General features: G+C 35.5%; 6 protein-coding genes across 10 annotated transcripts; 4 read left to right on the forward strand and 2 right to left on the reverse strand.

The window, feature by feature from the left end:
• Positions 1-410: 410 nt before the first annotated feature.
• On the forward strand, positions 411-5,240 carry ARMC1 (Armadillo repeat-containing protein 1). The gene is made up of 5 exons (XM_051217459.1): positions 411-582; positions 630-704; positions 737-1,012; positions 2,468-2,703; positions 4,933-5,240. The coding sequence occupies exons 1-5, from the start codon at positions 508-510 to the stop codon at positions 5,150-5,152; spliced, it is 882 nt and encodes a 293-aa protein (XP_051064867.1). The 5' UTR covers positions 411-507; the 3' UTR covers positions 5,153-5,240.
• Positions 5,241-5,358: 118 nt separating this feature from the next.
• On the reverse strand, positions 5,359-10,667 carry NDUFV2_1 (NADH dehydrogenase flavoprotein subunit 2). 3 transcript variants are annotated; one of them, XM_051217460.1, is made up of 9 exons: positions 10,558-10,667; positions 10,460-10,525; positions 10,272-10,422; positions 10,132-10,231; positions 8,998-9,101; positions 8,310-8,419; positions 6,928-7,004; positions 5,488-5,744; positions 5,359-5,443 (listed from the first exon to the last, which is right to left on the reverse strand). In XM_051217460.1, exons 1-8 carry the CDS (start codon positions 10,591-10,593, stop codon positions 5,642-5,644), a joined length of 747 nt encoding a protein of 248 aa, XP_051064868.1. In that variant the 5' UTR covers positions 10,594-10,667; the 3' UTR covers positions 5,359-5,443; positions 5,488-5,641. The 3 variants fall into 3 exon arrangements, with proteins under 3 accessions (XP_051064868.1, XP_051064869.1, XP_051064870.1); XM_051217461.1 differs by lacking the exon at positions 5,359-5,443 and adding an exon at positions 8,810-8,846 and having other exon boundaries at positions 5,554-5,744; positions 8,884-9,101; XM_051217462.1 differs by lacking the exon at positions 5,359-5,443 and having other exon boundaries at positions 5,554-5,744; positions 10,132-10,422.
• A 5,327-nt stretch (positions 10,668-15,994) lies between these two features.
• On the forward strand, positions 15,995-39,602 carry MS3_00009128 (uncharacterized protein). Its single transcript, XM_051217463.1, has 13 exons — positions 15,995-18,212; positions 18,248-18,301; positions 18,337-18,816; positions 21,494-21,595; positions 24,742-24,858; positions 27,481-27,771; positions 28,192-28,437; positions 29,703-29,989; positions 32,230-32,371; positions 33,322-33,595; positions 34,755-34,783; positions 36,415-36,567; positions 38,432-39,602. Exons 3-13 carry the CDS (start codon positions 18,478-18,480, stop codon positions 38,828-38,830), a joined length of 2,379 nt encoding a protein of 792 aa, XP_051064871.1. The 5' UTR covers positions 15,995-18,212; positions 18,248-18,301; positions 18,337-18,477; the 3' UTR covers positions 38,831-39,602.
• A 1,778-nt stretch (positions 39,603-41,380) lies between these two features.
• BATH-41 (BTB and MATH domain-containing protein 41) lies at positions 41,381-45,398 on the forward strand. Its single transcript, XM_051217464.1, has 3 exons — positions 41,381-41,995; positions 43,345-43,704; positions 45,037-45,398. The coding sequence occupies exons 1-3, from the start codon at positions 41,414-41,416 to the stop codon at positions 45,169-45,171; spliced, it is 1,077 nt and encodes a 358-aa protein (XP_051064872.1). The 5' UTR covers positions 41,381-41,413; the 3' UTR covers positions 45,172-45,398.
• Positions 45,399-48,186: 2,788 nt separating this feature from the next.
• SDN5_1 (Small RNA degrading nuclease 5) lies at positions 48,187-67,100 on the reverse strand (the record flags this gene model as incomplete). 3 transcript variants are annotated; one of them, XM_051219540.1, is made up of 14 exons in its annotated part: positions 67,004-67,100; positions 64,742-64,788; positions 64,477-64,692; positions 64,334-64,440; positions 64,254-64,299; positions 64,045-64,147; positions 62,626-62,993; positions 60,441-60,613; positions 58,639-58,777; positions 57,318-57,418; positions 55,553-55,641; positions 53,567-53,637; positions 51,327-51,938; positions 48,364-48,585 (listed from the first exon to the last, which is right to left on the reverse strand). In XM_051219540.1, the coding sequence occupies exons 3-14, from the start codon at positions 64,519-64,521 to the stop codon at positions 48,364-48,366; spliced, it is 2,076 nt and encodes a 691-aa protein (XP_051064874.1). In that variant the 5' UTR covers positions 64,522-64,692; positions 64,742-64,788; positions 67,004-67,100. The 3 variants fall into 3 exon arrangements, with proteins under 3 accessions (XP_051064873.1, XP_051064874.1, XP_051064875.1); XM_051219542.1 differs by having other exon boundaries at positions 64,477-64,530; positions 64,577-64,788; XM_051219541.1 differs by having other exon boundaries at positions 48,187-48,585; positions 64,179-64,788.
• Positions 67,101-81,152: 14,052 nt separating this feature from the next.
• On the forward strand, positions 81,153-107,580 carry MS3_00009132 (uncharacterized protein). Its single transcript, XM_051217465.1, has 7 exons — positions 81,153-84,374; positions 87,590-87,872; positions 89,997-90,323; positions 91,513-91,672; positions 95,781-101,503; positions 102,335-105,897; positions 106,832-107,580. Exons 1-5 carry the CDS (start codon positions 84,143-84,145, stop codon positions 96,102-96,104), a joined length of 1,326 nt encoding a protein of 441 aa, XP_051064876.1. The 5' UTR covers positions 81,153-84,142; the 3' UTR covers positions 96,105-101,503; positions 102,335-105,897; positions 106,832-107,580.
• The last annotated feature ends 1,216 nt before the right edge of the window (positions 107,581-108,796 follow it).

Below are 108,796 nucleotides of genomic sequence, written 5' to 3' on the forward strand. Positions count from 1 at the left end.
TGACTACGGTATTAGTATGTCTTATCCTGCCCTTCTCTCTATGACTGAACATTTGAGAGGACATTCGAAGAAAGTTCAATAACCGAGATCAAATCGTCTACGTCTGGAGTTTCGTTTCTCTCACCGACTACTGAATTACTGAAATGCTCTGCCGAAACATGTAATATCAGCAACTTATGTTAACATATTCAAAAAGGAACTGGACCTCCAGATTTACAAACTGCAAGGAATAATATAGGTCGATAGATCTTCTATCTTTATTGCTGAACACTGACAAGAACTAGTGTATTCAAGTCGTTAGAATACTAGTTGTTGGAGATAAAAAAATACCTGGAACCGTGAGGAAATAACACAAGCCGTCGTAAAGAAACCAATCAGTCTATACAATCTTACGAAAATGATATTGGACAGCGAACCCTTTGAGTCCTTGAGTCCTACTTTAAGGTCATACACATGGTTTTGTGTTTCTGCAATCTAAATTATAGACGGTAGCCCAAACCGCTGTTAATGTATGGTATAGAAGCACTAGAAGAAGTAAAAAAGTTGGCCGAAGATGATTCTAAGTATGTTGCCTTGATAAGTGTAGGTTACTGAGTTTTCCATTGATAAATCAATCTCCTTTATTTTAGGACAAAACCACACTACAGGGACTTGTTTTACTACTTTCGAACAAAAATAACTCGGTTATTTCAATAGTGCTGCAAGTATATTTAAAACTTCAGACTTCTGATTTTAGACCTTAAAAATCATATCTGGTCAACCAGGTGGCATTGATGCTTTGCAATCATTATTGGGATTACGTGAACAGCTAAATGAACTGATTAAACCCACTAAATCTAGTGGAAACGAAGCCTCTCAGCCCTTCTCTAGGAACGCTGAGGAACTTTTGTCTTTGCTTAACTGCTCCAATAGACAAGGTCCTCCCAGACCCATAAAAACTGATCCAGAAAAATCACACCCCACATTCAGACCGAAGAATGTAGTTTTACAGCTCAGAGGAATAACAGACGAGGTAACTTTTCATGAATACGTGACCTCAGGTTATTCACTCACCTTATACAAGTTTCGTAACCATATTTGTGTGCTAGGGCCACCTAATTTATTGTCATTGTCTAGATAAGACAAAGCATAACAGTTGGACGCTTATAAGTACGCAGCATTGGCGTACAGGACTCTTGTGTCATATACTCTTTGTCAGACAATTTTATTTTTAAAATGACTAAATAATATTTATATATTTAAACCTAAGCAGGGTCGTAAAGTCGTCTTCTAAGTAGCTTTTCTTTACAAACTGTCTTATTAAGGCCAGTTGAAAGACTTCTGTTAATAAGTATACTGTTTAATGTCTCTGGACTTCAAAAGAGAATAAATTCTAAATTATAGACTTCTGTTTACTCTGGCGTGAGTCTTGATAACTTCAAAGTACATTCGAAAAGCGTTAGTATAACTCAGTGACTGGCCATACCCTTATATCTGACACTGGGACAGAATTATCTGTAAGTAGTTGCCTACTGTACAACTAATTCAAACCCATTATCTATGAGACGGATATTTGTGTTATTTGGTCACGACCTTAAGGATTGAAAAGAGGCAACATAACTAAGTTCAAAAAATAATTTCATTCAGTAGATTTACTGGTCTTAGGTTCATAGAAGTTCATTGTTGTTGGTTAGTGTCAGCAAAATAACTATAATCAGTAGTACAAGTCCAGGATTTTCCCAAAATCAATCAAAATTGCATAAAGGGTTCGTTTTTCATATGCTTAGTTTTAGTAACAAGTGACTCTCACTTTCCCCATCTTCACTCTTTCAGCGTTTCTCTAAATTTTGTCCTCTACAATTTTTCACATAACCCTATATTTTAGCTGTTTCACCTCGTTAGCAACTTTGTCCAGTATGATTTTTTTAAACTGCCTTGTTTGTATTTGTTCGTCATCACAATCAGGAAAAAATTGGAACAGATGAGTGGGATTTTATGAGGTAGTTAGCATGAGCTAGTTTTAACAAGCGGACTTTATTTAAAACCTTTAACGGGTGAATATTGTTATTATGTCTTGGAAGAACAGACTTATGTGTCCACATATGTTCTTGAAGGTTGGGGTGTATACATACGTACAGTTCAAAGCGGATTAAACTAACAAACTGGTGTTTTATTCTAGACATCTCAATAAAGGAGCATCTAAACAAGATATTGACCTGAAATTCAAGGCATAAGAAACTATATAGCTTCTCTGAATATTTCAGCCATATGTCAAGTTTGTTTTGCTAACCACATTTTGTAGTTATGTCTGGTTAGCCTTATTTCAAAAATACTACAAGAAATTAAAGTGAAATATTGTTTTTCATACATTTTATTAGTCCCAGGTGGTTATACTTGAAGAGTAAGTGTTGTGTCAATAAATTGAAGTGCACGGTTTATGCTTGTTCTGTTTAGATTTCTTATGTGATCCTCATATCTTATTTATTAGGATGATATTGAAATAGTATGTTCAAAGCTCTTGAAAATTCGCGGTGTAGTTAGTATTACATTTCAGCTGCAGAAACATCGCGTTCTTGTTTGCACGGTACCTTCGTTAGATCCGGAATGCCTTTTACATGCAGTATCTTCAGTTAAAAACAACCCAGGTCAGTCAGATGGTACTTGTCAAACAGATTCGACCCGTCCCACAATCACAGCCCAGATTGTCAGGAAAAAACATAGAGCGTAAGTGAAATCTTTATCGGAACTTTTATAACCACTAATTCATTTTAATATCCATTACGTCTACGAAATGAAATGTTTTCTTATCGTATGTGAATTAATGATATAGCTTAGCTAAACAGACCACAATAAGTAAATTTCCGCCTAATCCGGTTAGATTTCATACTACTAGTTGTAAACTGTTGCCATAAAAATAAAGTCATAATAAGTCATCCATTTGTAACTGATTTACCTATGTTGAAAGTTATATTTAAGTCTTATTGACAATAGCACGGGTTTTCCTTTGCATTTATATGCAACTACAAACATTTGATCATTAAGTCTCATAATAGCATCAGCACCATATTCATAAGTGACCATACGTCAACGTACCTTTGTTGGTATCATCTTGTACATTTGTCTATACTAAATTATGTGCTACGTTGATAAGCAGTATGAACAATAGTAAAGCGAAATATCTATGTACCATTTCATCCTTCATCACGTGTTAAGGTGTGTGAAAAAGTTCAGCTATTTGTGCAATATAATAAACCAGTTTCAGCGTAAACTTTTCGAGTTCAGCTTATTAATTTACTTGAAATCATGAACCTATCTAAGTTAGATCACCATTGAAAATCTGGAAGCACTGAACGGCCAATTCGTCTTAATATAGTATTTCTAAGCACTGCTCATTCACTATCCCGCACGCGAGACTCGAACTAAGAACCTTCGGTCCCTCGTGAACGCGTACCGCTGAGTCGACATCCAACGGTGTTAATTTTGAACTCCAACCAATCATTTCCATTCCGGTAGCCTTCAGTTTATACTGGCTACAGAAAGAGTAACCCTTTAATGGCTGTATATTGGTTTAATGTAAATGAAATATTTATTGCTTAGTTCAGTAATATCACTGATCAATAAAAAATTTTCTAAAAACTTATTTTTACACGTTAATCAACCATTCTTAAATAATATGTTGAAGCCCATAGAAACGCATTAGTTATCTTCATTATTACAGTTACTAAAGCATAAAAACCTCAGTGGTCTAGCTCCGTCCAGAAGTAATCTACAAGCAACTTCATCGATTTTAAAGGTCTGTCCGATAATGAACGCCTACATTGTTCTAAAGATTTTTGTTAACATTTTCACTGACAAATGTTTTGTAAAGTGATAACAAAAGTACAGGATGAAATGAATTCATTTCGTGTATTCTAAATTTTTCACATACAAAACAACTTGTAAATGTTATGTTATATATACCATGAATAAAGTAACCCAGTTTACCAGCAAGGAGTAATTATGAATACTTTGCACTATGATACAAATTCAATTTATAGAGAAACAAAATAGTGAGTGAAATATACCATTCTATGTATTTAATTTACATGAGGTTTGGTTCAACTGGGCACAAAAATTTGTAAGCGCTGCACAAGATTTCTGTGTGTGCGCTAGAATACTTCTCGAATACCTAGACGAAAGCTTACATTTCCCTAAGAGGATCACTTTCCAATTTTTTTACCAAGAAGTATAATCTACAACAAGGCAGTGGAGCAAGGTTAGCAAAATGTACATGCTCCAACTGTCATATATAATTATCGACTTATTTCGCGTTAGTGAATAGCAATAAAATAAGCCATACAAGAGTGAATTCTGGTTACGTATATTTCATACACCCGTCGATCCAGACAGACAACAAGGGACACGAAGCGAACAAGAGAAGGCAAATATGTCAACTCCATTTGAAGGAACATGACTCAGTATTGATAGCTAAACATTTGACGACTAGGATAAGCATATGCTCGTATAAAAACAACCAGGGTTAGTAAGCGAGTAGTTGACAGGGTTAAAATGTTGATAAATAAGCTGATGTATCTGGAGGCTAAAAACACTCGTGGGATTGACATAGTGCTAGACACTACGATGCATCTTATCCCATCTTAACTTTAATGTACTTCTATTTAATACGCGTATGCAGAGGGTTTTTCCTTAGTACCTACCTAGAATACATTAAAGAGTAAGAATGTATTTGTAAAATCTCAGCGAATGAATTTTGAAGTAAATAAATTCTTCCTCTTTAATGTCTCACATTAACTCAGCGCCCAAACACTGTGAAATTATTCGATCAAATTTAGACGAAAGTTTTTATTTATCTACCTAGAATACGCTTTAAAAAGCTGTTTTTTAACGATGTTTTTACCTTCCATTTTTCATAGAAGTCAGTGTTTCATTTCATATTATACGTATTGATTCTAGGCAATCCTTATGCAGACACAGTTCATTCAACGGTTTAAAATATAGGCAAAACTCGCGAAATACTGAAGTCCCACCTTATTTAGAAGATGATGCTGATCTCTTTGAGGTTGATGAAACGAGAGCTGCTCCAAAATTAATGGATGCTCCAAGCAAATCAAATCCTTCTAAAGGTCCTATTAGTTGGCTATCAGATTTTCTGGAAAAATCACTATTTTGGTGAATTTAGTACAATATTTCCTGTTTCATAGGTTTCATATTTATGTCAGCTACTGTATTTAGAAATAGAAATACAAACTTCCTATAACTTACATTTCCTGTAATAAATCTACAATATGTCAATTGTCGTTTGGTCTCACGAATTAATGCGACTTTCTATGCCAAGATCCCAACCCGACTCTTGATTACCATAATCTGCAACAATAATAAATGATTGGATATTGACACTTGGTGTCGATTAATAGGAATTTTTCTTACTACTCATCAGCTACAGATTTGCGTACTTGGCTTTGAGCTAAACTTTTAGGATTGAGGGTTAGGACTAGTAGTATCACTTACCACATGAAATGTATGAACAGAATGGTTTCCCTGGATTTAGTACCCAGAGGATAAAAATGAAATAAATTTCAAAGTTAGCAATTTATTAGGCAAAGGAAGAAATACTTCACTATGTATACTGATAACAAGCTCAATTAATAATGAACTAAAGAGGTCACAGATCCGAACGAACTTTAAATCCAGGACCTTTAGGTTCTGTAGTCAGTGATGTCAAACCACCTTTCGGTTCGGATGCAAAACGTCCACCTTGTCCGCTTCTAAAATGAAGATAAGTTAGAAAAAATTCAAGTATCCATTTGACTATCAATTTAAACATGATAGTCAAATCGTTTATGTCAAGCTAATCTGCGAATATTAAAATTATCATACATTAAGACCCAGGCTTCAATATAAACCTGTCATGTATAGAAATGGACGTATATAGACGTATTCAAAAAGGGAATAGTTAGATAACATTTTAATGTCGACTACTTTACATTTAGTTCAACTGGACGATCAATAAAGAAAGAACAGAACAAAAACTTGAGGTATACAGAAACCAATTTTACTAGCATTTTGAAGCGAATATAGAGTTGAATAATAAGTACTTTTTTACACGGATTTTAAGCCCTGAAACTAAAATAGCAAGACAGATATAATTTGGAGCCTTTGGAGTGTTGAATAATTTTCAAAGATGCTTCAGCACCTTCATATTTATACGCAAGCGATAAATGAATATCTCAACGTTACGATAGAGTTCAGGTACCAAACTCACTAATCTATTCATATCAATAAAACTACCTGAGTCATCTGTTAAATTGTTTCTAATCGACAATTATTTCTTGTTGATTGGCCTCAATCAGCTGAGAAATGTGAGTAAAGACTTAATTTAGCTGTGTTGTACGTTACGAACAACGTATTTGAAGTTAATGCTGATCAGGATACCTTATCATAATCAGATGCAATTATTTGTATATCTTTGTCTAAGATAAAAAGATCATTTTGCGGATAGTATTTCATGAATTACACGCTGGAGAAATAAAATACGATCGAAAACTCACTAACAGTCAGAAATGATATCTATGTCGTGTGAGTCGTCAGTAAGACTTACAAACTCCAGGAAGGTCCGTGATTTCTTCAACGTTTACCGGCACAAACGTTACCTCACATACTTATAGCCTTGAATGAAGTTGAGAAAACCGTCTTACTTATTCGGCTCAGCTAACATGTCAATTGCCTCTATTTCACGTTATGAGCTAAGCAGACGAGTAGGTGAAAAGTGCGATTTTCTTATTACTTCAGTGGCTCTACGTTTTAGAAACTGAGGAAGTCAATAAAGGATTAAAAATTTAAAACGACTTTGATAGTGTGACTTATGTGGAAGAAACCAGTAATTTTCAAAAAGAAAATCGAAGTAGTGATTAAATAATAAACGTCCATAAGATATAATTTAAAACCTACTGTGGGCCAGGTTTTGGTTTTTTCCCAGCTTTTATTTCATCAAGAATACGAACTGTATCTTCTGCTGTTAAATCCTCCTACAAGATAATGTATAAGAGAGTGGGTTACAATTAGAAGTCCATTTTAAATAATTTTGAAATCATACAAAAAAAAGGTTATCTCATAAATTAGTAGACTGACTTTGCCAATGAATAGCAAGTGTTCAAATATTTATGAGACCACTAGTGTTCTCAAAGTCTTGCTAATGGCTTGACAAGCACCAAAACAAGATATAACATTTCCTCAACAGTACCTTGAACAACTGGAAATGAAATTTTATCTATGAATAGAACTCCAAATTGTTGTCAACTATGTGAACTTAAGGTTTTGTGTTAATAAGAGAATTTTTAAAGATAAAGCCTAAGGGTGAAATCTGCCTAATATTTTGGCTAGTAAACGAGTAACTCCGTTTTTATAGTTTGCTAATTACTTGAAGTTATTTCTACTAGTTTCATTTTTGGTCGACTTTTCTCTGGAGTTGTGAAATACGATATCTTGAGGAAATGCAATATTATGCTAGGCTAAGCCGATGATATTTTTCATACATTTAGTACATCGAATTGACTACATTTTACCAGCACTGTGAACTCCCTAAATTAATATACTAACATAATTGTCAGTAAATATTATTAATGGAAACTAGGAATGGAATGGCGTAACGCTTATTTGCAAAATCACACTTTAGTAACTTTAGCGACGCTAAAAAATTTCAAGTCCAAGTTTTTTGAAGTGAGAGGGACAAGTAATAATTGACATTTCTTGAATTATGACAATCTCCCGATATTTTAATAACGATATGGGATTAGCTAGCGAACATATCTTTACAATATAGACTAGTGGTTCGTGATTAGTTGGGGCTTACGTACTGATTGGCAGTTTTTACTTTCCTCTAGTTCTGTTAACAGCTCAGTAATTCAACCCAAGCAACTGAATCATTAAACTATCCACACAAATTAACAATATACAAAGTTTTAAAAAATTTACATGATCCACCATTCAAAGTGAAAACAACACAACTCTAAACAAAAAAGTGGTACTTTTCCATCACAGTTTCATTTGGAAACCGAAAAGCGCAGACCATAAAGTAATCTGCTTGACACAACTATTGCTAACCCTAATTTATTGACTTTAGTTACTCAAATCTATATATTCTAGAGGTCAACGACTCAGTATTTTTGACTCAACTGATGCTACGAAAATTTAACTCCGTTATCTAAAATACTTGATTTTTGAAAGAAAACTATGGTGAAATCTCGCAGATGGATTATACATAAGTATTTTTTCTTAGCAATAGCCTTCAATGTTACAAAAATCTGCCTTGAAAAAAGATTTTAAAAACCTACATAATAATCGTCATTAATTTGCATCATGGGCGCATTTACGCAAGCCCCAAGGCATTCCACTTCTGTCAGTGTAAACATTTTATCAGGTGTGGTCTGACCCGGTTCAATACCTATGAAACCGAGAAAACAAATATTAGTTTAAATGTAGAAGTACAGGTCACAATTAGGTATTGTGCAGTATAGTTTAAGAGCGATCCGGTTTTCCTCTAGAAAACTAACTTGCTTATTGCAGGCTTGACTGTAATGTGCATATACTATTGGTTTACTAAACAAACGCATTTCAGAAAAATACCTAGGTTAGGTAAATCAAACGATTCCTGTTGTCGATATTATGGTTCACGGTAGGAGTCCAGTATAAATGTTAGGCTAGACTTAAAAGAGAACAAAATGGCAACCACATAACTGCTTGTATAGGTCAACGGTTCAATAATCCATATCATAAACAATCCTAATAGATTGACACTATTTACCAAAGAACAAATTGTTTATAAACAACCTACCTTTAAATTCTGACGGCATAGTATATTATTAGGATCCCTATGGTTGTTTAACTATTAACATAAAAAATACAGACTTTGAAATGGGCTGATTTCCCAAGGGGTAGGCACCAATGTTAAGCACAATGTTGGTAGAAACGATATTTTAAAGAATTTATAGGAAAATGTTACGAAATATAATGACGACATACCAAGTTTTTTCTTGAGTGCGTTTAAAATAACTTCTGACCCTACACCTCCTAGCATACACGGGGTTGTGGTACATATTTGAATGTGATACTTTCCGACTGGTTCCCTGAAAATGAGGAAAAAAGTTCGTCAACAAATTTCTAAGCTACATTACTTAGCGCGCAACATGTCAATTTTAAGTTTAGATCAGTCAGCCACAAAAACCTTGGAATCCGGCACATATCGGCATTGATTCAGGTTTCCATGCCACACTAGTACAGCGAGATGAAATAATGACACGTCAGAGTTGTAAAATTAGCAACAGTATAAGCAGTAGTAAGTAGGTATTTTCATATTGCCACAGATAAGCACGCTAAACTACCGAGTAATACACATAAACTGGTGTTCCTAGATGAAGTATTAAGCGAAAATGTTAACACTGAGAGAATCGGGAACACAAAATAATGAGAATTGATTATAAAGCGTCAAGTGATAGTTGTGGAAAGGGTGTAGTTGTAGCTTCACTATGTTGACTATCGGGTTACACATTCTTATAGACTTCCTTCTAGTCTTTGGAGATTTAAACACGGGTTTAATTGCACTAACTTATTACATATAGCGTGGTCAGGAAGTAAAGCGGAAGATATACAGAAAAGTATGTCTTGAAAATGTTGCAGGTTAGGGTGTGGGTAGTATTTCAGTTTTACACAGTCATAGTAGAATTACTGGAGCAAATCTGAAAGACTTTGATTGGAGTCTACAATAAGATTATCATGCAAAGAGCGGGTTGAAAAGCTAGAACTATTTACTTTGTCCTATCGCAGATTAAGAAGTCATCTGATTTTGATGTATAGAGTACCAAGAGATGATTTTGGAACTAACGCATCCTCTCTTTTTTCCACTTGATTGGTACATTTTAGAGGACATAGTAGGTGAATAAAAAGCCAAGGACGAACAAAATACCCGTGGTATACAGGTTTTACACCGAGTCATCAATTCTTGGAACTTGTTACCCGAAGCAGTGGTACCCGCACCTTCAGTTGCCTCATTCAAGGGAAGAGTGAATACTCACAGAAGCATACTAGAGAAAGAATAACATAGGTCGTAGGTCTTCTGTCCTTATTACACAAATCTGAATATTTGATACTACTGCTAACCTGTTAAACATGGTATAGAATGTGGCAACTTCATAAACCCTCATCTGGGGGACATTAAGAATCTCTGCCACTTTGTTCATAGCGGATATTGACAACCATCCTAAATAAAGTTGATATTAATTCAATCTAGCCATTATTACCGTGTTGTCGCTGAGCTAAATCCAAAGCAGGAATTATAGCAGCAGCCTTGTGAGCAGGGGGATAGTTTGATATTATCACATCCAGTCTCTTTTTGTTTTCTGCAGAAAATTCGAAGGTTGTATTAGAATTGTTTTCAGGGGTTTCTCTGTGCTAACATCGGAATACACAAAAATAAAGTACAACTCACTACAAAGAGGTGGGATGATTGACGTCCAAAGTTTCTAAAAAGAAACTCATCTGACCTACACAATAACTGTGACAATAAAACAGATTAAAACTAGCTACCTTGAGTGGTACGGCGCCAAAAGCACGTAAGGCCATAATCCGACCTTGCTAATGATAAGAGATAGCGTACACTTTGAACGGTTTCTCGACCTTCAAATCTGTTAGAATCAAGTGTCTTTTCGTAAACTTCTGATGGCATGTCTAAGACCACTAATTAAAAATGAAAATAAAAATCACTTGCCTTCTGATTAAAAATAGATTATACTAAACTCAGTGTATTCAATCAGCATTTTGTAGTGGTAAATAAATCCCCAAAATAAATAACTCTGTAAGTTTTTGACATTGGATGCTGACCACATGTTTTAATGGACTCACCTAGCTGAAGGCGGTCGGTCATGCACCTCACCAGATCACGAGTGGGAACGCTGTGCCCAACATCTACTGCAATCGCTAGCCAGATTAGATCAGACGATTCTCGATATATTGACAGTCAACAAATATATCTTCCGGTCTCCTCGATTCTGTCTTTTGATTTCTCTCGGTGGGTACTAGCTACATTAGAAAGTGTTACTGGTAAAAGCGTTGTCAAACACTGAGTGCCTGTGCCATCTTCAATTTAAATACTGGAATTCCAACTGATTTTTACATCCCTGGGGATTTCAGTTTAACTTTGGAGAAGACAGGAGGCTAGGTGACTTGTGTTAGTCCCGGCAATGATGGTCTCTCAGTTGATCCAATTTTTTTAAGGCGTCGATAAGTAGAGCTTCAATCACGTATTGAGGTAATGAATTCCATTCGTTGATGATTCGATGGGAAATTCGATAGTCGACTGACAAGTAATCTGTTCCGAGCTTGTGAACATTTTTGATGTTCTCATACGTTTTCTGTTTTGGATGAAAAAAAAGAATCAGGGCATATCAGATGCGAATTCATCATTAAGCAATTAAAATCTGTGATCAGGTCGCCTCTGGTTCTTCTATAAAACAATGGAATTGGGTTGAGCTCAGCCAGCCAAACATCATACGGAAGCTTAGCTAATCCTGGGATCAATTTAGCTGCAGTTCCCTGAATCTTTTCCAACACTGTATACAAAGTCAAAAAGGTTCTGGTATCGACAAGGCTAAAGGTCCTATGTATTAAACATAAGGTTCTACAACCTTTGGTGGCTATCGCATAGTAATGTGTAATAATTTCTAAGTTGTAGTGACCTACTTTTATCAAGAGAATGCTATTGGTTTAATGGAAACAATTATCATTATGGCCGATTGTACCAGTGATTGTTTTACTGTACTTGCTTGTTTAACTGTACTAAAGGCATCCATTATTCTTCCATTCTTCTTTCCGTTGCTTGTGACCTTGCACGAACTTACGTTTGTTCGGTAAATCCGCTTGTACTCCTTTGGTACGATCTCGGTATTCTTTCGATATCACGAGATCACCAACAAATATACTTAGCTACAACCTTCAATTGCCTTCTGATATTTGGTACGCAACCTTTCTGTAGTGGTGATCATAGTCAACCGTGACTCGACGCCACATTACAAAGTCTTGGCTAACGATGGCTTCTAGGTAATTTTGTATATGGACAACAGGTAACTCAATGTTATTCACTGTGTATGTATTTGTACCTCGATGACCAATATGCATCACAATTCACATGGAATCACGTATCGCCGAATTTGAGACATGTCAAACAATTTCTACAGGTCATTTTAAAGCTCTAATTGATCACCTTCGTTTTTAATCGCTCTCCATATCTCGATAACACACTAAATGAGATATGGCTTTCAATTAGGACATAATTTCGAAGTTCGTGTTATCGCTTATTATCTTTATTACAGACTTTGTCACAAGGACGACGGCATGCATAATTTGACACAAGGTGTTTAAAGGGCTGATACTATATTCTAGCCTCTAAACTCCGCCTGGTGTCCCTCCGTGGGCTAGTGCCGGTCCCAAGCCCGGATAAAGGAGGAGGGTTGGGCATGGGGCTAGCGTCCACATCCCGTAGAAATCTAACTCGCTAAAAAAACGCTAATCAGAAAAAATTATTCAAACCTTTTAAACTCTGCCCTGGGAATCAGAAGGTCTTCATTTAGAAGAATTATGACGCCTCATGATGAAAGCGGAATTCCTTCGGAAGTTACGAAGCCGATGCCCCTTCTAACAATCAGAGCGACCGTTTATTTAGGTACTTGGAATGTTCGTACAATGTGGGACACCGGGAGAGCCTTCCAAATTGCTGCAGAAATGAGAAGATACAACCTAGAGGTACTTGGGATCAGTGAAACACATTGGACACAAGTTGGACAACAACGACTAACTACAGGAGAGCTCCTGTTATACTCCGGCCATGAAGAAGAAAATGCACCACATACAAAAGGATTTGCATTAATGCTTTCCAAACAAGCACAAAATGCACTCATCGGATGGGGATCTCATGGACCAAGGATCATCAAAGCCTCCTCCAAAACAAAAAATGAGGGCATTTCATTGAACGTTACCCAATGCTATGCGCCTACCAACGACTACAATGAAGACGTTAAAGATCAATTCTACGATAGGCTGCAGTCAATCGTCGAAAAGTGCCCAACAAAAGATCTGACCATTCTAATGGGAGACTTAAATGCCAAGGTTGGAATGGACAACACCGGACATGAATACACCGTGGGACGACACAGACTGGGAGAAAGGAACGAAAATGGTGAGAGATTTGCAAGCCTATGTGCCTTCAATAAACTGGTCATAGGCGGCACTATATTCCCACATGAACGCATGCACAAAACCACAAAGACTTCACCGGATCACTCTACACAAAACCAAATCGACCATATTTGCATCAACAAAACGTTCAGGAGGACTATAGAGGACGTGAGAACCAAGAGAGGAGCTGATATAGCATCAGATCATCACTTACTGGTCGCCAAGATGAAATTGATACTCAAGAAGCACTGGACAACGGGGTGGACAATATCACAAAAGTTCAATACGGCCTTTCTTCAGGATACTAACAAACTCAACAAATTCAAGATAGTCCTCAGTAATAGATTCCAGGCCTTTCATGATCTACTCAATGGAGAAGGAACTACTATGGAGAGCAACTGGAAGGGGATCAAAGAGGCAATCACTACAACATGTAATGAGGTCCTGGGTCACAAGAAGCACCATCACAAGGAATGGATCACTGTTGATACACTGGATAAGATTCAAGAAAGAAGGAACAAGAAGGCAGCAATCAATACCAGTCTAACAAGAGCAGAAAAAGCCAACGCACAAGCTGAATACACAGAAGTTAACAAACAAGTGAAGAGGAGCATCTGAACCGACAAACGTAAATATGTGGAAGATTTAGCGACGACGGCGGAAAAGGCTGCAAGAGAAGGAAACATGTGACAATTGTATGACACGACAAAGAAGCTCTCTGGAAATCGCCGCAAACCAGAACGACCAGTGAAAAGCAAGGAAGGCGAGGTAATCACCAACATTGAAGAGCAACAAAACAGGTGGGTAGAACACTTCAAAGAACTGTTGAATCGACCAGCCCCACTGAACCCACCCAACATCGAAGCAGCACTCACGGACCTCCTAATCAATGTTGGCCCACCAACAATTGAAGAAATCAGCATGGCCATCAGACAAATCAAGAGTGCCAAAGCTGCAGGACCGGACAATATCCCAGCAGAGGCACTAAAAGCAGACGTAGCGGCAACTGCAAGGATATTCCACATTCTCTTCAATAAGATTTGGGTTGAGGAACACGTAACAAAAGAATGGAAAGACGGACTTCTGGCTAAAATACCAAAGAAAGGCGATCTCAGCAAGTGTGATAACTACAGGGGCATCACTCTTCTCTCAATGCCAGGAAAAATCTTCAACAGGGTATTGTTAAACAGGATGAAGGACTCCGTAGACGTCCAACTTCGAGACCAACAGGCAGGATTCCGTAAGGATAGATCGTGTACAGACCAAATCGCAACTCTACGGATCATTGTGGAACAATCAACTGAGTGGAATTCATCACTCTACATCAACTTCATTGACTACGAAAAGGCATTTGATAGCGTGGACAGAACAACACTATGGAAACTTCTTCGACACTGCGGCGTGTCTCAGAAGATAGTCAATATCATACAGAGTTCATATGATGGATTACACTGCAAAATCGTGCATGGGGGACAGTTGACAAAGTCGTTCGAAGTGAAGACCGGTGTCAGGCAAGGTTTCTTACTCTCACCCTTTCTCTTTCTCCTGGTGATCGACTGGATCATGAAGACGTCAACATCTGAAGGGAAGCACGGGATACAATGGACATCTAAGATGCAGTTGGATGATCTAGACTTCGCAGACGATCTGGCCCTTCTATCCCAAACGCAACAACAGATGCAGGAGAAGACGAACAGTGTGGCAGCAGCCTCAGAAGCAGTAGGTCTCAATACACACAAAAGGAAAAGCAGGATTCTCCGATACAACACAGAATGTACCAATCCAATAACAATTGAAGGAGAAGATTTGGAAGATGTAAAATCCTTTACATATTTGGGCAGCATCATTGATGAACATGGTGGATCAGATGCAGATGTGAAGGCGCGGATCGGCAAAGGATGAGCAGCATATTTACAACCGAGGAACATCTGGAACTCAAAGCAACTGTCAACCAACCCCAAGGTCAGGATTTTCAATAAAAATGTCAAGACAGTTCTACTGTATGGGGCAGAAACCTGGAGAACTACGAATGCCATCATCCAGAAAATACAGGTTTTTATTAACAATTGTCTACGCAAAATACTTCAGATCCATTGACCGGACACTATTAGCAACAACGTACTCTGGGAGAGAACAAACCAGATCACAGCGAAAGGATAAATCAGGAAGAGGCGCTGGAAGTGGATAGGACACACATTGAGGAAAGCACCGAACTGCATCACAAGACAAGCCCTCACATGGAATCCTCAAGGTCAAAGGAAAAGAGGAAGACCAAAGAACACATTACGCCGAGAAATGGAGATAGACATGAGAAAAATGAACAAGAATTGGATGGAACTAGAAAAGAAGGCACAGGACAGAGTGGGTTGGAGAATGCTGGTCAGCGGCCTATGCTCCATTGGGAGTAACAGGCGTAAGTAAGTAAGCAAGTAAGTAAACAGACCAGTCTATTCATTCTTCTCGGGCCACATTTTTATCCTGTCACTTATTCGCTCATTATCCCCGACTGCTTTTTTATATGATCTTACGTCTGCAACCCCTCGTGGATGAACACACTAATCTACGCAGTCGACAAAACAATCTGAAAGTCAGTGGACGGAGGAAATAACTTGCCATAGCTTCAAAACCAATTTGTAGTCGTATCACTTCTTACCACAAGATCCTCGAGGCTGAACATAAGATAACTGAGAATATTCACATTCAACATTTAGCGGTGTGAAGGTCAAAAATGGCGAACGCATGAACAATGGTTCGGTATGGCATGACTTAGTCCTACAGACGCGGTCATTTTGTACAACTTATCCCCATCCACATCAAATATATTATTCTATCCACAGCGTAAATTAGTTCTTCAAAAGTGTTAAATATCATATTGCCGACTGTCATGACAGAGAGTCAGGATAGACGATGGCATGAATTTTGCATAAGATCTTATACATTAGGTAGTCACATCGTGACAAATTTAAAATTCCGGGATCGGTCCTATCATTATGGTAGTGGAGACAAGGGTAATAGTACCGAACTAGATCATAATAGTAGACAACGGGTTAAATTCTAGTCTCTCAACAAATCGTACTAGGGATATTTATCCATACAGGAAGCAAACAGTTCACATTCTCCACAATGATCCTCTCCGTATTGTCCCCACAAATCGCGATCTAGAATTATAAACCAATCGGAACAGGACTCCGACTTAAACTAGATTGGGAATGCAGAAAAAATAGATGTGGACTTTAAACTTATGTGAAGACAGTTTCGTGTCATCGTCCCATAGTTCTTACTGACATGTTCGCAGAATGAACACTCAAATCCACCTTGAAGTTCAGAACATTGTCAGATTTTCTCTCTCCAGAAGACACATAAATCAAGTGGACCGAGTACAGAATTGTTCCTAGCACTGTTTGAAACGTATACATCTCCTTACCATGAAGTCCTCAATGTCAGTACGCCCCTTTCTTTATAAATCTCTTAAACGAAGCACAGGAACGTGCAAACAGGTGAGTAGTAGGCCTAGGACATAAACCTCACGAGAACAGAATCCAACACCCGGGGTTATTCTTGGTGAGCTACAGAGGATTAAGAGGTGAGTTGATCATGGTATACAATGTATTGAATACGCCGAATCACTCCAACACGAGCATATCACCAGGATATCATCATTACGCCCCTCGCAAAAACGTCCAAAAAATCGCACATCAGAGAGTAAAAGTACAGATATGCTCCCACTTTTTCTTACTAGGAGTTTCTTCCATTTGGAATGCTGTTACAACCAGATTGTGAACACTATCTCATCAGAGTATAGCTTTAAGGGAGACTTGTTAGAAACGTGCTCACTCATGGATTATCATCTCCCACTTGGGATAAATGTGCTTGATGAATAATCGGCAACTTACCTTGTGAGGGTATTGGTTATCAACTACACAATCCTTGGAGTGAAACATACAATAACTGAGAAGATTCATATTCAACACCAAACACTATAGAGGGGGTTAAATAAATGGCGAACACATAGAAATTTGATCAGTATGACATGGCTCGGTCATGTCAGTGTGGAGGAAGGGTAATTACCGGCACGAAAGCCTATTGACATCATTAACTCAAATTTCCTCCTATCTCTCGTATTTTCATCTCCGTTTTCCTCTCTATTCTTAAAATTCGGTCTCCTCACACTGTCTGCATCACTAATTAACTAAATTACTGAATTACTTACTCAATTTTTGAGACAATTGCCATCTCATAGTATTTGAATTTTCTCTCTATTATTTTTCACGTTGCGACCAACCAACCTCTTGCCTAGTAGTGTGGTAACTGTCAGTATCTAGGATCATCATTGCCTGAGAACGATGCGCTCACTCAGATTACGAGATACACAAACTCAAAAACAACTACTAAACTGACTTGAAATAGTGCAGTCGACTGGGTAGATACCAGCCACTCAATATTACCAAAGACCTTGAGTTGTATAGAAATATCAAGAAGCGATCAGAAAAGTAACATTTTGGAGATGTTACAGGTATTTGGAGTTTGACAACGCTCTAACCAGCAACACCTAATACGAATCGTACCCAACAAGTGAAATCAAAAGACAGAAGTGAGGAGGTTCGAAGATATGTTTGATAGGTTATCAATATGCCGACGATCGACTAATCTAGGCTGGCTAGTGATTGTAGGGGATCTTGAGCACGACGTTCCCACTAATGATCTGGTGCGGATGCATGATCGAGCCCCTTCAGCTAGGTGAATCCATTAAAACTAATGTGGCCAGCATCCAATGTCAAAGACTTACAGAGCTATTTATTTTGGGGATTTTTTTATCGCTACAATTCAGTTTATTGAGTTCATTACAAGGCTGTTGGATATTTGGCTCATACAAGAAAATAACAGATAAGCACGGAAGCCAGCTGGAAAAGAAGCAAAATAGTCTGTTGGCTCTCTGCCTTCAAAACACAAATCTAAATATATAATCTAATCCAGATACTATAAAAAGAGCGCGCACGATGATCAGGTACTGTGTAAGTGATTTACGTTCCAATTATTTATATCGTAGTTTGTTTTTGCGGCAGGATTCTACTGTGGAGTTTTGTTTCAAAACCAATATGAAGTAGGTCTTTTGAAAGCCTTATCATATTGGTCTAGATTAAAAATGTAGCCACGCCAATGGAACTTGGCGAAGGTCTCCTAACAACAGTTAAAGGATTATTAGAACAGAAGAATAAACCTAAATAACTGTACATCTATTGCATCGCAAAATTTCTGTATCAAGAACAGCACAAAGTTATGAATTTTAGCATTAAGTTTTTTAGTGTTTTACACTTTTTGCTTTCTCCATGTTACACATTCATTTTACCCAAGAGTATTAGAAATATTTCTTCACAAAATGCATTTTTTATTTCTGAATGGCTTGTTAAAACCAAAAATTTGCATGTCATATCCAATCCTTTAGTAGAGGATATCGATTTAGATGGAAATCATGATGTTTACTTTTCTACAGTAGATGGTGTACTTTACGGCATTTCGAACGTGCTTAAATGTGTTACAGGAAAGTCGTGCGGTATTCCCTACGAGAATTGGCCCGTATCTCACTACGGTGAAATCTTCTTTTCGACCCCCATAGCGGTAAGAAAACAGTATTGCTTATTCATTGTAGCAAGTTTAAAATCTGTTACTTCTTTAGTCTGTAGCTACACAATAGTGGTGGGTATTTTGATTTCTATTTTTGTCTAGTAAAAATAGCTAACACGCTTCATACCAGCTACGTAGCTAACATATGTTAAGATTCGCTGCAGTGTATATGTTCACTTGTATGTTGTATCACCAAGTCGAGTGGTTTGTAGGGTCCATGTTAGTCGGTTGATATAACAGTTTCCTGCTCAACCAGGTGAATAGATTTCGAGCTGATAAGAGCCATTAAAGCTGACATGGCTTTCAAAGTTGCTAACTAATAAGTAAATGTCACCAGCTTCCAACTGGAAATTTAGGACATCTAACCACTAGAAACACTGACTGTCGTCCTTTACTGGTAGACCAACCACAATAGAGACTGCGAACATTATCATGCCAAGGTTGGACCGCTGTGCAGTAGGTATAGGAGTCTCAACCAATTGCTTTCTTTCCTGTTGTGGCTGCAACACCTCACTCAATAACTTGCAGTCATAGGACTTATGGGACGGTTTTTGGAATCACGAGAATAAGTCTGCTAGAATGTCCAAACAAAATCAGTCAGTAATAGCGTAGAACCTGGTACATATGTACATCAGTTTAAAGAGAAAGTCCAAATTTTAAATATTCCTGGGGTTGATTAATCTTTTCAGATCATTGTCGTGTATTCGTATTCCATCCACTTTATTATGTCCTTTGGTGACCCGTTTCTGTACCGTTATCACGCCGAATTCCAGTAAGTGACCCAACGTATGACTTTCAGTAAATACACCACTGAGTACGAATTTTCCTCTGGGTTGTATGAACTCGTAAACCTTGTGCTTATTAGTACACTAGTCTCTTCATGCTTTGTGGAATTTAGTCTCCATCATAGTATTTACTAACGATAAAGGATTTGGCAGCTACTCATAAGCTTAATCTAGACCTAGCTGCACGTATCCTGTGATAATATATGGTCATTGAGATCTCGATAATCTATCTACTGGTTGAATGTTGGGTTCATAAATTGGTAATTTCTTAAACCAATATATGTCCCTTCAGTGAAATTAAGACTTCAAAGTATTACACTTTGATCACTGACTACACAAACGGGTTGTGTAAAACCACTTTGGAGTACATCTGAAGAAACGTTTGGTTTAACAGTAAAAATTGAGGTATCTGAGCGCGTAAATTGCATGACATATTATTGATTATCCGATAATAAACACTTAACAAACCAAAGAACTGTTGCTTTTGTGGAACTACACCACAGACGATATCCGTTTTGCTGTGAATCAGTCCATCTTTTCTTACCGAACTGCCTTTGCTGCAGTGTATGTGGATGTCATGGATTTCTAACAGTCAGTTTTGTCAAAACATTGGTTGTGTTTATGATATTAGAGAAAATATGTTGATCAGAAAGAACGATATGAAGCCTTACCGACTTTATTGGCTAAAACATGCATTACAAGCACTTATCCGCTGTCAACTAACCAATTCATCTAGGTAGCCAGGTATGGACACAGTTTCTTTTACAGAAATTATAGCCACATATAAGTTGAAGAGTAGTGTTAGCATTTAGCTGCGATATCAAAATACGTGGAGCTGGGTTCGAACTTATCGGGAATGTGCGATCCTCAAATAAAACTAAAGGGAAAGGAAATTAATATCGATTAAGATGGATTCCCGTTACAACAAATTGCTCAGTGTAGATTCTGATAATGAACTTCTAGTATGTTCTTACTATGGTTTATGTTAGTGAGAAATGCTTAGTTCGTAAATGTTATTTACTGAAATTGATCTATTTTGAATTAGACTGGGGTCATCATCAACAAAGCTTCAATTACTAAATCAGTCTTTACTCTTATTAGTGGGTCAGAGAAGAGGATAGAAGTTTCGTTCACTATATTCAAGTCTGAGTTACCAAATATTTGTGTAGCACACGACTGCGTAAGGATGTATAGCCCAGTGGTTGGAACTTAAGTGCTTTACTAATCAAGCTACCGCTTTACCGTTATGCTCTGTATAGAGCATAATTTGAGATGAACTCAGAGTAATCAAATATCATAACACCAACGTCTCTAACTGTTATTTTGAATTATGTCAGAGGTCTCTAAGTTAAAATTCTGTAGCAGTGGCTGCGATTTACTTTTTATATCGCCGAACCTGTCATGATCGTGAGCTTCCCATTCCCCTATTGTCTTCATCCCCCACTCTTATCTTATGCAACATTACTATTCTTAGTCCCTTATATCTTCTCTCTCTCTTATATATATATATATATATATATATATATATATATATATATATATATAATTAAATATTTATTCCCAGATCTGTCAAAAATGCACTCTAGCAGTCCCAAAGAAACAACCGCTTGAAGACATGGTTGGACCGTGAACTTAATTGTATTATTGTATTGAAATACTTATAAATAAAACTCGTAATTATGTATAGAGCATTTTTCATTTGATACAAATATCCCATATATACTTATTTATTCAACCAAAGTAGTATAGTTAACTGCAAACAGCAAAACTGAATATACATGGTTAATTGAAGGCTTACTGTATCCTCTCAATTTTCTGCATCAATTATGTTCACAAAGTGATGCAACAAATTTCTTTTCGTTTTTAAAACTGTTTTTTAAATAAAGGTTGATGTTTACGCTGAGGGTTTCAAGTCAGTACTTTTTATTAGTCATCATGGAGCAGTGTTTACTTATGATTATCTTGGGAATTTATTATCACATCTTCAAGTAAGTCCTACTTTTTCTCCTGATCGGATTAGATAAAATAGTTTATCTATGTTTAGTTATTATACTTGATTGTAGCTGCTACCTTGACGTAAGGGTCGGGGTTGTCTGTCGTAGTGATCTTGTTGAGCTATATCTTCTGGAACAGTTGTTCTTTGAGGTCCTATCTTGTTAGACAGGTAAATCAGTTGGGGAACGGTAAGATTAAAAGCAGCAAACCCGTGATTCGAGGGATAAGTCGTACTGCTGAGTGTACCGAAGTGTGACGGCATTGAGGTTTTTCTATTAGACAACCAGGATCTGGAGCAATGCTGTCTTCTCACGACGAAAAGAGCTAGAACAGTTTGGTCCTCAAAATTTCACACCTCAGCCTACCTCATAAACTTCCTTCTTCGATTTGAGGCATTTCAAAACATGGAGCTAATACAGTACAAACTACTGGCAGAAAGCCGGTATGTGACCAGTATGAATACTACTAATTTAGTTTCCCTTTCAAGCCCGTCAAGTAGAAATATCCTTCCACAGTTTCAGGCAACCATAAAGTAATATCTGTCCTCATATCTCTAATAGCACTAGAGATCCCCCTTCCCATGATCAAATCCCTTCATCACTTAATATGCCTTATATCCCCATCACCAACCCCTATCCTGTTACTTTATCCCAAAACTCCATCGATGCTAACTACTTGAGTCTATGGCATGGAGAGTTCGATTCCGTAAGTTGACAGGTTTTATGTCAGTGTTTGTCATTAAAAGGCGTACCAAAGTGGTGCATTAACCTTATACAGGGTTTCTACTCGAACACTATTGTTCGAGTCTGAAGTTAGGGCAGACTCATTCGAATCGATAACTCTAAGTGATGACCATCAGGATTGTCTTCGCAAATTTTATTTAACTTCGTCATGGACGTGCTTTTAGAGATAATACTCATCATCTGAGATTTCAAGAATTGATCTACCAGGAGATTCACTTGCTAATTTGTAATACTCAGATGATATAGTTCTGTTTGATGGAGACGCCGACAGAACGAAGAATATTCTGACCTATTCAAGCTATAATCCAGTCAGTCAGCTACAACGTAGCTATAATCCAAGCATTTTTCGGATGTGTTTTTCCTCAAGATGTGAAATACTGTTTCAGGACTAATTTATATCAATACCTGAACTAATGATAGGGCCTGAAGTAGTTGACTATGTCAATCGATTCAATAATCTCGTAAAACTGTGTGGCAGTTCGCTTTATGGCTGCAAAATTTGGCCATTAAGAATGGAGGATATTTGTAGGTTACCGGTGTTCGACCATACGTGTCTTCGAAGCATCTTCGTGTACTTTGTGACCAATCGTGTTAGCAGTGCTGAGGTTATACGCCGAGTAGTAGGCAAAGATGACAGATTGGTTGGTGGGTTAGTGAAATCTTATCGAATACGGTGATTAGGATAAGTATGACTTATATCCACCTACCGACTACCTCGACGCGCGATGTTGGCTGGTATATAAGTGGGTTGGAAGAAAGCCAGGGGCAGTTAAACCAAGACATGGGATCAGTCCATGAGGACATAGACTGTTGTATTGAACCTTGTAGGTAGGCACAGACTATGTAATCGAGATCCGAGTGATTATCGTGACCAATAGTTATAGGATTTGAATGACTTGACTCAGAATCCTTTTTAATAGGTCAGGTACATTTACTTCTTGCCTTTCATTAGGTCATTGGTTTCTAAATTACCTCCTTTTTAATTGCGCTAATCCATTTTTTCTTGAACCGTTTCTTCTCCGACCAATTTATTTTATTATTGGTACTGACTACTAATCTGGTATTCCCCTTGATCATCTCATCTCTCTGTGATAGTGGAGTGTGACAACTTTAACCAACGCACATATCTGCCATGTTATACACTGCATGTCACTGACTGACTTATCTACATAAATACTGTATATTTGTAAGTGAATTTTTTAGGATACTGGCAGATACGATTATGACTGTGAATGTGTTGTGAGGAAAAGTGTTCTGAAACATGCCTACATTGTCATTACTGTTTTAGCTTTTTCACCTCATGGTATCAAGTATGGCGCTAGTGGTCATGATAATAATACTAACAATAATAATAAACAGCTTATTCACTCAGTACAAGTGTATACAGTCTGATTCAATTCTCATATTCATAATTTAGAACTAATGACTACTATTCACTTCTTAAGATTTAAGTAGATATAATAGAGTTCAAAGCTGCAACTCAATAGTTAATTACTTTGATCACTAATTCATGCGTGATACACTAATTTGTTATTCGTTTACTTATTCCCATATAAATGTTGTACCACTTGTCATTCAACTGATGTTTATAGACACTAAAACTGATGAAAAGTTTTGCATGGATTCGGTCATATAAATTTCAATTTATATATAATCCTTATAATGTTGCTATCTCAAATCACTTGTCAAAATCTTTAGCATTAAGTAATATCTTAAGTTTTGCTGAAAAACATTGTAAACTCATGCAAATAATAATACCACTAAAAAGGATAGTACTAATCAGTACGAGGTTAAGCGTTCGCGTGCGAGACAGAAGGTCCTGGGTTTGACCCCCGCGTGTGGGATCGTGGGTGTGCACTGTTGAGGAGTCTTATAACAGGAAGAAACAGCCGTCCAATTCTTCCAGGTTTTCATTGGTGGTTTGGCTTAGATCGACTTGTGAATTCAACTGTGAAGATAATACTAATGTTATAGATTGTGAATTATCTGAAAGTGTTAATCATTCTTAAGATTTATAGAACTGTGAAGGTATCTGAGATATTTTAGAAAGTAATTCAGTTAAACTCTATGTGTCTTTTAGTTACGTTCATCTTGTAAACGTGATTGAACCTGGTAAGATCGAATTTCCCAAGCAACTCATGTCATTTAGTAATATGTGCTATACATCTTTGATTCTGACACTAAAGCATTATGATCAACATCAAATAGATCACACATAACGATTTAGAAGTTCTAGTTTTCAAATAAGAGTTCTCAAATGAGTTGAGGTGTCATAGTCCAGTTTCACCAAGTTGTTTTTCGCATTTTTTGATTTGAAGTGTTCACATACTTGTTTTAATTTTGGTCGACAGATAAATCATTTCTAAATATTAGTAAACCTACTTTCTTTCGTCTAGATTCCAGATATCATTCTAGATCGAAGTACTTTATCCCAAAGAGATCTTGATAAGAATTCATTTGAATCTATAAGTTGGGCATCTACTGACAATCAATTACCAATACATAGTGAAAAGGTTTGTTTTTATTAATAAATCTATCAAATAGACCATTAAACTTATTTACTTAATTCCATTTGAATAAAATGTATTATGGTGGCCATGCTTCTAACTTTTACTGGTCCTGTATCGTGATTACGTAGAGTGATTAGACAAATAAAGTTAACTACCAGTGATCACCTACACAATGTCTTCTACCTTTACAGAGCATATTTCACAGATTTAAACTGGTAAAGATCAAACTGATGTACAAAATATATTTGTTTTTTGATGTACCAATAGACATCTCGTCTGTACTACAGCTTTTGTAAGTTTGCAAAACCCACCATAACGTTTTGTATCAATGTTGAAATCTCATCAGCCACTAACTACTCTCCCATATGTACATTAGCCAACTTGTCAACTATTTTATTTCATATGATCAGACTAGGCATTTTAAACACTGAAGTAGCAGTGTCTGTATGCATATTGTATTAAAGCGACTTAGTTTATTTCTTTTCAACAGTTCTACTTGGTTTCCCTTCAACCAGATTTGTTATTTCGTTGCGTCATTTTGCTAATAATAACGTCTACTTACATACATGAAATTCTTGTCGAAATTCAGAATCAGGATTAATATTTCTCACTTGTGTGGGTTTTTCCACAATTCTCAGAAATCAATTTATTTCACTGACCTTAGCTAAATCACCTAACTTGTGAGTTGATGTGTCCAACTGATTGAGATGGCAAATATATTGTCCAAATGCTGACTTCTGCGAGTGGTACACTTTATGTTAACATCTGACAACCCATAGTATGTGTATATTAGCAGTTCTACACAGACTTATCTATATGTCATAGAGCTATATCTGTTTTGTCCATGATTCGTATGAATTTGTAATTTAGTGGTTCATCATTAATTCTTTTGATCAATAAATCATTATCAATGTAGTTCTTGGGACAGATATATGTCGAATCAAACTTTTTTTACAACGGGTGGACGACTAAACGACGCTAACATAATGTATAGCAGAGGAATCGAGATAATCCAGTGGCGATCATAATGAGAAAGACTGAACGTTGAGAATGTGGTTCGAAAATACCAGATGAAAAGGCATTTATGAACAAGTTCTATTAGAAAATAAATAAACAATACACTTAGACCACTATGAAATATTTTAAACCATTTTACCTGTTATCTCCAATAATCGATCACAGTTATTGCTCTAACGGTAACCAGGTAATCTGCACCAACCAACCAAAGCTCCACGACCCATTACGATCGACTATATCGCCTTGATGATTCCCAGGAAAAAACAAATGTTGGGATTAAGTTTTGCTAGTTTCGTGACCAGCCACCTTAGGTAATTCACCATATTTACTAAGCCAGATTTATATCTTCTCAAACTCACGGAAATTTCAAACTAGCTAACAAGTCGTTCTAGATAACCGTACTAACTCAGGCATATCCGGATACCCTGAGGATGAGTCAAGGCTAAAGAGTTTAATTCATTACTGAGGTGTATCGCTGATTTTGAAATGATGGAAACAGTTCTTTGTTCAAATAAAAGGTTTTGGTTGGGTTATGTTCTTTGAGCTAAATAGTTTTATAGTTTTTCTGAACGACAACAACTCTTACTGTTAGTAGAAGATTTAATTTCACAATTGGTGAATCAGTTCGTTCCGATAACCTCGTTTGTGACTGGTTGTCTATCCTGGTTTTGTTATCTTCATGTGTTCTTGGGTCCCTGACCCTAAATAAAGCGAACGCCGTGTTTAACTACGTATATACGAAATCATATTAACAGTGACGCGACACGGTATGCCAGAACTTGTATCAATGCATTTAAACAACTATGAACGCAAATTTGTTTAGGAAAATGTTAAAAAGTGTTAAGGAAATCCTAAATGTACGGAAGAGTTTTTAGAAACATGATGTCCAGTCCAATTTGTATTCAACGAGTGTATCGATATAAATCAAGACCATACGAAAAAAGTTCATCAGTCACATGGTTGGGGGTTAACTGAGCGAAATACTGTCATATAAATATAACAAATCTGTGTAAAAACAGGTAGTCACATGTGGGCTAATTAGAACGAATTGATTATTCAATGTTTGAGAAATAATTTTAAGAACTTCATTTCTGCTTGAAGTAGGCACTCATGTTGTACAGAACAACCATTCAAATGTCGCTATCGGAACATCTGATACAAAGGTGGAAAATAGGATTTAGTGACACTTGATAATACTGTAGAAAACCAGACCGTTAAATTGGATCATTTGGTTGATACACAAACACACTATCCCAATCAATGATTAGAAGTCAGATTGTGAGCCAAAAAATGGGATGTTAACACGAATACAAGCAGTTAACACAGAGTGAGGTCCAAACAAAATGAATTAACACTACAATATAATCTAATATATTTAGCATCTTCGGATATGTCTATTTCTTGTCCCACCAACTAAACACGTTTTCCAACACATCACTGTTCCGTCCAGGGGATCCCATACTGCGGATTACATTTATTCGATGATTTATAAGAAATCCTTTAGGTTTTTGAAAATTCTAGCTATTTTTTGTTTGACATAAAGGCTTTAAAATTTCATTTTTATTTATAAGATTTAGTTTTTATATGTATTTTCTTATGTATTTTTAGAATATCCGTCTACATCCCATAGTTTATACAGATCCAATTATCTTAACTTCAGTGATTAGTCGATCGAATGTGAATGATATAAATTTCTTGTATACTGATCTTTTACATATTGCATTAAATTTCGTTAATTATCATTCTCATATCACAACAGCGTCGTTGAATGGGTCATCTCCAGATGATGGTGTACTGGTAGCAGCAATTGTGAATATACCACGTTGTGCTTTATTTTCTGTAAAGAACGAGGATTTCAAGTTATGTTCACCACGTCTTAAAGTATTAGAAGTTGACTGGGTAAGTTATTATCGTTCAGAATGGATTTTAATCCTTTTGATCATTATTATATTTCGTTAACTAAGCATCTGTAGTATGTGATTAATATATATATATATATATCAGCGCAACTAGGCATAACAGTCAATCTCTTTGCAGACTGGTCCCCTGTCTTAATCTTGTTATTCCTATCATAATTCCAACTTATAAACCAACAAACGCCACCCATTAATTTGGGTGGTGGTTAGGTATACATAATACATGTCCTGATCACTTCAGTCGATGAACATTTACAACGTAATCAATCGATTTTTCACTTCTACATAGTACCCTATTATGTTGGATATTTCGTTTGTTTCTTAAAGATTTTATATCTAATTAGCAATTGTGTAATTCTGTTCATCTTTTTTTCTGTTTGCTTTCCTTCTAACTATGTTCTAGTTATCTGTTAGATTACCACCGTATATTTTCTCGTCGCCTATTATAAATGCCAATGTTTTGGGAGAGACTCGAGTCAAAGATCGTTCATACGTTGATAGTTATTATAGTTTTATTACTACATTTAGTGGAAATATACATGTGGTTCAATTAACAATGTTAAATAGTCATATTAGTCAACTTTCGTTAGAGGTCAATAACATTTTTATTGATTCTCATTCTTTCCGTATCACTCCAATGACCTTATCAGTAAGTCTTGTACATGTGTTTTTCATTTAATTGCTATGAATGCGTTTAAAATAAATTTGGTGAGTGATGGAGGATGTCGTACTTAATATTTTTCATACTAAAAACTAAATGATACACTGAAATAATTGTAAGAACCGGAACTCTGATGATTCCAACAGTTCTGTATGATTACTGGTTCCCTCAACTACGCACACTTTTGCCCAAATTTTCTTCGTTCTCACACTTAGGACTGGGGTTGCTAACTCAGGTCTCGGTATAGTAGTTTCCTTGATGTATGCTACTTTGTGCTTACCATAGATCAACGTGCAATGTGGAGGTTGCTGTTGCAAGCTTATCCATGCGCAAACACAGCCACATCATAGCCACCACTTCTGACAAATCACTCAACAGATGTAAGGCTACATTTTTTTCATCTCCAGTACTTTCTTCCGACACCTCTTACTACTGCAAGTTGACTTAAGAGTTGCATAAATCCAACGCACTCTTGCCTTATGTATGGGTCTGAACTGGTAAGCGCTTGACCCTACTCCATCTGTGCCTGTCATATTTTTTTGTAAGAGGTGTTTAAAGGAGAGTGAGCTGAGGAAATGGAACCCAGTGAACCAAACAGATCAAATATCGGACAAGATTCTCCGTTTGGTTTAGTGACTTATCAATCCTACCAAAAAAGCTTAAAAAAGTCCTGTTCCAGTGGGTGCGCAGTCCCTGACTGGGGTGAAACATCTATTCAGTGCTTCCCGGTTTTCAATGGTAGTCCAACTAAGATCAGTTTGCGATATTAATTCTAAAAATATGTTTGGCAGTTGTACTATAATTTTCACATTCTGGAGATAGTGTTATTTTTTAAAGTATCATCATGCTTTCTCTATTACATCCATCTGTGTGAATATGGCTAAAATGTTGTTACATAACGGTGAAAGATATTAGTTGCTTATATTCAGAATATCAATGTTCTAGTCCCAGCCTACTAGATGGGAAACATATCAGATTATTTAATTTAGAAACCTTAACAATGTTCACAATTAAATTGTACCTATTATCAAGGTAGAGATAGTTGAACGCAAAAGATTGGTAATAATAATTAGTTCCTATGCAGAATAAACTTCCTAGAGCATCAGTTCACTTTGCATGTAATCTCTAAATAGTTATGTCCACTTTGAAAAATCAATGCGTAACTAGGAATTATTGTCTTATGTAATGGTATATATATAGTATTATATACCTTTACTAAATTAAAGTTGTATAATGTTCCTTAATTTTCACAGTGTGTACCATCTCCATGTCCATTAAATAAAATGAAATCGAACATATTACAGTCTAGTGTACTTACTTGTTGTCTACAAGTGGATATTTATTCTTGTTTACGTCTTGTTCTTCTTGTATCAACTAAAAAATATCATTTTCAAATTTATTGGACATATTGCCCTGCTACTTATAATACTACTACGACTACATTGGAGTATGGAGAACAAACTGGTCAAGTGATAATTGTTCCTGGATGTCAAAAGTTACAAACTTGTTCACCATGGTCTGTTTACACAACACCTGATGGGTAAGTGCTTTTTGTCTTTGACAATATTTACGATATTATTCATCACTTATACTTGAATTTAAAGTCTCCATTTCATTTTGTCGTTTAAAGTAGAAAAATCAAACAGAAACAGGGATTCATTTTAACCATATCGCATAGTGCAATTTTATATTTTAAAGTTAACCATAATTACAGAAGTCTATTTACCTTTGATGACATGACATCAAAGTAGTCGCAGTATGTATGGTGCTTTAATCCATTCATACTTATCATTTTCCATCTTTGTTTATCCTTTTTGAATGTTATGTATTTTTGTTTAGTGTAGTTTCTACTGCAGTTTATATTGTTAATTACTTTACTTTTTATCTTGTGGATTTCTTCATACTGTAGTGATTGATATGTTTCTATACAATCGGATTTACTTATGCACTTTCTACGATATATATCAAATCTACTATGACCAATAGTTAGAGACTTTGAATGGTCTGGCTCAAAGTCGTTCGTAATAGCATATTAGATGTATTCACTCTTTGTTTTCCCTTAAGTTACTAGTTTCAAGATTATTTTATAAACTTTTCTCAAGTTTTATTTTTTTGATTCATATTTTATTCTCTGATCGTATCTTAAATAAATTAATCTTTCCTATGACTACTAATACTCTTATTGCCCCTATTATCCTGGTGTTTGTTCCGACAATTTCATCTCACTGTACTAATGGATTGTGGTAACCTAAACAGATGCACACATGTTCCAGGTTCTACATTGTGTTTGACTGACTGAAATCCATTATGCAGAGGAGGCGATTAAAAGGAATGGTAATGTTTTAATTGTCGAACTGAACTATAATGTACACTAGTCACAGGTATACATACATTTGCCCTTTTAATCCAAACAAGGACATGTAAAAGAAAACTTTGAGTCAGTGTATAATCGGCCTCCTCTGATCCCAGTGCCTCGTCTATGATGCCTCACCTATCATTTAACTTTGAGACGGCATGTAAACAGGTATGTGATATATGTGTTCTTATCCTGTATATCAGTGACTTAGACTATCGTTTGAACCTGATACATATCTGTGCCGTATTCTGTGTTATGCCTGACTGATTTTGATGTTCAATTCATATAGCTTTTGGAAGGTTTTAGGATTTCTACCAGAATCACTAATCATTTAGGCTAAACTAGTCAGTTAGTTGAATCAGGCTATAACTGTGAATATTTTTAAAAATCTCTAAACTCAATCAGTGCTTGTGTGAAATGTATCGTTTTGGTTAGTTTTAGAGCGAAAAATTAGTTTGCTTGGTAGATCATCAAGAAATGTTAAGATCAGTAATATCAATATGTTAATGACACTTCCACAGAAAAATCCTACACTGTTTTATGAGTAGAAATTTAAATCATATGCACAGAATGTCATGGTAGGAAAAATGGATGATAAGTCATTTCTGGTTGAACAATCATCTGTGGAGGTTGAGTGTGACATGTGTGTTATTTCACTGTCAACTCCACAATTGTAGAAAAACAAACCTGAGGCAAAAGTTGATAAGAAATCAATCTGTACGCGAAAAAAGACATCGTCACCTCAAGTGTACCGGAAATAGAAACTTCAGAGGGTAGAGGGAAGGTGAAATTTCTTGCCATAGTGAATGTGATCTGTCATCAATAACCGCATAAACATGTCCCCAGCTACACTAATTGTACAAAAATTTATTGTATTGTAAAATTCATTCTACTCATCGAACGCTCTGTAATTATTTCAATAAACCCTTGTTGTGGTTTAAACTGATTTTCGAATGAATCATCGTATAATTAAGTGATGATTTATTATCCTGTGATCAACTGTTGTGATCCATTATCTGATGTTAGTACTGTGAACTGATCATTTCTCTCCACTACAACAGGTACCATTACCACTGAAGTATTCAAGTGATGATTGATGTCCACTTTACAGTAGTACTGATCATTTCATTCGGTCACCGTGTCAATGTCAAATTATCTGGTTTCCAGTGATATTTAAATCGTATCGATTGCGTTTACGATGCAGTCACTAAGCCGAGTCACTCCAATTCACGTAGCATTTTCTATGGTTCTGGCTAGTTGTTGAGTTTCTTATCTGAAGCTTTCGGGAGCGTAATACCAAAAAGACAAGATCTGTTTTGTGTGACCTAAATCAGTGATCACAATATGTAAATAGAGTCGATAAAGTTCGTTATTGATTATTCCTAGGTGTGTTTTTCATAAGTTTTTTGTGTTTTCCCCCACAGTTATGCACATGCTGTCGACATTCAGACCGGATTATCGGCTCCAGGATATCCTGTTAATTTGTTTACTATGTATCATAATGTTACAAATCTTTCTATAGGGTCTGGATTATTATATCAAAGAGAGGATTACACATACTGGTTGGTGAGTTTGACCTTTACGTTATTGTGGGTTTAGTTCCGAAATATTTTGGTCGGAAATCGCTTAAGATAATTTCGAAGTACGAATGGTTTAGAGATTCCTTTAAAATCGACGCAAACTACATTGATCATACGACTAATACTCCACAACACTTGAACGTTAATGATCCATTCGCTCATCAGAGGGAAAAGAGAGCGAGAAAAGACGAGACTTTCTGGGAAACTTTAATATCCCTAATGGATGTCGAAATTGTAATAGAACAACTTTGTTTATCTAACAACAAATATAACCTTGAGACAGGAAATTTAGCAAACTAAAAGTGTAAACAACCAATCAGACGACAGTAAAAACCAATAGGGAAATATGAATTACGAAAAAGTTGTCTCGGACTTCCTTACATATCAAAACTACCATTTAACAAGGATGTTGTTTGTTAAGACCATAATTTGACGACTTCCTTGCACAGAATACAGATGAATAAAAGAAGTGAAGAAAATGAGAATTTCAACATAGTTTTTTTCGGTCATAAGAAAGATAAGTGTGCATCATAGTATATATATCGGTCCACGTTCAGCATTCAATCAGTCAGCTACAACGTAGGACCAGGCACATATATGCATCGGTCCAAGTTGCCACACCTCATTAGCACAAGAAGATGAACACCGGATTAAGCATTGAATGCAGAGTGCAAAGCCTATCACTATCTACCGATTCGCTTATGTTATTTAGGACAATACAGAGAAATATTAGGAGATAAGGATATTTTTATATCAACTCTAAGACTAAAATAAAGTGATTTTTGAACCCTCTTTAACAATAACAAGTTTTTAGTATTTTGATAGACTTAATACATTTTGTACTAATTTTCAAAATGTATTGTCATCACTGTTATTATTATTAGTAGTACAAATTTTTAAAAAAATTATCGTTCTATCACTTTTTGCATCATCTAGGTTTTTACTGATGTGTACACAAATTTGATTCATTTGCGACTACATAATCCTTTGGTGATAATATCACATAACCATGATACCATGTTCAATCATCAAACTAATTCATTGCAGACAATTTCATTATCGCCAATACCTTTACCGTTACCAACTGGAGTATCGACGCCACCTTCATATCTCTTATTGTCAAATCATGGCTTAATGTTATTGAGGAGTAGATCATCTCCGATTGTTCAGTCTAGTTCAACATCATTACTGACTTATTCTAAGTATATTGGTAAGTTGACTTTAAATGGTAAAATACACGATTTACACGTTTACAGGTTTTTTCTGGTATATTTCCGTAGTTAACACTAAGCTGTGTTACTTACATACGCCTGTTATCCCTCATAGAGCATAGGGCACTGCCAGGGATCTTCAACCAGACAGTTGTCTACGCAAAATACTTCGGATCCGTTGGCCAGACACTATTGGCAGCAACCAACTGTGGGAGAGAACAGACCAGATCCCAGTGGAGGAAGAAATCGGGATGAAGCGCTGGAAGTGGATAGGACACATTGAGGAAAGCACCCAACTGCGTCACAAGGCAAGCCCTCACATGGAATACCGAAGACCAAGGGAGGAGAGGAAGGTCAAAGAACACGTTACGCCGAGAAATGGAGACAGACATGAGAAAAATGAACAAAAATTGAATAGAACTAGAAAGGAAGGCCCAGGACAGAGTGGGTTGGAGAATGCTGGTCGGCGGCCTATGTTCCATTAGGAGTATCAGGCGTAAGTATATATATATATATATATATATATATATATATATATATAACTGAGCGGATAGTAATATTCGACTTATGAACTTTGGATAGACTGTAGAGTTGTGGTGTATCTGATGTAGTCGGTTTAATTAAATCGTGAAGTTCATATGAAATTATCCCCTTTTCATATTAGTTCTGTAAAAGAACTAGTCAGCTCCCCAACAGTATCAAATCGATTTTTTCAATTTATTCTGTTTTACTCATTCAAACTACACCCTTTTCGTTATCTGACTTGATTATAATCAAAGTATCACCTCTTCTTAGCTTTGTTAAAGTGTTCTAATGTTGTTTAGATTAATAGATATTTAGTGACATATTTACCATTTTTGTGCTGTTTAACAGCTATCGACCAATGTGGTTTCAAACCTGTTTAGCACTTCCTCTAGTAGTAAGGTCAATTTGTGAAAATTATTTTGATTATGAGTATAAAATCAATTGACTAGGTACCTGACGTACAGTTTAATAATCAGTAATACATACACTGTAGAACAGTTCTATTGGTTTTTTTTCTTAATAAAGTTTTACATAAAACCTAGTACATCGACGACATATGATCTGTATTTATGTATATTGACTTTCTGTGATGAAACTTGAAAAAATAAATAATAATGTCACATTTTATTTTAGACAATGTGGACAAGTCCATTACTCAATTTGTAAGTTTACCATCTTTTACTTTTCAATATTTTCTCTATGTAAAGACTTATTTTAATATTCTTAGTAAATAAATTTGTTTCGGTTAAGTGTTATGGCGTGTTATCACGTGACAAAACTGCCGATCAAAACACCGACTTATATGACCTTGTCCCTGTGCTAGACCTATGATGTGTTAACCAGGACGAGCAGCCTAGAATCAACTCTGAGTCCTTATTAGTTCTTCTCACCTAGCCTCGACCGTTTAGTCCAAAACACAAATATTAACCTCTACTGTATGAAACGTATATTTCAGACATAAGTGGTTTATATACAAACAGACCAGACCTCATTATACCATAAAATGAAAAATAATGTTTATACAAGATCAAGCCAGTGTTTGAGTGTGGGAGACTATAACTAATAGATTGGAAATAAATTAAGATTAATAAATCGTATAACAGTAGCCAATAAGTTGAATGAAAGCTTATGATAAGAGGAATACGAATATACATATTATCTAGTTACATAATAGTCATTCAATCAGTATATATGTAATAATAGTCTATAAATAGTCCCCAGCATTTACTATTTGGATGGGACATTAAGTAGTTACAATCTTGAAAGAACGTGTGTTACCTGATAGACTCGGTAAACCAATTAAATTTGATGAACACTAGTGAACTAAACAAATATGGTATTTATCACTATTCAGTGTTTAGTTAATTGTAAGTATCTCAGTCCTAAAGAATGCCATCTACTGTCTGAATAACTCAGCGTCAGCATTCCAGAATATAAAACGAAGTGACTCGAACTTGAGTCAATCAGGAAACCAACAGCTTCCTTAAAAGCTACTGGTATACCTGTCGTGAATGAAGACTTGGTGGGGAGAACAAATTAATTGTTTAGGAACAACATTACAGAGTGCATTCATAAACTATGAAAACCAGATACCAAATTCATCATTTGCACATCTTTCATCGGTTAACTTTTACATACTCCATGACTTCCAATTCTGTTATTACTTCGAATGCTCTTTGTTCCTCTTCTTGTTCTCTTCAATTCAATCTTCTTTTGACAAGCATTCCAATTCCTGTTATATAATACCTATGTCTGCCAGAATAAGTACCATGCACTACGAATACCAACTAATACAATATCTATATCCATAGTTTCTTGAGGGCTATGCTTAATCATCAAATATATGTACATTACAATTAAGTAATATATTTTTTTGATGGAGATCATGAGCCGACTGATGTTAAACCACCATTGAAAACCTGGAAGCACTGGATGGCCGTTTCGGTCTATTGTGGGACTCCTCAGCAGCGCGCACCCACGATCCTGCTCGCGGGATTCGAACCTAGGGCTTTCAGTCTCGCACGCGAACTGTTGACCTACAGGATGCCGGCTAAGTGGTCCAGTAAGTTGAGCGTTCGCGTGCGAGACTGAGGGCCCTGGACTCGAGCGGGGTCGTGGATGCGCACTACTGAGTAATCCCACAATAGACCGAAACGGCCGTTCGGTGCTTCCAGGTTTTCAATGGTGGTCTAACATCAATCAGTTCATGATCTCAATCAAAAACGTAATAATCTCCACAACCCCTATACTGAAAAGTAATATTTGTTTGCTTTATTTTTTCCAAAATTTTTAGATCAGTGTTCAATTCGTTAACGATCATTTCGAACCAGTTGATTCTATTATTCTTGATGATAATAAAAGAATTTTAAATTATTTAATCAGAGATTGTTCATATCATTTAAAGTTATTTAATGAATCCCGATTAGCAAAACGATTTTTAGTCAGAGTAAGTTATTTAGGGAAATTCTTATTGTCTTTTACTTTCAAAAGAATGAATATGTATACATGTTTTTGTTGTTGTTGTTGTTTATTTATTAATTTAGTCAGTTATGATCAACATAAAACCTGGGAAATTGTGTTTACTAGTAGTAATATGATATCAATTACAGTAGAAAAGACCAGAGATAGACGATCAAATAGTGTGTGAAATTTGAACAGAATTATTATAATGAAATCAGTCCTCTACACATAATAATAATAATCTATATAACTAGTATTTGTTGGTCTTCACTTAACAACCAATTACAGTTCACTGTCACGCAACATATAACTATATCTAACCCTTAGTATTTCTTGCTCGATGGTTTTTGCATATATGAACGACGCTATCAATGTATCTATAATAAAATATTAGTAACCTATTAATATCTATCTTTAATCGAAATGTATTACAGATATAACAGCTAGCTACTGTTCAGTATACTCGTCGTTTATTTGATAAGTGAACAATGTACCTGTTACGTCCTTGATCCATCTACCGAATAATATACAGGAGAGAGCTTGTCTCGATCTAAATTAAGGCCTTGACGCAATAGGCTATTTGGTTCAGCCTTGAGGCTAGAAATGTGTGATTCTGAATTGAGACTAACTGTCTGGTGTTGACATACGAAAACTATTCTATCAGCTGATTGGTTGACAAGCGCAAGTGAGAAAAGACAAGTCATCTGGAACATTATTTTATCTATTCCCGACTCCAACTCCGATTCACATTCTGATTCAGATTAGTTCAAAAAGATACATGAAGAAATAGACGAGCAACACAACCACAATGCACAAACAATTAGGAAAATAAAATTATGTCCAAAACTAAGCATTAGGGCAGAAAAATGGAGTGCCAAAGGTTGTGTTTAAATTACAACAGCTTTGGAACAGAAAAGAGTATAGCAGTGAATCATATATCAAACGAAAGCTTATGGTTTGTAGAGTCAACTAGGGACAAAACTAAATGTTAGTGTTTTGAACTAAGTAAAATAACGTTACCAAAATAGCTTCTGTTGTTTGTCACAGCTTCTATGTTTCTCTGTTCACATAAGTACTAGCGACTATGGTTTATATATTAATCTGTCATTATTTGCCCCCAAATGCCCTGGTACGGCCAAAACAAGGAGAGTTCGCTCTTCCTCTCGAAATACTCTCACATGGCCACATGTATATAGCCTCTGCCAGGGAAGTCCTAATCACTGCCTTCCCGTAGCAGGGGTATTGTTTATGAAATTGAGAGGACGAAAAGCGAATGTCCGCCACTTTAACCGGGTTGGTGCACATGGAAAGTCCACCTAGGGAAGTTGGAAAACCCTGATTTCGAACCAATGGTGCACATGGGCCCCAGTATCCTAAAGGAACAAATGACGTATGAATCAATCGTTGGTCACCGACTACCATGGGACTGCATCTCCTTACGATGCTCCACTGCCTTGTGGATCAGACCCTCACACCCTCCGGGTGTGGCCTCCTAAGAAAACCACCTGCTTCGGTTTGGGCACCCGTGCAGTATCACAGCCCTCACTCATATCAAATAAGGTTTGTGTGGAGAATATGTATTTGGTGCCTCCTTGTACCAATATCTATGTGTTAAAATAAATAAATAATGTCATTATGTAACAAATGAATTTTACCAGGTAGCAGACCTAGTGTAATATATATTATCATTCTAAGCTTTGGTATTCATATCCATGCTTTTTTTCATTAGGGTTTTTGCTTACACTTACTATCATTACTATTATTATTACTACCATTACCATCATTATTATTACTATTATCACCATTATTATCACTACTATTATTACTGTAAATACTACTTCTTCATTTAGTTATTAACATCATTTGGTGTACCAATATCGGAATGGTCCAATGCATATCTAACTACAAATATGACATGTCATCATCATTGTTATTGTTTCAGTGGTTCATTGTCTATTCAACATAGTTTACCATTAAATTCATATCATAATGAATTATATCTGTCAGTGATTGATTCAACTAATGGTTATTTCATTGTTAATTATCCAATTATAACAAGCTCTCAAATGATTTCTTCACGTATTATTTTACATATTGGATCATATCAAACACAATTAATTGTCAGTTTGATTTATTTACCAGGAGTTTATTTATTTATTGGATTAACTATTATTCATTGGTTTTCTATGTTAATAACAAAACAGAATATGACTGTACATAATAATAAAATGATGAAACAATCTATTTGAGTTTAATTTTTCGTTCTTTATTTTATGGAATATATTTAAATAACAACAAAAAATCTATTGTTCATACATATAGTGTAAACATCACAATGGTCAACTACAAATCTCATTACTTCCATAGTGTATTAAATCCTTTTCACCTTTTTCTTCTCTGTGTTAATGTACAATTATTCCACTTTTTTTTCTTATTGTTTGTTTCATTTTCATGTTAGTTTTCATAATTTCTATGTTCGTAGCATATCAATGTTATATTAATACATTTGCATAACAATATTCTATATGTGTATATAATGAAATAAATAAAATACAATACATTATAGGCATGAACATGATTTCTATCTGTTTCTGTTTAAGATATATGTGTATATATTACATTCTGTATGTTTGTAAAGCATGATTTTGTAGTTTCACAACCGAAATCACGAGCTGATCTAAGCTAGATCATTATTGGAAACCTAGAAGCTCTAGATGACTGTTTCGTCTTGGCGTAGGACTTCTTATCATTGCGCATTGACGATTCTTCACTTAGGCGTTGAACCTAGGACTGTCGGTCTCGTGCGTAAACGCCTAATCTCTGTTGTATCCGCGTCACTTATTTCTTATATTTGAAAACAAAGAACTACAATTCCCACGACACTAAGTAAAAACACAGAAGACTGATACAAATGAAAGCACGACAACAGAGGTTGAAAATGCACTTTTTTATATATTGATTTGTGAGTTAGTCAATCATCTACAACGTAGGACCAGGCACGCATATGCACCGGTCCAAGTTGCCTTACCTCATTAGCACAACAAAGTGGATACCAAATTCATAGAAGTAGTTACTTCAATCGTAGTACTATATGAAAGGAAGATTACATATAAAGATATAATACTGGAAGAGAGAATTAGGTCGTAGAAGGAAAGGTATAAATCCATTTTAATTTCATAGTTTAAAGGAATAAAAAGAGTGTATACACTTACACCATTGTCGTCGGTTCTGAAGCATATCTTTCATTCTCCAACCACTGCTTGAGATAATCGTGTGAACTCCAACCATGTAGTCTGAATCTACCAACATGGCTTAAACAAGAAGTTGGTGACTTTATGAATTGATGTCTTGTTTTGGTTTGGCCTCTCTTAGCTTTCTTCCATCCGCCTCCAACTGTGGTCAGCATTGCGCGCCGTGGTAATCGGTTGTTAAGCATACGTAATACGTGGACCAACCAATATCACTCGATGTATATTCACAATTTCATCAACTGATTTACCACCGTTTTCTAATATCCTGCGTTTAACCTCACTATTACTACTATAAACCAAAGTATTGATTTTTACACCGATTTGATTAATAATTACTTAAAAGTAATGTGAATGAAAAATGCCCAGAATCGTAACTAAATCACATGCTCCATGTCATAATGAACTAAAGTTCTCTTTAATTTAATACAAACAATGTTATATATTGAATGACATATCACACTGCAAAATAATACACTGAGTATTCACTGTATTGAATTTCTCTTAAAAAAGACAAAATAATGTTGAACAATTATCACAATGTGCTAAAAGCTTAATTTTGCCTTTTCATCCTACCACGTCAACTTCTAGACTACTGAGCTGGCATCCAACTGTGTTAATGTTTCAATTCAGTCGATCTATGATCTTGCGCGAAACTTCATCCATTGCCACATATGAACATTATCGAAAGGTTTCACAGGAAATACTTTCAACGAGTTATTTTTGAGAACTGTATGTGTATGGAAAGATTCCAAAACAATGCATTTTGTGTACATTACGTGTACACGTAAATATTCCAAAGCTATGTATCCAGGACACATTGAAACATCACATGAAACAACTACACAACAGACTTAGTCATTACTTAGTTAAGAAACAGTTATATCACTGTTAACTAGGGTTGAATTAGTATGGAATCACACTGTATCTGTGAACGGACGATATTCAATCAACAAAGTGCATTAGCACTTGTAAATCAATGTTATAATTCAAGTTGTTTAGAACTCAATAATGATAAATGGACTAACTGAATAAAAGTTCAATAGTAGAAATCTTCACGAAAATTATTTATTAATATATACGTTTCATCATTAAGTTAGTTTCACATTGAATCGGTTGACAGTTATTTTTATTCTGAGATTAATCCTAAAGAATTTTAGTGTTATACAAACATCTCATTTGAGAGACATGATGTTTTCTCGTTTTAACTAAATTAGAAATTAATGAATCGCTTTTTGTTTTGTGTTGTATTAACTGCATATAAACAGTTTGGCTAGAAGTTCATTTCAATCTGTACTTAGCAATGATAAATTGCACATTAACACTGACTGTGGGGGGTGTTTTTTAAATTGATAGTCATCTGTTGCCTAATTAATATCCTAGTAATATAAAATCAATATTCATAGAGAAAGAATTTATTGCTTTGATATTGGATACACATTTGAGTAATGAGTTTCAACAAGCTTAAAACCCCACTAGGTCAATTACCATTTCATTTATTTCTAACTTTGTATTTCTCATACTAAACAGGATTTCCCTCTCTCTCTTTCAGTTATTATACAATTAATTTGTTTATCGTAATTCATGAATTTCTCAGAAATTTTACGAAATTTATTATTCTCACCTCATCCTCCTACTAATTCTTCAATTCATAATACTGAATTACATAAAGCATCAGTCTATAATAACGATAATACTAATCATATTAATAACAAATTATGCTTATTATTAAGTCATGGAAATGCTGTACATGAATTATTCTTCATTGAATGTATTAATCAATTTTTACAAAACTATGCTACAACAATAATTCATCCGTCTCCTATTCCTACTACCATCAATATCGTTGATAATAATAATAATAATAATAATAATAATAATAATAATAATAATAATAATAATAATAATACAGTTCCTGATGATCAGCAAAACACAACTAAATGTTTAATTTTTTGTCTTCATAAATCATGGAATATTTATCATAAATTAATCAATCCATTATATGCAAATAATATAACATTGAAAAATAATTTAACCATCATTGATATGACAGTAATGCTAGAGAATTTACTACTCAAATCAAATTCTGAATTAGATAATAATGATAAAGATTTAATTACTGATGAAAATATTGGAACAGTTATTAAGAATTATATCAAAGACAAGGTAATTAGATGTATATATATATATATATATATATATATATATATATATATATATATATATATATATATATATATGTGTTTTCTTAAAAAGATTTATTTATTTTAACACATAGATATTGGTACAAGGAGGCACCAAATGCATATACGCCTCACAAATCTCATTTGATATGTGTGATGGCTGTGATACTGACCGGGTGCCCAAACCGAGACAGGTGGTTCTCTTGCAGGGTCACGCCCGGAGCCTTCGACATGAAGGTCTGATCAACAAGTCAGTGGAACATCGTAAAGAGATACAATTCCATGGTAGCCGGTGACCAACGATTGGTTCATACGCCATTTGTTCCTTCAGGATACTGGGGCCCTGTGCACCATTGGTTTGAAATCAGGGTTTTCCAAATACCTCTAGGTGGATTCTCCATGTCCACCAACCCGGTTAAAGCGTCAGGCATTCGATTTTCGTCCTCTCAATTTGGTAAAAAAGCATCCCCGCCACGAGAAGGCAGTGATTAGGACTTCCCTGACAGAGGCTATAAACGTGTGGCCATGTGAGAGTATTTCGAGAGGAAGAGCGGACTTTCCTCACACTCGGCCATACTAGGTCATTTGGGGGCTTCTTAAAAAAAGTATTATTTGAAGAATTACGTAATTATGGATCTTTGTGTTAAATAATTTATTAGGTAAGATATGAACTGTTAATAGATTTGCGTTCTCTGAGTTGTTATAGTTTAGTTGTAAAGTGTTCATTATTTTTCTAAACAACATTATCAATATTAAACTTCAGATAGAACTGAGCTATTTGAATTTATTGTTAATAAAACATGATGTTAGTTATGTATTGTAAAGTTCAAATAGTTCATTTCTATCTGAACTTGTCTAAAAAGACAATAACAAATTTCACAATCAAATTGTTCAACTCAAAAACTCATTTCTACTAATATAATCTCTATTATGTAACTCCATATTGTTTGCCTGTGTGCTAATGATACTACCCAGTTGCCTTGATACAATTAGGTGAGGAGGTATATCTCACCATCTTTGAAACAATACCGTATAGATGAATTCTCTCAATATTCTGCCCAGATTAAATTTCTATCCAATGTAAACACACCATGAACTAGAAAATAGCTGTTTCTTACTGGATTGAAACTCAGTAGGGTGCGCTTAGAAATATATATAGAATTAAATTCGTTATCTTCATGTCACTGAATTTAGACAAGGAGGTTACACCACTACTATTATAAATAACGATGGTAAAAACTTTTTCGCTGTAGTGCATATCTGCTCACTTTAGATTACGTACTGATTGTATACTTTTCGTTTCTTTTCTTCATAAAAACCACCTATTTTTAGACTGATGAATTTCTGAAGAATAATTACACAACTAATCCTTCGAATGGTGTGCAACAAAAAAATATTGGCATTTTCATTGATAATATAACAGCTTTATATGATCTAGGAGTTACTGTACGTGAATTAGAACAATTTTTATGTAGTTGGCTTTATCATTCACGTGATCAGCAAACTGCCATCAATATAGCGAATATATTAGTCTGTATCGGAATACATATTGGAGATTTTTTCCAAGATTCAATTGTATCAGAATACGAACCTGCTTTAGTACATCTCGTTGCTCTATGGAAATCACGGGCTTCAATTACACTAGAATGTAAACCATTACTAACAGGTTATACATCATTGGTTGATGGTCAGGTAAATTTCTTGTAAACTCTTTAGTATTTGCTATGATTTAGTATGTTTATATAATCCCTTGTTCCCAAAATAATTCACATAAAATTTATCATCAGAAATCTGTAACTATTCGTTATTTCTATTTAAAGACTGATGAGATATCATTATGCATGCTGATTCCTAATTGATTAGACAGTTTTCTTCAGCTTTGTTTATCCTATTCTCATTACTGGTTGAGTCAGAGCTTATGGCGAACTGTTATTGAAATCGACAACTTCAATTGGTGCTCGTCAGGATTGTCTTTCCTCATTTTTAGTTAACCTTGTTATTGACACTTTTAGAGATACCACTCTCATCATCTGAACTTTCAGGGGTTTGTCCTTTACTAAGAGATTAACTTTCTTACCTAGAATACGCAGATGATGTGGTTATTTGATAAAGACGCCGATAAAATGCAGAGTATTCTGACCACCATATGTTACTAAGTGTCTTCAAATCAAGCAATCCTTGGGTTAGGGATAAGGCACTAGGTAAGAATAGCAAATCTATCGATGAGGTAGTAAATCATCACGTGTCACGTATTCTCAGCCATCACCTACTTCGACAGCAGATATTGTCTGTTATAAGAGTACGCTGGGAAAAAGCTAGGATCTACCAGAGGAAGACATAGCACCAGTTCACGATGTTATTGACAATGGAACTGATCCTTTTCAACAGGTGTAGATTACCTGGTTGGGGTCCGCGTGATTATCGTAACCAGTAGTTAGAGAGCTTCAATTTATATTTCCTTGAATCGTATGTGCCTAATTTTTCTCAACCACCACTTATACTGTTACCATCTCTGTTGTGAACGAGAACGCAGGTGGGGACAACCAATGTATTTTAATGCTGAATTCCAGAGTTCTTTAATGAAATATGAAATAAATGCATCAAATATTTCATTTGCAAATCCTCCATCAATGATATCAAACTTCATCTACCTTTATTGTCATAAAGATTACTCTCTGTTCCTGTTCTTTTCGAGTCGATCTGCTGCCAGACATCCCACCTTTGATTGGTGTCACACACTACTTATGTCGACATAAGTAGCATACACCACACTTCTATTAAAATGGGATTTGCCTTGGTAATTCTATTTCTGTGCTAATGGGTGTGGGAATGTGAACCGATATATATGACTGTTGATTAACCAATCACAGTTTACGATAACTTTTGAAGTCTAAACCAGAACAGTCTGATGTAGAGACAAAATAACGTTACTTTATATACATTTCCGCTGTGTAGTTAATTACTATTACTTCAGTTTATTGAAATTTATGTTGTTCCGTTTTCTCTTTTCTTTTCAAAATTAAGTTAATTTGTTGGAAACGTTCAATAGAGGATGAAATTAATCTTCAGAATGTTACCACTTCGAGCACATATCATTTTCATGTTGAAGGTAAACATATAAACTGTTATACTCCAGGAACTTCAAAATTGCTAACATGAGTATTTTAATCTATCTTGTAAATAAGTTTTTTTATGGCAAAAAAATAAAACATTCAATGTTTATTTCTTGTGATCTTTAAAATTCTGAATTTTTGCCCACTAGATCAGAGACTAATAATGATCCGTTCGTGTGCACCAATCAGATAAATGACTAATGACTTTGAACAACGACTGGAAATCCTAATTCCCATTTGTTCACACAATGACTAATTAGAACACGAAGATAGCAAGCAGGTTTATTGTATTCTTTACTCTCCCGATTCAGAAACTGACAAATTTTCTCATCTGGAACTTGTCAGCTGCACACACTAACATCCTACTGTTGGTGTTTAGCTCCGGACTCGAGCCCACTATTGTTCGCTCAAAACGCCATTACGTTATCAACTTAGTTACTGATTCCAAATAACGATTCACTTGTATGAATTTTAATTTATTTGTATTGGATATTTGAATCGCTTTATTGATGTTTTGGCTGCAGTTGATCAGAGCCCGGCACAATGTTAGTCTCTGGGATGCAAGTGTATTCAACTGACGAGTATCAAGTAGGACAAGACGCACGTTGAGGATTCCACTGCTAGCCACTATCCGTTTCTGCGTATACAGCCTAATAGGAACATCGAGGAAACCTGCACAGAACGTACATATGCCAATGTACTGATCAATTGTAGTCCTAAACGTCAATGGGAAGATCCATACAGCCAATACAAAAATGAATTGATGTCTTTGCATGAGATCATGTTTATCCCTCATCAAACAGAATGTTACCCACTAATCCTTAATAACAGCTTATTAGAAATAAAACTGAAAGGCTAAATATTTATACAGGTGTTTTCCATAAAAGACGATACTACAAGTCTCATCATGGCGACATCATAGTAGGCAGTGTTAACCACTTAAAGTCTGCACTAATGGTTTTAACTGATCGATAAACTAGTTTAAAAGAGCTTATTTTCCCACAACCTTAAGGTGATGATAGCGTACTTTTGAGTGAAAAAGCACAGAACACTCTGTCTCTTATTTAAGCAGTACGTTTTGTTAGATTCTCCAGTACAAATTTCAAGTATTCCAACGTATCCATCGGTTTACTTATATTGGAATTTTTGGATACTGAAACTTTCTGAATAAAACTACCATAATCAGTTCGATGGTTGGAATTACCCCCATTCAAATCGACTATCATATAATTTTTTATATGTTTCAGTTAATTATGTATGAGAAAAAGACAACGTAAAACCCCTATAACTTGTATATAATGACTAAAGCCATTTACTCATAGTCGCTTTTATCTGCATTAAATAAACAAATGTATTTCACCAGTCAGAATCACTCAGAAATATTGTAGATAAACATGAAGTTACAACTCTAAAACCAAATGATTTAAAAGACTGAGATCATGATTCAGTTGAAGGTAGACCACCATGGAAAACCTGAAAGCACTGGACGGCCGTTTCGTCACAGTATGGGGCTTCTCAGCAGTGCGCATCCACGATCCCTCACTCCGCGAGATCCGAACCCAGGACCTACCAGACTCGCGCCAGGCGCTTAACTAACTAGACCACTGAACCGGCATCCAATGGTGTTAATGTCTAACTTCAACCAATCCACGAAGTTGCGTCACCGTACACCATTGTCTTCAGTGAGTTGATATCTCACAACAGATATGGTTGAACTCCACTGGTAACGGCTTCTCACTAGAACTCCAGGAGTATCTCTTGAAGTCGGTCGCCAGTGTGCAGATGATTATTATCAGAAGGGGTTTGTGGATGCCGGCTCAGTGATCTAGTTGGTTAAGCGCCTGGCGCGAGACTGATAAGTCCTGGGTCCGAATCTCGCGGGGTGAGGGATCGTGGATGCGCACTGCTGGGGAGTCCCATACTATGACGAAACGGCCGTCCAGTGCTGCCAGGTTTTCCATGGTGGTCTAGCTTCAACTGAATCATGATTTCAATCTGTGAAATTCCTAAAATCTCCACAAACCCCTACTGATAGCAAATGATTTAAATCAAATTATTTCTTCTAAATTGTAAAAAAATAAAATGTTTTAAACCGTGTTATTTTCTTGAGATTGAAAAAAAGCCTCATATTATTTGTCTAATTGAGTTTTATGATTAAAAACAACAAATTCATTTTTTCTAAACACAACATTCTTCTTATAGTAACATTCTTAAATGGTTTTACTTTTCGTTACCAATACACTCAAATAATTGAAATTTACAGATTATGCACCTTGAATTGTCATACTGTAGTGAACGAGAACATAAATGTGGGTAATCGAATGTATTTGAACACAAAATTACAGGATCTCTTATTGAAATCTGAGAATCATACAGTAAATACCTAACTTGCAAAATGTTAACCGGTTTTCTCAAACTTGACTGTTCCTTTTGCAAATAGCAGTCAATAATCTCAGATTTCATTGTGTCTGAATTTTAATACAGATGGCATTCCGTTCTTTCCTTCTCGATCTTCTACTGAAATACATTCTATCTCTATCGTTATATACTACTTATGTGTATATAAGTAGTTCACACCATAATCTACAGTTGTAAAGGTTAAATCATTACACAATACAACTATATGTTGTTAGGTATTCAATGAAAGAACATGGATCAATATATATTTATTTCGAGTGAACTATTGAAAGAGTTCGATTATGTCACTGATTCATATTTTCTTCGGTCGTATTTTCAATCAATCATTTCTATAACCACTAATACTCTAACTGCCCCTATTAATCTAGTATTTATTCTGACAATTTCATCTCGGTGTACTAATGGGATGTGACAACTTGAACCGATGTACATATGTAACAAGTTCTATATAACGTTTAACTGACTGATATAACTATTTGTGGAAACAAAGACAGTCCTCTAATCACAGGTGCGATATAAGATTAGTTGCTGGTTTATTTGTTCAACAAAGATACAGCGATAATCACCAATTTTCATTTCCTTGATTGATGTAGACGTTTCTTTACCATTAAATCAATGACTTGTTAATGAAAAACGTAGGAATCGATCATATATCTCTTTGTTAGTAAATAAGTACATCATCATAAGAAATATGCGTAATTTATACAAAAGAATAATGTTTATTTCTATATTTCGGAAATTATTATGGTATAAACAAAAGATTGAGTCGGTTGGAAATTCAAAATTTACACATAACAAAAGTCAATACTAATAAGCATCTTCATTTGGAATCATTATCAACAGTTGTAGTTTGAACAACAACATTTGAATTGAGTGTTATATAAAAATTGCCTAAAGCTGATTTTAAAATGTTTGCATGTGTACGTTTTTTAGATAATGGCTTTTGAAATTCGGAACCTGTACAAATAACACCGATTAAACTATTTTCTGCTAAATTTGAATATAATTTTGTACAGAATTTACACACTTTATGGTAGCATTTCTGTAAAAAGTAAAAAGAAAACAAACGAATAACAACAATATTCAACAAGGGTACATTAGTAATGCAAAATATATATTTACACAATTGACAAAGAACACAATTACTTCTTGGTATTAATGCGTTTATTTTGATAGTAATTAAGACTGTTCAACTTGATAGAGATTAACAACAACATTTTTACCAAAGGACGTGTTTACTGGGCAGCAGTTCGTTCCGTCCTACTTTATGGCAGTGAAACATGGCCGGTAAGAGTAGAGGATATTCGTAGGTTACTAGTATTCGATCATAGATATCTTCGAAATATTGCTCGTATATCCTGGGACCACATGCGATGTTCAGTGGTATAGGAGTAGTTTGGAAGAAATCTAGGGGCGGCCAGACCAAAACATGGCACAAGTCCATGAAGTCATTGACAAGTAGACTGAGTCATGTTGGTAGGTGTAGACTACCTGATTGGGGACCGCGAGATGATAGCAACCGATGGTTAAAGACCCTGAATGATATGGCTCAAAATCGTTTGCAATGGCGCAGGTGTATCCACTCTCTGTGTTCTCTCAAATTCTAATCTTCTGAATCTTCATGTCCCTTTCTGTTTTCTCTTTCCAAATTTATTTCACTGGATTATACTCTTTAAATAACATCTCCAAACACTAATCTTTCCGATTACTGCTTATACTCTTACTACCTGTACAACTACGGGATTTGAATCGACAACTGAATCTCTGTGCTAATGTGGTATGGCAACTCAAACTGATGTACGTACGTGCGAAGTTCTACGTTGTTACTGACTGACTGATCAACAACATTTATTCTATGTATTGCTGTTAATATAATTAATGAATTAAAGAAAATATCATTTTTGGAGTGGATAATAATCGTTATTATGGTTGGTGAATCAATACTAATAAAATAATATATGTATAATTAACTATCATCCACCAGGCACTTGGATATGTGCTTTAAGTATGAGCCACACTTCAAGTGAGAGTCAATGATACTACTATCCCGTTTTTTAAACCTTACTATTTTAAGCGGAGTTCGAACTTGAGAACTTAGTGAGTGAAAGCCGAACGCCTTAATCTCTAAACTACCGCCCTACTTTAGTCGAATAGTGATATGGTAAACCAATCAGGGGCAGCCAAATTAGAGGGTTGATCGATAGCAATTAGAAGTGACCTGTAGGACAAGTGTATTTCATTGGCTAAGAAATGGACTGATTTCCTAAGCGGTAGAGTTGTATAATATTTATATGGGTATTTGTGCATTGTATTCGGTAGCCCAATGTACTTTCTCGCCCAAGCAGTCAGTTTGGGGGTAGCACATTGCATGTCGTGTATCAGTACTAGATTTCGGACACCGCTCAGATAACCGCCTCTTTCTTGCAAATACTAACTTTAAGCATAAGCAAAAACATCTTTTAACATGGTGACCCCCTAATTCGTCCCAACGTTGGACCCAAATAGACCATATCGCTATCAGCCACCGATGGAAGGACTCGGTAGAAAACTGTCGCTCATTCTGGAGCACATGTCTAGATTCAGATCATGCTCTAGTGCGAGCGCGTATTTGCCTGCGTCTTACTGGACGTGGGAAAGACGCTGCAAGGAAACCTCTTAGGGGCCTACTTAATGATAGTCAAGCTAAGAGTATATTTCAGGAACAACTAGGAAAACAGTTAGGCAGCCATGTGTGTGATGCCCACCCCGATGCAGCATGGAATGATATCCGAAAAGCTGTGGAATCAGCATTGATATCTGCTAGTACGGTAAACCGTAAGGTTAGGGAGCAACACTGGATCTCAGCAGCATCTACCGCACTGATAGATGCTCGAAAACTCATTCCATCTGGCTCTGAACATAACGAAGAGCGAAGTCAGCCTAAACGCAAGCCGATAAGAATCCTACGCAGTGATCGTGAACAGTGGTGGGTAGCGTCCTTGACGTTGATTCCTAACAAAAAATAGAATAAAAGTAGGTTGACATTTAATGCTGAAAAGGCAGACCAACTATCAAATCTATCGTTTACCATTACCATCGGAATATATGTCATAAATCCCAGGGACGTAGGAAGAAGCTGTGACCAATAAACTCTAACCATGTGAGACAGTTGACCTCTAGTATCGTTGTAAGATGGCTAAGTAGTCTAGTGATTCGAAACCGAGTACACAGATGTATATATGGTAAACGAATTACCTTATTTTGTGTTTGTTTGGCCGATACGAAGGTTTTACCTGGGAAATCCTGATTCTAAACTAATGGTGTACGTTGGCTCCAGAATCCTGAGGGAAACATTTGTAGTCGCTGACTACCATCGGACAGCACCATCTGGCTTTGTTCAACTGCCTTGTGGGCTGGGTCTTTAGGTCAGAAGCTTGAGGAGACGCTTCCTACGAAAACTACTTGATTCGGTATAAGGACTCACAAATGTTATTTTCTGTAGCGCATAATATTCGAGTACTCAGTCGTATCACATTTTAACTGCGTCAAATAAAAACCGTGAAATGCGTGAAGTTAGACATGTAAACAGCTAACCGGCAACTGAACGGTCTAAATGTTAAGTGTTCAGATTCTTACGGCGTCATGGATGTGCTTTGCTGCTGAGAAGTCCCATACTAAGACGAAACAGTTACTCAGTACTTTTTGGTTTTCAATGATTATCTAACTAAGATTGGTCAATGATGTAAACCATGAATTACAAACGCTCCATAGTAATAGAACTGTACAATTTATTAAACAACTTACTTCTTTATCCCATTCAGGCGAACAATTCGCCTGTATCATTACCAATCTATGTGAATTACACAAACCAACGATGTAATTTGATAATTTTTTCGAAATCTTATTGACTACTGTCAATGTTGTTGTAGGTTCATCACTGTTGGTAGTAGTAGTAGCAGTTGTTATTGTTGTATTTACATTATCAGTAGTGGTCGTTTGATGATCAGTTGAATTAAAATTTATAGGTATGAAAATTTCGCTATGTTTTGAATCAGTAGTAATATGCTGAACTGATTCCTTTTCTCTCTCTTGTTCTTCTCTTTGTTGTTGTTGTTGTTCTTTGTCATTTTCTCCTTGATAAATTGGCCAATAAGCATAAGTTATACCGGAATCATGTAGTAAACGATTAAACAAGTGAATTGGTTTACCCAAAGATTTATAAAATGAACATAATTTTAATAGATGATCTTGAAAAACTGGATGAGTTTCAAAATATTGACTTTCTGTTAATAAATCATTACATGTTGATGAAATAAATGGAAGGTTATTGTCGTTAGTAGTATTGTCGTATTGCTGTAAACAACCAGAGATGTTTGAGTTTTGTTTATTACTTGTTAATGCAGTAAATCTAGCAGACTTAAAAAGGTGTAAACAAATCATTTTTTTCTTAGTTTCAAGAAATGAATTACCAAAAGAAGTATTCAATATATATATTCCTTTTAAACTCTTTTTATGAGTGCAATCAATTGAGAGAAGGTAAAACAAAAACTACACAGACTGTTCTGTCAGAAGTTTTCTTTGTAAACAAAATGATTGATACTTAACTATCAAATATTTAAGTCCGATGATTTTCAACCAATTAGCAGTAGTGAGTGAGTTCAGATGATATTAGAGAAGTCCTATGTAAATTATAAATAAACTTCAACATGTTATGTCTTATGGCCTGTTAAATATTACGTGACAAAATCGTTAGTCACACTATCAACTTTCATGACTTTGTCCCTGTGCTAAACCAATGATGCGTCAACCAACACTAACAACCTTGAGTCAACTCTGAATTTAGAATCCTAAGGAGAAGCGGAAAAGAGAAAGGCCAAAGAACACACTGTGTTGGGAATTGAAAGCAGATATACAAAGGATGAATAGTAACTAGAACGGATTGCCCAGGACAGATTTGGATGGAGGATGCTAGTGGGCGGCTGATGCTCCTCCACGAGGGGCAATAGGTGTAAGTAAGTAACATATATAAAAGCTAGTTACTCAATAACTATCCAATAAGAATATATGTAATAATAGTCCATAAATAATCTCTGGCAGTTACCACTCATCTATTATTCTTCGTTTGGACGTAACAGTATTTTTACATCGTTATTCATAAGGATTTAGAATATATATATATATATATATATATATATATATATATATATATATATATATATGGTGTATGGTAATTACGTCTGTCGGTATAAATAGTACGTAACACCAATCAGAAGTGAAGTGTCAGGCAGCAGAAGGTTGTGAAGATGGTATTGAAGAAAACTGGGATGTAAACAGAGTGTAATTACAAAAGGTATTGAAGGAACAATAAAGTTTGAGACAATTGAAGAATGTAATATATGGTTCTCACATTTTACCAAAGAATTCTGTAATTTTGCATGAATTACTATATACATTGGTCAGTTCTACCTGAGTTCTCGTTCACTACATATATTTGTTCGCTATCATTTCCTGTTTTAACTTGTGAAGAATCGAGAGAAGTATATTTTCCAAGGAATAACTAAGCAAAAGAATTAAATAACTATTCATTTAATCAGTTGGATATGTTAGTTCCTCCTTCAAAGAAATATAATTTAATATCAGATGGGTTTTGTGGATATTATAGTAATTTCAATGGTTAAGATCATGAGTCAGTTGAAGCTAGACCACCATGCACTAAATACAGGAGGTTGATTATCTTATCAAATTCATTCCACTTACTGATTGTTCTGTATTTGTGTCGATAAACGCTCATTCTGGTCTAATCTGGTTCTTAATTAAACGGTCAAATTATTGGATGTTTGTTGCGTAATCAAATATATTTTTAATCTAACGCTGATAATGTAGACAGTTTTAACTCTTTTTCGCATTATAATAAAGACTTAATAAGTAGTACTGTTTGATTTTCAAAAGTAAATTAGATGAAACTGGGTTCGAAACCGCATCGATAAAATAATCTTCTTACTTATACATAGTAACATCAACACATAAATAACAATTCGGAATACCTTGGTTTCTATTGGTGATTGGTAATCTTCTGGGAAACGCCAAGATGTAGTCACATCACCAAAGCCAATATCTAGACAAATAAACAATTACAAATATGAACTGAACACATAAACAAATAAGTCGAATTTAAGATAATAATGTTATTTAAATAATTCTGGGCTTTATTAGAAACAAACTTTATTATCAACTATTATCAAATGGGTATGTACAGTTGCTTTTCGTCATGGCTTTAGACTTCCTCAGCAATGAAGTTCAGCGATTCCATATGAGACTGAACTCACAACTTTTGTATCCTATGGTATAGATGATATCATTGTGATAACATATAACAGTTTCCACCCTTCACTTAAAATCAATTTTCAATGGAACACGGTCCTTAATCAACAATGTCGGAGAGTAATAGTCTAAGTGCACATTTATGTACTGGGCCTTAAGTCTGTTTGAATAAATCTTAGTGATACATACAGTTACTCAAACCGAAATAGATTAATTGCAGTTTGAACCCGCCACTCAATGGTTAAATTTCGAGTGCTTTGAACATAAAACCATCAACCTTCATCTTGATTACTTTTATAGGTCATGGCTTACGTTAAACACCATAGAAAGTTGTATATCGGTTCTGAATTACACACTATTCGTTTATTTAATCAGGAGAAATCACACACTGACGTTTATTAACTGAAAATGATACCGGTTAGCTCAGCCGATAGAGCATCAGACTTTTCATCTGAGGGTCGGGGGATCACCCCCGCAGTTGGGCGCCAAATGCCTTGGTACGGCTGAGGGTGGGGAGAGTCTGCTCTTCCTCTTGAAATGCTTTCATATGCCCACGTGCATACAGCCACTACCAGGAAAGTCCTACTCACTGAATTCTCGCGTCAGGGGTGTTGTTTACGAAACCGAGAGGATGAAAAGCGAATGTCCGGCGTTCTGAAAAGGTGGTGGATATGGAGGATTCACCTAGGGTAGTTGGAAAACCCTGATTCCAAACCAATAGTACACATCGGCTCCAGGATTCTGAAGGAACAAATGGTGTATGAACCAATTATTGGTCACCGGCTACCATGAGACTGCATCTCCTAACGTTGCTCCACTGTTTTGTGGATCAGACCTTTAGGTTGAAGGTCCAGGGTGTGGTCCCCTAAAAAAACCATCTGCTTCGGCCTGGGCACCCGGTAAGTATCACAGCCCTCACACAAATCAAGTGACTTGCGTGGCGCATATGTATTCGGTGCCAATTCGTACCAATATGTGCGTGTTCAAATAAATAAATAGGAGATGAATTAGAGAAAGTAGAGAATTACTGGTTCATCAAAATGTAGGTGATACATATGAATAATTTGTTACATGAAAAGCCAATAAAAGAATATAGTTAAGATTATGGTTAAAAGATCCGACTGATCAGAGTTGGTGTTTCAGGATTCAAATTTAGAAAGAATCAGGACATAGAATAAGAATTAGAAGCAATGGTTATGACGAATAACGTTGTAAAAAGACTTTTTTCTTGGGAAACATGAATGAGTTGTTAGGCGACTAGTCCTCTGATTTTAAATATCAAAAACCTTGAAGTTACCATTAAAAGAGAAAGACTAATCCATCAGTCATGGTTTCTATATTTCTATATATATTGATGCATACATTATACTGTTATTTAAAACATTTAATTTTGTTTTTAAAACGAAAGCACAAAATAGGCAACAGCAACATTATAATTTATGGACGACCTTTGCGCGACGCTGAAGTGACCATGAAAATATCCACCTAAATGAGGATTATAAACCAGTGTGAAGAATTAAGATTATGATTTACAGTTGATGGTTAGGGTTAGGAACTAGATTTAAGGTTTTCATCGCGAACTGACATCAGCTAAGATTCCAAAACTCTATTTAGCCAAACGTGCCAAAATCCAAGATCTGTTATCTTAAATCTGATTGGTTTGTCCATAAATTATAATCTGGCCACAACAACAAACGATAATTAATTACCTTGGCTTAATTTTAATCGCACCAGATCCATTGTAGCAATGGCATCTTCAGCGGAAGAATGACCTCCTTTACCAGTTTGAATCATACGTCTAAAACGAAAAAGTGTATGCAATTGGAAATGTTGAAGTAACACCAGTTTTTTTTACCAAATGATTTCGGTCTTGAAGTTTATTTCTGTCTCGATGGCTAATTTCTCTAGAACACAACAAAACTTTCTAGAAATATGAATTCAATATATTTGTGATATACATCAATCTATGAAGCTAATTTCTTTATTGTACAGCGGGGAATATATATTAATAAAATGAACTGGGTCGAAATAATATTAATATTGATGCTGTGACGCGTGCTACTGACAACGATAGATAAAAGTAGTATGTAACAGGAATTGAAAGTGGAATGCCTGCCAGCAGAAGATTGGAATAAAGAGAAGGGAAGAGAAAACGAGAAATAATAGGAATAACAAAAGGATCGGAAGAACGAAAAAGTATGTAAAAGAAAACACAATGAATATATGCCAATGATGTACTTAGTGTATGATTTTGATATTTTACGAAGGCATAAAAATAATAAATTGGTTTTCCCCACCAAGTCTTCGATCACTATAATACCAGTATCTAACTATATGAACAAAGATTACCAGTAAAAAAACAATTAATAATTAAATTCCGTCTCAGGAAATCTGTAACTCCAGACATAACTCAGTCTTAATAAGCAACTACTTACTCCACAGATCGATTCTAGTTCTTGGTTTGACGACCTTAAACATTCTTTGTTTTCCTCACTCCTACTAAGTAATACGCTCAGTTGTATTAGAAGGTACTTACAATATTTATGTCAAATAGTATTTTGGTTATTAGTTGGATTTCGCCCTTTCAACCAGTTGTATGTGAGCATGTAATACTCATTGAATGGATTTATTCAATAAAATCAATGAATTGAGAGTTTAAATCTCTGTAGTTGGAAACAAGTAACTAACTTATGGCCTCAACTATCCTTGTCTAGAAAACTAATGTTTTCCTGAGACTCCGTTTCCTTCTAGATTATCTATAAAGCTAACCTATAAAATAATCAACTGCATGGAAAATTGTTGAAATATTTTCCACAGCTATTACAATTTCACTATTCTACATAAATATTTCATCTCTGCTCTCGATTACGATTTTTCTGTAATTTACACCACTGACTGGCATTAACTAGACAAACACCAAAAGCCAGAGTGCTTTTTTGTCCAAATATGAAACTCTTCAACAATACACATATTCACGACTCTAACGGGAATCGAACCAAGGATCTTCAAATCTCGCAGAGAGCACTTGACCTTTTGACCACTGAATCAGTATCCAATGGTTTACATGACTAGCTCCGGCTAGTTCGCGATATAGTCCGATCTCTCTTCCAGAACTACTTTGCACACGACATGGTTGGACTTCACTGGTCATGAATTCTTATTGGAACTTCGGAAACCACCTTTATGATTATCAAAAGTCAGTTCGCGGTGTCAACTATGGAAACTCAACAGCCCTCATACATGCTTTATGCCCATAATTTTCCATAAACCTGATAGTAAATTATGTGCACTCGTCTGTTGTGGATCAAAGAGAATTGGTACACAAAATAACTGACTCTGTACTTATTCTGCTACAATTACTGTTGTTTTTTCAAACAGAAATCCCGATAATCAACGAAAGAATTCTATCAAAAATGAACACATACATGAGTTATTATTTAGTGTGACAGAACAATAAAAAAACTAACAACTAACCCAAGAAAATGTTCTGATAGAAATCGAAGACGTGTTTTAGCCGCTCTATTGCCTTTCAGATTATAGATGACACTTGTATCAATTAAATACGGATGAAAAACCTGAAATTATTCAAACAATTAAGTAAAAACAGAAATTTTTAGCGAAAAGAAATTTACAGGTTCTTTTCTATCCACCTGTAGTAGTGGAAAACAGTCACAGACAAGATGATTCGGGAAGAAAAAGAGTAACTTCTCGTGATGAAAAGTATCAGATAATTTTGTAACACAAGATCTAAGGAATGATAAAAATGAATAGATCTACATCTACTTTGTAACTGATTCTAAGACATATGGCCCAACCTACATGATAAGTTGAGATTTTGTGTGAAAAAGAAAACAAACATTACCAAACTGCCTAGAACCTTGATCGATAAGATTTTGTTAACTGAAAGTTGATTATAACGAACAGGAATGTAAAATGTTAGCGCATTTATTTCACTAATGAACTAGATGGAACATTTGAAGTACTAAAACAATAAACCCAATGAATATTTACAAATTAATTCTGAACATTAGCAAAAATTGTTAAGCTTGATTTTATGTTAATAGTTTGTACCAGAGGCTGGTCGTAGTTAGACTTCTTTAGCCCGCTGATCTGACTTCGATTTGGACGAACGCATGAATATGCTATGAACATAAATCTTCCATTTAACTCCGTATATTACCTAGGTTAACCCAGTTTGTGTGACAGCGGTAATAAGAAGTCAAATACGAGTTGTGTTGGAGGAATTTATTTCAAGCATTCGTTTATCCGAACACTCAGAATAAGGAACGGAGCGGAGAAGGCGAATGAGATAACTCTATTTGATCAAGCGTGACTCGATATTTATAGTCAGACAAAAATAAGCTGCAGACACGCAATGATTATGGTAAGTAATTAACACACACTCACATAAAATCAATCAAGGTTAATAAGCGAATAAGTAACATGGTCTAAATGTAACTCAAAAAGAATAAATAAATTGGTCTATTCAGAAGCTAGAATAACCCGTGTTAGCTTAACATAGTACCAGCCACTACAAGACAACTACTAAAAATGAGGAATCGGTGAACTCGTCAACACGATGCATTGATAATCTCACCGGGAATTGGACCCAGAACCTCCCTATCCTGCACAGAGCAATTAACGTTTAAACTAGTGAAACTAGATTTAATGGTTTACATGTTTGATCTCACTCAGATGTACAATGGATGACAGTAATTAGTTCAAAAATCCAGAATTTATTTCTTTATATAAACCAGTAATTCACTAAATTTTTTAAAAAGAGGATTTCACCTGCCTTCATGGCTTCTAAATCATTTCCAATCGAATGACCAACTAAGATAGCATCTCCTGGTAACGTTTCAGCTAATTCGCGCTGTATATCTGCCAGTGTAGTGTCTATTAATGCAAGCATCTCTCTAGTAATTCCACTGAATCTGAAATAAAAAAAATGGTGTAAAATGCAAAAAGATCAAAGATTAGGTAACAATCTGGGTAACAGAAGAGCTGTTTCGTTGAAATCATGAATTGATCAATGTTATACCGTCATTGAAAAACTGGAAGCAGTGGACAGTTGTCTAGCCTTAGTGTGAGACTCCTCAGCAGTAGGCATTCACGACCTCACATGCGGAAATCAAACACAGGACCGATGGTCTCGCGTACCAAAGCCTAACCTCTAGTATACCATTATGGAGCGACAGGAGTCGGAAATCAAATCACGTAAAACAGAAGTGCAAACTAAACTCCCCCGACCCTCGAAAAACGTTCTAATTCAGCTTCGAGAAGACAATAAAATCTCAGGAAGTTGATCGCAGCTCCAAACGATGGTGACACTACGAAATCTTGAGATATCTGAAGAGAACTGTGAAGTAGCTTTGAGAATCAGCCATTAATACCAGGGTATCGGACTCAACTTTACATAGTTTAAGACTTTTAAAACATCGCTTGAAGAGCTTTTTTTTAATTCCAGTCGGATTTACCGGAAAATACTACTTCTTCCAATAATAATCAATATATAAATTATTTATTCTATGAGAATTCCATAGTGATGTAAATACTGGTTGTTCGCATCATCTCATTGATGTTCGTGACCGTAATTTATCAGATATGGGATGCAGGTACATTCAACTGACAAGTACCAAGTAGGATGAGACGTGCATCGAAGACTCCACTGCTACCCACCCTCCATTTCTGCTCATAATGCCTGCGGCCTGATGGGAATATCGAAGGAGTCCGCACAGGACGTACATGTGCCAAAAGAGACTAGTCAATTGTAATTCAAAACATCGATAAGACGATTCAAATAACCAATACAAATGAATTAAAATTCCCCCGATTATACAAGTGAGTCGTTATCTCGAATCAGTGACTAAGTTGATAACGTAATGGTGTTTTGAGCGAACAATAGTGGGTTCGAGTCCCGAACCAAACATCAACAGCAGGATGTAGGTGTGTACAGCTGACGAATTCCAGATGGGATAAAACGCATGCCCTGAATTTCACTACTAGTTATACTTCATCTGTTCTATATTTTAAAATGTTAGTGAATCCGGGGATACTAAGAACATGATAGAATAAACAACTGTGTTAGGAATTTGGATTAAGAGTAATTTTCAGGAACAGGGTTAAAGAACTTTTTGTAAGTATATTGATGAACACATATCTAGCTGCTTCCTAGATATGAATTAACAACCGTTTGGTTAGTCTAACGGCTTCATAAATTATAGTTCATATTCTTTAACCTTTCCATATTTATTAATCTTAAACGTTTTCACAACTGAATATTCACAAGTTTTTTACTCATTCATTAATTATCTGTCAATAAAATATAAGCTGACTTTCGTTAAGAAATCCATCAGCCTCTATCTTAAATTTAATTAGTTCATTAGCAAAGTATAATTTTACTAAGAATTTGAATGTTAAACTATAATAGGTTGTGAATACTTCTATAATATCCTTATATTCTTAAAAAGTACAACTTTCAAAATGATCAGTTTAATGGCTAATTAATGTTATTGTATAGCGTACAAGAAAAAGATGATATGATTGGTAAACACAAACTAGATATCGACTTCTTGTACAAAAGATGAATAACTTTACTTAGTTAAATAGTCTTTAACAGGATTTGGCGGTTTCACTAAACGATCGAACATAACTGTTGCCTTCTCATCAACCATAGTCACTCGAGCCAACTCACTTCCTACGGATGTAAGTACCATTTCGCAGTCTACTGCATACATTGGGCTGTTGGCTGATACAGGAAGGTATACAGGCTATAATGATAATATAAGGAAATTAAAGGAAAATAATGTTAATTTACTGATTTCATGGGTCATCGTTTATTTTGTATATGGAAATATGATTAAATTTTTCTTTTAAGAAATACTTGTTAGATTGAACGACGTCCGATACAAAAAACAAAAGATTCTTATATGCTTGCTCAACCACTTAGGCAAGCGGGAAGACTCATAAATGACAAGGAAACTGAACTTGGGTAACCGAATTAATAGGTAAAAAAAAAACTATATATATATATATATAAACCTAAAAATCTAGGACGTGAAAATATAGAAGTTGAAAGTTGCTATATCTGAACGGCAGATTAGAGGACAGCGAATTATCGATCGGACCAAAGACGCGCAAACACGTAAGAACGACCTAAGGTTCTGATTGGTCCCGCTTACCTGTCTAGCCCAACAAGTTGAGTCCGGAACACAAGTCTCAGCCTCTGAGATATGAATCGTTATATTTCAAACACACTTTGTTTATATACCAGTTAAGCAGACCACATCATACAATAAAATAGAAAATAACATTGCACAATATTGACCAGTAGGAAAACGAAACGTGAAATAAATATTGACCAATACGAAAATGACACCATCTCAAGTCCAAGGATAGTGTTAGACTTAACAGAATAATTTTTAGGATATTTTTCTGAATATCCCAACAAAAGTATGCATATCAAGCGTATTTAATGAAGTTTCTAAATACTCTGGATGACGTAACATTGGTAGCTGCTCCTTGAATCAACCGATGTAAGAGTTTCAATCCTACAAGTCAGTTGCAGTTCAAATAGCTTAGCATTAATTTTTCCTGACTGAAGCTGGGTAACACAGGTCCGGACCCCATAGGAAACATCAAACCCCTCAATAGTATGGATACATCTTATTGACGAGTGGTAATTAATATGGTTTCCTCCCGACTGTTTCCAATCTCTTAACATACCTTACAATAAGAATGACTCAAACCTTAGTTAATCCTAAATCAGGCAAAAGAGGCTGTGAATTATTTATTTTCGATACAACTTTGTTCAACTCGAATACTTATTGTCTCTATAAGTTGGATTAGTTGAGTTGTTTGAAGTATTCAATTTCAAAGTACTGAGTTACAAGTACAAACCCAACTCCTCTTGATACAGCTCGCGCGATCGCATAGTATTACTGGTGATTACACCTAAAATTCATGTACGCAAACATATACTTGGTTAGTGAGTGACACTCAACTAAGATAAATCCTACAGCTGAGAAAATGGAAAAGCAGATGATTGGTTTTTAGCAGGTTGTTTTGAACACAGAGAATTAGTGCAAACCAATGATTAGTTAGGGATGATACATAATATCAAACACATTATAGTTTTATCCACATCTTTAGAATACACAATTTTATGTGATAGATTATGGAAAGTTATGTCTATTATGAAGTTTGTTTGCTCATATTTCATGAAACGAAGTTAAGTTTGGTCAGTGCAACCCATAAGTTAAGGTTTGTAGACAACCAAGACAAGTTGGACAAACAGCATGGTGTTGATTACTTACCAACGGGTATCTAATGCATATGTACCGAAAAAACCCAAACAGTTCAGTAATCATTGGTAAATCGTTGCGTGCAAACTCTTTGCACAATAAATTTAGATATTTTGACAGAAAGAAATGCAAAATATTCACTGAAGTGCTTATATTACGGACTGCTATTGAACTGTCCCTTTTGAAGAATGTGTATTCTGAACATCTGGACTCCATGGCTCATTGGATAACGTGTTCGGGGTTTGAAGAAAAAGTTAGTGGGTTCAAATCTCAGTGTGTAGATATCAATACTAGAATCTAAGTAAATCCAGATGCGAAGTCCCAAAAAAGATGAAACGTGAGTTCTGATTTCTGCTGCTAGCCACTAACACCCAAAATTGATAAAAATTCAGTAACGTAGTGTATAAGTTATATATTAAGTGATGAGTGATTGAAGGGAAACTGCATTTTAACATGTAAGCAATCAAAAAGAAACTTACTTTACTTGGTACAAAATCTGAACGGTTTTTGAAGTATTTACGTTGGTCGATTAAGAATTCATTAGGTAATGGAACGTTTTCTTTTTTCATTTGCTCAACATTTAAAATCAGTAAAGTTCTATCAAATGCATCTGGTGTACCTGGTATAGGTAATGGAAAAAGTTTATCAGCTTTTCTTTTAAGAGTGCGTTTTTCTACTGGTTCATTAGTAGTTGTCGTAGTAGTAGAAGTAGAATTAGTAGTCTGTGAAGGTAACTGTTCTTTAGTTATTTCGTGAACTGATTTGATTATACGCATTTTATCAATAGTTTTTTCATCATCTATCCACGTGCGGCGGGGAACAGGAGTTAGTATTGACTTATTTAAATCTACACACAAACACACAAAATAAAATATGGAAGACTACAAGTTTATTTTGAACAGGGAAATCATAAATATCAAGGTTGTCAAATTATAGTTAGTATATGGAAATTAGACAAATAGTCATATGGATAGTTTTATGAAAAAAACTAGAATCATTAGTCATAACATATATAGGAAGGGATAAACATATAAGTGGTTTGTCGAATAAATGGACAAACCGTGTCTATAAAAATATAATTTTACAAAATTTAGGTTACACCACTTATTGATCGTTCAAAATACTTCTCGTTTAAGGTGATATATCTGTACCGCTTCCATCGTTTAAAGTCTCCACTTAGCTGTTTCATTGTTTCACATAATTTCCCCAACCCTATTTGTTATTTTCAGATCGTATGCATAGACGACTTTCTCGAATTGAGTCCACAAGTAGTTATCTGAATAGTGACTCAGCAAACAAAAAAACGCATATGTTCGATGTTTTTATCAAAGCACGAGGTTGACGGATGCTTCGACTTTGTATCACCGTTGAAATCACAACTTCCATCGAAAAATAAAGTATAAATATGATAAATTTTTCCAAGTTAAACAGCCTAGTGGGAGATCCAACTTAGTTTTCAACTGGTTTTGGAGTCTACTTGATTACCTTTAGATTATAGAATGACAGACAACTAATTCTCAGTCTGTTTCTACCATACAAGGTTTTCTGTCTAACCGGTAAACCATGAAAATTAACAACTGAAATGTCAACAAGTTCATTGACCTCGTAAAGCATCTACTACAAAACTTCAACTAAGGGGTATGATAATGACATTAAAATGTATAGAGCTACACGTTTCGGACCAAACTGATCACTTGTTGAGCACAATGCAAATAAAGCATAGTGAAATTAGTTTTTCATTTTAAAATGGTAGAACGGTAATAATTAGTAGGATGAGTCAGATGTCTCGGGACAGCAATTAATTTAGATAGGCAAGTATGACATGGTACCTAAACTTAAAAAATATTTCGTCACTGGTCATAATTGATTAAAAATATACAACGACGTAGAAAACATACCCGCCATAGCTGCTGCGTGAGTTGTGAGGAAACTTCTGGAGACAGTAGAAATTTCTCTGTCCCATGTATACTTATAAGCTTCTGGATTTAATACTTTCAGTGGCTAAAGAAAATGGATATGTTAACAGATTTACCTCCCCAAACATCAGAGCAAACTGTTGTCCATATTTCTCGTTCGATTTTAGAGTATTTACTCTGTTAATAAATACCAGAACAATATTCTTGATGAACGAGGGCTTGGTGACTGAACACCAACTACACAGGTAACATAAACAAATAACAAGCTTACTCAGGCCATTTAACGAAATGTTGGGGGAAAATCGTCAAGCCTAACAACTTTTGAATATCCAAAGCCGACAGAGCAGTTTTTCGATCTTTAATTACAAGTATGGGCTTCTGAAGAGTAAAATATGACGTCAATCAGACGGAAACCTTTTTATTTTCTTTCTTGATTTTGTTCGACTCGCGAAAATCCATTGTTAACTACTGTAATATGGTATAAAGTGAAGTCGTAGTTTTTAAGCATCCATACTTTCAGTTAATCAATAAAATCCGTTAGAGCTCTTTTTCACCTTTAGTTTGCAATGAGTCTTTTGTAGAATTGATGCTTTCGGAGCAGAAAAACGTTTTTACACAACGGTTAGTTCACTATCAGTATATTTTAATGCATCTGTTTAATTAATTTCAGCTAACCAACCGAAGAAAGTGTACTAATTTGCATTTATTGCACAGCGTTGTTTTGTCCTGTAAAATATACGTTAATGTAAGAGACGGAAAGACTGAAATAGGACAGTATATAATAAACAATGGTTGACAGAAATGGTGTAAGAGATAAAAGTTCGCCATTCAGTAATGTTGATCAAATATATTACAGAAGTTTAAATGCACTTGTTTGACCTACAAGTCAGTAATATACAATCAGTCTGTCAGTAACAACGTGGGACCTTGTACGTACGTACATCATATCGAGTTGCCACACCACATTACCACAGAGATGCAGCTATCGATTCAAATCCCGTAGTGGTAGAGGTAGTAAGAATATAAGCAGTAATCGGAAAGATTAGGGTTTGAAGATGTTATTCAAGGAGTATAATCCAGTGAGATAAATTTGGAAGGAAAAAAAGGATATGGAGAATTCAGAAGATTAGAATTTGGGAGAACACAGAGAGTGGATACACCTGCGCACACCACTGCAAACGATTTTGAGCCATATCACTCAAGGTCTTTAACCATCGGTTGCTATCACCTCGCGGACCCCAACCAGGTAGTTTACACCTACCAGCATGACTCAGTCTACTTGTCAATGACTTCATGGACTTGTGCCATGTTTTGGTCTGACCGCCCCTACCTTTCTTCCAACCTACTCCATCATAAAACACCACACGTTGTGGTAGTCGGTAGTTGGGCACACGTAACACGTGTCCCAGCCATCTCAACTGATCAAGTTTCACTACTTCGTCAATCGATTTGCCATTCTTACCTAGTACCCGTTTCCTAACAACTGACTTACTTACTCGGTGGTCCCAGGATATAAGAGCAATGTTTCGAAGATACCTATGATCGAATACTAGTAACCTACGAATATCCTCTTCTCTTTCCGGCCATGTTTCACTGCCATGAAGTACAACAGAACGAACTGCTGTGCAGTAAACCCATCCTTTGGCTGGTAGACGGGTATCTCGCCTACGCCATAAATGACGCAGGTTGGCAAAAGCTAGTCGAGCCTTCTGTATCCGTGCTGAGATTTCGTCACACATCAGACCACAAGGGCTGATGAGACTTTTAAGATAAGTGAAGCGGTCGACAATGCTATATTTTGTGTTCAAACTTCATTTTATCCTTTGTCTTTTTTCAAAAACATTTCAACTCTTAAGATCCCTTTTTGGTAATTTACTATTGATATCCCGAATTTAAGTAAGGCAACAAGTCTGTTGTGGTGGGAAAAATTAGATCTTATAATCGAATCATAATTTAACTGACCAGTGAACGATCTGCAAAGCCTATATTCTATGACTGCTTATGCTCTATGTGAGATTATATATGCCAAAAGAGTTGATATGATAAGCGGTTTTATTTAGCTTGTAAAGACTGAAAATGAATAGTTTTCAAAGTGATTCAATTGCAGTCGATAGACATACCAAGACCGTCTAAGCACGATCGTTTGACTTTGCCAACTTGCACTAATTATGATGTGCGCAAAATATGGATATATTAAGTGACGATCTTATTGTGTGCAATCCATTATTTAACTTAATTCTTATGGAGAATAGCCTCTAAAGTGACAGAAAACATATGAGCTACTAGTATTTTGAAGCATAGTCCATGTATTCTGATTTAACATAGTGAACGAGGATGGCGTTAGATGTACAGTACTAGGTAAATTATACAAATTGGTTATTAAGGCTGTAAAATTGTGTTCAATTCATGTGGCTAGAAAGTATGTGACTGAACCCATATTACAGTTTACCTAGGGTCTCAATAGCGACTAGTTTAGAGGTAGGTTGAAAGACTACAGATAACCAAACTAATATGACATCATTCACTTTCGAAGACACTGGCAGCCAGACAGAATTATATGGGGATTTACAAACTATCTGGTTGGGATTCACGATAGTTATGGTGAATAGTCAAATGCTTTGGGTGAGATGGTTCACAGCCAGACACAACAATAGAGACGAATCCAATTTTGATTTTTATCTGAATCTTCATTTTCAACATTACTTCACAAACTTAAAACTGTGTACGCACTTTATTTTTCGGAATCCTAGCATCCACTTTTAGTCCTCCCTACTATTATTGATTTTGCCACTGCTTCGATCCATTTGCTCCCCATCTTGTTATAAGAGAACAAGCTTGTGCACACTGGAACCAAGCTCGATATTACGAATAAATGAGAGAAGCTAGAATTTCATGAAACTAACAGCAAAAAATATATTGTGAAAACATTCGAAAAACAAACCTATTAGTTCATTTACAAAATCTTGAATACTACCACACAATCTGCATTGTCACTGCACTGTTTTCAATTTATTCGGATTACAATTAGAGGTACAACACTAAAAAAGGAATAAAACAGAAACAGATCTTTTAATAGTATAAGATGTTAAGTGACAAACTTTCTGAACTGTCATGGAACCTGACTGTAGAAAAACAAGTTGTAATAAGACTATAAGTTGTAACAACTCTTACGCAACTAATGTCATCACAAAGTATTTAAAAGTACTCACTGGAAACTACTCAATAATAACTCAATAAGGTATGGTCTTTTGTTGTTTCAGCCATTCCAAAAATAACCTCAATTCGCATGCGTCAAAAGTTCTGATTAAGGAATCACGAAAATAAACCGCGATATAAATATTATCAAAACCGACATGTCCGTTTTCTCAAAGGTAGAGCAGTAAAAATTCTGATTGTAAGGGCGTTAAGTTCGTCTGCATCATCAACAGTCCTAAATTAAACTTCTCAGACTTCGCCGAGTAACCAGACCATATTACTTTTATAAACCACTCACTCCTTGTTTTGCTACCGAAGTGATTTAATATCATCACAAGTTCGTAATATTCAGAAAGTATGAGCCCACAATTACCATTTGACCAGTGGATTATAATACAAACTCTTATTACGATGTCAGTGTGATTGAAATGCAAGGGAATTTAAACCGTTTTGCAAGACAAGAATTATGTGTAAAGGTCAATCTTTATACCGTATGACATACTTTAGAAAACCTACAATAGCAAAAATATTTTTTTTATATGGTGAAAAAAAACTTTTCCGGGACTTTTTTTGGGTTGTTTTTTTTTTGGGGGGGTGTTTTTTTTTCCCAGAAAAAAAGGAACTTTGACATAAAAAGCAACATCTGTTAAAGATAACGGCACGGTTTAAACGTTAGGTCCTTTTGAAATGTGCCCGCCCTTTCGTTTCAACGACCTTGAACGGCTTGACTAGAGGCGGTCATTCCGTATTTCAATTGCCGTGGGTTGGTTGGGTTGCATGAGTATCAAGTTTTTTCATATATAAGTCATCTTATGCTACATAAAAAAGCACGAAATAAATACCAAAACCATTAATTTAGCGTTCTCTGTTTTGTAGTGTACACTTTGGCTCAGTTGTTGCTCTGTAATTTGATCTTTGATCCCAACAACTGTAGTAAAGCTCAACGAAATGTCAAGTCACAGGTAAATCCTAAGTATTTGTAGTATTTCCTTGGGTTATTATTGTTGCAAGGAATAACTTTTTAATAATTAGTCATGTCTGTTTTTAGTGCTTCATGCTCAAGTGACATTTCAGTCGACCTAACCGATGCCTTTCGAAGTATGATACTGAACAAGCGTTTCGTGTTGTGGGATAATTTTGAAAGCGCCTTAAAAGAGTTCCAAAAAGTATGGAATTATAATTTCATCGCTTCTCAGACTACTTATACTCGTTACATCCACACAGAAAGCAGATTGCTGAAGGATGTCAGGTTCAAATACCTGTTTGTAACGTTTAATTGTACGTTTGGTCATAAACGGAAATCGGAAGGTTTGAAAGTGAAGCAAAAATCGTAAGATCTTTAACTAATATCTTATGTTTAAGGTCTAAATTCCGTAATTGTCAATCTAAATCCCGTGTAAGACTAGAGGAGCAAGGATATGTCATCAAATCCTACAACATGCTCAACAATCATCCATGTAGTAGTTCATGGATGGTATGTGATCCATGGACAAGGAGATTATCGTCAGAAGAAAAATAGAACTTGAAGCCCGTAATACTTCACTGTGAGTCAGCACATGAAGTTATCAAAAGTATTAAGGAGAGAACTGGTAAGCAAGTAACTGCTGCCGATGTCAAAGGTATGAAAGCGGACAACATTATGAAGTGGATGTAAGCAGTTGTCAATGCAATTGTAGTACGTTTATGATGTGTCGATATCCCTGCCGTCACATGCTACTTGCCTACGTTAAAAGACGAAATCTTACAAGTAAGCTATATCAATTATGAAATACTAACTGGATAGCTCATCAACTTCTTAGGTATTGTAGCAGATGGAAGTTACATAATACCCAGAACTTCCAAAATTATACATTAACTGCATTACCACGACCGAGTGAAGTGTATATAAGTATTCAACGAAGCCAAAGAATCCACAAGCATCGCATCATTGAGAAGTATGGTGAACGTTTCGCAACGGAAGTTGAGAAGAAAGTGGACAATTATTACTTAAGAATTCTTAATACCAACTTGTAAACTTGATTTTCTGCTTTAGCAGCAATGATTATTCAATAAACTTTCATAATTTTAATTTTCATCTTATTCCTACTTTCATGGGAATGAATAGCAATGATGTTCATGTTCAACTGTCTGTAATAATTAAGAACGATTAAGAAACCCTACATCCACGTACAGTCTTGCAGATTAGGCACCCACATATCATATTAACCTTCATCGGATTACGTTTATCATCAAAATCGTATCAGTAGCTAAGTAGATTTTAATTTCATGTGATTAGTTCCGCTTATGAATTAAAATGAAACCAGGAGAAATGTTGATTAACAGTGGTATGCATTCATTATAACTAAATATGCATTAGGATTTAACAGTGATGTGGGGAACAGTTGACATACCTGAATATGAATAATTGAAATGACATAGGTTATAAATAATGACTATATATATATGTGCAGTTTAAGGTCAAGGGTCATTTGTTTTCACAGTCAATAACACATTAAGAATGGGTGGTGTAATAGTGGACTGGAGTTCACAGACAGATAAGTGGTGTGAAAATCTTATAGCTTATAAATGATCCGTGGATTTAAGAACTGAAAACTTGGGTTACGTAATAATTGATTACAATTTGAAGAGTTCACATAATTACAGAGGATTAAGTGAGCGGATGTAAGTGACAGGGTGCTGGAATAAATGGGTAACTAAATTTTAAAAGTGAAATGAATTATTACATAATCCATCTTATTACTTGTTTATTCCGTGGATTATAAGGAGTTCATATTATTCTCTATCTATATTTGTTCTAGCGTCATATCGACTATTAATAAATACGGACACGGTTTATAAAGTAAGACACTGAGTGTAGTTGCTATATTTATATTTCACTAATTCATTAGTTGAATAAAAATGTTACTAGGCAATACGGAACACAGTTAACGTGAACTTGTAAACCGGTTTTTAACATGGTCTTCCATAATCACAAATTCCATAAGTTGTAGACCGGCGTAAACATCATCACAAAGCTTTGACGACTTTAATGGATTCATACAATTCTGAAAAACAATAAATCAGCCGTGAAATAAAGAATTAGACTTAGTTATCAGTATCACATTCAATAAGTTCATCAAATAGCAGGTTACAGAATGTACCTATAAGTCTCTTATTTGCAGACAGCGCTAATCATTAGAGATTTCTATTTCCTTTAATAAAAATTAATAGGTAATCTTTACAACACACATATCAGTGTTATTTACAAATTGCTGAAGTTAGTTTCGTCACAACATACAAGCGTAGTCTGGCTTATGAAGAAAATGTATTTAATTAATGTGGCATAAAGGAGATATGAATACAAGGAACTTGTGATTCTGCTTCCATTGCTCATTCACTTTTCGTCACGTTGTCTGCATGAATTACTTCGGACGAGTCAGTCTGTAATGCAGTAGGAATTCATGAATTAACTCACTAATAGTTGTTTTTTTATTCAAATCTGTATCGTAACAAGCACTGGGAATTTATTCAGTGTCTGACCCTTGTAGTATTTCGTCTATACATCTGCTATTAGGAAGAGAAATTGGTAAGCACCATTTAGATATTACTCGACAATATGCATCATAACTTTGTTCACATTTTCGTCTGCGATTGTGCATTTCGTTTACAGAAAATTATTCGTCAACCCTATAACAGACACATCATAATTCAGTATTAAGTACGACATGCTTTTGTCACCATGCTCAGAAGAGACACCCATCGTTTCACTTATGAAGATTTTGTGCCTATTTAATTTGGTGTTATACACTGTTCCTGTATACGTTTAGAAAGCCGGTAGAAAAGACTATCAACGTCAATTGTTACTCACATAATTTTTCTCTGATACGTTACACAATAATATGTCACTTCAGTACAAAACAATGCTACCTATAGTCCAAATAACCTTTTATAGCTAAATACAAACAATTTATATAATATTCATAGTTAGTTTAACGCTTGCTTCTTTCTGATTACATTTTATAAACGACTACGTACATCTATGTGTGCCATCACCATAATCAAGGAGGTGAACCATATATAATGCTTTTCACGGCTTATTTTCGTGAAAACTCAATCTGTAATCTATTTTTGACTAGAAAAATGGTGATTTGACTTGTTTGACTTTGTATTGTTAAAAATAACCATATTACGCCAACTACATATTTACTTAGGTGGTGAGCACGAAATACGTCAAACTGCTTATAAATTGAAATAAAAACTATCTTCCAGTCACAAAGATTACGAGAAGTCATGTATGATGGAAAAAAGGCTGTTAATAGCTGATAAATAACGACACATAAAATCCACGACAATATGTTACATGTGCGCGAAAACCCGTGACCTAACGCGCATAGTGTGCCGGCAAGCCAGGCCGCATCAAACGATCCTGGCGGTTTTTGTTCAAGGTCAAGGTCATTCTAATCATTTCGAATGATCAAAACGTTTATTTCTACAGCTTAATGGATACGTTAAGCATCAAGTTGTTGCGTTCTGTACATCAAAGTGTGGGATTTGTTGCAACTTTCTTACTTGAGCGTTATTTAAAAAGGAAAACGGTATCTTTCCTCTGAGTGTATTTCATAATATTGATCGCCAAATTACTCATCAAGACTGCTGTTTTTGCCGCACTTGAATTTATTCCGGTTGAAGTAATCCTCAAGAGTACCGCTTTTTACCTAGAAACGTTTATCATATGCACGTTTCCTGCACATATACAAAAAAACTAAGGGCACTGGTATTTATGTTTCCGCATTGACTATATCTTTTAGTATTGTTTGTATCCATAGTTGTCAATGTCTTTTTATGACAAATGAAGTTGGATTTTTTTATTGCTGTTAGGTGAAGTTATATACAAACCTCCGTTTTTCTTTGTGTTCCGTGTCTATCACCTATCAAACCTCAAAAGACATTTTATTTAGAGATCAGTTTTCGCTGTGAGATCACAAAACAAGTTTGCGGCTTCATCGTCATGCCAGACCTACACGCTACTTCCATGTTGATGATGTGATGCAATGTGACAACTGCAATAAGTGTTATCACAATGTGTGCAACGGCTGCACATGAAAGGTGTCGCAAACCATGTTGTTCTCCAAAGTCTCTGCTGACTCTAGAGGCGCTTGAGATGCTAAACACAACTAGAAAATTGCCCTCAAATAAACAGGCAGCAGTAGATGAGCAGAATTCCGCTTTTGAGGAGATAGAAAGCGTTATCATTAGCCCAGCTCCGGATTTGAATTTGTTATGAAGGTGGATCCCATCAGGGAAGCAGATAACAAGCATACTGATGTAGGCATCGTCACAAGAAAGGAGGAAAAGCGCATTGAGAATAAACTGATCATAGACAGCATTAAGGCTTTTTAATCGGCGGTTTCAGTTCCGGATTCACATATCAACGCAAAACAAACTATGAGGGGGCATATTCTGAACGGTGTAGAGGATGTGATCAAGCGGCACACTAAGGTAAATGATTGGCTCACGATCACACCCACAAAATCAAGAAAACAGAATGTGACCCCTGTGTTAGATGCCGAATCAAAATCGGATTACAGGGAAGAGATGATTTCAGGAAGTAAGATTCCACGACGTGTTAACACAGACCCCGCTGATAGGCCAGCCAATTTTCATAAGTTAAGAGAATATTCCGAAAAGGAACAAAAAGCTAGATTTGATCACGACCTCAATCACATTTAGTCCTTAATTAGCAAGCTACTCCCAGAAACAGTTTCAGGAGTTAGCATTTTTATGTTTTGTAGATTAGGAATAAAGGTGGATTCTGAAAGTACTCAGAAAAACCGCTCCTTGAAGGTTACCTTTGCTTCGACTGAAGAATGAAATCTGATACTGAGAAACTCACGCAAACTGATTGGATCTGGAATATACGTCCTTGAGAATCTCAGCCTGATTGACCTTATTAAGAGACGGACTGCAGAAGTAAAAATAAATGACGCTGCCGCAATGGTGAAAGATACCTCGTACTAAGGGAGATTCAAATTGTAAAAGTCCGGAGCAAGACGATCCCCAAACCACCCTGGGTGGTAAGGGACAGTTCTCTACAGAATTGAAGGTGTGCTACACAAATGCTCGCAGCCTACTAAATAAGATGGCGGAGGTCAAGACAATGGTGTTTATAGAAACACCGGACAATTTTGCTGTCTCAGAAGAATGGTTAACGTCAGATGTGGCTGATAATGAAATTCAGTTGATTGGTTTTTCACCCCGTAGGGCCGATAGATTAGACCGTAGGGGAGAAATGGTTGTCCTGTACATGAAAAGTAACTTAACCATACGAACTGTTGGGCCAGTGGCACATGTGAACTGGTGCGTTGCATGCTGAAATGTAGACGGCAAAATATTAAGTTATTCTCAGTATATCTCAATCCAGAATGTGTAGTAGATGACGCCCTCCTAAGCAAACTTAAGTCCTAATGTAATAGGGGTTGAAGCTTTATATTAGGTGACTTAAATCCACGGTATATAAACTGGGTAAACTTAAAAGTGGGGTCATTGAAAACATCATTTGATCTCATACTGTTAGAAACTTCAATTTCACTAGCTTTATTCCAGCTCTTTCGAGATCTCTACAAAGCGATATATGGGCTCTCCTTTCTAACATCCTGCCCGACTATTACCCACGACCCAGCCTATAGACTTAGAAACAACGCATATACACTACTTACCGTAAAACACCAAAAACAAATTCGTTGCGAGTTTTTTACAGTACGGTATAGTTTATTGTGGAACAGGCTGTCAATGCCTATCCGTAACTGTGACACAGTTATCAGATTCAAAAAGCTAATAATCCTATTTCTAGACTCTAAAGAGCTTCAACATTTCCTTGAACTCCCACCCACCAATGAGGCACTTTATTACGGACCGCCTAGTATCTAGAAAGAACAAGATTATAACAAGTTCGACTGTTACTAATATGAATATAACCAAATCACAGAATATATGGCTTATACTTTCCTATTATTCATTGTTTATTAATCATGGCCTTATGCTCCTAACCCTAGCTTTCAGTTCCCAAATCTCTACAGGTTAAATGTACATTATTCTTCCTAAAAGTCATGCCTTTTTTTCTATTGCAAGTAGACAGATAGCTCAATCGTATGGATGCTGATCTACTAAGGCCGATCATACAAAGCTCAAAATCTGGCCACAAAGTCTTTTGAGTTTCTTAATGTTTTATTTTTCTTACCCCAAAATCTTTTTTTCTACAGTTTTATACCCTCTCACATCCTTTGATTTGCTACTAGTCCTTACTTCTTTAAACCATTAGTTATCTTTATAGCAGTGTGATATACTATGTGGACATCTAACCCATAAAACAAACTTTTTAACTATCTGATTTGCTTGTAACATGGACCTAGTAGAGACAGTGTATTCCGACTATGGGCTTTGATTAAAGCAGTATTCATACTTACCACAAACGTAAGAGAGCCTAACATCACAAAAGGAGGGAGGGTGGCGTTACTGACCAGCAAAGATGATGGTGTGGGAGATAACTTCAATCCACCCATGTCTGTAGGGCAGAACAATTTGTTTAATTACGGCTCCTTATGGTTTAGTGGGATGTTACGAACTTAAGATATTAATGCTGATTTATCAAGCAAAATACCTCTTTAAATCGTGTTACGAATGTTGAATTGGTTTCACTTCCTACCAAGTAATCCTATTACAAGCAAACTAGACAATTCGATAATACACGAAGCCTACTCAAGACCCTATGATACCTAAAACTTAAAAAAATAAATACAAAAATAATATAATAATAATAATAATGCAAAAATGATGAAAAGGGCTCCAACAGCTTCGATAAAAAAAGGAAGATAGTCAATTGTATATCACAATACTGTTTCTAGCACTATATTTTATTTTATAACCACACATAATCTCATATTCTCAGCTCCTTTCAGAATTGCCTCCATTTGTCAGTTGTATGTCCACTCATACATTGTTTACACTTATTTTCTTTAACCTATCAAAATGCTCTTGCTTAAGAAATACCTTAATAAAAGAGGATTAGACTGAGTAGTCATACCTTAAACATTCCTTCATGAATATTGGCTACTCTGCCTCTCGTCCTTTCTTTTACTTGCTCCCTCTTTCAGCTCCCTTGAGATATGGAACGGGTGACTTCATCCTGCACCATCCTTAAAGCCTTGGATATTCCAGAGGGACATAAGGTTGCGATTTCTAGAAGCTCCCACCTTCAACCGACCTATCCTTGACCATCAGTCGCACATCCGCAATGCGACTTTCATGAAGCGCGCCAACTGTGGTACTGACTAAAACCACCTACATTCATATCTTTTAAATTATCAACCCAGCTGAGTAATTAACTACAGTGGATATTGCACCATTTGTAAAAATTTGATCTTGCCTGTAAACTGGCATGCCTCATGTAACAAACTGTAATTTGAGAATAAATTATTATTATTATTATTAAAAGATTATGTCCTTCCAAATAATTTAAAACAGCCATCCGAATAGTCTTTTTCACCCGTTTAACGTCCACAATGATAAGACTAACGCGTCAGTATTTACTAAGCTTCCGCTACTCGCCTTATACACCGAACTAATTATTGTATCTTTCCAACCTTTTGGCAGTCTGAGCTGAGATGTTCCGATCTAGTGGGAAGAAAAAGAGTAGATATATTAGATCCAAAATCATTCCCTAGTATTCTACACTTCAAAATCAGATGACTTCTTAATCTACGATACAACGGAGTAAGGAAGTCTAGCTTTTCAAGCTGCTCTTTGTATAGTAATCCCGGAGTTCTGGAATTGCACAGGTAGCTGCCCTCTGTGCTTTTTTCAGGATATCCGAGTCACTGTTTAAACAGGGGCTTGCAATCCGAATGCATTTATCAAGCTTATTTCTCACTAAGATTTTGCATACCGTAGTGAATATGATAGTATCTAACTTCATGTATGTCCCTCTTAAAGCCCATAGGGTTCTAAACCCTTTAGCTGCGACCTCCTGGCAATGGGCCGTGGTCTCAAAATCATGATTCACTGTCGCCTCAAGATACTTGTGAGACCAGACCACGGGTACAGGCACTTCCCTTATGCTGCACCCATTTACCTTTGTATCCCCAAGATGCACATAGACACACTTCGCCGCGTTGATAGGTATCAGTCACTCCTTAGATCAGTTAGTCACAATATTGAAACCTGCCTGAAGTGCTCATGTATCTGCATCTCCTGTTATTTCTCGCCAGATTTTTAAATCCTCAGCGTATAATAACATTTGGGAGATCATTTCCATACAGTATAAAAAGTAAAGGACCTAGGGCAGAACCTTGAGGTACTACACTAAGTGCTAGTCCCCAGGTGGAGCACTTGGAATTTCTTCTCACTTTGTGTCTACGACCTACTAGGAAATCCTTGGTCCATTTTAAAAGAGGTCTGGCAACAATAAGATCTTCTCAATTAACAGCAGTCTATTTGTTGGCACTTTGTCAAATGCCGTAATGAAATCTATGTAGACAACATCCACTGGGTTTCCGTTGTCTAGAGCCCTTATCCACTACTCCCTTGCTATAAGGAGGCTTGTTGTGCAAGGCAAACTTTTTCTCAAAACATGTTGTTCGTTGTTTAACAAGCTGTTGATTTCCAGAAATGTCATTATGGTCTTTTTGACTATTCTTTTCAGTATTCTAACCGCTACACTGGTGAGGCTGACAAGTCTGTAGTTCGATGGAAGTTGTCTTGGTCCTGCTTTGTGTATGCGAGTGAGAACTGCATCATTCCAGCACATAGGTAACACACCTTGATCAATTGACGTATTGAATATCTTAGTGTGGCTGCAATATATTGTGCAGTTTGTCTCAGGATTTTGGGATTTAGTTCATCCAGTCCTATCGACTTTTCCGTGTCTAAGGCGCTAAGAGCCTTACGTACATTGTCTTCACCAAAGTCGACTGTGAGCAGGCGGTTTGTTAACTCTATCATTGGGTCTGGTTCTTTGTCTAGAAGAGGTTCCTGAGTGAAAAGTACCCCAAAATAGTTAGTCATAGCCTATGCTTTTTCCTGATCTCCCTCTAACATTTCAGATTCACTCTCTTTAATTACGTTGGGAATCTAATGATGCATCCTTGTTCTGTAATTTGTGTGCAAGAATAGTCTCTTAGTCTGCTTGAGTGCAGATTTCGCCAACTGCATTTCATATTTTCTCTGAGCCTCCCGAATTTTTGTCATACACTTGTTTCTTACCGTCCTGTAGCGTTCCATATTACTTGCAGTTTCAAGGCTAGTGGCAACGTTCCGACACTTCTTCTTTTATCTTAGTAAACACTGAATATCCCGGCTTGTCCAATGATGGCCGTACTCCCTCGTTTTTGGGACTGTCCAGGGTATGTATGGTTAAGTAACCCGATTGTATAACTGCCTGAAATGAGTACATGCCTCTTCTACTGATGCACATGAGTCAATTTTTCAGTTTTCGGCTGACGCTGAAGAGTTGATTGCCTCCATATTTGCCTTCCATATGTTGGGATGGATCGGCTCAACTGTTTGACAGGCCATCTCAGCCATGAATTTGAATAAAATGACTGCATGATCGGTTCTACTTGGAGGTGGTAGAAAAGACATTTGACCGAAGTCATCACCGTGTGTGAAGATCGCGGCCTAGAGAGACGATGGGCTTTGTAAGTCACATAATAATAATAATTTATTCTCAAATTACAGTTTGTTACATGAGGCATGCCAGTTTACAGGCAAGATCAAATTTTTACAAATGGTGCAATATCCACTGTAGTTAATTACTCAGCTGGGTTGATAATTTAAAAGATATGAATGTAGGTGGTTTTAGTCAGTACCACAGTTGGCGCGCTTCATGAAAGTCGCATTGCGGATGTGCGACTGATGGTCAAGGATAGGTCGGTTGAAGGTGGGAGCTTCTAGAAATCGCAACCTTATGTCCCTCTGGAATATCCAAGGCTTTAAGGATGGTGCAGGATGAAGTCACCCGTTCCATATCTCAAGGGAGCTGAAAGAGGGAGCAAGTAAAAGAAAGGACGAGAGGCAGAGTAGCCAATATTCATGAAGGAATGTTTAAGGTATGACTACTCAGTCTAATCCTCTTTTATTAAGGTATTTCTTAAGCAAGAGCATTTTGATAGGTTAAAGAAAATAAGTGTAAACAATGTATGAGTGGACATACAACTGACAAATGGAGGCAATTCTGAAAGGAGCTGAGAATATGAGATTATGTGTGGTTATAAAATATATATGGAAGGCGCTCACTTTGCTTTTGTGTCATTTGTAAAAGTTAAGGTAAAAAGAAGCCTGAAATACGTCTAAAGATAATTGTTTTAGTCAACAACTTTGGGTCATTAGCTGTGTTACGTCATTATGGTTGTTCTGTAACCTGGTCTCACATCCAAAGAGGTTGGATTGTTGAACCTCTGAGCATAAGAATTATAAAAGACTATAAGATCGCTTAAAATGGTAAAATTTTTATGATGGATAATAAAAACGTTTGAGTTCATTAATGACTTGAAGCTTATTTAAAAGTTATTTGACCTGCCTGAACTATTAAAGAAAAGGACTTGTTATATTTCGATTACCACGGAAGTGCAGTAGCTGCAAATTGAGTCATAAATTTGTGATGAGAATTCTAGTAGCTGTAAGTAAAATCTCTATTTCACACCTCAATTGAATTGATATTTCAGATTAACAACTCAAGATCTCTAAAATCAAACTTAAAAAGCTATATGCCTCGATAAAATAATGAATTACTGTCTAAATTTCCACGACGGTCGTTAGGATGAAGGTAATCGACAAATAAACTTGCCACCATATTCAAACTTATTGCCTCGCAATGCGGTAAGAAATTAACTGTATACATTTCTTTTAACTTACCGTTGTATACCGGGGTGGGTTTAATACTTTTGTGGAGGTAAATTACTCCATAAAAAATAGGTGGTTCCGCCAGTCTTCATTGATAATTCTGGCCTCAGTGGTTCTACTGGACACATCATAGGTGAAGACTGTTGGTCACCCATCCAAATCAGATCACTACTGAGTGCGTCATGATGCGCAGTACTCACAAAAATAAAACAGCTTAAATTATACACTTCTCGACATATCAACTATCTTCAAACATGTCTTCTAAATCCTTCATTCTTCACCTCCGGTTTGGCTGAGTTTAAGGTTTTTGATTGTAACGGTGTTAAGACAACAAGTATATTCAAACCCTGAATACCTGAGATGTTAACCTTTTTTGTGGCTCATTAACCTCACTCCAAACTCATCTAAAGATATTGTTAAAGAAGTACAAATCTCGACTACCTTTGTGCATAATTATCGACTTTATTTGCCTTGGTAAATAAGGGGATAAGATAAGCCAAGTAGGAGACTAGACTTTGGATACGTATATTTGATACACTTGACTTAGAGATACAATCAAAGAAATGAAGCGCACTAGCAAACCGGATAATGCAAGTGCTGCAACCCCACTTCATAGAGCGTAACTCAATATTTATAGCTAGATAAAAATAACATGGCGATATTCGGTGAATAGGGCAGACGATCGACACAAGTACCCTCACAGATATCAAAGCGATAAGCGAATAACTGACTAGGTTAAAATGTAGTTCAGGATGAATAAACAAACTAGTCTATCTGGAAGCCATAGTAACTCATGTAGGCTCGACACAGCACGAAACTTTACACTTCAACATGGGTTTACTAAAGTCCGTCTACTGGACGAGTATCGTATGGGACTTTTCAGTCATAATCATTGATAAAGACCTCCCACAACACTATAACGCACTGTTCAACTAAGGCAAGTGAAGATAAGAAGAGGGAAACGTTAAATTATCTGTTCGATACACAATAAGTATCCCGAATTGCACAATACATGACTGGAATTACTATGTGTAACCAGCAGTGTGGCACACCACATTACGTCTGCATGACCACCTGTATTCTCCAAAAGTCCCATCTAGATGTTGAGTACGTAAGTCTTGCCAAAAGTTGGTTCCATCACATGATAGATTCAAGAATTGTCCATGCACCGTAAAGCCCATGGACATCTCTGCATATGGTCCCTAAAAAGAACAGTAGTTAATGGCGCCGTAGTGGTGAATATCTTCAACCTTTTAGTGGAATTGGTTTCTAAACACACGTAACACTAAGAACAGATCCACGATGGTGGCACGTGTTTCTTGGTAGCGGTGTTCATAGTCAACCGCGACTCGACACCACGCTACAATTGCTTACATTTTCAATTCTTTTTATGTTGAAGGTAATAAAAAGCCAAAGCTTCTAAAATACCTGACAAACATTTTGCTATGCTTATGCATGTGAACATACTTATAATAAACCCTGCGAAAACCTCTCTGTATGTAATTTTTCGGCTGTTACAAAATGCGCACTGCTGAGGAGTCCCACAATAGGACGAAACGGCCGTCCAGTGCTTCCAGGTTTTCAATTGTGATGGTCTAACATCAATTGGTTCAAGATCTCAATCAAAAACTTAATAATCTCCACAACCCCTATACTGTTACAAAATAAACATATAAATATATACCGGTCTTCTTCCTTGACAAACTTTACTTGCTTACCTTAGCACGAGCATATTTCGACACGCATGGACTTTTCTACTATTTTCTATTGTATCAGAACAACAGTTTGTGATCAGTAACGAAGTCAGTTCGTCAAAAAGCGAATTAAACGTATGAAGTATCGAATTGTATTATGTAATCGTGACAGATTAGAAGGAAAAATGAACAACAGTGGAAACGATTATTCACATAAATGATCCATTTAACAACGATATGAGTGCGTGAATGCACAAGATTCAAAGGATCCGGTAAACACTCAACTATTCGCAAAAATGTTCAATCAAAGTGGCTCAATTTTTAACTGACGATTATACGTTAACTTTTTAAACTGTTTGCTTACAGTGTCGATTCCCAGTCTGGTTTGATCCAAGTTTTGTGTTTTTGTTAACTATCGCATATCACTTTCAATATTTTATGTAAGTGCGTTGTGTGCACTTGGTAGGCCGTTGGTTTTCCCTTCATCATTTTCCATCCTTCTTTAATCACGTCACTTCATGCTCCCATTAGTACACAAAACTTTTTGGCTAGACGTGAACTGCTACAACAGCCCAATACAAAATGGGATACAGGTGCACTCTAATCATTTCGTTTTCAAGCTAATGGAGTAATATATATGATATCGATATCTGAACTACGATGGTAGTTCATATAAATGTGAAAATCCGACCTACCTGAATTATGACTATATATTCTTGCGAACAATTTGGAAATACTAATGCTCAATAACTAATGGTACCATCACCTATTAACCTTAATGGTTCACTGACGTTCTGGAACTTGGATAAATCTCAAGGTACGTTCGCAAGTTTTGTAGTCGTAATCCAGATAGATCGTTTGTCTACATTCACTTTTTCAGCTACCTGATATTTTATAGTATCAGCTATCCTTTCAAACAAGTGGATTACTAGGACACCAAAAGAGTACTATGTGAATAGCTACCAGACATACAAGCTCGAATGTGAGCGTTTTTAATTCTCCAACTGTCATAAAACCAGCAGTCGGTCTCACAGAATACATATAGTGACTGTAATTCATAGTCCATTAGATACTGGACAAGGTATAAGGGTAAGCCGAGAGTCATTTCAATACTGTGTACCTTCTGACCAGTCAATGGATCCCCAACTTTCGTTGATAAATGAAGGCTCTTGATCTGTTCTGGGAGATACAACTGTGTTCAACTTGATTCTTCGTGCACCAGGCACTACTGTTCTTACGTAAGTAAGGCGAATGATGCGTTGAGGTTTTTTCACTTGGGATCACTTCTGTTAAGATTACATGTAATTTTCTATAAAACTTGAAAATACAGTAATATCAGTCTCCATTGCGTCACATGTAGATGTCTTGTAGACTACATTTGTACTTCTTGACCATAAGCAATGTTCCATTTTGTTTTCCGTCTCTGTTGCATACTTATTCAACGGAATCAACCTCAGCATAGATTAAGGACATTAAGCATGTGAGGCCGCAAAAATGTTCTCGAAAACCCTGCAATTTCATTTGATAAGACTGGGCTTAGATGTGTAACAGTGACAAGGCTAGAACTTCATATTCAGATAAGTGGCAATTACATAAGCTTTTGATCATCATTCTGGTCGTAATTAATTGACAAGTATTCTAGAGATTCAACCGCTTTGTATATGCTTCATTTGAACTTGTTCAGTATTCTCTGTTTGACAACATAGAGTCAAATCTGGTCTATTGTTGTGTTGGCAGTCTACGTGAGACTGTTATATACTAGAATTGTTTCTATTACATGTGAATCAAGTTCACGTTGTTTAAATATCAGTGGGTATCTTTGATATAAACGTCAAATGAGTATACAAGAATCGTCCTAAACTTTTATATATCGTTTTTGTTGGAAGTAACAACTTGTAGCTGACTGACTGACTGATATTGTTTTTGTTAGATCGGTTATTTGGATGTTTGAACATGTCCAGTAATACCAACTTATCACTATATGGCTATTTACTATACCTTCACTATTCCAGCGATATATATATATATATATATATATATATATAATGGTTTTCCCTTCTAGATAATCCGCTTGAATGACTACTCAATGACATCATTTGCCGTCACTTGGTTTATAACTACATGCATATCTTCAAAAAGAAGGGATCATAGACTCTAGAACGAGTCGACCGACAGCGTCATAGCGACATAGCGTCAATTCAAACCGTTATTTAATTATCTTAAAAACATCCTTTTCATTCCGTAAATTTATGTTCTTTTCTCAAATTACATATTTACTTAATCCTTTGTATTGCCACTAATGCTTTTACTACACACGCAATTAATGAACTGAAATTGTGTGGCGCATATATATTTGGCGCACTCCTGTACCAATATATATGTGTTCAAATAAAAAATAAAATGAACATACCACTCTAGCATCTTACTGTCCTAATAGAGCGTGGCAGCTTTAACCCACATAAGTTCCAAATTCTATACTATATAACTGACTAGGATTTGAACCTATTCTAAACAGAACAGGTCAATTAAGTCTTCATGTTCGTAATAGAAATAAATATACTATCTCTGCTTAGAAGTCTTTAAACTAAATGCGAAAATCCCACTCGATGTTTCTACTAAACAAAAGCTATGGTTGAAAGGCTTCTATGTTCAAATACCTACTTCGCACGTATCTTTCCCTCGCTAAAACCCGTCTAACATCCGTCAATTAGTACAGTGGATTCACTGTCACCAAGCATCTTATTAGTGACAAGTTTGCGAGTGCAAAACGAGCTCTATCTGTTTTAAGATTTCTGCATCATAAAGCTAGGTTTAGTTTGAGATAACTTCCGACTCAACTTTTCGGGGTTTGAATAAGTGTCTAACCATTTACTATACATTAACGAGCTTTTGATACTTGAAGCATGTTTGGCGTTCAGATTTTAACTCATCACCTGTCTGGAACCGTGTTATACAGTTCATAAAAAATTTCTATCAACTGGTTTATTTCATAAGGTTTATTATCATCATGATTATTTATTATTCCTTCAATTCCGTATTTGCACCCCGAAAATTCTTCTAAGTTTTATAGGGCAGGGTCATGTTTTTTTTAATGAATTTGTCTATCAACTCATAAAACTTATTTTCCCTCCTAGATTTTTTATCTGAGGAAAAATTCGTACAAATTTGTGGGTGATATTAGATGTATCATTAACTAAAGTTGACTTTTCAATTTGTTCCAATGCCTACCTTATCTCAATAGTTAACTTACATTGTTATCTGTTGTAATTATAACATAATACAATAAAGTGAATAGTGACAGTGCTACCTTGTCGATAATGGATACATTATTCATTAGTTCAACATTTGATTCATTTGATGTTCTGTATACGTTACTATTTGGACTTCTTGTATTTTGCATTATGGCACCGACTACAGAGTTTATTTCTGCTGGTGTAACATTAGAGAATTTGTTTAATCGATTTCTTGGTAATGAAAGTTTATACTTTGTACAGTATCATTTAAAAAGAACTGTAATGATACGATTATTTTCATCGTCTTTGGTCTTTCGTAAGTTTAATTATCTTCGTTTTTACTTACATTAATGTAGTAGGTATTTGGTTTTATATGGTAACTTTTAAGATGTATTTTATTTGGTGAAAAGGATGTTAGATGGTAATTTAGCTTCGTGGACTAAAATACTTTTGAATTTAATTCACTACATTTATTTTCAAGGATGGCTTCTCAACTAAGATAGAATGAGCAGTCTGGATGTACGACTAACTCTCATGCATTAATTTTTAGGTTGGTATGCAATAAGCTTAAACATCTAAGTCGAGTTATCAATTATCTCTGTCAAGGTTATTGTGTTGTTTCCCTCTGTATAATAGTCAGCACAAACTAGAGATACTCACCGGACGTCATTTACTCAATGGAAACTTGTTTATGCATTAGTTACTCACTATTTCCATATGGAACAAGTCTGTATGTTATTTTTCAGTTGTTTTGAGTTCTATACGTTCTTCAACTATAGGAATACTGCCGTTGCTTTCCCAATCCTTGCCTTTGCGTCTGCATTGGGTCCTCTTTGTTCATCGATGGTGCTGCCCAGGTACGTGAAAGTTTCCACATCTTCCAGAGTTTCTCCATCAAGTGTGACTAGGTTGGTGTCCTTCATATTGTATTTGAGGATCTTGCTTTTTCCGTTGTGCATATTGAGGCCTACTGATGTAGAGGTTTCTGCTACACACGTCTTCATCTGTATCTGTTTGTGTTTATGGGATGGAAGAGCTAGGTTATCTGAGAAGCTCGAATCGTCTGTTGCATCCAAGATGTTCATTGTATTCCATGTTTCTCTGATGTGGAGGTTTTCATAATCCAGTCAGCCAACAGAAGAAAAAGAAGGGACGTGAGTAAACAGCCTTCTCTGACAGCGGTCTTCGCTTGGAATGCGTCTGTCAACAGTCCTTCATGGACGACTTTGCACTGTTGTCCGTATACGAATTCCGCATGATGTTGACGATTTTCTCAGGTACACCATAGTCTCGAAGATGGTTCCATAAGGTTCTCGTATCTACACCGTCAAATGCTTTCTCTTAATCAAGGAAGCTGATGTATAGTGACGAGTTCCATTCAATTGATTGTTGAACAATGATCCGTAGTGTCTCTAATCGGTCTGTGTACGGCCGATCCTTATGGAATCCAGCTTGTTGATCTCGAAGGTGGGTGTCTACTGAGTTTTTCATCTGGTTCAACAACACTCAGTTGAAAACTCTTACTGGTACTAACTGTAGTGTGATGCCTCTGTAGTTCTCTCACTTACTCAGATCTCCTTTCTTTGGTATCTTGATAAGGTATCCTTCTTTCCATTCTGTTGGCACCTGTTCCTCCTCCCAAATCTTCCTGAATTAAACATAGAATATCTTTGCAGTTACTTCTACATCTGACTTTAGTGCTTCGGCTGGTATATTTTCAGGCCCTGCTTCTTTGCCAAACTTGGTTTGTCTGATGCACTCCCTGATTACTTCATGTTGGTAGAGTGACATCTGTAAGTGGTGCTTCGATGTGCGGTGGGTTCAATGGAGCTGATATATTCCAGAGTTCTTCAATGTATTCTACACATCTGTTCCTCTGTTCTTAAGTCTCAGTGATTGGCTTGCCTCCTTTGTCCTTGACTGGTTTACAATTTTTACCTACTAGTTCCTTCGTTGTTTCGTATAGTAATCTTATATTTCCTTTTCTTGTAGCTTTTCCACTGTCATTGCTAGTTCTTCCACGTACTTCTGCTTGTCAGTTCTAATGCTCTTCTTCACTTGCTTGTTTACTTCTGTGTATTCAGCTTGTGCCTTAACTCTCTCTGTTCTTGTTCGGCTGTTGTTAATTGCTGTCTCCTTGTTCTTCCGTTCTTGAATCATGTCTAGGGTTCCGATGGAGATTCTTTCCTTATGATGATGCTTCTCGCGACTCAGAACCTCCTGGCACGTTAAAGTTAATGCTTCTTTGATCCCTTTCCAATTGTCCTCCATAGTAGTTTCTTTCAATAGATTCTTCAAAAACATGACATGTGAAAAAAATGTGACTAGATATCTGTAAAATTTTTACCTATGGTCATTAGAAAACCCATGTCTACTTATACTTAAATCCCAAAAAGTCATAAATATATTACTCGGTACACTAATGGTTAATACATATGGCTTCAAGCAGAGAAATGGGTCGCAACTCGTCGTCAGCTTATTCTGTTTAAATGGCTGGGCACCCTTACTGGCTTTTACGTAATTCAAGCACAATTTGGAGCCGAGTGCACAGATATGTATTTGACAAATAATTTACTTCGTATATTACATTTAATTACATGACGGTCAAAATAAAACATTTTTATTGTTATTTATTTTTGGGGCCTGTGCGATCAAACCGTAAAATAAGAGCAGTCGTATTGATCTATTCTGATATTTCGATTATTTTGCCAAAACTGTCCATCTAGTACTAATAAAAATGATAGTGAAATAACAACTGCGAATAACACAATGACTATCGGTTCAGAACTTAGTTTTTCATACTCGATCGCTCAATATCCAGGATAGAACAGGACTTCAGGCAAATAACTTCTAATTATACAATTCAAATTTATAAGGTACTCATACATTGATATAGAGTCAAATCCCGATCACACCATTAGTCTATATAGGACTGATTAATGTGTCTATAGTAAAGTACTAATAACTTAATAAAGATACAATACATAATAACAGTTTACGCATCACGAAAAAGTTTACAAGTAGGAGAATATAAAATTCCATAGTTTAAATATGTAATAGTCATACAACAAAGGTACAAACATTAACTTTATATAGGGCATTCTAAAAGCTTAACTACGCATAGTATTTATCCCATCATAGCATTTATTTAGCTTTAATAATCTATGTTAATACTTAATATTTCTAAGATTTTTGTGCAGGACTATAATTTATGGACGAACCAATCGGGTATAAGATAACAGATCTTGGATTTTGGCGCGAAATTCATTCATCCGTTTGGCTAACTAGCGTTTTGGCATTATAGTTGATGTCAGTTCGTGATAAAAACCCTAAATCTAGTTCTTAATCCTAACCATCAACTGTAAATCATAATTCTAATTCTTCACACTGGTTTATAACCCTCATTTAGTCCTGTTTAGTAGGTGAACATTCTCAAGGTCACTTTAGCATTGCTCAAACGTTCTTCATTAATTATGGTTTCATCAATTTTTATTACGCTTGTTTATATTTATTATTTTTTCTAAATTGTAGTGTATTTTGTGTTCATGCAGTGTTTGTCCAAAAATGTAACGATTTCTGCTCCAAATATTTCATTTCCATTTACAATTTGGGATGTAATTTTATGGATTGGCATAGGCAGTCTATCTGTCATTGGGTCACATACTTATCTAGTTTGGTATGGATCTGGTACATGGTATGGCCACCCAACAATTTTATCATTGAAACGGATTATTATGGAATCACTACCTGATTCACAATTGTCATCTTCAGCCACAGCATCATCATCCTTGTCAAATGGCGCATTTAGCGTCGCGTAAGTATATTTTACAACAGATATTTTTCTGTATACCTAGTGAATTAAGGATAATTGTTATGCTATTCAAAACCTTATGTACTGTCCATATTTTGGCCTTTAAAATAGTGATTCAGTTGTGCAGAATGGTACAATGCGGCGAACTTATAGTGGTTTTTTCATAAAACAGCGTCTACTGACTTGAAAGCCCCTGATTAGATTGTGTAGTTTTGTGACGTACAGTGTCTTCAAGCAAAAGTTATCGCTAAAAGATACCCAAGTAAATTAAGATTTGTAATCAAATTACCTTAGCATGATGAATCAAGATTTTCACTGAGTTCTTTGTGTATTGACGCAGTACAGAGCTGTAGAAATGAGTGTATTGTCCATTTGACTATTCTTTTATATACCATCTAACTTTATTATTAATCCGACTTCTAAAAACAAACCACTATTGTCTTGTTCTTTATTCTAAAAGGAATGTAAAATATAGGTAAATGTTCGTAAATATATCTCATAATATCAATATTTTCCAATCTAAAAGTACTGGAAAATCGTATTATTATGAAATCAGAGATACGTCAAGCTTTTTTTATCTATTAAATACTTAAAACAATGTGTTTAATCATTCACATTAATAAGTCTATTCTTATTTGTGACAGTCACTCCTTAACTTGTTCTGAATCACACTATTCTCACTAGTTTATTATTTTGTCTTATACTTACTTATACTTAAGTTTTCTTCGGTATATGAGCCCAGTTTAACTCTAAAATTTAATGACTGTAGAGACCACTGACCTTTATTTCATCAGATAACTTTGAATAAAGGGACAAATGATCAAAAATAGTATGAAATAGAGTTAGATTATGCTTTATACTGGGCACCCACAAATAAATTTTCAAAGAAAGCAATCTCATTCAGAGAAATAATTATGTCTCGTACCTAACACTAACTCAGAACTATTTTACTAATCAAATACTTTAAAAATCAAAACTATCACCTCCTCTTTTCGTTGTATGAACGTTATTCGGCATTGTTGTTTAGCATATTGTGTAGAAAATTCTAAGAAATTCATCAATAAACAATAAAACAAATCTTAGGGGTAAAACTGATCATCATTAACCTGATATGCAGCTGATATACTGTGATCTAATTTTCAAATGATTGTTGTCTTATGACTTAACACTTATGATTGTGCTAAACAAATAATATCACATTTATTAACTACAAAAAAGCTTTCTTTCTATATTCCCGTCAAAATATCACTTACCATACGAATGAAGCTGGTTCAGTCTGATTGAAATACAAAAAAATCCTTACTATTGTTACTGGTATTTTCCAAACTGTTGAATTTTTTAACTCGAATTAGACCAATAATCAGTGACTCCATGTGTTGATATAATTTTCCTAACTGACTACTCATTAATTTTTTGTCAACAAAGTAACAAATCAAAGTGGATGATAAAATTTAAAGTTTGCCTAGCTGACTTGAGAACCTTGTTCCAATGTTATAAATGATCACCCATATATATATATATATATATATATATATATATATATATATATATATCGGTCCAGTTGAAGTCCAGTATAAATCCAGTCTTTTAGGTTAAAATAGATTGTAAATAGTGATTAATCTGTAATGTTTATCGCACTTGGGTGCGAAGTCTTAATTTCCTAAGTTAGCTTATTATTCCTATGTTGATGATAGCATTTTTCACTTTGGAAATAGATTGTTTTATTTCGTGACCTCAATGAAATTCTCCATTCCGATGATCCGCCATAAGTTGTATTTAAAAGTTAACGTAACACAAACCTGCCTATCTAGTGAGATCCGTATTGTATTCGTGGACAGTTAGAGCTGTGGCTTAGTGGTTATGATGCTCAATTTTCAGCTGACAAGTCCTAGCCTCGAGTCTCGTTCCACCTACTTCGGTTCGGATAACCTAGTAGTATCATTAGCCTACCCACTTGAAGTGTGTTTCATCCCCTAAAGTACATGGAGAATAAGTTAAATTATTTAGATAGCAGATAAATTCTTGACTCACTCAGTTTTTCGAGTTTTTACATCACTTATAAAATGATGATCAATTTTTGAAGTGCTTTATAGAATATTTCATATTTTAACCTCAATTTTGTTTTAGTATAAAAGCTTTGATATCTTCAATAAATTCTGAATATCAACGTTCTGATAAATTCGTAGCAGGTCAAGGAAGTTTATCAACTAATTGGTCAGGTCGACGATTTGTTATCACAGATTCATGGATTTTAACTTCACGTTTTACTGAATTCAAAATACTTAAACAATCCTCGGAAAATATGTTAGCTGTTGTTGTTTCAGCATTTTCAGTGCTGGACCCAAGCTCTCTAACTCAAGGTGGTCAACCTGACGGAGAAAGTCTCGGTGTGCAAACAATTGTTACAGTGAGATTTATACGTACAGATACAGGAGTGTGTTTGCTTAGTTTTGGGTAAGTAGTAATAAGTGTACATTGTAAGTAAGCTGTCACTGCATTTATTTTGATTGGTAATTTTCTAGTCACAAGGTTAATGGATTGATTGAATCTAGTATCAGCATTGATTCAATCAACCTGAAGTGATTCATCTTGATACTTTCAATGTTATCCTCAGAAAGTTGTTAACCCAGGGGTTTTAATTTATTCCAGTCTCTCATTGGTGAATAAAAGCCAAAGTCACTTCCTTTCAGATGTATAGTGTTGAATTATTTCCAGACCATAGCTGCTTCCTTGATGTGGTTGTCTGACTTGTTCATCGTAATGACCCAGTTGAGGTAATTGGCTAAAACAAAATCATTTACATCTTGTATTTACCAGACCAGTTGGAAGAAGTTAGTAAGAGTAAAAGCACCAAACTGAACTTTCTAGGGCAGAGCTATACTGGTAACTGCACAGAGGTGGAATGGCAGTAAGAAGTTTCCTTTTGACAACCGTCATCTCCAACGATGGTGTTTTCTGACAGCAGATAGAGTGAGTTTACGTAAATAAATCATTCACCGGGCACTTTTAGATATGAGCCACACTTAGTCTAAAGGCTAATGATACTACCAGGTTGCTCGAAACGAATTAGGTAAGTCGGGGTTCGAATTTGGGACTTCGCGGCTGAAAGTTAAACACCGTAACCCCACTAAGCCAATATTATGCTGGAGTATTTTTATATCATGTGAGCAACCGATCAATAATAACCACTCTGATACTTTTTACAGTACTCAAGATCACTTTGTTCATAATCGAATTTCTTCTTCAATTCTTTATATTCCTCGATTCTTACTCTCAATTTAATCAATATAATGTTTTCTCCTGAGTGGCATTCAAATTCACGCTGTTTTGAATATTTCACTCGAAACAGAATCAAACCATAATTTGTATATCTTTTCTTTAATTAATTTGGCTCAATATGTTCATTTCTGATCATTTCCACCGTTACCCATCATTGAGTTTCGTGTGATTTATAACGTTTGAACACTTGATTTCTGTGTTTGGTAACTGATTAGTGTTTTAATAATCCTAAGCGTCATAAATTTCGTGAGCTAAAAACTTTTAACACCAACAATAAAAATGTCGCTTTGTATTTTCAGTAGACTTTATATTGATGATATCAATCGTAATTCTTCTAATATTATTTCCAATTTATTATTTCAAGATTGCCAGCATCAAATTTAGATGAGTTACGCAGTAAACTACGTTTCCCTTTAATACAAGCACAAGGTGTACAATTAGAGCCAACAATTATTCAAAGATTTATTGATGCATTTACACAAGTAGTTGATGAAAATCAACCGGTAAACCTACCAGCTGGCTATGTGAGTTGTTTGTATTTCATGTTTATTATTTTAACACATAGATATTATTACAAGGAGGCATCAAATACATATGCGCCACGCAAATCTCATTCGATATGTGTGAGGGCTGTGATACTGCTCGGGTGCCCAAACCGAAGCAGGTGGTTTTCCTAGGGTCACTGCCCGAGCCTTCGACCTGAAGGTCTGATCCACAAGGCAGTGGAGCATCGTAAGAAGATGCAGTCCCATGGAAGCCGGTGACCAACGATTGGTTCATACGCCATTTGTTCCCGCAGGATACTGGAGAACATGTGCACCATTGATTTGGAATCCGGTTAAAGCGCCGGACATTCGCTTTTCATCCTCTCATTTTCGTAAACAACAACTATGAACAAAATACTTCTTAATTATTAACGCTCAATCAAATTTAAACATTAATTTTATGCTGAATCTTGTCATACCTCTATTCCCCCCCCCAATATCCAGTCAATTGTATTAATTCTGCTAACATCTTACCTGCCTTAGCAAAAGAAGTTTATATATTGATTTACTCTTTACACAATCAAAAGACTATTTTAGCTTCTCAGTGTACTTACTTAGATATTTGTACAATTCTTCATTCATTAAGGATCAACAGTATTTGTAGTTCAGGCTAAGCATTTTGGAGGCACTGTGTTTTCTGAGCTAAATAGTTCCATTGTGAAGTTTTCATTGTCTTTCCAGACAACATCATGATTTACTTTTTGAAGGCTTCACAATTAAACGACCTAGCTCAGAAAACAGGACATCTAGAAAAGAATAGCTTAGGTTTTAATCTTCATTTTTAGTTGATAAAATCAGCAACAGTAAGTCGATATCTGACATGAATAACGCAAAGAAAATGACCAGTTCAGTATGATCGAAGATTAACAAATAAAAACTGTTCTAGTTTTTAACTAACCAGTAAAATGCGGACAACACAATTGTGAAATAAAATAAGTTACTTATAAGTAATGTAACTAGATTATGCAATATAAATGCGACACAATAGTTCAGCAGTTGGATATCAAATTACTTGATTGTTGAATTTTCTTTTTGTATCAATTGATTCAGTTAAAGGTATGCTCAGAAAGAAATCAATTGTACGTAACTAATGTATGTATTGCATAATCCTATGTCTTGAATAAAACATATATTGATATTAGATTATTAGAGACTGTCGACAAGAAATCTTAGACCTAAGTCACGTGCTGGTTGACACTCATCAGCAGGACATATCTACATCATTTGGATAATTGGTATTCCCTAGTGGATTTGAATATGAATCACCTAGTTTCACCATTCTGAGACGTTACCACTGTGTTCTATCCAGATAGTGATGAACATTGTGTCAGACTGAGATATTTACAATTGACCAATCATTAAGCAGTGATCAATGTCATATTTGTTTAGCCCTACTTCAATGTTAATTTTACTGAAATAAAAAATGTCAGTGAAGTAGAAGGAATTTTAACTTGGTGTTATGATGTAATATGGTGAATAAAATGTTAACATTCTTGGTTTTTTTGTTACTTTCATTTTGACCGTTGGTCAAACATTTTCATTGTATAAAATCATACTAACCTAATTGAATACTTTGTTCATAATTGATAGTTTCAATTTCCTAATAATGCCGTTCAGTCATCTAGCTAGTAGCTCTCTCTCCTATACAATGGGGTCAATCAGAAATCGTACGAATAATGTGTGCACGATTGGTCAAGCAATGCCTTACATTGCCTAGGAATGAGACATACACCATTGATGGCTTAATTTTGTAGGGGATATATATATACGAGTATGGGAACAAAAGTTTCTTTCTGCATCGAGTACGGGGAACTTGAGTACCAGTACGAATTCTCGTACACTAAATATCACAACAGTGTCTTATGCGGATGAGGTTTAAAGCTCAGTTGCACGAGTAAAATACACTTGCGGTCACTCACTCACCACAGTAGTTCCGTCAGCCAAGTATTCTCTCAAAGCACTTTTGACAGTCGGTTATGTTACTTGACTGTTAATAAGTAAGTAATGAATTTAAATCATGTCCTACGTTTGCCGAAGTTTCTGAAGCCTAATGATGGGAATAACCTTCACACAATAGTGCTAGTTTATTGTTTGGCTCAGAAACTTGTATGTCATTCCTTATGTACACTATTTTACGGTATGACCTAAATGTAATATGTATATTTCGATTGATAAGATGCTGTGTGCAGATTTCTCTATTTGAAGTTACTTTTCGTTGCAAAGTGACTGAAATCAGGGACTACTGAATAGCTGCCAGGTTTCAACTTAAAACTTTTCAAGAGTCCCCACCTCATCCACTATTCCAAAGGTATCCTCATCGTCGCAAGACCTCAAGTTCGTAGAGCCAGTCATAAGTACGGTTGCGAGCGCACACGACTAAGGAGTCTAATAATTTAACAAAACTGCTGTTTATCACTTCGTATTCATCGGTAACTCTTCAGCTGATGTAAGTCTCTTATAGAATGACTAAATTCATGTCTGTAAACAATTTTCATTCCGAAAGTTGTATCAGTATTTAATAGATTGAATATATCAAGCAGAATTCATATGCTATCTTTGGTTGTGTTTTGATATCAAGTCTTCTTTTCTTTACAAAATTTCTGCTGTTTTAATCTAGAAAACGTTTGAATGAACATATTTCAACAGCAAAACGTAAACTGTCAGAATTACCGGTGTTTTGAAAATAGCTTCGTTCTTAATTTTTTTGGCATTTTCTAATCCTTAAACATTTTATTCCCAAAAATATCGTATGCCCTGTCATTCTTCATCTTGTCTGATTATTTTTATAAACTCACTTTAACAGAAATATTCAATATTTTCGAGAGTATATATATATCTTCATAATATTTTCCTGTCATATGTGGTTCGAATTTCAACTCGTCCAAATCAAAACATAATATCAGTTTGTGAGACCATTGGCTATTGAACTAAGCCGTATTAGTCAGTGCATACTACTACCACTCGATTAAGGTAACTGTTATGACCTTGGATGTCTGACTTTTCGATCACACGACTTATCTACCAATCCGAATACGAATTATACGGATCTTTACACTAGGCCAACCAATGACGTTCAACCGGTGTGGGCAGTTTAGTGTCCTTATTGGTCCTATGTCCTACGAGCCCTTCCACTTGAGTCCAGAACAAGATACCAGCTTCCGAATCAGAGCAGATCAGACCAGAATCAGAGCAGATCGTTTATTTCAGGCATACTTGGTTTATATATCAATCACACAGACCGCAACGTACCATAAAATAGGAAATAATATTTGTACACAAATAAGCCCAAAAAGTGGCTGTGAGTGTGGGAGGCAGTAGTTAATAAACTGAACATAACTTAAGAACCGTAAATCGTACAATAATAAGTTATAGGTCAAAATAAAGCTTATAATAAGAGGAATATAAATATATGTAATGTAATTGTTGACTAATTATACAATAAGAATATTTATAGAATATTAGTCCATTAATAGTCCTCGGGAGTTACCTGTAATTTAATCTCCACTCGGACATAACAGTAACTAATACTCGGAGATATCGAATGACATGGCTTACAATCGGTTGAAATGGCACAGATCAACTTACTGTTTTTCTCCCTTTAGATCTTGAATTTTAACATAACCTCATACTGTTTATCAAGCAAATTCATCCTTTCTTCTCGAAACAGATTTTCTTTTCCTAATGTTTCCCACTACCACTGATATTTTCACTATTTTAACTGGCTGTAAAGGTTACTGTTACAATTCATCTCTCCATTCTGATCATGATGTGGCAACTTGAACGGATACACATATGGGCAAAGTTCTCCGTTGCATAATATTGACTGAGTAACTGATTCAAGTATCAACTAACCAGATATTAGATTTCAACCATACTGCATGTATTCTGATTCGAAAAGTCAAATCCTATCTATCTTTACATAATAAGTATAGTACAAAGTCTAGTACATAGACAATTTATATCTGCTTACTAGGTTATTAATTTGTCGCTTCATGTTTTTGATAGTGTTTCACTCATTTTTATTCTTTCGGTTTTTATTAATTATCTTATTGCACACTTTATTGTTATATTTTTTATACCTTTAAAGGAGTTGGAACAGTGCATTGGATGTATGGTACAACAAGTTAATGTCACTTTAAATCGTCAATGCGAAAGTTCACTCACCCCTTCTTCATCATCAGCAGCAATTAATAGTAATCAACCATTAGATAGTAATCAATGCGGTATATGTTATTGTAGACCATTATGGTGTTTAGAATGTTTAGCACGTTGGTTTGCTTCAAGACAAACAAATATGCGGTGTCCACCAACTCAATGGCTTTCTGGACGTGTACCTTGTCCAACATGTCGTACAAATTTTTGTGCTCGTGATGTATCACGACTTATTATTTCTCATCGACAATTGGACTGAGATCTGTTGTATTTAACACGTAACATCAGAAAATGTGATTCATTTGTGATACCAATCGGTTTTCCCCTTTTCCTACACTTGAACAATTCAAACATATATATATATATATATATATATATATATATATATATATATATATATATATATATATATATATATGCTCTGTCCTACTGTCTTTCTACCTGTCCTTCAAATGACTTGCTCTTGATTATTTTGTTACCTCAGTAACTATTGAGTAAAAACTGGTTTCTTTATCGTCTCCCATCCTATTATTAGGGTGTTCTTTCCTTCATTCTCGTTTTTGGTCTATTATTTTGTTCCTAATTTTTATAATTCCTAACATGTTTGTAGTGTATAGTACGTTAAACAAGTTGTGTATAATAAATTGATTACAAAAGCACTTCAAGTTTTTTCCGTCAAGTAAAATGAGCAATTTTTGTTTGTCTGTATTGATTAGTTATTTTTTATCATTGGAGGGATTTTGTGGGGGTTGATTTAATTTTTAGGTTGTATTTGTTATAGATTGATCTGAGTTGATGTATTATTGGAACCATGGAGCACTGGGTAACTGTTTTCTCCTAGCATGGGATTCATTAGCAGTATGCACCTATGACCTCATTAGGAGTCGAATCCAACGGTTTAGATCCCATAATAAGCCAAAATAGCCGCCTATAGCTTCCTGGCTTTCGGTGGTATTCCGATTGAGATTAGTGTGCAATATAAATGGCCTATAAATTATTATTTCTTCAAAGTAAAATGCTTGTGAATACTGTTTTTATTGGAGTCAGTTCCCATTACAAACAAGGATTCCAGGATTTCAAGTGAGAAAGTGAAATTAAATGGAATATAACAGTAAGCCAAATATCACCTATGTTATTTGGATAACGACGGATCTGTATTACAAGTCAACGGGATTTAGAAATATTTACCATTTCGGATTGTGAACTTAGTGGTTTTAATGCATTGTGCTCTCCAAGATGTCGGAAAGTTTTATATTCGACGATGTTTAAGGTCTTGAAAGTGCTCTACTGAAGAGTTTCAAAATTAGGACAACACAACATTCAAACTATTCTGTTCTCGGTTGATAAATAATATTCGTTATCTGTCAGTTCAAAGTAATCAATTGGAGTTATAATGAATGATGAAATGATTCTCGTAATAAATGGATATCAATATATTAAACATTAGGAACCATTGAATATATACTTACTTACTTACTTACGCCTGTTACTCCTCATGGAGGAGCATAGGCCGCTCACCAACATTCTCCATCCAACCCTCCTGGGCGATCCTTTCCAGCTCATTGAATATATACGTTTCCCTATTGTGCGAAAAATCTGTCTTACATTTCTATAACTTCCCTTGGCTTGAAATCTTCAAACTTCCAATTTTATGCAGTATATACATTGATCTTTAAATTGTTCACTAAATGGAATTTCCACCGTTTAATTTTCTTATAGCATGACTTAAATTCCAGTGTTATATGTGTGTTACAAGGCATCTTATTAACTATAAGTAGTTGAGATGCTTAATTAAGATTTCAGAAGTCTTCTTTCAGTTGATTGTTACACAATGAGTTTACATTTGTGAAGTACGATCGAAGAAACAGTGTTTTATATAAGAATAATTATCAAAATTATGATAAATTAATTAATATTCATTAACTATATCAAATTCAGCAATCACAGTAAATATATCGAAATGAGAGAACTGTGCATACATTAACACCGTTGGATGCCGGCTCACTGGTCTAGTGGTAAAGTGCTCGCGTGCGAAACCTGTAGGTCCTGGGTTCGAATCCCGCGGGGCGCGGGATCGTGGATGCGCACTGCTGAGGAGTCCCATACTAGGATGAAACGGCCGTTCAGTGCTTCAAGGTTTTCCATGGTGGTCTAGCTTCAATTGACTCATGATTTTAACCTGTGAAATAACTAAATGTTTACTGTACACGCAAAAAATGAAGATAAACTGTCAATAACATTAAGAGAATATAATTATGATAATAAGTGAATTGAATGTTATGAATTCTTGTATTTGCTTAGAATTATCATATATAACGATGAAGAAACATGATAAGCTATATATTTCACATAAACATTTGTCAAAATTTAAGTAAATAGCTTAATAGAAATTAGATCGAAAGTAAAATTATATTTGAAATGATCTTATCGAATAAAATTTAAATGATTTCAACGTTTTACTTGGCAAACTGGTTTTAATGGTTAAATTTATGAGTCAATTAAAGCTAGACCACCATGGGAAACCTAGAAGCACTGAACTCCTCAGCAGTGCGCATCCACTGTCCCGCTCCCGGGATTCAAAACAAAGACCTATCGGTCTCGTACACGTACGCTTAATCTCTAGACTACTGAGCCGACAGGCATCCAACGGTGTTAATGTCTAACTTCAAACAATCTAGGAAGTTGCGCCACCGTCCACCATTGTCTTCAATGAGTTACTATTTCACAGCAGACCTGACTGAACTCCACTGGTCATGGCTTCTCACGAAAACTCCAGGACATGCCTCTTGGAGATAGTTACTAGTGCTGAGGAGTCCCATATTAGGACGAAACGGCCGTCCAGTGCTTCTAGGTTTTCCATGGTGGTCTAGCTTCAATTGACTCATGAACTCAACCGTTAAATTACTATAATATCCACAAAACCCCATCTCTGATTTTAAACTGGTTTTAGTTTCCTTTAGGGAATTAACCAAAATCAACGTTGAAATTCTGTCATTGAAGTTCTTTAAAATAAATGTTTTTGGATACTAATAAGCTATATATGTTCAAAATGATTGATTTTCACCAAACGGTTCTTTTAAAATAATATTGGTGAGCTTTTTTGAACCATTATTCATTTTTTAAATCTTATACTATTGTTATATTACTAACGTCCTCTAGTAGGAATTGTATTTTGGATCCGTAAAGGAATCAGCTTTATTGTCTGGTCGCCTCTATTTGCATTTACCAGTCCACTTACTCTTGTGGAGCAAGGTTCATAGGCCATAGCAAACGCTTGCTTTCAACTTGGATATGAGGAAATATCCCAGTATGGTTCTACAACGGTGAGATAAAAGCAGTTAAGAGTTCTATTCTTGAAAATTTAATAGACTCTAATCACTCCACTGATCCACAGGTTGATTGCAAGATTGTTTACACAATCCGTGCAAAATTACCTAGATTTCTTCGTACCCAACTCCTTAAAACAAAAGAAACTATTGCTATCCATGAGTTGAAGCTAAAACTGTGTGTACCAAAGAAGTACGTCATATCCTTATCATTACCTTGGCCTTAAACTATTACTATTATTATTATTATTATTATTGTTATATTTCGTATTTGAAAATATATTCCTCTCTTTTTAATTCTGTCTCATATCTTTATGATTTTATTCATAAATGTTTCTGATATTATTTCATTTTATTATGCACTTTTATCATCTTTAATTATTGTAACAAAAACATTGTAATTTCAACAGTTGAGATCGTGAGTCAATTGAAGCTAGACCACCATGGAAAACCCGGAAGCACTGAACGGCCGTTTCGTCTTATTGTGGGACTCCTCAGCAGTGCGCATCCAATGACCAGTGGAGTTCAACCGGGTCAGTTGTGATTTAGTAACTCACTGATGACAATGGTGGATGTGTCGCTCAAATTCGTGGATTAGTTAAATTTAGACATTAACATCGTTGGGCGCCGGCTCAGTGGTCTAGTTGGTCAAGCGCCTGGCGCGGGACTGATAGGTCCTGTGTTCGAATCCCTCGGGGCGTTGTCGTGGATGCGCACTGCTGAGAAGTTCCACGCTAGGACGAAACGGCCATCCAGTGCTTCCAGGTTTTCCATAGTGGTCTAGCTTCAATCGAATCATGATCTCAACTGTTGAAATTACTACAATCTCCACAAAACTTCTTCTGGTACCAAAAAACATTTTAATCATCTTACTTTATTCACATAATAATTCGTTGCTAACTTATTAATTTTACATGGCTTTTTATTAGCAGACACATAATATTTTATTGTTGTTATTCATATTACGTAATCTAGGATTATAATCTTTCTATTACGTCATCATGTTTATTTTTTGTTCATATGTCGTCACGGTGCTTCTATGTATATACGATTGTACAGCTTCGTAATAAATTCGTTGAAAGAAAAGATCCCTTCGCTAAATTTCGTTTTTTTAATATTTAAACAAGAATTCTGCATCAAAGTACATTTCGTCATTTTGTTTCGTATAAAAAATGTAGTAATTTTCTATTTATTGACAGATTCACTGAATGTTGTGATGTTATACCTTATTTATAAGGTTAAATGAATCATAAATAGCAATCAAAAGAGATTTTTAGCCACTACCGTTGTTGTGTACTACCGGTTCTTTTTGTAAGATTGAACAAGAATTTCTATATATATATTGATACATATGGAGGGCGTTAAAAGTAGTCACGAAAATGAGGAATCTGTTGTTTGCATAATGGACAACATACACTTGAAACGTTGCTGTCTTAAATTGGTTTGCGTTAAAGTTATTCAAAGAATCAAATTTTTCTTCCTCAGAATTTTCTCATATTGACTTACTTGAAACTTATCAACTGCAATTAATATATTCAGTCTAGAAAATAGCGATATGCTAAAATCATTCATATGGATGATTTAAAAAATATAATTATCCAGTCTTTCAGTTGAACACAATAATAATGTTATAATGTAAGGATGTTTGATTTCCTCAAACAATCGATATGCTTTTGATCCAGTCCTCAAGAACCTTAAGTTGTTTCAATGGCATGTGGTTAGTAAACTAAAATTTAATCTTGTTAATAAATGACAATCTATTTTGTTTACCATTTATCAATCAGTTTATTAGACCTATTCCCCATTAGAGTTGGGAAAGTTCATTCACTAAATTTTATTCTTTTAATTCTACCGTTATACGAGTGTACTCAAAAATATAAACCAACCTGTTTGGATCACTAAAGAACATTGAAGTTGAGCACTTTTAAAACGTCCGAGTGTAGGTTATTTTTAACTGATTCTTTTTTTACTTTCATGTCGAATATCTTTGTGAAATGTATTTCTCAGGAACTTTGGACTAAAAAATGGTTCTGATAACTCTATAGATCATAGTGGCGTTTAATTTCCCTCTGATGTAAAAGTGTGGTTATCATTTTCTTCCTACCTTGACTATTTGTCCTAATTTCTCTCTCTATCCCTCCTAGGCTATCACAGACTGTAAATGTATGGTAAACACTATAATCTATTATCTCTATTCATTTTGTAGACTCTAAAACTATTTTCGTCCTAATGCCGAACTGAATGGGTGCAGAACAAAGTGTTAGTCAGCAGAAGTTGCATAATTTCACAAGAGATTCTCAGCTAAATTCTTTTCAGTCAGCAAAAAGATCTGGTAAGTATGATTGCTCTAAATAAGCTGTAACTTATTAGAATCCTTCTAACTCGATCTGTTATCCTGGTTTTTCCTTTTATAACGTAATATAATACATATATTTCGAATGACCATTTTTCAAGTGGATATACGTATATATATATGTTACTCTAGGACAACTCTGTGGGGCTAGCTCCAGTCATAATACTCCTTCATTATGAAATAAACATGAATTTACTGACCAGTAATGATTTAAAGTCTTCCAAAAGTGTGAATTCAAAGATAACCGTCTCTTTCTGTTCGATGTCAATGGTTTTCTATTTAATTCAAACTAACTAAAAAACCTAGATGAAATTACGAATTCAAATATGTTTATATGAAAAAAACGAATTAATTGGTTAGACGATCTGAAATTTATCATCTACGAACATAAATAGCCAATTTAAATTGTGTATTCACTACAGATGCTTCAATATATATCAGGTCTATAGCCATATTCAACTATCTTGTGAATAACATCGTGACATTTGAATACAGAGAAAGAATAATAGATTGGTTGTAGCCGTAGCTTCTACCTTAACGTGATTATCGGACTTGCATGTCGAAATGACCCAATCGAGCTAAGCGCTTATTCCTTTATGTTTCTTTCTATTGACATTTTGTTGTTTTGACTCGTTCACTTACCTCTCATCCTGTTAAATTCCGTCCTTGCTATGTTGTATTGAAATAAAGCAGTTTGGACTGATACACATCTATCTCAATTTATATGTTGTTTATTATAGCTAACTAACTAGATCTTATTTCACTTTGAATGTAATTCCTTTTATGGATGTACTGATCTGTTGTCCTTAGGTCATTCTTCATCTCTACCTTCTTCGCCTCGATATGATTTGCGTCGTTCATCATTATCGGGACTTGCTAGTACATCGTATTTGAACAACACTAACAATAGTTGCAATTATGGTAGCTTTCAAAGTCCTTCTAATCAAAAACACCAACAACGAACTTCTGTATCTAGTCTACCAAAAGATACTTTTGCTTCATCAACTGAGCTGGGTTTAGATATATGTCAAAGATCTTCTTCGACTAAATCGTTAAATTACTCCTCATTCGACAAGTTATCCTCAACGACTAATCGTAAACAAGCTGATGCCGGTGTACTAATTGTCAATCGTGGTCGTCATACTTCAAGTCATTATGATTTAAGTGGCAGTAGAGATGGTTACAACAATCATACAGAATTAGGTCGAGTTATATTAAAAAAACTTCAATGGATTTCTAGATTTGAACCAATTTCGTCTACTATGAAAGTACAATATCATTCATCAATGGCAGCAACAATGGAGAATCAACCATATGCATCAACCTCTCAATCGATTCCATCATTATCGTCCTCAACGTCAACAGCATTTAAAAAGAGACAATTTATTCCACATGTTCCAGAGTTCGATTATGAAGCGGTAATCTGTCAATTATCGATTATAGAGAAATATTTATGAATTTATTGAAAATAATTGTTATAAATGTGCAAACATAATTTAATATTAATCTATGAATGAATTTCATCTTCACTTAGGTATGGTTGATGATGGCTCTACGACTTGCTAAGTAGAAAGATTGTTTTAGACTTACTGGGTTTGATTGAAATAAAATACAATCGTCTTAGTTATATGTAACATTTCTATTTGAATATTTATGAACAATGGAGAAGATTTGTAGCTGAAGTGGATGATTTACGTAGAGTTTTTTTTCTGGGCTGGATGGTTTGGTCGTGGAGCTTTCATTGTTCTTCTGAACAATATCATCAGCACAAACTTCAAGTAGAAGTGAAGTGTTCGAATTTCTCTATATATGACTCACAGCTTGTCCTGTAGACCTTGATTTTGATTAATTATCACTGACCCTTAAACTGCCATTGTCTTCCACTTTATTTTGATTGCATCTCCTATCTACAAAATAAATAGAGACAACTGCGAAAAACACTACAGACAAAGTGGATACCATCTTCATCTTCCCCTGCACGAATATTAGCTGTCAAACTCCATGACATATCTTCACTTATATTAATCCATGTGGACACATTCGACTGGCAAATGTTGAGATCTTGGATAGAAGCTTGGCACTCAGGTCAATCAGCAATCAACAAACGCATTGATATCAATCCACTCTGTCAACCAATCAGAAAAAACATGGACAAATATGAGATGAAGAATCAAATCAATGGGAGATACAATCAAAATAAAGTGGAAGACAATGGCAGGTTAAGGGTCAACAATAACCAATCAAAATCAAGGTCTACAGGACAAGCTGTGAGTCATATGCAGAGAAATCCGAACACTTCATTTCTACAATGAAAGCTCCACGACCGAACCATCCAGCCCAGAGAACAAAACTCCACTTAAATATAATGGTTAATGGTTTAATAATGAATAATAATTAGCTTAGATTAAAAGACTTCCGTTTAAGGCAATAATACCCTGCAGTAACGGTCAGCTCTCAGTGCAAACAAACACAAGGATATGTGGCTAGGCAGATAAAAAATATCACGTCAATATACTTGAGTTTATTGGTCGTATTCTATACTTTGATTTGCTAGAATCTTGTCGGAAGTACGAACTGGACGAAATAAATTATGAAACTCGTTGAATACAGTCAGTTGCAAATGGAAAAATGATTTCAGTAATCGCTGATACACATATAATCAAATGTTTTGTAAAGACTAACAAAGTATTGAGTCTAGTTTGTATCTACGCCTAAACTAATGATAGGAAGTGAAGTGGTCTAGCACATCGACCATTTCAATTATCTTAGGAGTCTCATCAGTCTTAGTGGGTTTAATGCCTGATGAAATCTCCCCCAGGATTCAGAAAGTTCTATGGGCTTTTGCCAACCAGCTTCACTTATGGGGCTAGTGAAATGCTTATCTGTCAACCAAGGGAAGAGTATACTACACAATAGTTAATTGTGCTGTACAGTATACCTGTAAGTTACTATTATTTGTTCGCGGATGCTCTTGAACAGTTACGCACATATTGAAACCATCGAGTTAGCAATATTGAGGTTGGGTATAGGGTACATGGTGAAAATGAAAAATTAGTTAGTGTGGTTCTGAACCGTCATTGATTGATGTGGTTGGAATGTGTATTATGTATGGCTAACTACCGTCTACCTTAATGGGTGATGCATAGTGTAGGAGTAAGCTAACAGAAAGCTGGAGGCGGTGAAATTAAAACATGAGGTCAGTCCACCAAGTGGTTGTTGAACTGAGGCATCCTCGTAGCTGCGGACTACCTGATTGGGATCCACATACTTGTCGTAGTCAGTGTTTGGGGATGTTAGGTGAAATGACTGGGAACCGATCAAAATTCGACAGTTGCGTTCATTCTCGGTCTCCTTTTAGATCTGAAGTTTCAAAATGATCTTATATTTTTTATTTCACAAATTCATTCTTCTTGAATTTTATTGTCTGTGCTTAGTTCTTCTTACTATCACTATTAATCTAACATCTCGTTATGCTGATGAGATGTGGGGCAACCTGAGGTGATGCATAAATGTACCACGCTGTACGTTACGTATGACTAACTGACAAATTGATCAATTCAAACTGTTGCCTATGCACCAATTAAAAGATGAAAATAATCCTATAGTTTGGAATATATTTCCGATCTTGATGAATTTTAAACACACCAATAATTTTGAAATTGCTGCTTTTTCACTAACTAATACAGTCGGGAACTTATGGATTGACTACTAAATATCTCTATGGTGTTGTCTCATTTTTATTTGAGAATTCTCAACAGAACACACTCACACTGTTACATACAACCAGTCGTAAGACCTTTGCAGAATAGATGTAACATACTTAGCAGTGAAATCCAGGACAGACATTTCGTTTTATTCAGAACTCATCACCCGGATGTACCTGCATTCCACATTTGTTGTTCACTCTGGAATCCGGATACAGTACCTTTAATTTTAAACGCTGGACGTATCCGCTTGACTACTGATTTCAGAAAGTCACTCACGTATGCAACAACTACAAATTTTAATTCAGTTCACAGTCGATAACAAAGCAATCCAAATGATTGCAAATTGAATTAAGTAAAACCTTTATATTTTGCGATGTACAACTGGTAAACAATTATCCTCGCTACTCATTTTTAATTCTTCTCACTGTCTACCTTTTTGTAACTTGTCTACACAAGACGATATCCCTTAACGTTTTAAGTTGATTGTAGTCAACATACTTTTCCTTGTTTTCTCGCTTTTTTATTCTTTACTCTTTTAGTCTTCTCTCTTTTGTTTTTCTTACGAAACAGTTGGTGAAAATGTCATCAGTCTATGAGCAATATTTGCATAAATATACTACTGAGTTGTCACAAAAACAATCTGATCTGATCATTATAGAAAATAAAGTGAGTATACATACTTTTTTCTATTATTTTCGACTACATTAGTTTTTTTATTGTTTTTCACATTGTTAATATGTTTACGATTGACGTTTTTGATACTGCATTAGCTCTATGTTTTACTGTCGTCCGGTTCAGACACATATGCATGCACTTTCTGTATGCTTACTTCAATTCGATATCCAAACGAAAAGGCAGAGAAATAATCAACAGGCTTCTTTTGGCTACCTGAATAAGATATACACAAACCATGGGTTTACATATATCTCTCTTTCTTGCCTAGTCAACAACATACAAACCAAGACCTTGAATAGGTTCATAATCAGTATCCTTTAGTTGTGTACCGTGTGCATAATCATTCACCTATCATTTCACCTTAAAATTCGTAATATATCTAAACTCAATTTATCAACTAGTAAATCATGTTGGATAATTTATTCAAATAAAGATTTCAAAATTTACTACTGTTGATTATTAATTGATCACTGGTAATAATAAGTTTATAATCTGAGGTTATCTTTTTCGTATACATTGATGAAATCCCATTCATAACTCTTCAAGATTATCGACTGTCAGAAAATTGATCTGAAATATAATAAGTAGTTATGGATACCTCTTTAATAGAGGGAAACGATCATCTCATACTGTGAATAACAATTGTTTCACTGTGGATATTTCTGGATGATTGTTGCTCCGCAAAACTAAATTGATTTGAGCTGTAAAGATAGGGTAATCTAATGATTAAATGACCTGCTGAATAGGACCCCTAAAAATATAGCTGTCCAGTGTTCCCTGTTTCATAATGTTCTTCCAGTTGAGGATAATCTGTAATGGATACAATCAAATTAATTTATTATTAACCCTTTGTAGTTATTTAACGAAAAAATTAATTTGTAATATGAATTTTGTTTTTCTTACTTTACTTTTTTTTCTCTAACAGATTGATCGAGATATTTCACAACTTGTTGAAACATTTCAAGCACGTGAGAAAGGCATCAACAATAATCAACATTCCATTAATTCAATATTTCAAAGTCCTTTCAATAGTCCAAAGAAAGTTAATACAATTACAAATTCAATAAATGACTCAACAAAATTATCCGGATCTCAACAAATTGAGAATATTGTTTTATTAACTAGTCAAATTTCATGTTTATTAACACAATGTGATGAATTAAGTAAACAATTAATGAATTCAATAAATAATTTAAATGAATTATTACCTGAATAAAATGTAATTAAGGTCTAATGAAGAACATTATTTAAGTATACAAATTTGTAAATAACTTACTTATCTTATATGATTAATTCGTTTAATAAGTATGATTCTTTTCAATTGAATTAAAGTGTTATAATCGATGTTATTTTAAAATTTGTGTCAAGCAGTTAGAAATGATTTAAAACTAGATGAATGGTCTTGTCTGTGCTCGAGACCGAATATCTTGGTTTTGTTTCATGGTTGAGGTATCGTGGATGCTCTCTCTGTAATGAGGAGTTTCGTTCTAAGGCGAATCATACATTCAGTGCTTCTAGATTTCCAGTGGTTGTCTAACTAAAATCATTCTGTGGTTTAAGCCGTGAAAATAAGAAAACAGTCAATTCAGTCAATAAAATACAAGAAAAGAAATAAATCCGAATTACTTATAAGTAGTATCGTTATACCAAAAGGATGGAGAGGCTCTGAAAGAGATAGAAACTGTTACGTATCCGAGCAGCATAATTGATAAATAAAGATGATCTGGTGCAGATGTGAAGGTACGGATTGAAAAAACAAGGACAGCATTCCTACAACTGATGAAAATCTGGAACTCAAAACAACTGTCATTCGACACCGAAATCACAATTTTCAATATGCACGTCAATATAGTTCTACTGTACAGAACTAAAACCTGGAGAACTGATACAACCCTCATCAAAAGGTACAGGTGTTTATGAACAGTTGTTTACATAATGTTATATCTGGTTGTAGCTGATTGTTGTTGTCGGAAAAACGCTTATTACTTATACTCGGAACGAGGGCCCTCTGTAGTTCCCACAACGCGAAAGTAAGAACACAAAGACTGGTATAAGTAAAGGTTTATTAGCCCCAAAAGCTCTATGACGACGACGATCCTAGCCTAAAATACACTGGTTTATATATTGATTGTAAACCCATTTTGAGGATCAAATCACATACTCAGTTATAACAAATCACTTACTGAGCATAGTTCATATCAACTGAATACAAGAATATCGTATATTATACGGAATAAAATATCATATGAGAAAAATAATCAAATACTACGCTGAATGATCATCACATTGACTCAGAACGGAAGTAATTTTGAACAAAACTCATAATTAGTAAAGCAATAGGAAATTGGCTACTCTTTCTATCATATCACATAAATTCCTTCATATCGGTTGGGCAGGCATCATCGGCAATAACCTACTGTGGCGAAGAACAAGCGACCTTCCTGCCTAAGAGGAAATTCGGAAAAGACATAGGAGATGGATAAGGTACACATGGTGGGAGTGATCAAACTGCATCTCGAGGCAAGCTGTATTACGGGATCCTAAATGCAAAAGGAGGAGAGGTAAACCGAAGAACATATTGTGGTGAGAATAGGAGGCACATATCTAAAGAGTGAACATCACTTAGGGACAACTGGAAAGCAGAGTTCAGTGGAGAATCCTGGTCGGCACCCTATGCTTGCATTTTCTTGCATTGTATTACAGGATAATTGCATGAAGCTTACTCGGATATCTTCCATTGTTTTTGATGTCATATATGAAGTAGTGGTTTGCGCACTTAAAATGAGTCACGGTATTTGTGTCAATGTGAGTTGTATAAATCTTCGACATAAACGTTTAAAACTGAATAGCTCTATCGAGGTGCACTTGTTTGACTGTGGCCACATTCTGA

This window comes from Schistosoma haematobium, chromosome 5 (assembly GCF_000699445.3).
Source record: "Schistosoma haematobium chromosome 5, whole genome shotgun sequence".
Lineage (NCBI taxonomy): Eukaryota > Metazoa > Platyhelminthes > Trematoda > Strigeidida > Schistosomatidae > Schistosoma > Schistosoma haematobium.

Coding starts and splice junctions, on each gene's coding strand:
- BATH-41 (XM_051217464.1), top strand. CDS start 41,414: ATGAATTTCTCAGAAATTTTACGAAATTTATTATTCTCACCTCATCCT. Junction 41,996..43,344: donor AGAATTATATCAAAGACAAG/GTAATTAGATGT, acceptor ACCTATTTTTAG/ACTGATGAATTTCTGAAGAA. Junction 43,705..45,036: donor CATCATTGGTTGATGGTCAG/GTAAATTTCTTG, acceptor TTCAAAATTAAG/TTAATTTGTTGGAAACGTTC.
- MS3_00009128 (XM_051217463.1), top strand. CDS start 18,478: ATGAATTTTAGCATTAAGTTTTTTAGTGTTTTACACTTTTTGCTTTCT. Junction 27,772..28,191: donor AAGTATTAGAAGTTGACTGG/GTAAGTTATTAT, acceptor ACTATGTTCTAG/TTATCTGTTAGATTACCACC. Junction 29,990..32,229: donor GTTTACACAACACCTGATGG/GTAAGTGCTTTT, acceptor TTTCCCCCACAG/TTATGCACATGCTGTCGACA.
- NDUFV2_1 (XM_051217460.1), bottom strand. CDS start 10,593: ATGGCCTTACGTGCTTTTGGCGCCGTACCACTCAAG. Junction 9,102..10,131: donor TTCTATACCATGTTTAACAG/GTTAGCAGTAGT, acceptor CCTCATTTTCAG/GGAACCAGTCGGAAAGTATC. Junction 7,005..8,309: donor AAATTAATGACGATTATTAT/GTAGGTTTTTAA, acceptor ATTATCTTGTAG/GAGGATTTAACAGCAGAAGA.
- ARMC1 (XM_051217459.1), top strand. CDS start 508: ATGTATGGTATAGAAGCACTAGAAGAAGTAAAAAAGTTGGCCGAAGAT. Junction 1,013..2,467: donor TCAGAGGAATAACAGACGAG/GTAACTTTTCAT, acceptor CTTATTTATTAG/GATGATATTGAAATAGTATG. Junction 2,704..4,932: donor GTCAGGAAAAAACATAGAGC/GTAAGTGAAATC, acceptor TATTGATTCTAG/GCAATCCTTATGCAGACACA.
- MS3_00009132 (XM_051217465.1), top strand. CDS start 84,143: ATGGATACATTATTCATTAGTTCAACATTTGATTCATTTGATGTTCTG. Junction 84,375..87,589: donor TTCATCGTCTTTGGTCTTTC/GTAAGTTTAATT, acceptor TCTAAATTGTAG/TGTATTTTGTGTTCATGCAG. Junction 87,873..89,996: donor AATGGCGCATTTAGCGTCGC/GTAAGTATATTT, acceptor ATTTTGTTTTAG/TATAAAAGCTTTGATATCTT.